The sequence below is a fragment of the Stenella coeruleoalba genome (assembly GCF_951394435.1).
Source record: "Stenella coeruleoalba genome assembly, chromosome: 3".
NCBI lineage: Eukaryota > Metazoa > Chordata > Mammalia > Artiodactyla > Delphinidae > Stenella > Stenella coeruleoalba.
This window is the reverse complement of record NC_137148.1, coordinates 101047402-101191580: the sequence shown is the minus strand read 5'-3', so window position 1 is coordinate 101191580 and position 144179 is coordinate 101047402. Positions and strand designations below refer to the sequence as shown.

The 144179-nt window shown below is 41.7% G+C and overlaps 1 protein-coding gene across 1 annotated transcript; it reads right to left on the bottom strand.

The window, feature by feature from the left end:
- Nucleotides 1–42052: 42052 nt before the first annotated feature.
- PRDM6 (PR/SET domain 6) lies at nt 42053–142766 on the bottom strand. The gene is made up of 7 exons (XM_079918607.1): nt 141702–142766; nt 132423–132730; nt 74278–74405; nt 70622–70746; nt 59025–59367; nt 50375–50551; nt 42053–43712 (listed from the first exon to the last, which is right to left on the bottom strand). Exons 1-7 carry the CDS (start codon nt 142309–142311, stop codon nt 43598–43600), a joined length of 1806 nt encoding a protein of 601 aa, XP_079774733.1. The 5' UTR covers nt 142312–142766; the 3' UTR covers nt 42053–43597.
- Nucleotides 142767–144179: the final 1413 nt, after the last annotated feature.

The following is a 144179-nucleotide window of genomic DNA, read 5'->3' as shown; positions in this document are numbered from 1 at the left end:
ACAAGTTCTATTTTCCTGTTACTTCCCACAAAAGCTGGGCAGGATCGCACTACTCCCCCAGCATTCAGCAAACATCATTAACTACAAGCAGTCCATGTACTGTTTCTGGTGGGCCACCGCCAGCCCTCTGCTCCCTGGGGCACAGGGAGAGCACCCTCACCTCGTGCTATGAGAGTGGTCAGCATTAAACAGTATTTATTAAATAGTCCTATGCATGGGGCACCGGGCTACACAAGTAAGTAGGGCCATCACAGTCCACACGCTTTGGGAGCTTACAGTATCCAACAGGAAATTTCTCAGAGCCTGGAGGCACACTGGGGAGGCGCAGCACTAAAGCATTCATTCACATCACGGGGCCCGGTTTTCTCCCAGCCAGCGGTTCACTCCATCTGGCTCCCCAGGCTCTAGGCTATCATTTAGAGGCAGCTAAGCCTCAGCTCACTTAAAAGTTTCATTATTAGGAGAATTCACTGCAAATGCCTGTACTAAATCAGCCCTTGTACCAGAACCTCCACAAGCCCGGTCACTTCCCTTCCACAAGACCCACCAAGCCCCACGTGGGTTACAAGGTGAATGCCATGCTCTCGCCTCTGTCCAGCCTGCTGCTGATGCAGAGGCGTGAGGCACCCCCGGTAACCCTGGATTGTGGCAGAGGCCAGCAGGTATGATACAGCTCCCACTACACATGTCCTAATACACAATACAGAAAATGCAGATAATCACACGGAAGAGCAAACTGACCCTTCTGACCTGTGGGCATCAGAGAAGGATTCTGGAGAAGAGGTAATTTGAATTACATCTTGAAATCAGGTGAGATTCTGACGGGCAAAGACCAGGGGGGCAGGCATTGCAAACTTTGGATGGGTCCTGGAAGAGTTGGGGGAAATGATGGATTTATGGTCTGGCTGTCAAATAATTCTCTCCCACATAAGGCGTATTTCACTTACTTTAAAAAATCCTTGGGTCTTTAGGTTGGAAGCAGGATTGGGACGGATGGGGCTAGGAGTCACCCCTGTTCCCCTTCTTCCTGCTGCTACCACCCATCCCCCTGTTTCAGCTAGAGACACTCCACTCCAGGATCACAAGAATGACAAGTGGAAGAACAACCACAACCCAAACTGCAGTAATGCCAGATGAAGGAAGACTTTGGGGATCGTTCAGAAATACAAACTCACCCAGCCATCCCTGCCATTCTAGGTCAGAGCCAGAGGACTGAAGACAAGGCACTCTCGTACACTGCTGGACACATGTGATCGTTTTCTCCCATCCCGGGAGTCAACAAATGCATTTCGTCTGCCAGGTGTTTGGCAGTGGCTCTGACAGGGAGAGAAGCCAGTGCCAGCCTTATAGCCTTGGAGGCAAAGGGAGCTCCACAGTACATAGTTTAGCCCGCTGCCTTTAGTCTGGGGAACACGCAAGTCATAAGGCAGAGTTGAAAATGAAATGGTTGTTTCTAACTCAGAGAGTTTCTTGAGGAGAGGAGGTTTAGAAATTGATGTGTCCAGCCTGATACTGGATGCTTCCCTCTCTTGAGCGTCCTCCTACCCAGGCTACCCACTCTGCTCTTCTCATTGATTTGGGGTCACACATTCAAGAGGCACCTGCCTGTCCTTCCACTCCACAATGCCAGAGTTCGCAGGGAAAAAGATGGTCCTTAACCAAGGGTCATCTTCTCAGGAGAGGACGTATCTGCTTTGCATCAATTCCTGTTTAGTTATATCCTACAATTTCCTCTGCCTTTAGAGATCGTAAATGAAAGCATACAATCATAGATACCAAAAGAAAGCTGTTATTACCCTTTTTTTCAAAAGAAGAAGGAAAATGATGCCTTAGCCATTTCACATCCTCATATAGAAAACCAGCCAAGTTTGAAAAAGAACGTTTCAGCTACACAAACTGAGACTCCTACACAAACTTCTCCTGACATGAGAAAGGATTCATCCTTCATGTGGATGAATTACTCGAGATTCTCTCTGATTTTGCTGGAAGCTTGCAGTTTTCCCATGTATCCCTATATCTTCATCAATCTGACTCATAATTCTTTTTTAATGTGGTCACTTATTAAAACCAAATATGTTCTGCTTCTATCATGTAGTAACAGTGTGTGTTTGGATTACATTCATGCGTGTTATTTAGAAAAAACTGGATAGCATCATTACAAATGAAATTCCTCTGGAAGCTGATAACTTGTACACTGTGATTTCATCTTTCCACCTACAAATGGGACCAGTTCTAAAGATCTGTGACATTAAGTGAGTAGTTGTACAGAAATTGCTTGGGGATCATCTGGTTAATAGCAACTAGCATTTGGGGGTTTGTTTCTTTTTTGTGTTATGATTTTATTATAATTATTTTGGCTGAATTTGTTTCTTCAATTTATAAACTAGACACTAGATAAAGCAACCCAGACAGGAAGTTCTCCACCAGTGAATGTGCAATTCAGATCCATTACCCTAGGTTTAAACTACCAATACGATTTTTCTTCTTCTGAAAAATAAATGGGTATGTACTATTTCATCCAGGGCAGCAGGAAGAGAAGTTGGTCTTTCATCATTTTTATATAATTAATGTGGTACTCTCTAACGATAACTAAATAACAGTATATGGCAGATGAGTAGTCAAAATCATTCATCCAATTTGCTTTAAGAGTTAAGTATGGGGCTTCCCTGGTGGCACAGTGGTTAAGAATCCGCCTGCCAATGCAGGGGACAGCGGTTCAAGCCCTGGTCCGGGAAGATCCCACATGCCGCGGAGCAACTAAGCCCATGTGCCACAACGACTGAGTCTGCGCTCTAGAACCCACGGGGCACGACTACTGAGCCCGCGCACCACAACTACTGAAGCCCACACACCTAGAGCCCGTGCTCTGAAACAAGAGAAGCCACTGCAATAAGCCCGTGCACCGCAACGAAGAGTAGCCCCCGCTCACCACAACTAGAGAAAGCCCGCGTGCAGCAACGAAGACCCAACGCAGCCAAAAATAAAACAATTTTTAAAAAGATAACAAAATTTAAAAAAATAAATTAATTAAAAGAAAAAAAGAGTCAAGTATATACATTGTTTGAGTGGAAGAAAAGCTGAGGCTAAGATAATTCTTTGTTGGAAAAATAAAGGTTTTTCTTCCTTCACTGTAAACATTACATATTTTACATACTTATATAGGAAAGTAAAAGGAAAAACTACCCATAATCCAAACACCCAAAGAGCAACAAATCACAAGTGCTGGTAAATTATGTCCGTTCTTTTCTCTATTCATGGCTATTGAGTTGAATGTTTGTGGTCACACTGTATTTAAAATTTTACATTATAAGTTAACATGACAACATGACAACTTTCCAAGCATTTATTGATTCTTTGTACACCTTATTTTAAAAGGCTGCATAATATTGCATTAAGCAAATAATTAATTTAAAGGCATTAGATTGTTTTCCTCTTTTAAATAAAATTACATTGGACATCTTTGTGCATGAAGCTTTCTCCATCGTTAGGATTAATTTTCACTGGATAAATTTTCAGAAGCGAAAGTACAATACCAGTACGTTTTTCATCTGTATTTATAAGACTGTTTGAGGTCTACAATTATTTTAGTTAAGTAGAACTTTTTCCCCTGCCCTAGGGAACACTCACTTGTCTGCCATAAGACAAGTGATCTCAAGTTTGCAATAAATAACTTCATAATTTCAGAGGATTCCCTTTTCAAGATGTCCCTGTTTTTAGGAAAATCATATCTTGATATGATCACACTGTTCTTTTTCAAAGTCAGGATTTCAAAGCTCCGTTTTGGAACTATCTAGGGCCTGATTCAGTGCTTAGTAGAGAGAAGGGAACTCATTAAAGACTGGAAGGAAAAAAAGAGAGACAACTTCTTTTGGCAATATTAAAGTATTATTTATGTGGCGGGACCAGACTAATTTTCTTTTGTTTTTGCACCATTATGTTATATAGTCCCTGGAAGGGTGTGACACCAATGTATGGGAATGTCCCCACGCACACAGTTCACATCTGCTTAACCATGTGAATATCACTGTGCCAGGAGGCCGGGATGTCAGTTTGCAGCATAGAAATCATGCTGTCGAGATTTACTTCCTGAGCAACTGGAAGAGAGATTCCAGAGGGCCAAGTTCAAGAATGACTTAGAAATTATAGACCAGATCACACAACTGTCATAAAGCTATCATCAGTTAATAAAACAGGGTTTTCTTTTCATTAAAAAAAAATTGGCTTTTTTTCCCCCTTTTAAAAAAATTATTGATGTTGGAGGCTTTGGGAACTTTGTCTGACCTTCTTTCTGCTGACTTTTTCATTTCCTGTTTCTCTTTTTTTTTTTTTCTTTTTTGCATAGCGTGGAGATCTCTGAAACAAGCTCCCAATGTGTTAAAAACAAACATACATTCCCTAAAAATAATTGAGCTTCAATGTCCTCGCTCCCAGAGCCCTGCTATTCTAGGGTCCATTGCTTCTGTGAACAAAAATGCAGTCTCCCTCCCCTCCCTCTCTTATCCTTCCCCTCCTCCCCTTTGCTCCCACAGAAACTAGGCTGTGCAGACATTTGTAGGAGGAAGTCCAAGAAAAAGTATGAGAATATTCTGAATGAAAAGCAAATCTCTAGTAAGGATGAATATAAGTGTCTGTAAAATGTTTCATAGATGAGCTTGGTTTAAATTCAAATCCTTACTCATAGCTCCATAGGGGGAAAAGGAGGGCACAGATAAGCCAGAACAGAAAATCACAAACATACTCGCTCCAGTTCTGCAGTGCATCAAGTTACCTAGTAGTAAGATGGCATTCTAGGGCCTTCTCTGAAGCACTGAGAAAGTGCTTCTCAAGTAGCCAGGCCCCTTGCTCAGCACTGGGAATAGAGCAGTCAATATGGCAGACACCATCAGCACCCTTGTGGGCCTTCCAGACACTGAACAGGCACCCAGCCCAGGCAGGGAAGGAGCCGTACAGGTGCTGCTGTGAGATCCCAGAACAATGGATCAAACCTTGTCAGGGCAGGGCAGCCTCCCCGAGGAACATGTATTTTAGCCCAGACCTGGAGCTTGCTAAGCAGAGAGCCAGGTGGGGAGAGGGGCAAGCAAAGAACATTCCAAGCCCAGGACCCACGTATTTGGAGACTCCACACCTGGTTTACTGCAGGCAGAGAGGACTGTCCAGGGTGTCTGAGAAAAAGGAAGAAGGGGATTAGAGAAGTTGCAGGGGGTGGGGGCAGGGATGCTATCATGCAAAAGCCCCCAAGACTGTGAGATACATTTGAACTTGATCCCAAGGGCGGTAGGGAACAATTAAGTGGGGATGCAACACAAGCAGATTTGTACATGGGGCCTGAGGGTATTCTGAAAGAGTAGTTTAGGCTTTTTTTTTTCTGTCCACCATTTTCTTCTTTATCTTTTTCGTTTTTAAACAAATATCTGACTGTGCTTTCCAGTATTTGGGGGAGGTGTGCTACTTGCAGGGTAGTAAGAAGATACACCATGCGAGAATTTCTGCTTTAATTTTTGAAGCCTAAGCACTTAGGGAACTTGGAGATCTGCAAAGGAAGTAGGAAGGCATTGTAGGGTGAAGGAGGATGGAGATCGGGGCTTCCCTGCAGGTTAGAAAAATCGATTCCTTTGGACTTGGGGAAGAAGAGAGTGATTAGTAGGTTCTGGAATGGTGGGTGTATGGGGACAACCTGTCAGCAGCAGTGAGACACCAGGGAGCTCCTAAAAAAGAAACAGAGATGTGGGCGATGGTCATCCCAGAGGACATCTGTTGGCTGCCCCTAAACCTTGATCATACAAGAACCTGGAAGACTGACACAATTCCAGGGAGCCAGAGAAATCTCAGGAATGCCTGGGGATACCATTTCTATCAGCCTGGAAGGACTGGCCTTCAAAATTAGGAGAAGGGTGATCCATGAAAAATAAAGTCCCGTGGTATTTTTTACACAGCTGACGTTGTGGGCCACGATCCATACCATTTACGCATATGGAAAGGCAAAAGGCTCAGTCTGGCTCCTGTGTGAAAAATGGATGGGAAGGAGGCAGGTAAAAGACAATAGCGGCCTGTACTGGAGAGAAACATATGGGAATGAAAAGAAGTGGATAGATTTGCAAAATATTTAGGAAATGGAAGAGCAAGTACTTGGTGATGGGTCAGAGGTGGCAGTGAGTGAGATGAGGGAGTCAAGGATAACTCCCAGGTTTCAGGCCTGAACAATTAGGTGGGTGGTAGAATAACATATGAGTCCATTTCCTTCAGTGACTAACTGTGCAGTGGGGCTGAAGAAGGTCTCTTGGAGATTTTATTGGGTCAGATGCAGCAATGAGATAGGGAGGACATAACATTTTGCCAATAGCATATGAACAAAGACGTAGTAAATGCTCCCAAAGGCAGCATAGAAAGAAAATGCAGTTATTAGCTAAGGAGAAATAATCTCAGAGGTCAACACATTGCTGGAGATATCACCAATCAAACTCCTTTCTGTTGGGGCTTCCCTGGTGGCGCAGTGGTTGAGAGTCCGCCTGCCGATGCAGGGGACGCGGGTTCGTGCCCCGTTCCGGGAAGATCCCACGAGCCACGGAGCAGCTGCGCCCGTGAGCCATGACCGCTGAGCCTGCGTGTCCGGAGCCTGTGCTCCGTAACGGGAGAGGCCACAACAGTGAGATGCCCACGTATGGTAAAAAAAAAAATCCTTTCCGTCCACTGTCTCAAATACAGAAAATGAAATATTAATGCTGAAAGAGGACTCAGGAGTCCTCTGGCTGGAAATGTTCCCTAAAGCAGGAATCTTCTCTCTAAGGATTCTGACAGCAGTCTCTGCTTCTGCACGCCCAGCGCCGCAGCACTTGCTATCTTTCAAGCAAGACCACATTTGGGATTCATGCCTAATTATAAGAAAGTTCTCCTTACCTTACATGGAAAACTGCCTCATTCGCCTGCTGCTCCCAGTTTTGCCCTCTGGAGCTACGCTTAAGTCCAATTCTTCTTTTACATGACATTTGAAAGCTGTTATCATGTTTCCTCTAAGTTTTCTTTACTCCAGGCTAAAACTATACATCATTTCCTTCATCTGTTATTTTCAACGGACGTGTAGTAACAGAAAGAGCAACTAATATTTATTGTGTGTTGAGAATGTGGTAAGGGGTAGGAATGTCTTCCCTGCTGTAGCAGGATGTCTTTGCCTTCTGCCTGCTGAATGGAGAGGATTCTGAAGACCAAGAGGTGGGTGGAGGCAAAAGAGACCATAGGAGCCTGGGTGCCTGTTCGTGGACAGCCACCCCACCATGATGCTTGCATTAGACTGTGATGTGAATAAGAGAATGGAGTTGAGGATATGGGGAGGGGGAAGAGTAAGCTGTGACAAAGCGAGAGAGTGGCATGGACATATATACACTACCAAATGTAAAATAGCGAGTGGGAAGCAGCCGCATAGCACAGGGAGGTCAGCTCGGTGCTTTGTGACCACCTAGAGGGGTGGGATAGGGAGGGTGGGAGGGAGGGAGATGCAAGAGGGAAGAGATATGGGAACATATGTATATGTATAACTGATTCACTTTGTTATAAAGCAGAAACTAACACACCATTGTAAACCAATTATACCCCAATAAAGATGTAAAATAAATAAATAAATAAATAAAATAAAAGAAGCGGTTCTTCCAGGGAAAAAAAAATTTTTTTTTCCTGTGTTAAGTCACTGAGAATATGAAGTTTGTCTGTTACAGCAACCAGTGTAACGTTAACTAATACAGAGATTTGTAGTGGAAGTCAGATGCCGTAACAAAAACCCAAAATGTGTGGCAATGGCTTAGCGGCCAGTTCCAGAAGTTCTAGAAATCATAGAAAGGATCAGAGTGCTGGTGCATGTTGGCAACTACCTGGCTTTAGCAAGGTATTACAAGAAAGAGATGAGCTTGGGAAAGAATTGGCCAATTTTCAAGGAAGATTGGAATGTACAGAGAAAGTCTAGGAATCAAGGATCTTACAAGGTTGGAAAGATCAATCACTTCTGGACCCCAAAGGTTAAGAGATGAAATTGAAGAATGCTTTGGGGGTAATGGCCCAGTAAGACTTCTCAGTTGAACAAAGTGACTCAGTCCTGGAGCAAAAAACAGATTAAAGGTATATTACCCTACATATAATGACCTCAAAGAAGCTGTCATTTAATTGAGAGAGATGGAGACAAGAAAGCAAAGAAATATGAATGTTGGAGAATAATATCTGAGAAAGAACTTTGTGTATGGTTACTAGCACAAGGAATTCACAGAAGCAAATAGATCAGAAGCCTTCTAAGTTTCTGAGAATATTCTCTTGCCAGAGAAACCCTGAGCCTGAACCAAAACACAAAAACTCTTTGGACTGTTTAAATGATCAACATCCTTCAGGTCCCTGAACTTACACCATCAGAAAGCTGAACAGACTGAAAGGGACACTCCTCAATATTCAGCTTAGGTGTACTTATGGAGGAGAATGGAAAATTTTTCAGAGGGTGGAGCCAGATCCTCAGGTGGAGGGCAATGGACAGAGGGTTTCTCATAGAGAGTAGGACCATGAGAAGCCTCTTCTAGACCTGATAGAAAGGGTTATATATTTCATAGATCCTGGACTCTGAGCCAGATGCAGTAACTGGATGGGATTCAGAGCTGTCTCCTTTGGGAAAGAGGTAAGTGTAGAGGAAGAAGGAAGTGGGTAACTGATGACCAGAATGCTGGACTATGGCAGAGACTGCTATGTGTTCACCAAAACTCATTTCCTTTCTTCTTGGGCACTTGCATTTAGTATACTTCCCAGAAACCCTTGCACTTAGGTATGGCCACAGGACTGAATTCTTGACAATGGAATGTGAGTGGAAATGATTTGTCACTTCCCTGCTGATGAGGTTAAGAAGAAAGTAGTCTCTCACCTCATCTGCAGGTACAACCATGAGCCAGAAGGATCTTGGGTCCCTGAATGACCTCATGGAAGGCCATCTGATGAGAATAACCACATAGGATTGTGATATGGTCAAGAAATAAACTGTAATTACATTGGGTCACTGAGAAGTCAGAGTTTTTTCTGTTCCAGCAGTAGGTCTTACCTTAATAAATACAATGCATTATCTCACTTAATATCCATTTTATAGATAAAGAAATTAGAGAAGTTAAATGACGTGTTCAGGATGACTCATTTAGTAAGAAGGACATCCAATGCTAGAACGTCAGTCTGTCTGGTCCCAAAGCCCATATGTTTAATCAGTGTGCTATACTGTTTCCCAGGAGAGCAGGCTTCTAGATCCTGTACCCCCTGGCTCACAATCCCTGGATGTTCTGAGTTTGTCCACATTTTTTCAGAAGTGAGCACAATAATTTACGTAATAATTTAGGGGGATGTGACTTAAATTACTTCTCTCTTGTGGAATCATCATCTATGAATGAAGCCCAGGAGCCCTCTAGTGATGTTAGTGGCCAAGCCTCATCCTAGGACCACTGACTTTAATCAACCAACACTCCTAGACCCTCTCACCACAGCTAAGCCCCTGCCCCAGGTGGAACTTAAATAATTACTTTTAATCTAAGGGCAGATTTTCGAATCCATCCTGTTTAATTTCTTCTTGATAATTTCAAACCAGTGTTCTAGCCTGTCCACACTTTTCTTCAATCATCCAGATGACTGTCCCATCTGGGACTATCCCATACTGGGATGGAATCAGCCCCGTGGGAGGAACAGTATCTTAGGATTCATACTATGATGAGTCATTGTACTAAGGACTTTACTTGCTTGCTTCCTTTCATCTTTTCCTCCTGCCCATTTTAGAGATGAGAAAAGCAAGTTTTAGACAGGTTAAGATTTCACAGTTAGTAAGTGGAGCCCATCATCAGCCCTAATCACTGAGTGATCTGAACGGGTAGTTAATATACTATAATGACTTTTTCCCCTGAAAGGGGAAGAGAACTAATATTTACTAAGCACAAACTTTGTGTGAGGTGCTTTACTCACCCTACCACACTTAATCCTCACAATGATCCACGGCATGGTGGAACTTGGAATAATTTTAAGAGATTTTAAACACAAAATAGAATTATTTGGGGAGGTTCCCTAGGTAGTAAAAGTGGCAGCAGAAAGAAGTCACCAAGTAGATACCTTGGGTCCAAGCTAGCTAGAGTGGAATTCTGTGAAAGCAGAGATGTTTTTCTCTTGAACACTGCCTAGCACAAAGTAAGTGCCCAATAATGTTTGTTAAAACGAATACATGAATGTGGACCTTAGTGGGCACATACAAAATTCTCCCTGAGACAAAAGCTTCACTCATACAACAATTATTTATCAGGCAGCTACTATATATGAGACAGTTTGCAGGGCGGGGGATGGCTTAGGGAAAAAAGAAATAATCCAAATACACACACACACACACACACACACACACACACTCACCCTGACACTACATAGATATTGATTATCCCTGACTAAGTTCCTTGGAGGTTGTGGAGCTGAGCTATACCCAGGCCAGCAGCGTCGTGAAGTAGATATGCAGATTACTGTTCAAGAAGCCCTGCACTTAAACCCAATACAAACACCCAGACTTAGCATGGTGTTGGGTGTTGATCCTCTTAAATCAACATTGGCAGATGTTCCGTTGGATTGGAATAATTTAAGCACAACCATACTAGGGAGTGGGTCAGAAGACAATCCAGCTAGCCAGGCTTTCTCAATGCCATGGAATGTGTGAGCTCTCCAAAGTTCCCCTGAAACAGACACTAGGGGATGGATTCCACATACACCAGGCCTTGTGACTCTCCTAAGTGTCAGCCCTTGTCTGTAGGGGTTTTCCTCCATCCTGCTCCTACCTGTGCCCTTTCTTGTTCTGCTCAGTCTCCTCCTGCCCACCCCCACCCCCGCTACCATACTATTTCCTTCTTTCTGAGTCTCTTTTTCTCTTTTCTTCCTTCCCCCTTCTCTCCCTCCCTCTCTTCCCCCCTTCCTTCCCTCCTTCCTTATTTCTTTTCTATACCTTCTTTTTTAGTCTCTTCTCTTTTCTATCACACTATTCTTTACCAGTCTCTCTCTCTAGAAGACACTGGCATTTAGAAGCTCCAAAAAGGAGTTAAGAACCTCCTTGTCCTTGCTTTGGAGGCTGAGATTAAAGCTGGCAGGGAACAATCAGAATGTGATTTTAGCAGCAGCCATTCACAGGCTACATCATACTTCCTGCTGACAAATCTACCAGCTGAGCTATTCACATGCTGTTATTTCAGGCAAAATTGTTTATGCATCGCATAATGCTGGTCTATGTTGTGTCTGTTCAAGCCCTGGCCAGGGCTCTGTCCTGGATTGGGTAGTTGGACCGAGACACATGGTCCACACAAAACATGAGCGATCCATATTTGGTCAGGAGTATGCCTTAAACACAAATGGAGTTTGGCACGACCATGGCTCTGCAAATCCAGCCCACAGATCAAGTCACACATCAGAGAAAATCAAAACAGAATTAAGTTGGCCACTTTTTCTTTGCACAGACATGAGAGGTATTTTGAGTTAAGTCTGTGAAACCTTGTTTTTCATGTTCAAGTCAGCCTTTGGGCATGGCCAAATGTTATCAGTGCCTTTTCTTTATACAACTTTTTCCCATACAAAGATGAAGGAGGCCTAGGCCCAGACTCAAAGCATGGATTCAAAAGCAGCCCATGATCAAATGGTAGTTTCTATCTGAAACAGTCTTGAGATAACTGGATAAACACCCATTTGCCCAGGACAGTTTGCATTTGTTCCTGCTCAATGGATGGGGAATAAACAGGGTCTTGCCCATGATCCTCAGAAGTGAAAACATTTCTCAGAATAGAACACAGGTTATGGACTCCCCATTGTCCTTGGCCTAGCCTTCCATGGACCTTGACATTTGGAAAGTTTTTGGACTTACCTTCCATAATTCTTCTCTAGGAACTCAAAATTTCAGTCACATTGGGTAACTCTTTGTTTGCCTGATTCTCTTTCCTTCCAGGTCTTAGCTAATGTGATCCTTTCTCCTTGCACTTTCAACATTTCCGAACCGTAGTCATCCTTCAAGTCCCAGGTCAAATGTTAGTTCCAAATGGAAGCAATCACTCCTCTCTGTAACCTTGTAGCACCTTATGCCTCTTTAAAGATGCTTGTCATTTCCTATGTCCAGTTGTAACCTCAGAGAATTCTGGTGTCACTAGAGGGAGTGCTAGACAAAAAGAATGGACAACTCCAGGACCTACTGGTTCCAGAGTTAGGAGTTTGTGTTTCTTGGTGCTCTGAACACCCCACTCCACTCCAGCATCTACTCTGTACCTCTCTTTTGTAAAACATACATTTTTGCCTTCTTAGTGTTTTGGAAGGTGGGAGAGACAAATTGCCTGAACTGCAAAGGAAAAAAAATAGCAGCAGCTCAGGAATGAAGCTACAAGAGAGTTTTCCCCCTACCATACATTCAACGTGAGGGCTTGCCTAGTACCCAGTTTAGAAAATTAAATGATCAAGGTCACCAGTGAGGGAGAGAAGTACAGATATTAGATGAGACCAACACTGAGTCTTTAAGCATTCCAGGCAACCTAGAAAACTGGGGACTCAGCTACCCAACCACTAGCCACAGTCATACACTGGAGGTGGTCTTGGACGAGAACCGTGAATGGGAACACTCTCCCTCCCCCTCCCACTCCCCCTGCCCAGATATGGGGAATAAGGCTGATGGACACAAAGTACGAGATCTCCGGCTTCTCATGAAATCCAAAGACTTGGTGTCAGTTAAACGCATTTCTTTACCCAGTGTTAAAAGTTTACTTTGGGGGTATAGGCATGGTGATAGGAAAAAAATGGTACTCATGCAGGTCCAATATAATAAGGAATTTGGCTAACTTTTGTTCCTGGTTCCTGGGAGGAAGCCTCTAATCCCTTAGACTTTCTGGAGTGACAGTGGTATCTTTGTTATTCATGGTGCTTCCCTTCCCCATCACAACCCTGTTTATGCCAATGGGATGACTCAGGATGGGGCTGGTGACGTCAGAAAGACCAACCATGTGATTCAAGGGTTGGGGCTTTGAGCCACGTGATGTCAGCACCATCTGTGAGGACGGGGACTGGAAATTGAGCTGTGTGGGACAATGATTCACTCATTCATACCTGCATAACCAAACCCCAATAAAAACTCTGAACACTGAAGCAGGGGTGAACTTCCCTGGTTGTCCTACATTGATGTGCCAGGAGGGTGATGCTCACTGAGAGCTCAGAAGCTTGGTGTTTGGGAACCTTCCAGACCTCCTCCTGTGTGTCTTTTCTTTCTGATTCTGATTTGTATCCTTTCACCCTATGAAACTGTAGTCATAAGTAAAGCAGCTTTCTCAGTTCTGTGAGTCATCCTAGCAAATTATCAAACCTGAGGGGGTAGCGGGAACCCTCAAGTTTGTAACCAGTTGGTCAGAAGTGCAGGTGGCCCGGGGGCCCTGCGTTTGTGGCTGGTGTTTGAAGTGAAGGTAGTCTTGTGGAGGACTAACTGTGCCCTCAACCTGAGAAATCTAACTCTGGGGAGTTGGTGTCAGAAGTCTTTGCAGCAAGGGAGTAAATATGCACAAAACAAGATTTGTGACAGAAAGATACTATTCCTAAATCTAGAGACCTGAGTTTCCCATGCAAGCATTAGGACCCAAATATCTCTATGTTAATGCATGCAAGAGGCAGGGCTGTGCCTAAACAGCCCTGTGGTTCCCTAAATAACCAGAGCAAAGTCTTAATCTGTTTGTTGAATGAAGTAAAGAAGTCTCAAAAGAATAGACTAATTCTATCACTTTCACCAATTTTAATGGGATCAAAGTTTTGTAAAAAGTCATATGCCTTCTATGCCCAGGTTAAAAACAGAGAGTGGACGTATATGCATCAAAATGCTAACCATAGTTATTTCTGAGTAGAGGAGAGGGAATTTTCCAAAATATATATTACTTTTTGCTTGCTGGTTTGTTTGTTTACATTATGTTTTGCTTTCATAACCTATTAAATAATGTGGGTTGCGGGGGGAGTGGCAAGCTTCTGGGAATAGAAGGATGTCTTCCAAAGGCTAGATAAAACATTGGATTCTTTCTAGCACTGCTGATGCAGAACCTATGTAATAACAATTTTTTCCTGTTGGTGTCACTTTGGCTCTGTGATCTTGGACAAGTCATTTCACCTCAACTTCACCATATGTTAAATTGGGGCTTAAATAAGATGGTGGCTAATATTTCTTCCCATTCTAAAATTTGAAGTGTACGTCTAAAGACTTAAGGTTATGTGCCCATAGCTCCAAAACATCCACAGATGCTGGAGATGAGGAAGAAGAGTTTCTGAATAGGTGAGCTCTGCTAGGGGAATGACTATTTGCATAAAGCTGATTTAGCAAGTGAAAAATGGACTGTGACAGATTAATGCTGGGAGACTTGATCTGCTCAGTGTCTGGCCCACACAGCCTGGGTCTGATCAGATCTTCAAAGTCACATGGTCCCTATTGGGTTTTACAGTAAATAACTCAAACTTATGAGTTAGACACCAATTAATGAAATCGTCTAGGCCAGAGGAGAGCAATCCTCCTGGGCAGTCATTTTGGAAGCATAGACCATCCACTGGGTTTGCCAAGCCTGGGGCTTTTATTCCTGCCAGTGATAGAAATGGTAGGATTCCTCTTAATTCCAGATGATCTTTGCTCTGAAATACACCATTGGTTACCATGGAGATCCAAGAGGGACTGGCTCCCACAGACTTTACTGATGATGAAAGGCCATTCTAATTCTACTCGGAGTTTGGACTCATTACTGGGTAGTACTGGGGGTCTGTATAAGAAGGACAAGAAACTTCTGATAAAACTATGTTTACTTACTTTTTTGTTTATATCCATCCTGAAAGGATATAGGAATGACTCCAGGTAGCGTTGTTTTGGAAAGTACTGGATGCAGCGTCTTGAGGCATCATGTTTCTGGTTGAGAAAGAAAACTATTGACGTGTTCATATATATTGAGAACTAAACCCACCACGGGCCCTCAATAAATATCAAGCAATCAATCAATTCTCCAGCACAGAGAAGCTTTCTGTTCCAAACATGCAGTCGTGGAAGGGAGCTTGGCCCAAGACCTATCTCTCTTTTCCAAATGATGTGGCTCCCAACTCCAGGAAAAGTTCTGGGTGTTTTTTGTTTGTTTGTTTTTGTCCCACAGCAACTGACGGCACAATCCTTGGCAGCCCTGGAAACAGTGATTTGCAGATCAAGACACCAAAGGAGTGAGATTCTGCTGTGTGTTGGTCAAACTTTTACAACTTAATGGAAAGAGAATCTTAAATTATCACCAGGCAGCTGATTGGAAGCGGCTGTACTTGTTTTCAGAAATGTTTTAAGTAAAAATTGATGTGATTTTTAAAATGGAAATCTATTATATGGAACTCTTTAGCATGGAAAGCACTTGCTGGAAGATAGCCATAAACTACATTTATTTGATTCAATTTTGCATCAATCAGTATGCCTCAAAGATGACATTCTATGTTTTTATTTAATGATATGTATATTATATTATAAATTTTACCTCTAAGTGTGGGGCAAGAGAATGTTAAAAATCCACTGTAATGTTTGACAAGCTCCTAACAATTGTTAAACACTGCTACTGCAAAAAACGATTACCAGTGAAGCTTGAACATTTGCAGTTACCCACTTTCCGACTTACAATACTGAGGTTTCACCAAATGTGAAATTCACTTCTGAGGGTTCCGCTTTTACATTGCCCTTTAAAATGATGCATGTTTTAATGGTTCCTTGGGCACATATGATTTGCAAGACTGTTTCAGCTGTAACTTTAGAGACCTTTTGATGGACCATTTGTCTTTGACTTCTGGAGAGGAGAACTAAAGTTATGTGTTCATATATGTTTTCTATTTAATAGCCATGTATCAAATCCCTATATACTTTTTAGTGTGGTGGGATAATAATTTGATATATTAACCATGTGAGGCTTTTTTTGTTTGCATTTTTTTAGCACTGTGACCCCGTGAGCGTCTCCCATTAGGGCCATTAGCCATATGGCCTCCACTGGGGGGCAATTTCAGAGGTGATAGGTGAACAAAGGGGCAAACCATGAGTTTTTAAATTCAAAAGCTGCTTATCCTTGAGTCTGACAGAGGAAGCGATGAGACCTAATTAATCTCTGTGGGGTTCTACCCCTCACCCTCACCCAAAATAGCGATCCTGGGAGCTGGTGAGCAAAACAGAGCTGAGTGGATTTGTGATTGGCTATACGAAGGGGTGGACACTTTGCCCAGGTTGGGGGGTGAGTAATTAGATATAGAGAATTGGGTGTGTTTTCCACTGTGGGTACTGAGAGGTGGCCAAGCCCCTTAGAATTATTTTGTCATCGTGCCCCTGGAAAGCAAGCTAATGGCATGCAGCAGTGGGGAGACAGGGAAGAGAATGGCAGTGCTCAGGAGGTCCTGAGGCCAGGGTAAGCAGCCCCTGCAAAAGGAGATACGGCCTGGGGCTTCCAGCCAGGGCTCTGATGAAGCATCATTCACTGTAGCAGATGCCAGCATGGAGAGGTGAAGACCAGCTAAGACCCAAAATACATGGCATCGCTTAGCAGAAGCCAGATCTTCTGTATAGATATGAAGAAGCCCGAGCACTTTTCACCCTCACAATCTCACGCACCCCCCTAAACTCACCTCAGACACCCTATCGCTAAGGAAGACTCTCTCAAGTCAACTGAGATGATTCGTTGCTAAGGAAGACCTTCTGAACCCATAATCCCTCACGGGAGAAGGAAAGAAAAAGGAAACCCTTAAGTGACTGAATCTGCCCTTAAAATTACGGCCCAAATGTTAGAATTGACTAGACTGTGTTCTGGCTGTCAGATGAAGGCAGAAATGAAATGTAAGGAATGGAGCCACAATTCTTATAAGTTTGTGGCCTGAGACTCTATCTTCCTACAAGTGCGGTGTGAAACAAATATCCTCCTTATCGCCTACACAAACAGCAACAACGTACTGCGCAGAAAACAGAGAGGCCAAGTAAACTTTGACTTAGTAAATCATAAATGAAAGATTCCCTGGTGAGAGGAAAGTCACCAGAAGACTGGAGTTCCAGTCTCAGCCCTGCCACTCACTAGCCGTGTAAGCTTCAGTGAGTCATCTGGTCTTTCCCAGACTCTGTTTTCTCATCTGTAAAGTAGGGATAACACTGCTGTATCTCACAATGACTTGCACAGGGTCATGGTGAAGGTCAGATAAGAAAGTATGTGAATGTGCCTCTTAGGCTACAAAACACTGCATAAATGTAAGATATCTCAACGATTTCTTTCTGAGGAACAGAAACACGGGGAGATCAGTTCCAAGAGGCAACAAGAGCATTCGGCTGTGTGTATGTAGGTCATTCAAATGGTCTGCCCTCAAGATCTAAGAAGCAAAAGCTTACTTGAGATTTTAAATAATTCTTCTTAACTGGTATATTAGGAGAATGGTTGGTAGTCTGACTATTTTTCAACACTATGATTTTAATCACATCTAAATCAGGTAAGTGTGGAAAGCATTACATCTCCCTACCTGACCTTCATCCAACATGCAGGGGGAAAGCCCTTGAAATTGATTTGGTCCAAACATGTATTCCTCTTTCTTTTACAAGGCTGATTTCTGACTCCCCCTATCAGACTAGTTCTTCATATCAGAAGAATGTATTATAAAGTGAACAACTAATCTAAATAAGAAACGTCAATCCTCTCATGCTTCATCTCAAGGAAGTAAATCACATGCCAAGAAGCTACGAGATACTGCAAGGAAATGGGACCATAAAAAACAGGACTGGGTGATGGATAAACAAAGTCAGGGAGTGGTGGTCCGTGAATTCAGAGGAATTATTCAGCGATGGCCCCAGTGCCTGTGTGGCCCACACACACGGATGCCTGCGAAAGGCCATACACACGCCAGGTTAACTTACAACAGCGCGCCCACACATACTCAGGCGGGTCTATCTTTTTGTGCAATTAAAAATATTATAAAATTATTTCTTGCACAAGTAATATTTATTATATATTGCTTTACTATATAATGAAACTTTTATACATATACTTTTCTGTACTTTACATGCATTATAAGGGGTTTTCAAGGATGACTGGACTACGCACATTTCTTGCCTTAAATAATACTGACTTTGGAGTCAAATCTCCATATAAAATGGAACTTCTTTACATAGCTTAGTAGTCAATTCTTGCTAAGTTGACAAAATTTTAAACACAAAAGAATCATGCAGCTCTCTAAGGCAGAGTCATCTTATCCATATTTACCTACCTTTGGAGAAACAAACTGATCCCAAATTTATTTGGAAGTGAATATCCTTACTAGATTTACAGACCTGTAGATAAGATTTGCACCTCCTCTGCTAACCTGTTTATTTCACTCCCAGCTAACCCAATTCCAGGGCTGACAATGTATTTTCAAAATCCTCAGGAATTTGGCTTCCAGAAGCACTGGCTTCACAAGTGGAACAGAAGGTAGGGTGAGTAAGGCATCACATGCACAACCAAGGCTTGAGGTAGGGCAGAGATATTTGATTTGAAAACCAATCCATTTTAATCACATCCCAAATTAAGAAGATGGACATGCAATCCTCAGGAAGGGAGAGTACAGGCAGGAAGTCAGAAAACAATCTTCAATGTCCTCTTTTGCTTTTGTTAACAGTCTCTGGAGATCTACATGAATTTTTGGTGAGAATATTTCTGCAAGTACAATGATAGGAAATTATTACTGACCTTTTCAATAGGCAAAGTTGTGATAAAATCTGTTTTTCTGATGCCTTTCAGACTGGTTACTTCTAAACACCAGCAAATTCCAGAAGTAGATAGTGACTGTAACAGGTATTGCCAGCCCAGGAAAGAGTCAAGAGGATGGATACCTTATGTTTTTCATATCCAAGGGAGGCAAGTGGAAAATAATGATGGCAAGCAGCATTAATTCTGTCCCTAACAGCATCATTCATGGCAAAACTAAGCCTAGAAGTTTCAGCTCCAGAAATACTGGGGCCATAAGCTTTGCCAGCCATTGCCTCTGGGGAACAGGTTTGTTGAGGATACCTGGGTCAATGCTCGCCCACTGGTTAGGTTTTAAAAATAATTACCTAAAACGCAAAATTTCACCCTCTTTTCTATGGAGCCATGAGTGTTTCAAGGGACAAAGAAGAGGCCAGTGTGTCCTCCTCCACCCAAAACATCTCCACTGTTTTATATATTGGGATTTTGTTTAAGATTTCATTTTTTTTAAGTTCCACTGATAAAAAAAAAAAAAAAAAGCTTAAAAATTACTGATCTAAACTGCACCTCCAACTAGTAATTTTTTCTACTTCACTTGGACGGAAATGATACCCCCAGGTGATGACTTTCATAGGTTGATGATGCATAGAGTATATCCTTGAATCAATTTTCAGTGGAAACCTTTTGACTTAATTTTAATTGAATACTGTGTGGGCCTTGAATTATGAGAGAACAAACCAGAAACACCTGTGTGACCATGCATTATTTCAATGTCTGTCATCTTTCCCCTGATATGCCTCATTCTGTCTAAATACTATATACCAGTGACTTCCAGTTGGTTTTCTGCATCATTTCCATAACTTCATATTTTAGTTTCCTTCTAATAAGTCTTGGTAAAATGCAAAGTTAGCCTCCTACTGCTCTCCAACCCAAGAATTTCTCAGCCTTCCCTCCACTTCTCGCGGGTCAGTCTGGCTGGTTGCAAACTTCTTTGTCAGCCCATTTCGAGATATGAGAACAATCTTCACAGTTTTTCTAACTAAGAGTGAAACCAAAATGTCCTTCCAAAGTCAAAGTAAAGTCCCACAGTTTTGTACTTTCCCTGGCAGCAGGAAAAGATAAAGGTTTTCCATGCATGCATACATCACTCTGACACGTGGTTACTGGAGCTCATCAATTGCTGGCCAATTTTTACACCACTTTTGGCCTTCAGCTCCTAACACATAGCTCTTTGCATATGAGGACTCATGTTCAATGCAAAGAGACTTATTGTTCTACTGAGTGATCCCATAAGCAGCAAAAACTTCATGCTTGTTTTGAGGGAAGAGCTTCCTCTGCAGGAGACCAGTTCTCATCAAGGAAATGCTCTTCAGCTTCAGTGAGGGACACGTGCAGTCCCCTTGGCGCCAAGTCATCTACAAGATCACTCACCAGCCCTGTGTGAGAAGGTTGCATGCCAACCACCACGCACCTGGGCAAAGAGGCATATGTAACCCCACAGCAGGTCATTCTGAAGACCCATTTTCTGAAGAGGAAAATGTAGTCGGGCAGAGAAGGAGGGGCATCTCCTTATCACAAAGCCTCCTTTGATAGAATCAAGCACACTTAACTGGCTGATGAACCCCAGGCCTCCCAGGGTAACCCTCAGCACAGACCAGCACTGATTCCCACTCTCTGTGCATTCCTGTGCTCTGAGGAATGGCTGTCTGAGAGAGCTTCATGAAGCTGGAGCTTATAACTTCCCTCTGGAACATTCTTCTGGGGCTCTGCCAGCTAGAGCATTGCTTAGGGCCCCTGGCTCTGCAAGGGCCACAGAAGACAGGCCTCTAGAATAGCAAAGCCTCAAACAACAACAAAAAAGGCCCCCAAGACCCAGCTTCTGACCCTGTCAGTGATGGAGCCAACCAAGCTGTTTCTACCCACCAGGCCAAATCCAGAAGAAAGGGTTTGGCTGGACATGGTATTGAGTTTTTCTGTTGGCTTCTCAGGTTGACCCACTGACCAAATATGATACCCTACCATTGCTTTGGATTTTGCAAGTTTATAATCCATACAGAAGAAACATTGTCATGTAAACCTTGCCAAGACTCTAGGCCCTTTAAATTCCCAACTAAGAAGCCGAGGAAATTTATGGCAGTGTTGCTAGATGGGGAGGCCAAGTAAACGCACAATGTTGATCTTAGGTCTGTTTAAATTTCTCTTGCCTCTGGCACTTTAAGAAGTAGTGGAAAGAAATCATTTACTCATAGGTGCATTAAGCGTTTGGAAACACAGGGGTACCGGGAAAGAGCATTAGGAACGTAATTGATGGGACACATGTGGTCCTGGCCTGCGGAGGGCAGGATTTCACTCCAACACTGTAGCCATTCCTGTCCCGGGTGGCACAAAAACCTAACAGTACCTTCATGCAATAAATAGAGTGAATTATGTGGACGCTCGGTTTTCCTACCAGTGATGTCTTGGTAATTAACCAGCCCTCCCCTGCGTCCCCATAAAAGGACACGCTTGCTTGGAAATGGAGCTAGTCATCATACAAGGAAGATCCAGTTGGCCTCAAAATATAAGGACGTGGCTTTTTCATGCAGGTTTCCTCTGCTCCTTTGTAATTTGTTCTGGGTCTCTCCTCTGTCTTTTGGGTCTGTAATGATTGCAGGATTAGCAACAGGAGTCACTCAGTTTCAGGTCCTTTTAGGACTGTAGGTGGAGGAGAGTGAGTTGAACCCTAAAGAGAAAAATCAGCATTTAGCACACACCGTTCAGCCTTCATTTGCACGTTGCACGTCTTTGTGGGAGAATCTGGGATTCAATCAACAATGAATGCTTTCGGCAAAAGGCTGTGCTTCTTTCTGCATGTCTCATGGAGAAGGGTGAGGCAAAATGCCACGGAATCTCCAAGTCTTGTCCAGCGTTGGAAGTGACATGAAGGAGGCTATTTTTACATGCCAGATTACCTTGATTTAATACAAGATGAAATGCAATCTGATATGAGAACTGGTAATGGACTAACAAATGACTCAAGTAAAAAGTCATTTTAATGTAAAGTCCTGGACATGATGTATAACCTTCCCGGGAAGCCTGCTAATTGTGCGCCCCTAAAGTTCATGGCTATAGGAATTTTCTCGACGTGACGCCTAACCCTTATCTACCCTCCTCCCGCAGCCTCCGCTTTAGTGCTCACTTGTGTGTAATCTGAGGATTTTATACTTGGAAAACTTTCTGGAGTTGAAAGTGGAAGAAAATATGCCTTAATAGAATTTATAATTGAACAACCCAATAAGTCAGACTAGAATTTATTGGAACAACATCTCCTAAGAATCTTCCATATCCCAACTTCCACAATCAGTGACCTAGATCTTTAAAAGAAAGAGAAAAGAAAAGCATGCCTTAGAATTTTTTTTTTTTCCAGCTGAAGCAAGCTGAACTTAAGTCCATAGGGTTATTTATAGATGGAGGGGATAGTGAAAGAAAGAAAGAGAAAGAAAGGAAGAAAGAAAAGAAAGCAAAACAAAACAAAGGTCTTGGTTTCTAATTTCCCTGCAGCAGGAATGACTTACTTCTGTTTTCATTCCCTCTAGTCTCCACCCTCCTCCCATTAAGTTCTCGGATTTGTGTATCTTCAGATGCAGGCACTCGAATGCTTTCTTCACTCAGGAAGTTATTCTCCTCACGCCTTGTGAGGTCTTGGAATAAAAATCAGTTGAGAGAGAAACAACTGCTGCTTCACTGTTCAGAAAAAAAAAAAAAGTGACATTGCATCATGTAGCTCAAAAAAGTGTGGTGGGTTGTGTTTTTTTCTTTTCTTGGTTGAGGGGGGGAGGGTGGGAAGGGGATACCATTGAGTGGGAGGCAGGCAGGAAGGCAGAGGGGAGGAGAAGCTCATTTCCCACATGTGTAATTTTCTACTCAGGGGAACACATGAGCCAACAGTCACTGTCTGCAAACATGGTTTGTAGGGGAACAAAATGAAGAGCGTTTGGATATAACCACCTAAGTCAGAATGTGTGGTGTTTGTGCCTGTGAGGATTTGGAGTCTCTGTTTTGTCCAATTTCTTCACGTATCCCTCACTCTCACTCCCACTAATCCCCTACCCCGACCCCCAATACTAAGGCTTTTCTCAATAACAAACAAAAATATTTTACGAAAACTAGGTTTTATACTCAAAACGTTCATTGCTTGCTCCCTTAAAGGAGGAGAAACATGGTTTGGAAAGGCTTTGTTTATTGGTCTATAAATCATGGTCACCATGTCTGACCCAGCTGCTGGGGTGCCTGGGGTCACTGGACCCTTTCAGAACTTAGAAGCTCTAAAGCTCCTCTTTTTGCTGGGCTCTTAATCAACCCTCCAAAGGCAGAAAGAACATCAAACAACTAAGACCTTGGAGAAGGATTGGCGGTTTAAGCGACAGCCTCTGCTGAGAGAAAGAATTTCTTAGCGATTCGACCCCATCGTAAGTGTGTTTTCTGATTATTTGGAGGCAGATGAGGGATGGACAAGGGAGAAAGAAGAGATCATTCCAAATAGTAAAAATGATTTAAAACCAAGAGCAAAGACAATAAATATCAATCCCTCTGACTGAGTTCCCTCCTCTTGATAAGAAAGATAATAGTAACTGCTTCCCAGTGACACGGAGAGGATTCAAGGGTGATGCTCAGTCTCCCAGTCGGTGTGCCCAGGTCAGATTCTGGCTCTTTGTCCCTAGATTTTTCTCATCTGTAAAATGGTGATAAATTATAGTGTCTACCTTATAGGGCTGCTGTGAGAATTCAGTAAGAAAAGACAGGCAATGTGTTTAGTAATAGGCTGGTATATAGTAAGTGCTCAGTGAAAGTCAGCTATTATCAGAAGACAGCCAAGCTCCTCGCATGATATCTAGGCCCTCAATGAAAGCTGGTTTCCCTACCCACAATTCTTAATTACTGGGGCAAAATGAAGCAGCATGAAGTAATTACAAGGCATATCTGGGTCCACATCTTGATTTCTTTACTCACTAGCTATGTGACCTTGGACAAATTACTTTCTATGAGCCTTTGGTTTTCTTCTCTAAACCAGATAACAACGCCTATCTCACAAGGTAGCTATGAGGACAAAATCAGAGGCTCCACACAGGAAAATGTTTCATCTGATGGTGATATCTGCCTTAGAAGCTGTCAGAAACCACAGATACATGCTCAGTGTTCATGGGTCTGATGAAATAAGCACGTACTGAACTCCCACTGTGGGCAGGTGCTTCAACAATACATACTGAAGATACAAAGGTGAATATCACACAGTCCTCCCTCAAGGAACTTCAAGTCTAGGGAAGGAGACACATAAGGAAACATCTTTTTAATTCTCTGTGGCTCTTGGTCTTGTCAAAGCATATTCAGAAGACCAGAAAAGACTCGATAACGTACTGTTCCCTTGCCTGAGACATCTTTCTACTTTTAAAAAATTTTTATTTATTTATTTATTTTTATACAACAGGTTCGTATTAGTTATCTATTTTATACATATTAGTATATATATATATATATGTCAATCCCAATCTCCCACTGTCCTCACTTTTAAGACTGAACTTCACTTGGTCAAGGAAGCTTTCCCGAACTCCAAGCTGCTACACAATACAAAGGCACTCCATGTTTCCCACTTTCTACACTCATCACATATATAATGACTTGTTCATTGCACTCCCTACTACCTCAGCCTACTAGCATTTTCAGGGCTGTGTTAAACTCATTCACTTGGAAAATGCACTGTAAATCTTTTACACACAAAGAACTGATATGCCCCCCAAAGTGGCTTATGGATGAATGAACTAATTATGAGGTGAATCAACTTTCTAGGACATCCTGGGGGCCTCAGTGTCTAGCATCTGGTCTGAAGGACCTGGAAGCAATTCTGTGATCGTTAACAGAATCCAATGAGTCAAGAATTACTTTGAGAATCCAGAAATAAACCCTCCCATAGATGGTTAAATAATTTTCAGCAAGGGTACCAAGACCATACAGTGGGGAAAGGACTGTCTTTTCAACAGATGGTGTTGAGAAGACTGAATATCCCCACGTGAAAGTGTGAAGTTGGACCCTCACCTTATACCCTATATCAAAATTAACTCAAAATGGATCAAAGACCAAAAATGTAAGAGCTAAAACTATAAAACTCTTAGGAGAAAATACAGGGAAAGCTTCATGACATTAGACTTGGCAATCATTTCTTGGATATGACACCAAAGGCACAGGCAACAAAGGGAAAAAATAGATAAATTGGACTTCAATGAAAATTTAAAAATTTTGTGCATCAAAACACACTATCAACAGAGTGAAAAGGCAACTCAAGGAATGGGAAAAAATATTTGCAAATCATATAATCCCTGGCTAAAGGGTTAATATCCAGAATATATTAAACCTTACAACTCAGTAACAACAACAAAAACTAACCTGATTTTAAAATGGGCAAAGACTTGAACAGACATTTCTTCAAAGATATAACAAATGGCCAATAAGCACATAAGAAGATACTCAACATCACTAATCATTAGGGAAATAAATGCAAATCAGAACCATGAGGTACTACTTCACACCACTAAGATGGCCATTATTAAACAAACAAACAAACAAAAAACAGAATATAACAACTGTTGATGAGGATGTGAAAATCGGAAAACTTGTGTATTGTTGGTAGGAGTGTAAAATGGTATGGCCACTATAGAAAAGAGTATGACAGTTTCTCAAAAACTTCAAACTAGAACTGCCGTATCATCCAGCAATTCCAACTCTAGGAATATGCCCCAAAGAATTCAAAGCAGGATCTTGAAGAGATGTTTGTACACCCATGTTCATATCAGCATTGTTCACAACAGCCAAAAGGTGGAAGCAACCCAAATGTCCACTGGTGGATGAATGGATAAAGAGAACATAGTATGTACATACAGTGAATATTATTAGTCTTAAAAAGGAAGGAAATTCTGACATGATACAACATGAATGAAACTTGAAGACACTAAGCTAAGTGCAATAAGCCAGTCATAAAAGGACAAATACTGTATGATTCTATTCATGTGGGTACCAAGAACAGTCAAATTCATAGAGATAGAAAGTGGAACAGTCTTTGCCAGGGTCCAGGGGGAGAGGAATACGGGGAGTTATTGTTTAAGGGGTATAGAGTTCCAGTTTGGGAAGATGAAAAATGTTCTCGAGATGCATGGTAGTGATGGACGCACAACACTGTGAATGTGCCTAACGCTGAGCTGTACAGTTAAAAATGGTTAAAATGGTAGAATACTATGTTATGTATTTTTTACCACAATTTAAAAAATAAAACATTTACTTTGAACTAAAAGCATTTTGGTAATGAAAGGAATCTGAGAATCCTGCCCAAGGTTTGAAGTCTGAGGTTTTTCTCCTTATGGGTTAAGTCAGTTTCCTTTGAAAGGCTGAAGGGCAGTGTCAATTCAAGTAGACAGGTGAGGAGAGAAGGCAGGCTGCAGCTCGATGGTATTTGGAAAGAGGCTGGAGTTTGGAAAATCCAAAAAACACTGATCGTCCCAAGCTTCACATCCTGCTTCTTTAGATATTCCTGTCTTTTGCAGGGAAATGGACTCCATTTGGTCTGAGTCATTAGCACTTCTTGAAATGTTGCTTTGAAGAGCTTGTTGATGTGCAAGAAAACCTTAGCCTCTTATCTCGTTTGTTTTTAATGAAAGAGGCTCTGTGATTGGCCAGAAGATCATAAAACCAGTAAGACTCAAATTCATGTCCAGAGCTGTGGCCTGTGGAGTTTGAGCACTTCCAAAACTTGGCTCAAAGGGAAAGGGTTGGAAGGAAATCCTGCAGAATGAAAGTTGCAGTAGGCTGGGTACCTGAAGAATGAGCTGGGGATGGACCCTAACTCCTTAAGCAGGGGGAGGGCAGGAGGCCAGGACCCAGGTCTTCTCTCTTGGTTTGCCTGGCTCATGTAGGCACAGCTGACAGAAGGGTAACCCACCAGGCTAACGCTCAGGAAGCACATGAAAACAACTCAGTCTAGGAAAGCCATCTTAAACTGAAAAAAGGCTGGAAAGGAGAGGAAAGACCAGGGTGCTGGCAGGAAGCTCTTAACTGTGGGAAATGGTCTTTTAAAAGAAAATGAGGCAAACCTATCAGTGATTCTTCAAACCTCACCTTGTGAGACTCAGGGAACCTCCACACTGAATCCAGTGTATTTGCCTCATCAGAGGGACTGTGGCCTTTTGTTATTTGGCCTAAAGTAAATGTATCAAAGTTGCCCCCAGTGAGTAGCAATGGGAGATACTAAATATATTTGTCCCGTGGACAACGTCAACTTTTAGAAAGCAAACTATTTCTAAACCTGAAAACAGAATTCATCCAGCTGTGGCTTTTGGCCTACTTCCATAAGGATTCACCTAAGAATAATTTCTCCTAGAGCAGTTACTTTTGGGTCTGTTTTACGTGGGTGCTGCCCTCATATTTGGGACTCAGTGGATCAGGTCCCTTCCTGCTCCTGAAGAGAAGGGCCTAGTCAAGAGGCTTTTTTAAGACTCAGAGCCAGGGAAACTCTTCACATAGGAGATGCCCATGGAGGAGTGGGCAGTGCGTGAAGGGGGACAAATGGAGCGTAGTGTGAAGAAGGGATTTTTTTTTTTCCAGAGTCATGTCCAAAATTTGCTTGGAGAAGCAGCAGGGCCAGGAAATAGGGATTCACTTCCCAAGCCTCAGGAAAAGTGATTTTTAGACACTGCTGAGTCAGTGTGACTTGGCCCATAAAGAGAGCAATTTAAATGCCTGTTGGTTGCAGAATAGTGAGATCTGCAAGCTCTGAGAGAGATGAGCACTGCTATGAATGACTTTCAAGGAACTTCACAGGATTCTCCTCACTCTTTCAAAGTTTTAGCTGATTTCCAAGTTCTCTTTGTCCTGGTCCTGGGATATTTCTGTTATGAAAGTTCCAGAATAAATCTCTGTGAATGGCTCAAAGGTTAAAACATTAGACCCTTAAGAAAAAATAAACTGGTATCGAATAATCTAGATATACACACTGCAGACGAATGGTTCTGCAGATCTTTGATAGCTACTAGAATTCTGTTAGGTGGTCTTTAGCAGTTTAAAATCATGGCCTGGAACTTCCCTGGTGGCGCAGTGGTTAAGAATCTGCCTGCCAGTGCAGGGGACATGGGTTCAAGGCCTGGTCCGGGAAGATCTCACATGCCGCAGAGCAACTAAGCCCATGTGCCGCAACTACTGAGCCTGTGCTCTAGAGCCCACGAGCCAAAACTACCGAGCCTGTGTGCCACAACTACTGAAGCCTGAGTGTCTAGACCCCATGCTCTGCAACAAGAGAAGCCACTGCAATGAGAAGCCCGCACACTGCAACAAAGAGTAGCCCACGCTCGACACAACTAGAGAAAGCCCACACGCAGCAACGAAGACCCAACACGGCCAAAGATAAATTAATTAATTAATCTATTTATTTATAAAAAAGAAAAAATCATGGCCCTCAAGTTCTTTGGCATTCCTTGAGTAGAGAAGCGGGGGTCAATGTCTCCTCTTTTGAGTCTGGGCAGGTTTGTAACAGCTTCACCCAATGGAACATGATAGAAGTGATGCTATGTGACTTCCAAGGCTGGTCCTCTGGGGATGTTCACTCTGGGGGAAGCCAGCCACCATGTAACACATTAAACTCCCCTAAGACTGCCATGCTAGGGAGGCCATGTCCAGGCACTCTTGTCAACCACCCCAGCTGAGCTCCCAGCTGACAGCCAGCATCAACTGCCAACCAGAGAGCCATCTTGGATTGCAGCCCAGTAGAGCTTTTCACAGATGGTCCAGCCCCATCCAACTGCTGGCTGGAGAGTTTCTAAACAAGAATCACCCAGCTGAGCCCTTCCTGAATTCCTTAACCACAAAATTGTGAGCAAAATAAAAAGGCTGTTTTCAGTCACTAAATTTTGGGGTAACTAGTTATGCAGCAATGGTAGTCTGAATGTGTCCCTTGGTAGTTTTAGTGGTTTCAGTGGGAACGGTGAGGAGGCAGGTTTATTTACACACATGTAACACATTTGTAATGTATGGCTGAGTAGGGTTTTTACAAAAATCCCATTCTGTTCTCAGTAACCATTATATTCTTAAGTTATACATGCACTATTAGGATTACACGGAGTCAGTTTTTCATGGCTAACTTTCAATTAACAGGCTACAGTTCTTCATTATATTTGCATGTTATTATAACAACAGTTAAATTTGTATTTTTCATTCTTGTTATCCATACATTTTTATTTGCTAGATGGAAGATATATACAAACCACTTATCTGTGCCAGATACTGTTTCAAGTGAACACATTTAATCTTCAGAATGATCCCATATGGTAGTTATTATTATTACTATCCCCATTTTATAGATGAGAGAACTGAGTCACAGAGACATTAAGTACCTAGCTCATGGTCACATAATTTTTAAGTGTTGGATTTGAAACATGACCCCAGACAATCTAGCTTGAGTTAATAAACTTTGACCCTCTGCTGCCTCTCAATTATCGAGCATTTTATTCCCAATTCACACACACACACACACACACACACACACACACACACACACACACGAATTCCAAAGTGATACATTGAAATGCAAAAGAAGTAATAAAAATAGTACTAAAAATATACATCTCAGGATAATGTCATAAATGTAAATGATCACCAGAACTCAAATGCAAATATATAAAATATGTATCTATCTAGGCTGGGATGAGTGAATCCTAGTATATGATATCTGAAAAATAGATTTTATAAGATCCCCTCTCCATTTACCCCTGGTCTCTAGTATGTTTTCTGTTAAAAAACTTTGTCCTGTAGTGTCATAAAGCAACTCGAGTCTTCCCCTTATTTTTAAACACAGCACAACAACCTTCCTGATAAACCAGCAGTTTTTCTAGAACAAGCTCAAAATAATACTTTTCAGCAAGGAATTTACAAACTAGGCTGCCAAAGCATACAAGAAACCAAAAGTACAGAGGCATCATTTAAAGTGACATTCTCTATAGCGCAACAAGCCACACTACTGCCCATAAGCTTGAAGAACCAGCTAAATATTTACTGATTGATATCATGGTTGGCAAGAAAGCAGAACAAGCTATCGGAGAAGCTCCCTTTTCAGATGGCACTGTGGGTGCCACTTCATGACAATGACATAAAGAGGAGAAATTTCCATCGTGTGTAGTGATTAAGAACATGGACTCCAGAGCCAAAATACCTCAATCCACATAGCTACTCTGCCACTTGTTAACAGTGTGACCTTGGACAAGTTCCTTACCCACTGCCCCGAGCCTCAATGTCCTTGTGTATAAAATAGGACCACAATAGTACTGCCCCAGAGCTGCTAGGAGGTTGAAGTAAATCAATAATGTAAAGCACTTAGGACAGTGCCTGGCACAGAGTACCTGCTATATAAATGTTTGTCAAACAAGTAAATAAAACACATGCTAACAGACATTCCACCCTGGAATTGGACAAAACCACTGATGTGCAGTGTACACATTCAGCATATGTGAATATGAAGGAGAAACGTGTGATGACTCTTGTTCTAATTAACACTGAAAGCTAATATTACAGAAGAAGAGACCTTTGGGGTTACCTTAGTAATCATTCTGTGAGCTATAATACAAAAGGTGAGTCAGTTTGAGTATTGATGGGGTACTTAATATGTACATACTAAGAATAAAAGAGTAAAATAATTGTCAATTATTAAATATAAGTGTCGATCCATAGCCAGCTTTATTCACAAAGAACAGTGGGTGGCCAAAAATCTGCCTCCAAATCTTAATTAGATGTTGATGGAAATAATGAAAATTGTAAATATAATGGATTCACAGCCACTGATCGTCTTTTTGATGTGCTGTATGAAAAAGCAGCAGGAACACAAGCTCTCAGATTCTTTACACTGAGCTGTGTTGGTTACTGTATTGATTATCTATTGCCACAGTTATTCCATATAACTAAGAATCACCAGATCTTTGTGGCATGCAACGGTATTGCTCATGTAGTCAGAATCATTTGGGAATTCACTTGGCAGTGCTGTTGAATTTGGTGGGGCTCACACACATCCAGGGATTGGCTGGCTCTCAGCTTGGGGCTACTGGGGCAACGAGGCTCAGTTCCAAGGGCCTGGCATCCTCCAGCAGACGACCCCAGACGTGTTCTCTTGGTAACGAAGAAATACAAGAGTGCAAGCAGAAACACACAAAACCTTTTGAGGGCTAGGCTCAGAGCTAGCCACAGTCACTTCTACTCACACTACTGACCAACAAGCTAAAAGCCAGCCCCTATTTGAGGTGTGGGGAAATAGACTCCACCTCTTTGGTAACCAAAACTACAAGCTCAGCTTGGCAAAGGGAATGAATCCACAGAAGCAAAGGGAAAGACCATTTCAATGATTCAAAATGTTCTCTCCTCAAGATTTATTTTTCAGTGGATGTATTTTTAAATTTTACCTAAAATCGGTGGGCTGTGTCTATGAGCTGCTCACAATGTGCTCTACAGTTTGAGAGCACGCTGATTCTACAATCAGCCCTAAGATATCATGATTTTAGGTTAAAATTGTACTTTCTTATAAGACCAAACTGGAATACAAATGTCTAACTGCTAAGGGCTTTTTGATACTTGATTATTTTTATTATTTGTTGGAAAGAAATCAGTGATTTTGGACACTTTTTAAAGCCATAAACAAATACTACAACAGAACTGGAAGAAATACTTTCCACAGCCATATACAACCACAGTGGATTAGGAAACCATTTGCCTTTAACTCTCAGGTTGAAATTTCAAATTTCTAGCTTTGAAACAGTGTATGTTCTTCAGGGTAGACTCTGACACACAGCTGAAAGTAATTTTCAGTGATAAACTTCTCCTTAATTCCTGGGCTTGTGGCTAACCTGAATGTTGATGACTCTGAATGAACCATCAAATACCTGCTGCCATTGCCAATGATATAATTGGGAATTAAGTGTTTCTAAATTAAAAGAAATAAAGAAAAAGAAAAACTGCCAAGCCATGGAAACAGACCTATGGCTCAAGCTGTCCTTCATGGAACCAGACCAGATTACCTTTCAGGAAGACAAACTGGGGAAAGATAACAGACGCGATCATTCTTACTGTTTACATGGAAAAAATTATGATTTATTTTTAAATGTTTTATTATTTAAAAACTTATGACAACTCTTTATACCTAAAATTGGTAGACTACATATATGCTCTTTGCCATTATATGTTCTGCAGACGATAAAAGTTTGAAAAACAAACAATGGTCAGCAAATTATAAAAAAGGGCTTGCCAACCCTGAGAATCAGCAGAATAGATTCTGTATAGATCCAGGCACTTGGAATTAGATTCAAGAATACTTATCATTAGAGAATGTTGTCATTATGCATTGCAAAAGTGACATGGTAAGTCTCACTGACCAATGAGGAAAAGCGCAAATGAAATTACCTTAATGGAGAAAATTTCCCAAAAGTGAATTTGACTGCCACTCACTAGTTGCAAGATGTTGGGTTAAGAACTACAACGGTGCATTAGTTTCCTATAGCTTCTATAACAAATTACCACAAACTTGGAGGTTTAAAACAACAGAAGTTTGTTCTCTCGCAAATCTGGAGTCTCTAGCGGTCTGAAATCACGGTGTCAGCAGGGCCATGTTCCCTCCAACGGCTCTAGGGGAAAGTCGTTTCCTCTTTCCATTTCTGGTGGCTCCAGGCATTCCTTGACTTGTGGCTGTAGCACTCCAATCTCTGTCTCCATCTTCACATGGCCTTCTCCTCTGTATGTCTTCTCTTCTTTTGTCTCTTATAAAGATGCATCACTGGATTTAGGACCCACCTGGATAATCCAGGATCATCTCAAGATCCTTAGCTTAATTATATCTGCAATGACCGTTTCGCAAAATAAGACACATCCGCCCAGATATGCAAAATATTCTTGCATATCTGGGTGGATATGTCTACCCAGAAAGATATGTTCTGGGTAGACATATCTTTGTGCGTGTGTGGTGGGGGGGGGTACCATTCAACCTGCTACAAATAGGAAAGAGGATGGTGAAACTCAGAAGAGAATACAAATGGAAGCTTGAAAGTCTTGTTAAGGATGTTAAAGATAAAATGGATTGTTATCTCTTATAAAATGTGTATATGTGTTTGCATACTAGTCACCTGAAAGCAAGGAAAATGGACAGAAACGCCCTGTAAGATCACTCCCCATTTTATTATATGGTGAGTTTGGGACTAAAAGTTCCATTTTACCTGCTCTGATAGGTACTAAAGAATTGATTTTGGTTGTGACTGGGATTCTAAATAATTAGTATTTCCTCACAATTGTATGCATGTCATGCATAATTTCTGTACACTCAGATTTGCTTTCAATTTGGGGATCAGAAAGGGGAATAATCTGGGATAACAGGTGGGAAAAATCTCTGCCTGGCTGTGAGTTCCCCTTTTAATGAATAAGAAAATGATCTCTCTGACTTGTCGATCTGGTCTGGCTTCCTTTCTGGGTCTCTGTGGGCCTCATACTGCATCACAAACAGGGAGAGAAGTTCTTGGTCTCAGAAGCAGGCACCCAGGCCTCTTGTCACTCTTACTAGAAGAGGGAGCCAATTCACCTTGCTTGTTCTTCCTCATTACTTAGAATCTTCATGTAGAGAATGAAGAAATGCGCATCTCTTGGTTAACTACTATATCTACTATTACCTATTATGTCCATTCAAACTTTTGAAGCTCTAACTGACAACTGAAGGGCGCCATTCGAAATGCAAGACCTTAGAGTCAGGGTTCCTTTTTTTTTTTTTTAACATCTTTATTGGAGTACAATTGCTTTACAATGGTGTGTTAGTTTCTGCTGTATAACAAAGTGAATCAGCTATACGTATACATATATCCTCATATCCCCTCCCTCTTGCATCTCCCTCCCACCCTCCCTATCCTACCCCTCTAGGTGTTCGCAAAGCACCGAGCTGATCTCCCTGTGCTACGCGGCTGCTTCCCACTAGCTATCTATTTTACATTTGGTAGTGTATATATGTCAATGATACTCTCTCACTTCGTCCAGCTTATCCTTCCCCCTCCCTGTGTCAAGTCCATTCTCTGTGTCTGTGTCTTTATTCCTGTCCTGCCTCTAGGTTCTTCAGAACCATGTTTTGTTTTTTCTTTCTTAGATTCCATATATATGTGTTAGCATACGGTATTTGTTTTTCTCTTTCTGACCTACTTCACTCTGTATGACAGGCTCTAGGTCCATCCACCTCACTACAAATAACTCAATTTCGTTTCTTTTTATGGCTAATATTCCATTGTATATATGTGCCACATCTTCTTTATCCATTCATCTGTCGATGGACACTTAGGTTGCTTCCATGTCCTGGCTATTGTAAATAGAGCTGCAATGAACATTGTGGTACATGACTCTTGAATCAGGGGTTCTTAAGTTGAGATCCAGGATCGCTCCCTGAAGTTCAATGTAAAGTTGGGTGTGTCTGTAAATTTTTCTGTGGAGCAGTCACATTCTCAAAGAAGTCCATCACCCCCAAAAGGTAAGAATATCCACAGGCTGACTCAATGCTATGAACCATCAGTTGGTTATTGACCTTTGGCAAGTTCTTTAGTTTCCATGTGCAAACTTATTATCCACATGGGGATGACAGCAATGATACAATTTCAATAAAACAAAAAAACTTTGATTCAAATATAATACAGATGTCCTAGGGAAGGGCACACTGGGTGGCCTTCAACATAGGTGGCAAATTCTTCCAAAAGAGCCCACATGGACAGTTCATTGTGGTAGCTATTTAGTAGGGGATACAAACACTTGTCTCTGTTCATTTCAACTCACATCTCAGAAGGCAACTCTGTGGACTTGCCTGAACTCTGCCTGCAGGGAGAACTGACTATTCTCTCAAATCTGTCCCCACTGCTTCTTGTACAGTCTCCTACAACCTCTATATTTTACTTGATTACATGTCTTTCTCTCTCTTCCAAATTTCATCACCCACCATGTCCTAGTGATTTTGGTATTAAGAAAAAAGGAATCTTAGCACATAAATTAAAAAAAAAATTTGTTAAGTACATGTATGAATGAATGGATGAATGACAAACATGAGTTGTCTAAGGACTAGAAGTCTCATTAAACCTGCTTAGAAGTGTACCAACCAGGAGGCTGAAAACCACAAACACCCTTCTGGCTGGCCCTGCCTTCCCTCCACCAAGCACGGAGCCTGACCAGAGAAACAAGCTACACAGGAAACAGTCTCATGTGTATTCCCAGAGCACCCTTTTCTTAAAGAATCTCCAGAATGAAACGCAGGTGCCTGGTGGCTGCTGAGTACTACTATTTTGAAAGTAGATCCTCACTTCTGATGTAATCTTTTACTTGAGAAATGTTTGCATGTTGTTCCTGGACAATGGGATATCCCTTTGGTATGACAGAAGAAGCAACCTGAAAACTCCTTGTTTCCAGGTTGGGGTTCGCTGCTGAGCTTGGCCACTCAGGAGAGTCAACAACCTTGTCAGGCAGCTGCCTGTTGGCAGGATTGTTTTCACATTTATTGTACTGGAATCATCCTGGCGCTTATGGAAAGGACAAGCAACTGAAAAATGGAGTGTAGACTCCCAAACAGAAACAGTGCATCTTCCAGTTGCTTAGACTAAAATACCTTGGAGTCATCCTCGACTCCTCCCTTTATCTAACAGCCCGCATCCGACCCATTAGCAAATCCTGACAATCTTCAAACTATGCCCAGAAGTTAACCACTTCGGGCCACCTTGACCACTTCCACCCTAGCAGAAGACATTATCATCTCCATTTGTATTGAGATACCCTCCTAACCATCTCCCATCTTCAGCCCACATTCTCCTACAGTCTATTCTCAACAAATCAGCCAGAATGATCCTTTTCAATCAGCCCATGCCCCATCTCTGCCCCATCAGAGCCAGTTTTTCCCCACCTCACTCAGAGGAAACAGCCAAGTTCTCACAATGGCCACCCAGGCTCTAAATGGTCCACCCCACTTTACCTCTCCAACCTCACCTCCTACAATCTCTGCCTCTTTCCATCCACTCCAGCCTCAGTGTCCTTGCTAATCCTTGAAGCTCATATATTTCTTTCTCAGATACAAGTGGAATTTTATTTCCTAACAGAATAAGAGAAAAACAGCTGACTTTAGCTTTCTGACTGAGAGCCCCACGGCCTTGGACATTGAGAAGAGTCACAGATCCAGGTTACTCACAGAGCAAGTAAACTTCTTGAAGTTTTATGAAGGCCAGAGATCAAATATCAAATCCATCCAGCCACAGAATTGTGGCTGGGCCTCTGTGTATGAGTTTCGTTGAGAGGGGACCCAACTTGGTTTAGCAAATGGGCATGAGAGCACAGGAGTGAGGAAAAGAGCAATCTTGAATACATCTAATAAACCACAGGCATGAATTTTAACAACCTTTCTGCTGGCAAGTTCTACAAGCTTTCTCATTCCATTTTCTAGCTAATACTTTCCCCCAAAGAGTTTGTTGACTGCCTACTAGGTCCCTGAGCTGCATGCTAGAATTGAACAGTTTGCACTTGGGAAAAGGACCAATGTGGGACTAGAAAGAAACCAAGGGCAGATCAAGTCATCATAGGGATGTTTTATTAATCAAATATATTTACACTTCTTGGCCAATTATCTCTAAATGTGTGCCTGTTTTTCATTTAAACACAATCGAATCCTGGTAGATCCTATCGTAAGAGTACAGCTGCATGCATCATCGCATTGGTTCTTTGTGGTTTTTTTAAGATGTGAGTTTAATAAGTTAAAAAAACATAAGCCAGTTGTTTACCATTCTAACTGCAGAATACTTGTTCTTGTCACATCAGTAGTCTTTACAGCAAGGGATCCTCACTACCCACAGTGAGCTTCTCCTCAACCTCTTGACTGACTTATTTAAACTTTCCAAACCTCAAAAATCAAGAACAGAAACTGAGCCCTAACTCTAGCCATTTTCTTTGCGGGGAAGTTGAAGAGAGACATATTTCTATTTCAATGGGGAACATTTACAGTAAATTTTAAATTAGCATATGAGGGAAATTTATACAGTGCCTTGATAGCATCTAAATATCACATTTCTATTAGCATATTACAAAGCTGGATGCCCTCCCCTTGAGATAACAAAATAAATTAAGGGGACATCAGGTTTCCAAACTAATTTTGCTGATCTAAGCCAAAGTTTTCCTCGATATCTGAGTCACCAACTTGGCATTTGCATTCGTACCAGGGGAAACCTCTTTCACAGAGTACTTAGAACTTCCCAGGAGAGAAATTTTGCCTGTTTTTTGCTATTTTATTCTCTCCAAGTTGGGAGAAGATTGAGTATGTGTACTAAATTGTTCAGAGAAAGTGAGTCTACCAGGGTTGATTTTTAGCGTTAGACAACGCTTGAATGGGGATCAACAGGGACAGTAAGCTGGTGGACACTTGGTCTAAAATGGCCACTCTCCCCAACATGCGGTGATCACCTATCATCTGTGGTGATAGGAGCTTTTAAAAACATGAATGAGTCATGCTATATAAAAATATCTCCAAGTTGTTGAAGTCTATATCAAGATTGTTTTCAGTCAGGAGTGATGTGCCAAGCTTTGGGGAGAAAAGCAGCAACAGGGATGTTTTGCAAGGCAGGAAACAGGAAATACCAACTGGAGCCCACCGTGTTTGACTGACGGGGAAAACACGTTCATCGTTTTGACAACCATTGCGCCTGTTAGAATCCATATTTGGAAAAAAGTAACATAGACTGTAATTTCAGGACCATGGTAAAGAACTGCCCTGTAATTAAGTCAGTTCCTGAAGAAGTTTTGTAAACTTTCTTCTTGAATACCTCTCACAAATAGTCTCATCTAGATTGTTTCTAAGAACTTGAACTGGTTCCTTGAGTACCCATGCACAGAACTACATTATCTGTGCCTTTGACAAATCAAACCTGTAATGACTCCAGTCTTTCTACCTCAGTGCTTTAAATCAACAGCCTAACCACAGAAGCTCATATTCTTAATGGACACAACTGCATAATTACTCCATTGATGCCTGAAAAGTAACTCACTTAGCATTTAGTCAGAACAAAGAAAGAAAACTAGATTTCACTTAGCCCCGTTCAGGATGTGTTTTCACTTGTCAATAGCGTTCAAGCCTAGTTCTTTTTTGGCCAGTGTCCAACATAACCTGCCTTCCTGCCTGTTGCCATTTGTCCTAATGTGTATCACACACTTGAGAGGATTTTTTTTCTTTTACTGTGGAATTTTAGTTGCATGTTTAGAAAAATAAAACAATACCTGCCAGCAGTGGGATATTTGAAATTCTGCTGTCCAGAAGCACAGCTTTAGAGATACAAAATCAGCAACTATAACAACGCATATTCTGAGAATATTTTAGTATTGTTTCCACAAATTCATTTGATCAATAAACTATACTTGTGTTTGTTTATTTTAAAAAGCTCATATGCTTAAAAAGAGTTTGAATAAAGAGATATTTTCCCTTTTAAAAAATTACTGTCGTGTGGTTTTGGAGGGTGAAAATGTAAAGCTGCTAAGATAAGATTAAGTATATAGGAGAAAAGGATAATGATAGTATCTATGTTACAAGGATTAAATTAGATAATCCATGTTGAGCAGTTAGAACAGTGCCTGACAGTGATTGCACAATATAAATTGCTATCATTATTATTATTCCCAACATCTGAGGGGATAAAAAGCTCAGATTTTATTTTTCCATTAAAATATACTCAGCAGATTCTTTTGTAATCCTAAGTACAATGGTAGCATCTCAGTATACAGGGCAGACAATTCAATGGTTTTATGTCTTTGCCCTGTTTTATGGCGTATTTTTGTTTTTTTATCATTTTTCATATTGATTTGATGAAACATCTGACATACATTACTTAAAAGAATAAATCAAATAAATATTTTAAATGTTAAACACAACTGTGGATTACAGGCTAAACATCTGTGGCAAGGCTTCCATAGATAAAGCAATATTCTTTTCAGTTTGGCTCTCTTTGGCCAGTTGTATGTGACAGGTGATTGTTGGGTTTGTAGAATTTAATCTTGAGAAGGCTTGAAATATGTGGCTTTTCCTGGGACTCTGTTGTTATTTTGTGGTAGTTCAGATAAGTGCTAGTGATGGGGAAAGCCTCAAACTCTTGGGTGGATAAGGACCTAAACATCTTGTCACTTCCAAACCTCTTCACCTTGAAAGGAACTTGACAAATGAGTGACATTTCTGAAACCTACTGTTATCACTTTAAGAAGCATATCTCTTAGTATCTTTCAGGATTTGGTGTCAGGAATTGGTAAAGGCTAGGGGGAATAAAATTAAATTCACGTCAAGGAAGGAAAATTGAAACCAACGTTTTTGAAAATGTGTTTATTTAGTTTATTTGTTGTTCCTGGCCTGGTTTCTGTAGACATATGTAGCCTTAATATGAGGATGATGGATTTGCTTCTCAACACAGGCTCCTGGGCCTGTTCGGAGGACCCATGACCCCATGCTGCTCTGGAAATGCCCTGTTTTGTGAGATGTGCCACGTTTCCCATTTTAAATGACTCAACAGCCACTTGCATTTGATTTTTAAAATCGGTGCAAAACAAATAACAGCAATGATGCTACTTCTACTATGAAAAGCAATGAAACATCAGTTTCTTAAATGCACAACTCAGAGCCAATTATCAGCAATTAGTTCTGCAATGATGTGCCAGGCACCTGGGGCCTTGGAGGCGGTGCCACTGAAGAGGAAGATCCTCTAGCTTTAGCGCATAAAGAGCTTGACAGTGAGGTTCAAAAACAAACTTAACCAAACAACTGCTACCTTTCAACCAGCAGTGAATATCCACCCTGATGGTGCTCTCTGAAACCTCTCAGAGCACCACAGCCCACACACTGGGGACAAGGGCTGCATTGCCAAGGCTTGACACTCACAAGGCCACTCAGACCCACACAGGGTCTGCAGAGCTCCTGCCCTGAGTAACTCCGGTCCTGTCCCCATTTGTTACCTTATCACTGGAATAGGGTCATAAAAATCTTAAGACCCAGACCCTAATCCTGGTATCTTGAGATTGTTGCTAAGAACCAACAGTGGGGCTGATCAGCTAAAGACGTCCAAGTTGTGTATCTTAATTTGTTTTGAAATTTGCTACCTTCTGGTCCCCAGCTGCGTTTACATCTCTCTGATTCTCCCAGTTGTAGCAATCTCTGTAACTTCACTGAGACAATGGTCTAAAGGCCTAAAAGGCCCATGCTATTAGCCAGACACTTAGGAGGAGAATATTATTTTCTCGCCAATTAAGTAAAACTCCTTACGGTGAACACCTAAAATGGGGTCTTTATACAAAATAAGAGTTCAGTAAATACTTGATGAATAAATGAAACAATGAACCAATCAACTGACAAAAAAAAATCTGATGAGTTGGTAAATGTTAGTAAATCTTTGTTTATCTCGACTAGAATGAACTTTTCCCAAAGTACGATCCAATAAATTGTAAGCCCTGTGAGGACACTAGTGTACCATAAACCTTCTCTATTATACACAGTTTTCCCCCATAAGGCTATACTTGAATGGACGTTCAATAAATATTTACTAATTGAATCAAATTATATAAATTACACAAGATTGAGTTTTATAGTTTTAACTATCCACACAACTCTATAAAAGCATATCTCTTCCCAAAAAAAGTCATTTTTAAAGACAAAGACAACCAAAACGCAAAGCTTATCTTAAAATAATTTACGCACATTTCCTGGGGAAAATATTCAGCTTTACTTAAAGTTACTGAGATTTTTCTAGAGATGTGATGTCTGCACACCCACCTGGAATCACCCCCATTAGCTTAGGCTCTTAGCTAGACAAACTGGCATGTGTTAGGATGGCATGTCTTATTGTGAGAAAAAAAAAAAAAATTCAGTCCCCATTGATAGAAAGGGGCAAAAAACGATTGCTCCAAAAGCCAAACATGGATTCAGCTCTTACAGTCTCCCTTTCTCATCTTAGATATCCTCCCCTCTCCTCAATGACTCAGAGTTTTTCTTTTTTTCTTTTTATACCATGATTAATTAGGAAGTTGCTAATAAAGAAAACTGACAGATCTTGATGACTGCAGTGTTTACCACCCATCTGCAGTGTCCCTAGGAAATATCTGTCAATTTTAAATAGAAAAGCCTAAAGCAATTGTTGGGAGGTTTTAAGGAGAACTGCCCCCCCACCCCCAGCTTCAATTAAGAGCATTTGGGACCCAAGCGATGGCGGTACCCGCTTCAGGGCTCCAAGTCAATTGGCAGGTATAGGCCTATCTTACCCGTAGACTGATGGCCAAGGCCAGTCTGCTAGAAGTCAGCAATGGCTCAGCAATGTGAATATTTTGAATGTCCCCAATTTTCTATTTGTTCAGTAGCAAATATTTTCAGACCAAATTTGGCAGAAAAGACATGCTAAAAGTTGCCCTTACTAATAAAGGAGAAAAGGAGACTTAAATGAGCAGAAGGCTAGAAGAATCTTTCAGTATAGAGGTTACCGCCGTATTAAGTGGGACTTTGGGATCAGCTGGCAAAGCCACTAGAGTGGTAGAGACCACTGTTATGGAGATCTGCCCAGGCGGGGTATCAAGGTTGGAGTGAAGGCTTCTCATACTCGCATGGGAGCTCATGAGCACAGGGTGGGATGCACTGTGTAAAACTGTGAAATGAGGCAAAAGGCGGAACTGGGTTTTCTCAGTGAAAACAGTATTAGAAACATACAGATGAGTCCCTTATCATTTTGAAAAAGTACAACCAAATGTTTCAACTTGAATAAATGGAGCAGTTTGCTCATCTGTATAGCCAGTCTGTCACTTTCTTGCAGATTTGGGGTTAATATGGCTACATATTCTCTCCACCCTTCCCAATGGCTCACACTTTTGTCAAACGTCTCTATCACTTAGGGCAAGAAACTATAAAAGCACAACGCATTCCAATCTACCGAAGAAAATATTTTCCATCAGAAACAGTTACACAGCAGCACAGATTGCTTACTACTTCCATGACAAGGAGACAGCAAGAAATGGAGGAAAATCGGAACGACTTCAGATTGGGCAACGGAGGTCAGAATTAGCCAAATTCCTCTGTGAGACATTATTTTGAGACATATATCAATAAGTTACAAACACAATTAGTGAGGCCCCGTTTCACTCCATTTTAAATGTGGCAGATGGGTGCTAAGGGATGAGGGAGTGAAATGGAAAGAAGAGGAAGATTTCTGAGGACAAAATACATGATGGTAGATTAAACCAAACCACTTGCCTTTCAGTGGCCAGTTCTGTTATGTGTCTCACATTTTTGCTAAGAGAAGACAACGGCAAGGCTAAAAAGACAAGGAGTTCCTTAACGGGCTGTGTCCTGCTATCAGGTGACCAAGAGATCTACAAACAAGAGATGGCTGCTGGTAAGTACTCTAAACTGTTCAGATTTACACCGGCCATCAAGGTAGACTCGGTCTTCGTGATGCTGCTGGGAGTTAATGGCTAATATGCAAGAGCCGTCAGTTCTTCCTGATGTGGGATTATTGTGTGGAATGCGACACAATTTGATTGAGCACCATTGCTAAATTGCCCAAAGGGTAGCTGAAGTGACACCCATTTTCCTGGCACTCAATCAAAGATCAGTGAAACTGTGTACATACTCCTTTCTCTTTCAGTGGATCAGTGTTGAAAGAAGAATATTATCAAGGGCCGGAGGGGATGAGAAGGGAACTCCTCTTGAAAAAATTAGCTGTTCAGGGCGGTCTTTTCTAACCAGAACCCTGTCCGTGGCTCCTCCTCTCAAGGTTTCCTTGTCTGGGCTATTTTCACCTATTTTTTGCAGAAATGCCCCACACTCAGGAGGGCCTCCCAGGCTTCCCCTGGAGGTACGAGGAAGGAAGATGAAAGTGCCTAGAATGGTCTTGACAGTGGGGCTTGGCACTGTTTTTGCTCACATATTCAATACTTTCATAGACACAACAAAAAATTACTGGAAGCCTAATACCTTATATTCAGCCTCATACTGAAGAACTTTATTTTCGTGTTTTTTTTTAAGCTAAAATGTTATTGAAAACAAAATTTTCTCACTAGCTGCTTCAGAACAATATACTGTATTATGAAGCTCCGTACATTTTAAATGTTTTTGAAATCTTGACAGGACACTGTTAAGTCCCCATTTCTTTTTCCCCTTGAATTTTGAATTTTAAACCATCTTCTTCCACTTCCAGGTTCTTCTGCATCAAGACCAGGCTGCTGGATGGAAGGAGCCGTGAGAAAAGTGCACGAGAAATAATAAGTGTGGAAAACACAGAAATGGAGCACCCGTGGGGCTGAAGATGGCCTGGACTCAGCGAAGGCTCTGGCTCCCGAATCTGTGGTCCCTGCTGGGCAGCCTGAGGCAGGCCAGGCCAAACTGAAACAGCAGGAAGAGGGCTGTACAATGGGTCCCCTTGAATCATGCTACTAAAAAAGGTGCAACGAGAAACGAGTCCCTGTGCATTCTTAGTCACAACTGTGGGCAGAAGAACCCATCCGATTCCTCCCTTTGGTATTAAATAACAGTTTAAAAAAGCTTTTTAGAAACAAAGCAAATACACGGTGGGACTGGAAATGTGAGCCATCCCAGGTTAGTCGTCCACTGAAATGAGTCTCATCCCTAGTCATAAATAAATAATCTCTCTCCTGGTCTGACTTCCACGCCAGGATCAATATCTCTTAACATCTTACTTATTTTATTACTGCTTTTGGTTTTCCGGGACTGATTGAAAGTTGCTCAGAGGAAATCTTTGGTTTTGCTTAAGTGTCCGTGACATTTAATCATGACTTTCCTTGAAGTTTAATTCCAACCAGTCAATCAGTTAATCCACTTCGATTGATTCTGGGCTCTCGGTTATTGGCTTGCACTCATTGGGCATCCGCTGGTGTCGGCTCAGCTGGGTGGCCTGCGTGAAGCTCCTCTCACACCTCTCGCACCTGGTGGAGGCAAGAGAGAAAATTGAGACCAGGGAGCAGGGCCTGCAGGTTGATGGACTTCCTCTCATCCTGCCTAATCAGAACAGACACTCCAAAGTGGCTTCAGATTTTACTGGCTCAAGAGGTTTAATTGGTGGCTCCTTCCAAGGCCTGGATGCCTGTGATGGGACAAAGCCCGGCTGATGCAGAACAGAGGGATCTGTCAATAGGCAGAGGGAAGGTGATTTCTCCAGAGAGCCCTGTCCTGCTGCAGCTCTGATCACTGTCAGTTCAAATAGATAAAGAACAAAAAGAGATTTTTAGGAGTGAGCCATCAAAGCAGCAGCTTGTCTGCAGTTTTCTGCTCCGTAACCCCAAAGAGAAATTGATGACAAATAGAATTTCACCTGCTGCTAATTTAAAATCGGGACTTCTACTCCCCTCAGCACAGCAGCCAGAGAGCCATCATCTTTGAATTCGGAAACTGGAAGAAGCAGTGCATTAGTTTTCAGCGACTGTGGCGGGTGGGTGTGGGTGACCGCTTTGGGGCAAAAGCTAGAGTATCACAGCTCCACCGAAGTTAGGGTTAAAAAATGTTTGCATTGGGATAGGGGACTCAGAAAAACCCGAAATCAGCCAATGTTTGTGTGCTTCAAATTCACCTCTACAAGGCACAGCAGGAAGAATGTACACGTGGGCCGTAATTAAGGGTTGGTGTGTCTGATAAGGAGAACGCTGGCATCGCACTTCAGGAATATCTCCTCCTCTCCTTAACTTAAAAAAAATGCTAACCTAGAGACCCTGGGCCTAAGCCATCTTCCCTGCAACACACACCGACTAGCTTGATGGCTACACAACCTTCAAAACACACACACACACACACACGCACACTGCTGCAGCAAGCTGGGCACGGACAGTGGCTTCCCTGTCACTATTCCACTTGTCTGGGCTGCCTGGAGCACTGGCCTAGCACCCATTGGGGCACAGCAGCCCCCTCAGCACTCCCCCTAATGTCCTCTCCTGAAACCTTAAAAGGAAAAGATACTCAGGAGAGCTGCAGACAGTTGTTCTTCTTCTAAATAATGCAACCTTCGGTCTCAGGTCCCTGCACTAGTAGGGCTGTGGTAAAGCCATCAGAAGAAAATCCACACACGCCCAATCACTTGCCACGCGCCCCGCTACCCGGTAGGCAGCCCTGTCTTTTTCCTTTTGAGTAAATTATACAAAGTGCCTTGCCAGGGAAATAATTACCTATAAAAATAAAACACATCTATCCCTACTAGGGAGTCTTGCATATGTTTTGTCGTTGGGAGGCTGGAGCTTGACTATCACGCTTGGATTTTTCAGGGCTCCTGCACCAGCTGAATGTGTCAGCATGAGGAAGTTGTGTTTCTTCAATTGTCTTTCGGGGGATATTTTTAGCAGCCTGTTCCACTGTTAAAAACTGCACTGTGATCTTGACAAATGTATAATGTCAGCTTTAATGTATCAGACCTATCAGCTCAATGAAAATAACTCAGAAGTATTGATCAGCTAATGATTTTTGGTGTATTCATTAACATCCATGGGCAGCTCATCCCTTCTCCAGAGCTCCTGAAGTGCTGATGACATGCTAGTGAATTGCTGATTGTTTATTAGAAAACTGATTAGTTACTAAATTAGCGTGTCAAAATATACTACCTTTCACTGCTTGACAAACTTTCAAATTATTATATTCCTTTTTTAAAATTGTGAAGCTCTAGAATCAATTTCAAGGAGAGAATAGTTTCGAAGTTATAAGTTATGACTAGTTACCTAGGTCATGTTTTTGCACCTTTGATCTTGTGTATCAGAATATAAAGAATTCAGAAGTGGGAGGGGTAGTGCTTCACATAAGGCAAATGTGTATGTCTATATGTAATATTAAACACCCAGACTGGGCAGAGACAGTAAGAGGGGAGTTAACATTTTTCTCCTGTGTTTGCCTAACTGCCTCACAGATATTTACACTCATGGAACCATTTGTTGTCATAGTCAGGAAATTTACTAAGTCTATAGGGCTCTCCTGAGATCATCACTGAAAAATCATCTCTAGGGCCATCTGCTCACCAAGTGTGAGTAAAAACACATGCAGATGTGTAGAAAATTACCTTAACTTAGATCCTTTTCCTAGGAATTTCCCCTTCTTGAGGAAAGTGGGCTACTAGAAATAATACCTACGTGTGTTGGTAATGATAAGAATGTAATTTGTATAATTAAGGATATAAAGAGAACTTGACGTAAAAATATTTTTAAATAAGGGGAGAGCCTCAGTTTTATGTTCATCATCTTTAATTTCAGAACAAAAATCCCTTCACAAATTATTTTCATGGCTTAATGGAACACATCAGAAGGACAGACTCAATGCAAATGCTTAGGTTCTGGCGGGTCAGAGTTGGACTTCAGCTGTGTTGGCACGGAATTAACCCTGAACTACAATCCCAGCCAAGTGACTGGTCATGGGCACCTCCAGGCCTGGATTTCATGCGGTTTAGCAGAATAAGAAAGAAAGAAAGATGCGGGTAATGATCCAGGAGACTAAAACTGCTCTGGCACACAGGGTCTTCCTCTCAGTGCTGACGTCACAGCCTTTAAGGAAACATTGCAGGAACAGTGAAGTGGAAAGCCATCCAAATATTTCAGCAAAGAGAAATTCCCCAACTTTCTGCCAGTGTGGGCATCTTAATGAGACTTGAGTTCCTTTTAGATTTGAGATCATCCTTTACTTAATGTGATAGTCGACTGGCTTATAGGTACAGAGGGAGCTTAACAATCGTCATCTGAAACTGACAGATGTGCAAAACGATGTCAAGTTCTGTTCACAGAAAACCTACAGGAAGCTTTCTTTCTGGTCCTCTATGGCCTGTCACCAAATATTTCCTGAATGAAACCAAATTGCTTCGTACGTATGATGTGCTTAATGCATTTTACTGATGTGTTTTTTTGGTTTGCTTTGATTTTGCCTAGATCTTGCTAAAATATCAGATGTTCTTTGGAATATCCTTTGATTATTTTTTATACTGAGCCAAACTGTCTTCACTTAAGGCACAAACTTAGTGGTATTTCCCCTGCTTCTAATGAAGACGAAGAAAAGAAACTCTCCTATGGAAAGTCCTGGTCTTCCCAGGCGCAAAGGCCAGGCATCAAGCAGCTCACATGGATCCTGGGCAGAGCGGCCTCTCTGAGATGTTGAGAGATTATGTTTAGTAACAGAGAAGGAGAAGGGGTTCTCACTGTAAAGAGTACGTTTGAAACTGACAACTTCCTTCCTTCCCTCCTTCCTTCTTTCCTCTTTTCGATAAAGTGCTTGGCAATTGCTGTGAGATGAAATGATGTCTTGATTTTGTTCCTTGTTCTCCACGACTTCCAGCCTCACAGTACAAACGGAAAGTACAAACTTCAATATGATCCTTTGATATGTGCTTTTCCTATGATCTCCTTCACCTTATAAATTCTGCATCCACAGCCTACGTTAGCTGCTGACAAGCCCATGATCTACCTAGAGCATGGGGGATGGAGTCTTTCAGTGGCATTTCAGCCAATCAGATTGTGAGACAAAGCCTGGAGTGAAACTCTCATCTCTTACTGCCAAATCTTCTCCAGGCTTCTTGTATGGCAATAATCTTGATCTGCCCTGAAAAATCACTTTTCAGCAGAAGATTTTAGAAGCTAGAAAAGGCTTTCCCCTGTTGTGGCCTGGCCCCTAACAATCTTGCAAAGGCCTCCCAGGCCCTGGGTGGGTAGGACAATTTGGGGACTGAGCCATTTGGGGCATGGGTTGTGTATCTTTACAAGATTCTTTTCTTTCTTTGCAACATTGTTTCAGCCAATACCCATTAGTTGAAGTAGTAAAATTAACCATTGTGGCAAAATCCATTTTATTGACTAATCTGCAATAAACTTTTTTTGAATGTTTGTTTTATAGGCTTGTAAAAGGATATCCTCATAATATTTACAAATGTCCATGGGATGGATATCCATGAGCTATGGTTGGAAGATTCCCAAAATTCCCTTGGGGTAGTTCAATCCTGAATGATCTGGTTGTATACACTGAAGGATTTAGCTTTCCATTTCCTAGAAGACGTTTAAATCTTGCACTTATAAAACACACGTACACTCAGTTCTCCCCTGGCAATATGTTTAACATTTGATAAATTTAAAAAAACAAACTCTACAGCATATGGCTATCCTAATATGAGAAGAAGCAGGAGGAACTAAAACAGGCACAGTGAATCTAATCCAACCAAGTCTGGTGTTTCCTTTTTTGTTTTTCCAGATGAAATCAGGTTATGGTCCCCAAAAATACTTTGAGAAAGGAAAAACGTACAAGTACTAAAGCCCTTCAAATATTAATCTGATGAATTAAAATTAAGTTAAAATGGCACCTCTATTGGAAACAGGACAAAAACAGGATGTTAAGGAAAAAAACTGACTGGAGTCAACGAGGTTATACTTAAGTAACATCTGAACATTAATAGAAATCTATTTCCCACGCTGACCCTGAAACCTCTTCAATTAATTACTAAAATCTATTTACACAGCAACAAGATAAAAATCAATCTGATTCCTGGCACTGTATCCATCTGGCTACCCTCTCTAATGTAAGGGGCCAGGAGGATTGTCAGTCCTCCTGCGTCTCTGCTTTTGAAGAGCTCTCTTGCTCAAAGGCACAGGGAATGTGCCACTGTCATCTTCTACATCTAGAACAGTGGTGAAACCAGAATCTGTGAACCCCCGAGGGCCTAGGGGAAATGACAAAGCCCACTGTGCAGACACAGACACCTGCCATAGGGAACTCGAGGACTGTGCTAACCTACCCGGCCCTTAAGGGTAGATTTAAAAAAAGGGCCCCCTGGGGCTATGGCAGCCCCAGAGGGCACAGCTTGGCTGGCGTAGTGCAGGTTGGATGTTTAGACCCCATCCAGTGCCCTCAGCCAGATGCCTTTATGCAGTAAATAAGCCCCACCTGTGTACACAGACAAAAATTAAAACTTTTCACAATTAATATCATAAATTAAACCTCAATGGAAAACAGTTAAGAATAACGAATAAAGGTAACTAATTCATGGGGAGGTGGGTAAAGATGACAGCCTTTTATGAGCCTCTCCCTCTCCTGGCAGACACCAAGGCAGGCAGGACCCAGACCAGCAGGACTCTGCCACCCCAAGCTGAGCCCCGTCTCAGGCCGAGCACCATGGCAACTGCATGCTACGCCAGCAGGTCCAGAGGGAAAAGCATGGGTAATGAGACTCTGGGAAGACTCCTTGGCTGAGACCAAGAAAGGGGATTCACCTCCTACTGCCTGAATCATTTCCTTTCTTGCTTGATCTTGTCCTACAGAAGGTAAATAGGCTGTTCACCCACGCCCTTTTCATGTTCCTCCTTCATCAAGGAAAGTCATTATGGCAAATGAGGAAAGAGAGATATAAGAGAGTTGAACAAAAAAGAGTCTATCACACAGACAGTAAAATCTGCTCTGAGATGACCAACCACTCACCCAAGCTGGCTCACCCTCCCAAGCCTTTCCATGTCCCACATGGGCTATCAGAAAGCCTCCTTTCCTTTGTATGTCTGGAAAACTCCTACTCATCATTCAAAACACATCTTAAACATCATCTTCTCCAGATAGCACTGATTACTCCACTTTCGTGCTACCCTGAAACACTGTATATACATGCCTTATTGTTTTTCACTTTTGCACCCTTCCCCTAGGTGGTAATACTTGCTTATTAATTGGGCTTCCCCATAAACTATGAGGTCTTCAAAGACTAGGGAGCTGAGTTTCATTCACCTTTATATCTCTTGTGCCTAGCAGGGTGCCTAGTACAAAAGAAGGTGTTCAATAAATATTTGCTGAATGAATGAACACATATATACATGAATGAATGAATGAGTGAGCGAGTGAATGAAGAGACCATCTTGCAGGATTCAGATGTCCACCGTTTTCATGACTGTGCTATATCCAGAAACATAGTCTCTCGCTCAGGTGCCCTTACCTTGCCAAAGCCCTTGGAATTCCGTTCTCTTTCCACATTCCCTGAATCCTCAAGGACTCAGATATGCCCTATGTTTGGTTTGGTTTTTCTTTTTTGCATTAACATGATAAGTCTGAGATCCAAAGGGCACGCTGAAAAGCTACCAATTGGCTGCTATAATAGATTCAAACCCCCTTAACAAATATAAAAGAGGAGGAAATCGTTCATCAGAATCCTAAAGGGTTCAGATTTCCCAAGAGACAATTCATTCAGCTGTCCTCGATTGTGGCCACCTCGATGATGGTCAGGGGACTTGCTTGCTGATGGCCAGAGATGGTATTCTGCATGCCTCCTAGCTCAAATTCTAGAAGCATAGACCCTCAGAAACCAGAAAGAATCTTAAAGTTGCTTACTCCTACTTCCTGATTTTACTGGTGAGAAAACAGACCACGAAGAACGTCTCACGTCCAAGGTTGCACAGCTCAACCCAGGATCAGTGTATAAATTTCCTGACTTCATTTCCCCAGTATCGACCACTAAACAAGCGGGGCCTTTTGCAGCCTGGACGCTGACTTTCTAAAACAGCGTCCTCCACCAGTTGGCTGAGCCAGGCAGTGCTGGGCCACCTTGTCTGCCGGCTCTCAGGAAAGGCTCAGAGAAAGAAGGGATACGGTGCGAGCCGCTACTTACTTGAAGGGCTTTTCTCCAGTGTGGGTTCGGATGTGGTTGTTGAGCGTGGTGGCCCCAGCAAAGGCACGACCACAGTAGCCACATTTGAAAGGCCGGTCACTGGAGTGAGTGACCACGTGGTTCCTCAGTTCTGAAGGCTGGGAAAAGGACTGGGAGCAGTGGCCGCACTGGTATGGTCTGAAACAAATGAAGACACTGCCTGGTCATTACGTTCTATGTCAGTCAGCAGACGTTAGCATCACGAGGCAAGGGCCAAAACGTTCTGGGGACGTTCTCTCAGTTTCTGTAACAAAGCATAGCACTGGGGCTGCTAGGTTCTCATGGCTATACTTGTTGCCACACGAACAAAATTAACAGAGCTGATGAGAGCCGTTCATTCCCCAAAGAATATGCCTTTCCGGTATTAGCCATACCATTTCAAGAACTCCTATTTCTTGTTTTGAGCCCCACCCCCAGGCAAATATTGGAGCGTTGAGAGTACAGACTTGATGAAGCACAACAGTACAAGAGAAGATATGTAATTGTCTCTCGTAATTCTGGGGCACTTTAACTTTTCAAAGTGCTTTAACATCAATGATCTAGTTTAATCTTTACAATAATCCTCTCAGGGAAAGCGGATGTTATGATCTCTGTCAGTTCAGAAAAGTGAGGATAAACTGTCCTCAAAGGAAATAAGCTCTTGATGCCAAGGTCACTCTAGGGTGACTCTGGACCTTATTCTAAGTCCCAGGTAAAGATGCAGGCAAGTCAGCAAGCTGCATGTGTGTTTTAATAGATACTAGACTGTCCTGGGGTCTGTCTATAGCACATCCCCAACTTGGGGTTGTGTGATAGTGCACAGGCCAACACAGGCGTGCACCCAGATTTGTTTCTTTGTAAAAGAAATCCTGACTTCTACTTACTCTCTCCCCGCCCCGACCTAAACTCATATTTATCCACTGGGTCTTTTTTTCGTGAACTTCGGCTCCCCAGTTTAATCTGGTAGCAAGCAATGATTTATAGCAGCACAGAAATGACAGGATGTCACTATGCTTGCAGGAGGACTGGGATGCAAAAGCAAATGGAAGGAAGTTGTGACAAATACCTGATAATTAGCAAGATTATCAGAGCGCATTCTTTTCAGCTCATGAGAAAGAAATCAATTTTTGGTTTTCATAAAATAAATTAAAATTCTGTCTTCTCTACAGAAGTTCTTCTGCTTACTTAAGCAGAATCTGGTGAGTGATATAAAACCTGGGGAGTTTTCCCTTTTCGAGGCTATTTCATATCATTCCTTGACAGGGCTCTAATTTGTTTATCAAAATTTTTCTTGAGAAAATTAATAATCTGTCATGAGCGATATTACCAGAGCTCAGGAAGCCTTGGTTTGTGGCTCAGAAATTTCTGGCTGCGTTTAGAAAGCCAATGGCAAAAGCAGACTTAATTGCTCTACCTTTAGCAAATGCATAAGCTCCAATGACCAGAAACCAAAATGAAGGGCTAGGAAACAATGGTGACCGAGCATGTACAACAATTCAATTACATGCAAAATAAAGTGTACCCTCTCATTTGTCAAGTGAAGTGCTTAATTGTGGCTACTTGCCTCACTGAACACAAATACGATTATTTTACCAGGCTTCAGCGCACTGAGCACTGATTGTAGAATTTTTTAGCTTGATTAATAGTCTGGGATTGGTCAATAACTCAATACTATACAATTTTAATTACTTACATTTAGAAATCTATCTAACTGCTCTCAAACAAGTTTCAAAGAAATATATATAAGAGTCCTTGGTAAGGAGTTTATCAAACTTGACAAATTGCACATGCATTTTATTACAATCATGAAATAAAGCTTTGAAGCCATTAAAATCATAGGTAGATGAAAATATCCTTTTGTCAAAATTATTCTTTGTAGTAACCATTAACCTTAAAGGAGTCCTCAAGAAATCATTCTCTCAGGGATGAGTTTTTTAAATGTATTGAAGATTATAAACAAAATAATATATGAATATATGCTATATCCACTGACAATTGATTTTTCTAATAGTGAAGGACCATTAACATTTATTAGCCTCTGGTTATCTATTTTTAATAGCTATCACAATAAACAATTAGCCACTAAATAAAACCAATTAATCTTTTTTTCTGACTCTGCTGTCAAAAGTTGGGGTGATTTATTTCCTATAGTCAGAAGTCATTCCATCCTTTTTATGCTAATAGTCAAGGTGGCAAAGATTTACACACAGAAGAGATGACCACAGAGAGGCTTATGCTGAATTCTTATATCAAGGTAATACCAATGAAAGGCAAATCAGATTATAAAACATCACCTTGGCCATTACCAGCCTGAGCGGTATTTGCTAGGTATCCCGTGACAGCTTTTAAAACTTTGCAGAATTCAGCTGACTGAATGGAACAACCTCGAATGGGCGAGATGGGAGAGGTGAGTCCTGCTTTAGCCTCTGGCCCCAGTTAGCTGTGGGACTTGACAAGTCGCCCAACATCCCTGACTCTCCATCTCCTCATCTCTCTGGTAAGCAGGATGGACTGAACTAGATACCCTCTCACATCCCATCATGTTCTGCTCCTGCTTTCAGATAATCAACAAGCACGTGCCACCTAAGGATCTGTCCAAGACATGGCCTCACAGTAGACAGCATCGACGATGTGACCTCCATCCTCCATCGTGTGTACCAGCCAGTGCCCTGCAGGGAGAGCTTTCCACGGTTTTGTGTGTCTAGTCATGCTAACTAGAATACAGACCATTTAAACTTACTTGGTAAACAGTTGAGAATTCAGAGCAAGAAGAAAATCTAGTACCAAAATACAAGACCCAACTTTAGTTGATCTCAAAAAACAAAGTGATATCCCTTTAATCCTGATACCTTAAAGAGTAAGATTTTAGAGCATATGGTCATATTCACCATCACAGAAACTGATTTCATGTAGAATTTAGAACTAAAATGTGTACTCTATTTGCCACTGTGTTAACAGATTCTCTCAGCCTAGAAATACATGCAAAGTTAGGCCTCAGAAAATACAGACAAGATACTTCTTTCCCTAGATTTTCAATATTTCCTAAAAATGAATAAAAGGAAATGCTCAAAAAGTAATTTTAACATTAATTGTATCCTAGAGTTCATCTAAGGGCATAGGAATACATTCAAGACAGAATGAAATCTTCAAACCCAAGAGCAGGGCTTACTTAGAAAACATCATCATCACCATAGAATCTCAGACATCACAACTTCTTTTGGGACAACTGACCACAGGATTTAAGACTCTGTATGGATGTTTTTAGTAGCACACCCTGACTCCTCACCTCTCAGGTTACAGCTAAAGGGCTTTGGGGGCACAGAATCAGTTGCCATTACTCAGCTTTTTATTGTGATGACTAACATTCTCATTAACTTTTCAACGTCTGGTCAAAAGGTCAATACTGTGGTGGGGGAGTGGCAGGTACAAACTACTGGGTGTGAGATAGGCTCCAGGATGCATTGTACAACATGGGGAATAGAGCCAATATTTTGTAATAACTGTAAATGGAGTGTAACCTTTAAAAATTGGATATTATAAAAAAAGACTCATAGAATAAAGGGTGGGGTTTGAAAAGTTCTACAAATACTAAAGGGATAAAAAAGTGAAAAAATAAAATATCATCATCAACCAAAAAAAATTAAAAAGTAAGCCTTAATTTATTAAACTTTTGGATACAATCAATTTCAAATCCCAAGTTCTGCTCCCTTTGATGTGTCATACCAGAGACAGCCCAGGAGGACTGGCATAGTCAAGTGCTGTGTTCAGCTTCACTCTTTGTAGGATCTCATGTCATTCAGCAGCTAAATGGGACTCTCCTTTCTAAAGCACCTTGATTCTTTCCAAGTCATCATACACATACAGCATTTTATTATTCTCAAAACAAATGCAATGAGCATTCTTCACAAAGAGATAACATTTCATAACCAGTAAAAGCTTTTGGCGGGGTTTTTTTTTTTTTTTTAACACTCCTTGAGATATCTAGCAGTGCTGTCAATGACGGAAGTGTTCTATAACTACACTATCCAATATGGGAACCACTAGCCACAAGCAGCTACTGAGCACTGGAAATGCGGCTAGGATGACTGAGAAACTGAAGTATTATTTTACTTAACTTTGATTAATTTAAATTTAAACAGCCTCGTGTGGCTTGTTCCAACACAGAAATATCAAGCTTCACGAAAAACTAGAATATGCTCTGTCCTCAACAATGAAATATCTAAAAAACAGACAAAGCCTGGGTCGATTTAGTTAGCGTATATCAATGCCAGTAGATTTTTAAGCAAAAAGACAGCAGCAAGACAATTTTGTATGTCCCCTGGCATTCTCTGTAACTGGTGGCTCCTCTGCTAAAGATGACTCCAGTAAAATGTGCAATTCATTTACTTTGAGTCTGTAATTGGTTTGTTGTACACATAGGAAAAGGATGAAACATTAAACAAAATTAAGTGTGGTTTGGTTTAATATATTATTAATCCTTCTTTGATTTTTCTTTCATGGCATGAAAGCCTCCAGGACAAAAGTTGTTCAGTTGGGCCCACAGTTGAGCAAGTTGGGCCTTGCTCCCCGTCAGTCAAGCCCAAGTGCACATCTCCCGAGACTTCAAACGGGGCGTTACTTAGGTCCACTGCTAGCTGTGTGGAGTGAGAAAAGAACTAAGCTCTATGTAAGGAGAAAAAGATTTCAGGAAAGTGGCTCAAGTATGCAGCCGAAACACTGGGAGAACATGGAAAGAAGGTAACCTTCACACTTGGGGGAGGGGGAAACAATGGAACACGAGAACACTGACACATTCCAAAGAAACTATTATGGTGATGGATTATCTCCAGGCTCCTCCCACCGAACGGCTCCTTCTAGAGTTATCTTCCCCTCTGGTACCACCACACCCAATTATAAACAAGGATACTCAAAACATAAATGTGAACGGCTGACAGTATGCCCAGGAGGCTAAAGGCAAACTTTCCCCAGGTAGCACAATCAGAAAGGAAAGGAAAAGGATGCAAAATAAAGATAAGCACTAAAAAGACATTCTGCAGAAAATAAAAAGAACATATTCATCAGAAAATAATCCACTATGATTGAAGGCATTGCTTACCCCTTTCTGGACTGCCCCCGCCCCCAAATGGGACTGTTGAGAGTTTCTGTAGCAGAAAAACAGAAGAGAAAAGGGATTTCTAATTCCTGTTTCAGGCACAAGTCAGTCAAGCTGCCCTGGCCCAGGTAATAAGCTTATGCCAAACCTCAAATGTTTATGAGGTCCCTAAGTCCCTAGTCCTTAGTCTAGATCTAGGTTAATCTAGATTCCGACAGCTTCTTCCCTTTGAATTCACTCAGGAAAGGAAAAAGTCAGTAGCTTGAGAAAAAAGAAGAAGAGACTTTTGGTTTTGTATGTTTAATATTAACAGAATAAAATCAAGAACTAACGATTCTGTGCCTCCTGGGCTCTCATACGGGTGTATTTTTATCTTTAATGCTAATTCCTACTTTGAAAGGTCAAATGGAATTTTTTTCTGCGTTCAATGTAAATAACACGGTAGTGAAAAATGGTAATGCTGACAACCCAGGGTATCCTCGGATCTCCTTCCTTTATATCAAGGCATAGACTTACTGATGGTCCCTCACATGAAAAAGCTCACAAATAAAGACACACACAGTCTCTTTCATGAAGGTTCAAATGTCTTGGGTTTCATGGCCAAATATTCAGTGTGCTGAGTGAAAAATCTTTTGGACCTAAGATTCGGGGGCCTGTTTCAAATTTGGACGTGTTTGAAACTCTAACCTGTTTACTTTCTGACTTTGTCTTCTGTGTCTCCCTTTCTTGCCTCTAGTTCTAGCAGGATTTTCCTAGCAAAATAAAACGTTTGAGCTTTTCAAATAGAAGGGAAATGGTTTCTGACTGGCAGGTTCTAAGCTTTTTCACTGTATATGGCTGAATGGGCACAAACCGCCAAAGACTAAAAGCCACCGAATTTATGGAGTCAATCGCTAAAGAAAATATGTATATTCAGCAGTTGTAAGTCTCCACATGGATAATAAGAGGAATGACTCCAAATTTCACAACCGTGCACAAATTGATGTTCCATTTTAGGTCTGCATGTTTCTCCTCTTTAGCAATTCACCTGTGTGGTCAAGAATTAGGGAAAGTATCTTGTACTTCAAAACTTGCCGGTACCAGGAGAGCATGCTAGGTTTTAGAACACCATACAGAACCTATATGCTAAAAGCAAATTATGTAACTCAATGAAATTATGTATCTCAATGAAACTAGTGGGTCAAAGAGACTGGGCATCTCTATTTCCCTTATCTCCAGTAATCAACTCAGATGTGATGGAGTAATTCAAGCATCTCCCCATTACTAGTAAGAAACATTGTACTTTCTTACTTTGCCTATAAAGGGACTAATTCTTTGAACTCATAATTCTTAGTTTTAACTTATTCATGAATGACGGTGAATCATACCGCCTCTCAAGTCTTCACCAACAAAGCACAGGGAAGAGAGAAGTAGGAATCCACTGCTTTAATAATTTGATTCCACCCTGGTGATCTACCTGAATATCAAGCACATTACTTCACCTCATCTGGGAACCTGGCCAAACGACACCTGGGCATCTGCATCAAATAAGCCCACCAGGGTCTCGCACTGAATGGGAGTCTCAAGCCACTTGGATTTTTGCCAGTAACTCTAGATTAGCTTGGAATCAGCGATGACCTAACAGTCTCTCGTGGAAGTCTATTTTGTACATGTAAGTTTTCTAATTTGTAGGGTACTTTTCTGACAGATTACATAGATGCTTTATAAATTCTGACATTATTATTTGACAGAACAGACATCATAGGGACTTAAAGCATAATCCACATACGGTTTTCGAAGTGTAACTGGGGTCAGACAAGACAGTCTGTTTTGCTAACTTTCTGTTTACCAAGACATATTTTCATTGTTTTATATGACATTCAGCATGAAACTGTATCATACCCAAAGCTAAGCTTTCAGTTCCTGTATCCAGAAACTTTCAACTATCATTTCATCTTACCTTGTATGTTCAGTTACTATGACCACAATGAACCTGTGCAAATAACAGATCCATACACCTAAACTCATTCAATTCAAAAAGCAAGTTTATAACAAGATTTTAATGCATTTTTATATTAAAAAAAATAAAATGCTTTGCAAACTCTGAATAGATATATCTTGAGGCTATCTGTATACTTGCAAGGAAGGCAGACTTTAAAAAAAAAAAACCCTGTTGGAGTAAGGAAAACATTTTCAAAACTTTTGTGTCCCCTCTAAAGCCAGTAGTACTAAGATATGCAGAAGTCCGTGGATATTTTCACCAGGGGACTCTCCTATCGAAGGTAAAAGATTATAAAGACACAACTGCCTTAACAGCTGTAATACAAATGCTTCAACATCAATCAGTCACAGCAATGCTTGATGCCAAGCAAGTAGTTTCTAGAATGGCACAAATAAAAATATATACACATGTAAATGTGCACGTGTACCCTAAAATGGATCATTATTATTTCTGAAAAGATTCACCCCCTCTCCACCACACTTCTATCCTCCCTGCCTGCTTGGGATCGAGTACACTGTCATATCCTGCAGAGCTGGGAGGGGAGAGTTGGATGTATATCATAAGGCAAGGAGAGCTGAGTGGCTTAAGGTTAATCAGTGGCCAAATTAAGAAAATAATTCCGGAGTCCTGCTTTCGAGTCTCCTATCCTACTTCCAAAATTTACGTTCTGCTTTTATATTCAAAATATTCTTAGATATTTGGTGTTTAATCAAATTTTCATAGGATGTGAAGGGGAGATAAAACACGGTCCTTTCTTATTGAATTAATTTGATTTTTGTCTTTTGCACTCCCAGCTATCAAGACTGTCGAATAAACCAGTTTTGACTCATAAATAATAGTTCCATTATATCTACTGTGCCACTCGTCAGAGTACCTGAAATTTTAATTCACTTGTTCAGCTAAATTTCATCCTCAGTTCATGGCCATAAAATTCTTTATTGACAAACTTTCAAAGCAACTTTGACTCTGAGGTATCTAGTCAACATTTTTCTTCTGTGTGGATATTAGTTTATTGAATAAGTGGCATCTGTTTTCCTCCACATCACTAGCAGAGTAGGTATTTCCTTTTGACAGCTTTGCAGGATTTATGGGTTTGCATGCTCTGAAGAAAAATAGTACTAAGCAAAAAATTCCAATTCATTACCTCTTAGTACTTAATTAAGTTCATACTCACGGCACACTGGAGGTGAACCCTGAGACGACTGAACAGCAGCAGAGCAGCCAGCTATATTATCTTTGGAAGACAGAGAGGATTCTAATTATCCTGACCTCATTTTTCCATCTATGATATTCATCAATGTGCCTTCTATTTTGCCTCCCGTTAGACCTGGGCAGAGCTGTTTGGAAAGCGACAGCAGATTCCTTTCTGCAGCCACTGTTCATGCAGCCCTTCTACACAATAAAGCCAAAGAGGGGCCCAACATTACTCTATGACCTTCCAGAATGCAGACCTCTGATCACAGAGTTCTCCCCGAGGTGTGACTGGAGGAGGCGACAAGAAGGCAAGCAGTGAGTCTCAGAAGCAAACACAGCCGGCGAGCAATGAGAGGTGGGGTTACCTGTCGGGGTTCTGCGTGCACACGTGCATCTGTAACAGGATCCTCTGTGTGAAAGTCTTAAAGCACTGCCCGCACTTCCAAAGATGCCAGTCACTGAACTCCGAGTGGAGCTGGCTGGTGGAGGTCGGGCTTGCAAGGACTCGCTGGTTTTTCACGTTGATTTGATTAAATCCTGATTCCATGGGCCCAGACTTATCCAGGAGGGAGAAGTTCCTGCCGCACGGAGTCTGTGGGAAGACGACGGAGCGCTGCTGGGTGGCGGGGGAGAGTTTGCTGCTCTTGTTGAAGGGCTGCAGGGGGTCCTGTCTGCACATGGCTTCCATGACCGTCGAGGGGACATTTACTGGGAGAACAGCAAGGGGTTGAGAAGATCAGTTTTGTTAGCCCTTCAAATAAGCATGATAACACACACTTCTAAAAGATTCCTATAAGTCAATAGTTTAAAAATTGGTTTTTCTGGACTCAGAATGGACATAGAGCAGACAATTTGATTTAAGGGGACAAGCACAATTACCACAAATGAACTCATTAAATGCCTATATTTATTAAGCACCTATTTTCTGCTTGAGATTTTTCATACATGGTTTTTGCCCTCACAGAGCTCACTTACGACTTGAGACAAAAAGACTCCATGACGAGGCTCCACACTGCAGCCTAGATTTGGGGGTTCTCAGATGGGAGGTACAGCAAGAGACAGGGAGAGAAAGGTGGGGCTCCCCAGAGAGGGTGGCCTTGAGCAGAGAAGGTAGATTCAAGCCTTCAGGATTTCAGGCCTTCCATCCAATCCTGCCAGCACAAAACAGGTTTTCAAGAAAAACTGGCTGAAGAGATGAAGGCAACCCTATGAAAGACGCCTGGAGACAGAAGTCTGGCACGCTGGTGGGATGGCACGGGAATCGAGCTGACCGAGCACAGCGTGGGCTTTCGGGGGGCAGATCTCAGAGGGCCTTTAATGTCCAAATAAATAAACAGAAGACTTCAGGCCTAAGAAATAGACACTGACTGTTTCTGACCAGAGGAACAGCAAGAAAAGAGTCAGTGTTCAGGAAGGGCCCGAGTGAGGCACGATGCACAGACAGGGTGCGGTGTGTAAGGTAAGAGTGGGAGGCGACAGAGTATGCAATCTTGGAGCTCGGTGCTTGACACTCGGGGTTTGGAATCAGAAAGATCTATGGAGTTACGCAATCTCCCTGTGCCTCTGTTTCATCATCTGTAAAATGAGGACAATGGAAGTAATCATCCTAACAGTAATAGCATTATGGCTTAGAGGTCAAGACGGCCTAAACTTAAACTCCACTATTCACAGCTGTCCCTTGGTATCCAATGGGGGTTGGTTTCAGAGCCCTCGCAGATACCAAAATCTGTAGATGCTCGAGTCCCGTATACAAAATGGCACGGTATTTGCATATAATCTACTCATATCCTGCCGGATACTTTAAATTACCTCTAGATTAGTTATAATATCTAATACCAGGTAAATGCTATGTAAATAGTTGCCAGCATGCAACAAGTTCAAGTTTTGCTTTGTGGCACTTTCTGGAAATTTTTTCCCAAATATTTTCCATCTGTGGTTGGTTGAATCTGCGGATGCAGACCCTTGGATATAGAAGGCTGACTGTAACACCTTTGTGACTGTGGGAAAACACAGAACATCTGAATACACAATTTAGTCCTTGGTAAAATGTAAAGTGGTTACTGGAAGGACTGGGTGCGATAATGCATAGATGGCAGCTAGTAAATGCTATGGTTGCCACTCGGTAGATGTTGAGCTCTAGGAGCCCTGGCTTCCTTATCTTTAAACCCCCTTTTATGCGGTTTAAATGAGATACTGAAAGTGCTCATCACAGGGCCTACCATCAACAACAGCCACCATTCTTATTCTAGAAGAAGAGACTGGAATGAAGGGAGATGGATTCAAGCATGGGTGGTGGCAGTGGGAGTGGGGAAAGAATTAAAAGAAACATTTTTGAGGAGGGAACCCTAATATACATGAAATTTTTCTTTCTTTCTTTTTTTTAAGTTGCCATTGTGTTAATAATATATATCATGTATTCACTGGTCAACCCACAGGTTCAGAGGTAATTAGAACCTAATATGCTTAAAAACTGTTATTCTTTTTTTAAGTAACCACTCTGTCAATAAAATGTATTTCTTGGTACTTCAGAGATCATAGAGATTAAAGGTTACAGGGTGGTCAAGAGAGGGAAATTAGAGACCAAAAAGTTTAAAAAGGATGACTGGCAAAAAGGTTAGTGATGGGAAGTAAACTATGGCTGTTGGTCACTAGTTCAAGGTCACGTGGAGGAAATACATGAACTGGGAGCTCTCATTCTTTCCTGACATGGACCATCTCTGAGAGTCCTACGAAGCACGAAGACTCAGGCATCCTCAACTACAAAAAGAGAGTGGTAGGGGACCGTGACCGCCAGGAGGCTCCACGCCTGAGTGGACAGGTAGACACCACGTGTGGAGGTTAATGGGCTGCCACTAAGGACTCTTCAACTCTGAGGGTTCTACACAATCACATGTATTTGATGAATCCAACAAAAGGAATAGCTCATCCTACAGGGTTCTGTTGGCCTGGACCATCCTGTCTTAGGAAGGAGAAATAAAACAAGAGACTCACAGACCAGGGGAGAGCCTAGTTTGTCTAGTTGGCAGTTCTTTACCCTGAATGCATACTAGACTCACAGGGGAGATTTTTTTTTAAATACCAGAATCTCTTGGTAGGGCCTAGGCATCTGCATTTTTTGAAATTCCCCAAGTACTTCTAATATACAATCAGAGATGAGAACCACTGATCTAATCCTACCCTCTCTTATTACCAAAAAAAGAAAGAAGGAAAAGAAAATGCTAAGGACCAAGCAGGTCTAATAATTTGCCCATGGTCATACATTCGGTCAAGGATACAGCTAAGCTGGAAGCTTTAGCTTTCTGATTTCCAAGGCACTTTTTTCTGACCACACTCCCATTCTGTGTCTGCTCAATAGCTGTGTTGCAAAAATAAAAAGGACATTTTACAGCTAGTACAGAGTTCTGTGTGTCTGTATATATATACCCATGCATAAACATATGTTATATATGCACCTATATACACATGTACAGACGTATTTATGTATATATTTCACATATAAAATTTATGTATAATTTCAACTTCTGGGGCAAAGTGTATAACCAATATGAAATGTGTGCATACATTTCAGACTCTCAAAAAATCTTTGATTGTACACAGACTGTGACTTTTGAAATACATATTGAAAGAAAAGGAGAAATGTTTTATGTTTTGGCGCTTTCTTAATTAAAAAAAAAACAAAACAGCAGCATTGTCAGAGATTAGGGTAAAATTCATCTTATTTAGCCTGTTTATAACTAATCCGGAAGAGACAAAGCACAGGGAAACCCGCAAGTCTTCAGGCAACACTAAACTCTTGCGGGTTGGGAAGGCCAGACTAGCAGGAAGGAAGGCGGGGTGGGGAGACTGTGGAATGAAGATGTCATCAACATGCAAGAGAGCAGGAAAACCAGCCAGAAGCTCACTGCTGGAAAGAGGAATATGATGCCTCTGGGGGAAATCATACAAATAATACTCTAAGTATAGATTATAAATGCTGACTTCTCACTTAAGCTCCTGGAAAGTAACCCAATAAATTCATTTTCAGAAATTGTTAAGGGCACACCACCTTTCTATTAAACAAAAGAATGTGTGGGTCAATGGATTTTTCTAAGTTTAATAATCAATGTCAAAATAGTAATAAAGAGAAGTGTATACCAGTTTGTATAATGATGTGGGATAAACGGGATCTGAGTTAATGATAATAATAGCATTTAGGTAATAAGAGTTGGGATGGTTATTCTCTGTCTTCTTTCCTCCTATGGAACACTTCAAAACAAACATACTATGTTTTCAAGACATAGCAGCGACACCTGCACTCTATATTCTGCTTTTGGCATGATCTTTTCTTGTACTTGTGAATAAATTCAATCCTGCTGAATGAAATGAGCATATAATTTAGAGAGAGAAAAAAAAAGTAAGGCTAGGAATGGATAAGTTTCATGAAAGCAACCATATTTGCTCTTGAAGCTGTCCTGCAGAGCGCCTGCATACTTCCACAGGACCCTAGAGGTCTAGATACAAAGCACAATTTTTTAAGCAGGACTTAAAAGGACACAGAGGATCATTCTTCCTAATACCAGTCTGACTGGCCCAACAAACAAAAGTATTAACAAAACACAGGGAATTATAAGAGGACAAGAAATGAATCGGAAAACACTATGTTATCCCAAGCCATGACAGTCCAGACCACTGCAAAAGGCCCAGAAACGACTAAGGCAATTCCCCAAAAGGATGAAGGGGTTTCTACATGAAGACATAATGAGCAAGTAAAATCTCTTCAGTCTATAAGACAAAGGTTAAGGGAAAGAGGGCAAACTTTCAAAGCCCTAAAGGATTTAGTCAGGAAAGAACATAAACTCATCAAATCCTGCAAAATTAAACCCCTGAGAGAATGCAATGCAGGATCTATACAACAAAGTCCTACTTTACACCCTCATCCATTCATTCAGTCCACAAATGCGTACAGAGCATCAGTGACAAGCCTGACATTGCTGGCACTGAGGATACAGGGGAACAAGAGAGCCACAGCCCCGGCTTTCAGGCCACGTAAACTGTAGGGACAGAGACAGATATTATACAAATGTCCTTACAGGTAAATATTTACTCAGTTTCATCAAATCTAAACTTCCATTAACTGCAAGCCACACCGTTAATTGTAAGTCACTGATCATTATAACACACTTAGCAGGTTCAGAAAGATTAAAATGTGAAAAATATATGAATTTTAGAATTGACGATATACAGTTGCTACCAGTGTAATAAGTGGTATGACAGAGAAGAAAGGAGGCCAAGAAAATGTCTAACAGGGATGGCTAAACTTCGGGTGGGAATGATGGCTTCCCTGAGGCAGTGACCTTGAACGTGAGTCCTGAAGGGTACACAGCATCAGACAGGTGCAAAGGGAGGAAAAAGGGGATGAGAGGAGATGACACGTTGGCAGCTGTGTCACTAAGTCTGAATGGCATGCTGAGGTGAGGAGCTCAGGGCATGGAAGGAATGGAAAGCAGACTCATGTGGCCAGAGAACGAGGCAGAGATGGGCTGTAGCTGAGGCTGGAGAAGAAGGCAGCACAATTCCCAATGCCCGTGGCGGCAGGGCACATAGCAGAAATCAGTGCTGGGAAGCAGGTTAATACAACAGAGGACGGTGGGGTCTTCAGCAAACTAAATAGGGCATGGCCAGCGTAAAGATGTTTGAATTCGATTTTTTGCAAAACACTATGTGAGCCGTACAAAACATTTCTGGAAACTATATGTAGCCCATGGGCTATCATATTAAAGAACTAGGGATTGATTATAAGAGTAATGGCTAGCCAAAGAAGGGTTTTAAGCTAGGGTATAAGGTTATTAGATTTATGCTTTAAATGCATCATCACTCTGTATCATTAAATGAAAAAGCGAGGTACAGAACAAAGAATATATAGTATGCTGCTATTTGCATACAAGGGGAGGGGTAGAATGAGAGCGCCAGAGAAAGAGAGGGAGAATATGCTCAAATGAGAGAATGGGCAAAAAAATACATCTGGAAGGACACCTAAGAGTGTTTCAACTGATTGCCTTTTGGAAGAAGAATTAATATGCCCATATTACTTTCTGTATTTTGATCTATGGAACCGAACTACCTATTAACAAAACAAGTGAGGGCTTCCCTGGTGGCGCAGTGGTTGAGAGTCCGCCTGCTGATGCAGGGGACACGGGTTCGTGCCCCGGTCCGGGAGGATCCCACATGCCGCAGAGCAGCTGGGCCCGTGAGCCATGGCCGCTGAGCCTGCGCGTCCGGAGCCTGTGCTCCGCAACGGGAGAGGCCACAGCAGTGAGAGGCCCGCATACCGCAAAAACAAAAACAAAAAAACAAAACAAGTGAATAAGCTGAAACAATAAAATCAACAAATCAGTGAATTTTCACTTTGGCTGCTGTGATACTAAAAGGGAAAATGTGACATGCAGGTGGCTACCGCAGGGGTCCAGGCCAAAGCTGATGGTGAGGCTGATCGGGAGGTGGCAGCAGAAATGAAAAGAAACTCATTTAAGAATACACAATCAACAGGGATTTATGAATGATTGGATAGAAGAGGTGAGAAAGAACAAGCGGTCAAGGTTTCTAGAAAGAACAATTGGATGAATGGGAGTGAGAGGTACTGAACTGGGGGAGAGGCAGCTTGCAGGACAGAGTAGGATGGTTTCACTTTACCATGCTTAGTTTGAGACACCTCTGAGACAGGCAAGTGCAGGTGGGAATTCGACAGGTAGACAAGATCCTGGGGCTCCGGTGAGAGATCTGGGTTGGCAGTATAAATCTGGGAGCACCTTTCAGCCCTCTACACCCCCAGATATGGGGGAATGAGGGCCTCAATCCTAAAGCATGGCTGGGATCAAGGAGCCCAAGAGGTCAAATCTCTCATGACAACGGGTTTCCTTGTGTCTTTTGCCACTTCCTTCTGTGAAGGTGTTTTCAGTGGCTGTTGCTTTCTGTTAGAGTCCTGTGCAGATACCAAGACATCCCTCTGGGGTGACTTCTCCTCTGTTTGTTCTAGGACCCTACAGGTTCCTTCAGTTCTGAGCCAAGTTTTATATTACTTCTTGGCCCAGGGTTTCCACAACTGGCAGGTAAGGCAAAATCCAACCCTGTATCCTCCCATAGCTGGGGCTGGTTTTTTGGAGCATGACATACTGTTTTTTTCACCAATGGCCTATTGGCTTGAGGGTAGCACTTTTCTAGTCCCGTTAAGGGACAAAACAGTGACTTCTGGTTCTTGGATTTATGTGAGGATCCAGTCCCAGCTGCTCACTGTGCACAAGGAGCCGAGAGCCGGGCCCCTCCCAACTGCAGTAAGACTGAGCCTAACACCCGCCTAGCCCAGGCTCGCTGCTACGGCCATCTCACATGGCACCTGCGTTAGGTTTGCTGTTGTAGTTTTTGCTACGTGCCTTCTCCTACACGGAGTTCCTTGAGGACGGGGTCTGAGGTTTTGTACCCCATCACAATGCTTCCCACAGGACCTTGCACACAGATGTTCTCATTGGACTGAACTATTCTGTAATCGCCTCAATGTTCATAGGTAGAAGGCTTGAGTGGGGCCTTTCTATCCGGGGCCTAGTTCCTTATTGTTGGTGGGATGGTGGGGTCAGTGCGCCGTGCAGAGGTGCCAATTTTTATTTTCTGCTCATTAAAATCAAAGGAAAAAGGCAGGCCTCTTGCGGGCAGAGTTTACTCCAGTGCAGCGAACCTCTGCGCTGCCATCAAGTGTCACATTCTGCTACCTCAGCTTCACATGCCAAGACAGAAAAAGCAGCAGGAAGACGTGTTTAACATTTATTCCCAGGTTTCTTTTTTCAATTTCCTCTGAAATGAATATGAATACACTACGGTCTTTACACTCTGCAGGAGCTAATCCCCCACTGGAAGCTTTGGGGAACCTCATTCCTTCTTGCGGATACAATCTGTCGACACAGGCGTTCCTTCAGGCTCTTCTGAAAGGCCCATAGTGGACAGAGCTGCGCTCTCTTTGGAGCTCTATTACACTTATAACTATGGGTTGTTTTTTTTTTTTTTAAGAAAATAACATAGGAATTGCTTCCAGAACCCAAGTGCCTGTGTGAAACGCTGCCTTCTCTTTGAGGCAAGGCTGCTTTCAATGGCTCCTCCAGGCAGTGAGCGTGTCCCAGTGCCAGAGGGGCCAGTGACTGAAGCCTGAACCCGCCCACATGCTCAATAGGAAATGTGTACTTTCGCCGTTGAAAGAACCATGAGAAGAAAATGATATTTTTATAAATGAAAGCGCTTAATAAGTATTATTCACTAAGTAAAATCATATTTTACTTGAATGTCTTGGACCATGTATCAATTTCATTAACCAAGAAAAAAATCTAGCTGAACTATGTACCCCTTCTAGTAATGGCAACAAAATTCTCAATATGTATCCAGTGAGCATGTATTAATTGTTTACTGTGTGCATAGCACTATAAGGAGGCTCTGTGGAAGCATTTTGTCAAATAAGTCTTTGATCTCAAGAAGCTTCTTTTTAGGGTACCTAATTTATTTTGTGGCTAACTCGGTAGCATAAAAATTGTCTTCAAACTGCTAATCCCATTGAGATGATTTCAATTACTCAGGGTTGCAGAAGGCTATCTGTTAAATTATCTGTCCATGCCCTTTCACACATCTGTGCTTTTAAATCACACAGAGTATTTTCTCAGTACAGAATAAGGATCCCTCATTATAAAGCATCCCTAGGTCTCTCCGTGAATCATATGGAATGACAATCCATCTTCGAGTTAGAGTCAAAGTCATATATCTCCCCCCACGCCATCTGATGAAGCTTTCTGCTGGTTTCCTGGGTGGCCAATCACATCACAGATATATGACTTTGAGACAAGAACTGAAATAAAATTCCTGTAATACCCTTAGGGGGGAGGGAGATGGTCACTGCTGAGCATTTTAGTCAATGACTTAATTCCCTTTAAACTTCCCTCCACCCTTGCTTAGAGCTCTGAACTCAACCTAAAAGAGCTGCATAGTTTACCTACTGAATCCACAATACTTCGAGGTGCGTTAGCTTTGTGAATTTTCTTCCAAGGATTTCAGGTGCTAAATGATACATAACATGTGCCCCGGGAGAGTTTATTCAATACCCTAATCAGCAACCTCAAGAATGCTTCACGCAGGTTGGACAATGGGAGAAAGAAGGCCTCAGAAGCAAAGCACTTGGTGTTGCCAGAAAGTACATTTTTGATGGCACTACCACACTGAAACTGGAGACCAGCTGGTACGCTCTTAGACACCATCGTCAGGTGGCTGTGAATGGCACATACAACCCCCAATCCTCCAGCTCAGCCCCTAAATCCCTCTCGTCCATGTAACAGCATCACGAGGTGGAAGCAATGTCGTAGATGTGAGACTTCCACCCCAGAGATCCACGTCAAGGGGAAGAAACACATTCCCTGAGCAGTCATTCCACAGTTCCCATGTCTGACTCATAACTCAGTAAATGGCCATTCCATCCATCCAGCTCCTCAGACCAAAGCCCTGGAGTTATCTTTGACTCCTTTCTCTCACTCAGCATCCAATGTGTCAGCAAATGCTGTTGACTTTACTTTCAAAATATATCAAGAATCCAACCACTTCTCACCACCTCCACCACTTTTACACTGGTCCAAACCACCATTACCTCCCCTCACTGGATTCCAGCAACAGCCTCTAACTGGGTCCTGCTCCATCCTCACCCTCACTGTCAGGTCCCCACTCAGTAGCCAGAGTAATCCTGTTACAACTTCAGTCAGGTCATATCACTCTTCTGCTCAAAACTCTGCAATACCCCCTTTGTCCAAGGCACACAGAGTAAAAGCCAGGGTCCTGACAGTGACCTCCTGGGCCCTACAAGATCCCTTCCCCCAAATCTAAGGTAACCCCTCCCCACTTCAACCAATACATTCCAACTGACACACCTATGTCAGTCTTTGTGATGCTCTTCTGACAGGCCAGTAGCATTTCCATTTTGGGTCTTTACGCTTGGAGTCCAGCTGCCTGCAACACTGCTCCCAAAGAACACATGGCTTGTTCCTTCATCTCCTTAAGTCTTTGCCCAAAGGCCACCTTCCGAGTAGGGCCCACCCCGATCATCTCTAAAATTGCAACTCCCAACTCCTGGCACTCCTCACCCCTTCTCTGCTTTGTTAACTCTATGACACTTATCATTACCTGACAAACTATTTATTTACTCATATACAGGTTGATAATCTGTCTCCCTCTACTAGACTCTATGCTCTAGGAGGGCAGGAATTCTTGTCTGTTTTGTTCACTGCTACGTTTGTAGCACCCAGCAATGATGCTGGTCCTTAGTAAGTATTCAACAAATATGAATGAATGAATGAATGAATTTATTTTTGGACTGTGTGCCATGTACTTTACAACTCTAGACTTTGATATGTTTACTCCCAGACATCCCTTGACACACATACCACAATATTTTCAGAGTCTGGAGCAGGCTGTACTAAAGGAGGAAACAGAAGGCCTTATAAGATTTCTGGAATCTTTTTGGATCAGATTCCATCCTTTAGAAGGCGAAGTTACACCAAGGTTCTAATGTATAGACAGGCCCATGTCAGCAGATCAGGGGAGTTGATCCTGGTGCTTTTCTGTGTGTGGATCTACATCTAGTTTTAGGGGAGCTGGGCATGGAGCCATTGTAGGAAGACAAAGCACACTGGCCGCCACGGCCATTTCTGCCTGTAATACCAACCACACACTCATGTCCAACACTGAGATTTTCTCCTATGAAACAGACACTCCCTCAAACAGGAGTAGGACTGCAGAAAAGAAACTTTCCAATGGAAACTTGGGAAGTAAGAAGAATGTACTTACATGTGCAGAGATTCATTTTTTGATTTGAGATTGGTTTGGGGTTAGGGTAAAGTGGAAAAGGAAAGTTGAGAGTAATATGCTTTTTTGAGGATTCTATTTTTTACAAAGAAAATAAAGATAACATGGAAAAGAAATACCTGATCAGCATTTCAATCAGTAGTATTATAAACATTTTTTTGGAGTTTATATGTGTGTGAGAGAAAGTAAGTAGAGAAGGAAAAATTAAAATAACACATTTTTTTTCCAAAATGAAGTTTCTTAAATAGATCTGTTCTCTCTGCGTCTTTTTCTACTGTATAATCCCAAATTATCAGTTCACAGATTAGTCAATTTGATGACAAGAAAAAACAGTGTCATTAAAACCAGTGTTTCTCACTGAAGCACATCAGAATCACTTAATTCTGTTCCAAATACTGGAAATCACTTCATAACATTTTCCCAAAGAATTGATAAAAACAAATATATAAAGTTTAGGTGAAAATTGCTGCAAAAGTTTGCATCTGCCTAGACATTAGATTATTTTTTAAACATAATGATTGCCATGGTAAGAAAGATAGAAGAAAATTACATGGTTCACTTTAGACTAAGTTGCTTAGAGAGAGACAAATTCCTCAATCATACGTCTATGATTTTTCCTACCATTTCTCATTCCAATGACTACTTAAGAGGAAGCAAAACCAATCGACTGGAGGGGTGTTACTCCTGATTAAACAACAGTGTTTTCTCATTATTTCATTTTTGCAAATAATGCGACTCCAGCAAGACTGTGCATCCCTTCAGAGGAGAAGTTGTATCTTATGCTGCTCTTGTAAACAGACACATAGTAGGTGCTCAGTAAATACCAACTGCCTTAACATTTCAGCTGGCAATGATTTAAAACCAGGACAAAGGACAAAGGTTTTAAAATCATAAGCAGGCGAAGAAAAATTGGCCTGTACAAGTCAAGATTCCCTGTGAAAAAGCAAAGGACATACAAGGAAAAGAAAATGATGGAACAGACGTGCACATTTGTGTTACACAGCAGAGTGAACCGCATTTCAGGAGTTTCAAACAACACTCTTAAAAAGTTAGCTTTGAAATAGGTATTTGGAAATGTGAATTCAGAGCTAAAATAAATTCTTACAGTTTTCATCCTGGGCAATGCATTGTAAAGGGATCCCAAAGAAAGACGTATAGCTGTCATTGTACCACACCAGAAGCTCGGTACCCCTGGGAATATCTATACAGGCTCGGTAGAATATATTCGACCTATTCAAAACAAAAGAAAACCCAGCTTAGTAATCGGTAGGACTCATGTGCCCCATCCACACTTTTATTGCCCCGAAAAAGTTCTGCCCAGCTTTCCACCTAAACAGTTTCTGTTTGTAATAAAATCTGCACCCACCTTATCGTTCCCAACAACCAATTAGAGCCTGTAACCTGGTATGATAAATAGCTCACAGTTTATTTCCACAGTGTCCCTCCACAGAACCTCTTGGCTGAAGAGACAAGATATTTGGCCCGGGAGACAGCAGAAAGGAAGAGTTCATTAAAAAAAAAAAAAAAATTCCATCTCATACTAATGAGAAGATTCTCTCTATTGGCAAATTGCAGACTCCGGTGCCTCAACCTCACATATAAATTAATACTATTGATTTCTTATTTGAAGGGAAAGTGTTGCGTATATTCTTACAACTTGGCATTGGGAGTTCTCTAATTCGTAATAAAATTAAGCAGCTTTGTGATATAAGGACTGAAAGAAATAAAAGTCTTCCCCATTGCTTTTTTTCTAAACTTTGATACAGGAGAAGAGAAAAACCCTCTTATGTGAAATGGATGGAAATTCAGTAAATACAAGAGGAGCACTTTACTCTGGCTGAAAGATTACACTCTGAAATGATGGAGTGAAGGTACCAAGAAATAACCACTTTTTTATAACAGCTGTGGCACTGTAAAGAAAAATCTACAGATTAAAAGAAAGAGGAGCCTGCGACGGGTTTTCTCAATGAAGAATTGCTACAAATATTAGCCTCAAGTTCAAGATAAAAGTGTTTAGGGTTGGTGGACCTTAAGTTTAGCCTTTCTGTAAGGAATTGGCCGTAGCAGGGCAATTTGTTCCTTGTGTAACACTGCAGACATAATGCGAAGCCTTCACCACATTTTTCATGGCAGTGAGATATGCACTTGTCAACATATTTTGTCACCACAAAGTGGCTCTTGGCAATAGGATCATAAAGATCAATAAAAAAAAGTGCAGATTCTCAATATTTTACTTGCAGCTGCAAAAATTTCATTTATCTTGTTATTTTCCTTACTTGCTGCCATTCTGTCTCACGAGGGCACTGCTAGCTAAGCAGAGTGTTTTCTCCCAACATTCTATGAATATCTGACAAAAACTCCAGCCAGCTGTCCGGACCTCACTCCCCTTCCTCCCTCCGCACCTCCAAGAGCTGTGCATTTTATTAATTCTTTCCACTGCTACATAAAAAAATCAAAATTGGAGCCGGGCTATAAATCACTGGCATCTCCTAACTTGAGAAAAATTGAGTCGACTTTGTACTTCACCCTTGTAACATTTCATCTCTCGGTTTGGCTTCCCTTAATATAAACACAGCGCCCGGCAAATGAATGTGCTAAAACCAAATGACACACTTTGCCGCTGAAAGAGCAGAACTGTTTTCGAGCAATGGGTGGTCTTTGGAGGCACAGAGTAGGCCGAAAGGGGGAAAAAAATGTGTAAGCGTACACCGTTCTTTACAAGCGGGCAGAGCTTCCAAAACTCGCAGAAATCTCTGCATGTTGAAGCACATCAAAGGGATTTTTCCCTTTTCAGATAATATTTCCTTTGCTGACATGTATTTAGTATTGTGGTTGGATGACTCATAAAGATAGCTTCATGGCGTCCCAACGCAGCTGAAGCAGAACACACGCCAACAAACATTATTGTCAGCCTCAAAATAAAAACAAAACGTTCAGCTAAGGGTCAATCAATCAAGGGTTCTTTGAAGAAAATTCCATTTAGATATTACAAATCATAACAGAATGAATCTAAACCAGCTGACTTTTTGTGAAGAGGACATTCATGTACAATAAAAATTAGGCTAGCTCTTCGGGGTCCAACTTTTCTATTTTCTTACTCTTGGACGTGGTCACTGGTGACGGATGCCAGTTTTTAAATTGTGTTTTTGTAGTTCATTTTATAAAGATCTGAAGTAATCGAAAACAGATCGGCAGAGAGAACTTGATGTGTAAGTGCCATCAGGAAAGGGAGCAATAAAACCCACTTAACATTGACAGAAAGGTAATGACTTGCTCATACCCACCTTCCTCGTAGGGGTTTCTTATTTTCCCAAAGTCAGAATTTGCCTCAAGAGCTCCCTGGGTGCCCATGACAGAACCAGCCAATCTATCTCTTGCCAAATGGAGAAGCACAACCTTTACTAATTTTCTAGCTCCGAGTTTTATAAAAACTTCATGACAGAGATGCAGCTGCAGGGAAGGTGGGTGAAGCCCATATACAGACTGTAACCAGATCCCGTCGTACACAAGTTCGTTTAAACCCTTATGTAATGAAAGATAACTGCCTAGGAAACCAAGGCAGTGAGTCACATGCTGCCCAAATATGTTCCTTTTGAATTTGGAGGCCTTTGGAGAGCAAGCCAGATTTGTGCAGCCTTTAACCTATAAGGGGAATAAAGCTTTTTTTTTTTTTTAAGTCTTCATTTAAAAAAAAAAATGAGAATGAAAATAAATCGTCATAGGCAGGACTCCAAGTTGCCGAGCAAGGGCTCTTCTGCTTTGATGTGTCTGTGGTGCCTGGTAAAGCTAAACAGTTGCTTCTGATCCGAAAGGGAACACGGCTGTTTATAACTGAGGTCATATATTTACAGGGCACATGTTTTCGAGGGATTCTGAGAAAAGAAGGCTTAGTGGCAGGGCTTTTTTCCTATGGGATCTGTCTTTGCCTTTTTGTCTCCACTCCAGCTTTTCGCATTAAATGGAAATGCCTGACCAACAGGTGCACTGGGCAGGTGTGGCTTAGGCTCTGGGAATCCACCCTGCTTCTATGCCCCTACCCCACCCCAGGCCTCCCTATGAGACTCTGGGCAATGGGGGTGGCTCACCTCATCTTTGTTACCCTTTGGGCTTTGCCCAAACATCTCAGGAGACCAGGGCCTTCTCTATGCTCCGGAACTACCTCATCCCCTGAAACGTACTCTGAATTGTCGCAGGACCAAAGCCAAACGCTTTGGCACCTTTCAAGGGATCAGAAGAGGTTGCTCTGACTCAGCCAAGGCTGCCGAGCATAACGGTTTTAGAAAAGCAGCTTTGGGAGTGTTGAGAGTTCTTGATTTCCCATGCCTTTGTACAAATCAAACTGTTCTCCCTAGGAGACAGCCAGACCGCAGGGGACTGAAGGCAAGCGACCTGGGGCTGAATCTCTAAACTCCTGTTTACGTGTGGACACGTCTGCTCTGGGGGAAATCACTCCGAGTCAGTGAGTTCGCCGGGCTCACTCAGGCCATTATGAAAGTTCAGGTGATGATGTGGAAGTAACTTTATCACATGCAGTGAGTGAAAAAAGGCCTTCTCCTAACATCTTTCTTCCCGAATTCTCAATAAATTACTGTTAGGAGAACTAAGGAGATATCACGAACCTAGCAAAAAAAATTCCTGCCAGTCCTTGCAGAGTTCTTCAGGACTCTGCAGGATTTTTTCAAAACTAGCAGCAAGCCTGAATTTATATATGCAAGGCAAAGGGCTTCGGCTTTGTAAGCGGTAAATCAAGGTATACTTTACCTGTACTGAACTACTGTTAGATTCTGTTCTCCGCAGTGCCTTGCACATCGGATATACCTCATCCAGCTCGACTTACTAGGTTCCCCACCATCAATAAAGTGCTGTAGTGTCCCATCTTGGTCATATATCTAGAGAAGAGGTCAGAAGGTCAAGTAGTTAGAACGAATCATCAGCAATCATTTTCCCTGCTTCCCTTGGTGTCTTTATGTGTCGGCTGCAGCAATTTATTGCCCGTAGGTTTGCTAGTGCTTATGAATGCTTGTGGAAACTCAACTGGAATAACAGAAGAAAAACATTTTCTGGTGATGCAAGTTAATCACGTTTTTCTTATCGAGCCAATCTTCCCTTTATTAAATACATTTGTGGCATCTCAAGGATGTGAGTGACCATGTTTCCCAAAGAATATTTAACCTCTTTTGACAGGCTACTCTTAAGTAATGAGCTGCTGGGTAAACAAAGCAAGCTGAGAGGCGAGGCCACGCTGACATGGCTGGAACATCCACACGAGAGGCCCTCCTCTCAAACACATAACTGCTCGAAGGCATTCGGGAGGCAGGGACCGTCTGCTTAACAAGCTGGGTGACACCTAGCAGAGGTTGGAGCATTATGGAGCTGTATCACACTGATAAAGCAGACTGATTCAGATGAAATAAACGGACTCTCACCTCGCAGAAGATGTAGGACTTCAGCTGTCAGGACCTGAAACTATTAGGAGAGGAGTCATGAAAAAAGAGAGACCCTCACAAAGGGAAAGAAAAAATAATAATAACTGTTTCCTATGGATTTTTAATGTCTTAACTAAGGTTGCTCTAATAATTATTGCCTTAGGCCACCTCAAGCAGATTTTCTTTCAAGCACCTTCAAGGAAATGAAATCTGCTTCAAACCAGGCAATAAGCGTGGGACAAAAAGTCTTCTGCGAAACAACTGGCCAGCCTAGGACATGCGGAGTCAGTGCTGACAGCAGAGACAATCGGCTCTCACTTCCAGAAACCAGGTCAGCCCTGGGTACCTTGAAGGCTGTGGTATCTAGAGGAGTGGGAGATCCGGGGTTATATATGTACAGCAATCCTCAAAGGTCATCCTCAGCCCTAGGGGCAGCCAGGAAGCAAGGGGTACAGTTCTCAGAAGGACCATGGCAAAACTGGACCTTTTCAAATAAAATCAGCAGTAAGATTCTGTTCCCCAGAGCATCCTGAGAAAATATTTTTTACCTTTGCTAATCAGCCTTTCCACTTTTCCTTTCCAAATAGACACAGAGATAAGTCTCACAGAGAGCCTCACTGGTTACATTTCGGCCCTAAAATTAGTAGGGTCATTCATATTAATTTAGCTCAGTATTTCTATTCTGGAGGTCAAAGGGCTTAGTGATGACAGTTCTTTTTATCATCACCAGTCATTTTAAAATAGCTGATTTTTTTCTTTTTTTGGCTTTTCTTGAACTCATTTGTCTTCACCCCCAATCTTTCCACTAACCCCCAGAAACAGAAGAGAGACACCAATCCAACCAATACAATTGTTGGAGAAGTTATAACTGGATAGCAGGCCAGAGTGATTACAGCTGATAATCAATGTAGCCTGAGAAGAATGAAGAGATTCCTGGATGATATTATATTTAAGATTAATGATTTTAAATTCCTAGCTCGGGGATGATGGCAGAGAACGGAAACATTTCATGCAGTGGATACATCTGCTCTTCGAGCAACCTAATGACAGATTTCATATTTTGGTTAGGTTATTACACTGTACTTATTTTGTTGTTGTTGTCTTTGTTTTCGTTTTAGGAAACTGGTTCAAAGGCTCAAAGTCTCAACCCTGAGTCTGCTGTTGACAACCCGTGCAACACTGAACACAGCCATCAGTTCTCTGAATGCCACTGTTTATCTATAATGGAGCCCAAAACGTTGATGATCCAGCCCCCTGCCCTGTCCTTCCCCCATGAACAAACCACCCATGACAGCTGCTAGTGAAAATAACGACACATTTGGAGAAGCGCAGTTCTCCTTTGTGCTTGTAGCTAATGTCCTCAACAGCAAGTAAAACTCTCTAACGTTTATACGTAGTTGTGGGTGTTGCCTTGAGCGTTAGCTCATTTGAACACCAGACACTAGCCAGTCAGTCTTGAAAATGAGTATAAAAAAGTGTTTCCTTCTTTATCCATTCATGTATATGTATAGCTGATTCACTTTGTTATGAAGCAGAAACTGACACACCATTGTAAACAATTATACTCCAATAAAGATGTTAAAAAAAAAAAAAGTGTTTCCTCCCACACTGTTTCAACAATAGTCTCCTTAAACTAAGTATATTGTGATTACAGGAATCCTACAATTTTTGCCTACCTGGTGAAACTCCTCTCGCCTTGAGGAAAGTAGATGGATATTTGTCAGGCTTTCCCCAAATATCACACAATGAGCGCACAGCACGAGGTTGAGCCTCCCTGGCTTCAGCCTGATACCGACATCACACGATTTCACATGAAACTGATGAAAATCCCATGTACCTAGTTGGATCGCACAAGTGTGCATCCAGTCAGAGGTGAGGAAGCTCATTCAACCTTGACACTGTTCTTTCCCTCAACCCCCCAGAGCCCAGCTATCACCAGATCCAGCTGAATCTGCCTCCTAAACATCTCTCCTTCTCCACCATCACCATCCTGCCCAAACCAGTTTCCTCTCTTGCCTGAAGGAAGACAAAAGTCCCTTAACTGATCTTCCTGCACCGTCTTCAGGCCCTTCCAACCTAGTCTCTAAAGTACAGCCAGAGTGATCTTTCAAAACACGAATCCGATGATATGCTTTTCAACCCCCCCCAAAATAAAAACTTCATAAATGTCATAAAATGTCCAGTCATAACAACATATATTCACAGCATGTGAAATTTCGTCATGGGGGCCCATCACGCTAATACGGGCAGCACCTCCAACCTACGTTATTTAGGGAGGTGGGTGGAAAACACGTGCCTTTGCAGTTGGCTCAAGACCATCCTGGAGCGCTTTCTGGCTTCTGCTGGTAGGAGTTAACATTTAAACTGTGTTTCTTGAAAGTGAAACAATGGGCCAGAAGGCAGTGATGCCTATTTCTGTTCATTTTCCTAAAAGAAGTAGAATAAAATTGGGAAAACCAAGATACCCACATGTGCACGCCAAAGAGGAACTAAAGACGACTTCTCAGAAAAGCTCTGGGTCCTAATTTGAGTATTATTATTACTCTCCATCATTAGCTCAAGTTTGCTTCCATCTAAGAGCTTAGTTAAAAAAAATTTTTTTTAAAGAGGGCGATAAAATTCTGCGTGTATCTGAACTATACAAGGACACTGTCCCTGTATCCAGACGGGCTGACATTATTCCTTCTAGGAGAGAAGGAACCATGAGTGGGGAAATGTTTCAGCAGATTTCGGTCTAGAGCAGCTGCAACAATTTCAAGGTCGGGAAGTTGTTCTTGGAAGCCACATTAACATCTACATTTGTGTGACGCTAAAATGTAATTTTAAGCTAGATACCTAATAGGTCTAAAAAATTTAAGGAATCTAAGGAGATGTATTAATGCCAAGACCAAGAGTTATTTTGTTTTCATTACCTTTCAAAAGATTTAAAATAAGCAGAAAAATATCAAAAATCATGCATAAAGTGTTTAGACAATCTCCTCAGGACTGATGAAAATGTCAAAAAGGTCAGAAATTGTATTCATTCAAATGGTGAGAATGAAGGTAAGAGTTAAATTTAGATTAGGAAAAAAATTCCTTGAAAGAACCCTTGAATCAAGCATAGTTTTTCTGGAAACTGTGCACTTTATTCCGAAAGAATATGAACCACCAAAGTTTTAATATTTGCTCTGTTTTTTCTAAAGAAGCTGAACAAGTGACCCTCTGGAGGTAGGGGAAACACATGTAAAGAAACACACAGGACACTTGGTAGGAAAAGGGTTAAATTTTGTAATGGAAACCCCTCAAAGCTGTAGAAAGTATATTCATTTTACAAAGTTAGTCCTAGCATTGCTGAAAGGGAATATAAAATGGCACAGTCACACTGGAGAACATTTTGGCAACATTTTGGCAACAAAATAAAGTTGACAATGCATATTTCCTGTGACTCAGCAATTTCACTTCTAGGAAATTATTCCAGTGAAACTCTGATACGTGTGCCTAAGTAGATGAGTTCAAGGGCATTCACTGTAGCACAGCTTATAACAGTAAATAATTATAAATAAGAGAAATATCCATCATCAGAAGAATAAATTCATTGTGGTTTATTTATTCAACAAAAAAGTACAAAACACTTAAAATGAATGAACTAGATCTGTTTGCATTAAGATCTAGTTGATATAAACATCAAAAACATAATGTTGATTGAGAAAATCAGGTTGCAGATTAAAGTATATGATATCATTTGTCAACATTTCAAAATATACAAAATAACACCCAATAGTATCTTTTATGAGTGTATACTGTAATATACATATAGCAATATGCCTATCTATATGTATCTATACATATAGTACAATTCTGAACAGACACACAGGAAGGATTCACGATAACTTCATCAGAGTCATGGCTTTGGAAACAAGGGGATGGAAGGAAAACAAAGGGAACTCACATGTATCTGAAATGCTTCATTTATCTTAAAAAAAAAAAGATTCTGAAGCAAATATGGCAAAGTGTTAACACTCACTTTTTTGGTGGCTTGTATATGGCATTTATATATTATACTTCGGACTTTTCTGATTTTTTTTTTTAAATCAAAGAGAGAAAAATAAATGAAAAGAAAGCCTAGCCATTTACTTCTCTGTACTTCAATTTTTGCATGTGTTGTTAAAATAGAGAAGCCTACTATCTTACCCAAGGTTAAAAACTGTATCTGTGTTATCTTCCTGGGAAACTCTTGGTAATATGTATCACTACATTATCAGCCACTGATTTCCTTCCTGATTGTTTTGTTGCTATTTTAAAACCACTGGTTTTGGTCTGTACTTTTTCTTTTATCCTGTATCAGTGGGAGTAGAAAGATAAGTAAGGGGGAGAGCTCATTCTTACCTTTTTAAGGAACTTTTTATAGTTTTCAACCCAATATTTACTGAAATACCACACATGTGGTTGAGATAATGATCACACAAATTGTCGCTCATTATAAACCACGCATAGATTAACTGAAAACCACCATGTGAAAGGTATTTCATGCAATCCTGAAGATCAGGAAACTGCATTCTCTCCTACGATCTTATTTTCCTAGAACAAGAATCTATTTTACATGAGAACAACACGAGTAAAAACTGCACCAGTGTTGTGTCCTAAAAACACTGGTCGTGAGTGGCTTGTCCACAACTTTGTCATTTATGAATGCTGCCAATTAACATTAACAATAATAATAATCATAGAAACAATGTAAGCCAGTGACTGACTTGGGCCCATTTTAACATAATAGCAAGAAAACCATCTTCTGAATGATAAGAATTTGTGTATATTGGTGGCTCTGAGCAATCTGTTTCTCTAAAGCAAGATTTGCAAACTGGTGGCCCTCCGGCTGAATTCACGTAATTGACCAATTTTGTTTTCTCTCCGGTGTTTTAAAATTTTGGAAATTTTATCTAATTTCTAATTTTTCTTGAGAAAAAAAATCAGAAGATGGGTCCCCAATCTCTGGCACTAATCCACGGAAACATCCAAGGCCCCTTCAATGTGGCCTCTTTAGATTAGCCATGGGCTTTTCTCACTCCCCATACTCCCTACTACTCCCTATCCTTAAGTGTTCCTTACTTCACTCATTTACTTAGCTGCTTGGCCTCATAAAGCATTTAAGTTGGTAATTCCAGCTGTAAAGGAATTATTGCTACCCTGTGAAAATCAGTCTGCTACCGCTGGGGGCACTTTCAAGAAAACCTGTTTGAACTGATAGCCTGGAAACACTGCAAACATTGATCACTTGGGTGCTGCACAGAAGCCATCATCTGACCAAGATCCAAGCATCTGTGCTGTAGTTTTCCAGGGAGTGGGAGTGCAGAGAAGAGAGTTCATTTCTTTTATTTTTACCAGAAGAGGGTTTCAATAATCTTTTTAAGCAAGGGGTCCGTTTTAATTCAAAGAAGTCATAAATGTAATTACACTATAAAAACAGATAAAAGTTGCTGTGGTCTACTATAATAACAGATAAAAAGCAAGTCCACCAGGAAGCACCCCACCAGCTCAGCGAACCTCACCTTTGCTGTCTGCCACAGTCACTGGGACATCACCAAGGGCCCACAGTGAAGCAGGGACCCTGTTTGAAAAATCACAGGCAGAGCACTTCCTCCACTAGATAGGCTTCAGTCAACAACTCTGCTAGACAGCTGAGTACCCTGGCTAAGTTTAGAGGCCAGGGAAATGAGATTTGGAAGAAATCTCAGAGATGGCCTGTTCTAACCTGATCAGTTTGCAGTCAGCCCTTGGTTCTCGCGCAAGTTCCGCATCCGCGTATTCAGCCAATCGCGGAGGGCGCACAGACATGAGGGCAGAGGGCCGAATGCACCATGCTGGCTTATACAGGGCAGCGGTCCCCAACCTTTCTGGCACCGGGACCAGTTTCCTAGAAGACAATTTTTCCACGGACCGGGGTAGGGGGTGGGAATGGTTTCGGGATGATTCAAGAGCATTACGTTTATTGTGCACTTTATTTCTATTATTGTTACACTGTAATATATAATGAAATAATTATACAACTCACCATAACTACTCAGTCACATGCAGAATCAGTGGGAGCCCTGAGCTTGTTTTCACTGATAAAGTTTTGATATGAGTCTGCAAGCAATTGATTTATAATGGTCTCTGTGCAGTCAAACCTCTCTGCTAATGATAATCTATATTTGCAGCCGCTCCCCAGCGCCCAGCCTCAGCTCCACAGATCATCAGGCATTAGATTCTCATAAGGAGCACACAACCTAGATTCCTCACATATGCTCAGTTCACAGTAGGGTTTGCGCTCCTGTGAGAATCTAATGCCAACACTGATCTGACAGGAGGCGGAGCTCACGCGGTAATGCGAGCGATGGGGAGCAGCTGTAAATACAGATGAAGCTTCGCTCGCTCACCCGCCACTGGCCTCCTGCTGTGCGGCCCGGTTCCTAACAGGCCACTGACCAGTGCCGGTCCGTGGCCCAGGGGTTGGGGACCCCTGATATAGGGGACTTGAGCATCCACAGAATGGGGTATCCATGGTGGGTCCTGGAACTAATCCCCTACAGATACCAAGGGACGACTATATACCTAAGGAAAAGGGGTCTCCAAAAGTTAGTGACTTAGACAAACTGAGACTCTAGTCAATGGCAGAATGAGGCCTCCTCACACCTCATTTAATCCTACAGATATTCTAAAGAGAGCCACGGACCTTAAACAAAAGGAACTTGAATTATAACTTAAACATTAATCTGCTCCTCCCAGAACTGGGATCTCTGAATTTTGGCATGGAAAAAAGGAAAAAGAAAATGTCCAAAGGTTTTATTTGAAAGTATTAGCCAATTTTCAGAGAGTAGGGAGACATCTCAGGCTCCCTCTCCTACGATTCCACACCGTGGCATGTCCCCGTGCCTAGGCCCGAGCAGCAGCATTTGGTCATGTGCTGAAACACCAGTCTCCTTCAGTTTTCCCCCAAAATTTGAGGTGAGGGTGCATATTTTACGTCCAAACATCTAACACAAGGCCTAACACGTTGGCAAAATTCAAAACATGCTGAAGTGAACTGAATTGAATTCTCACAATAATTCTATAGCTTCTTAAAGATCTCAGATTTTATTCAAAGCTTGAGAAGAAACGCCACTAAATGCAATTAAAACTCCATTTTAAGCACTAACAACCAGGGCTTTTTAAAGAAAATATTACATCCTTTTTGAACCTAACTTCTTTCAATTCTATGAAATGCAAAGGTGGTTTTCATATGATGATTAAAATGTAATAAACAATTACCATAGAAAAGGGTCAAGAAGAGTTCTTGGGGAGTTTTCCAGTTTAAACCTAAGAGCCCAGCACTGTTTTAAGTCCCTTCACAGCACATGGAAGATCCAGGGAAGAACAGATACAAAGAGGGTTTCTCAGATCTCCTCCACCTATTCTCTACACACCACCTTTAGACGACCCCATCTTTCTGTAAAATTCAGAAAACAAGGGCTTCAATAATCAAGTGTATTAGTAATTTGAGAAACTGAATTGAAAACTATACTGTTTGGCAAGATGGATAAAAATGTTTTACTGTGAGATTCCTTTGTATCAGAAGATAGAGGTGCAATATTTTGTTATACAACTATTTACACAAAAGAATAATTCTTGACTGTTTGGACTGAAAAGTTAAAAAAACACAATACCTTTGTTGCTCAATAAAAGATTTTAGTTTTAATAGTATGGTTGGGGCTTCCCTGGTGGCACAGTGGTTGGGAGTCCGCCTGCCAATGCAGGGGACGCGGGTTCGTGCCCCGATCCGGGAGGATCCCACATGCCGCGGAGCGGCTGGGCCCGTGAGCCATGGCCGCTGAGCCTGCGCGTCCGGAGCCTGTGCTCCGCAACAGGAGAGGCCACAGCAGTGAGAGGCCCGCGTACCACAAAAAAAAAAAAAAATAGTATGGTTGTCAGAGGAGACTTTCTAAAGTATTACCAATGAAAACATGCAATAGGAGCCACCCCAGTCAGGAGGAACTGGAGAGGGTAGAGGGCAGAGGTGAAGAAAACGCGCGTGGGTGTCAGCTCCAATGTGTGTGAGTTACAATCATAGATTCACCTCGGATGGCCAAGTGACTTTGGGCAGTTACTTAACCTCTTGAGGAAGCTGAGACCTTCTTGGAAAAAAAGGGTGCTAATGACAGTCCCAGTCAAAGGGCTGATATGAAAATCAAATGAGCTAGTATATGTAAAGGACTTAAATCAGCGCTGGGCACATGGTAGGAGTCCAGAAAGCATTAGCTATCCTTAGGCCATCACTATAATTAGATGGGAAATGTCAGCCTGGACTTCATCTACTAACCTGCTCATGGACACTGACCACAAGATAATACATGTGGCATTTGCAAACTCATTATCGCTAAGATTACAAGACCGGAACATTACAAGCTCATTGAGGGCAGGAATGCATTTTAAATATTTTAAGATTTTAACCATGGGTACCTTACACAAAGCTTTGTACATAACAGGAAATCAACTTTTGTTCAAGGAGAGAGAAGGAAAAATTGGGAATAACATAAAGGGGGTGTAGGAATAAACCAGTCGTTCTAGTTTATGTTTTTGCCCCCCCCAATGAGTCTATCCAAAAATAAAACAAAATATAAAAAATGCTGGATGAATGTGAATACTATCTAGAAAACAGTAAGGAAGCATTTCGTCAGTTCTACATTTTCCATTTCTTAAAGTTAACACAGTGTTACAAACATGTAATCCAAAAGACACAGACACCCACCACACCTTTAAGAGCATTCCTGGAGTATCTCTGTAACTAACAGGTTGTTACAAGCATTTTAATTAATTGTGGCTTCAGCCCTCTTACTGAACATTCCCTACCATGCAGCTGCTTGACCTCTGAAGACACTGACATTTCTGGCCAGAGAAGGCTCCAACTCACAGTGCCTCATGTCTACATGAGCACTGAGCATGGTCAAGGTAGGTGAGCTGTCTGTGCAGTCAAATGTACCTGGAGGAGGAGCAGGGGACATTTGTGGATGGCAGCCTTGAGCATCAGATCAACAGGGAGCACTGTCAGCCATGGCTTCCGGGCACTGCTTCCCAATCTAGAGAGGAAGACAGCAAGAACCACACCACTGTGGTCTCCTAAAAGCTCTACTTGTAAACTTTCAACTCAAGCTAAGTCAAACCTTGAGAAGAGAGACCACAAAACAATACTTTAGGAATGAGTTAAGCAGGAATTCCCTGGCGGTCCAGTGGTTAGGACTCTGTGTTTTCACTGCTGAGGGTACGGGTCTGATCCCTGGTCAGGGAACTAAGATCCTGCAAGCTGTGTGGCTCCACCAAAAAAAAAAAAAAAAAAAAAAAAAAAATGAGTGAAGCATCTGCCTCCACCTTAACACAAAGAAAGAACAGCAGCTAATAACCAGGTCATACACATTTGAGAGGGATTTTAGTTTATAAAATACTTTCCCAAGCTTAATTGATCCTTACAACTGACCTAGAAGGTAGGCTGGAACACTTATTCCATTTTACAGATCAGAAACTTTGGGCTGAGAAGGGTGAAATGACTTGCCCACAGTCGTATAGTGGGTCTGTGAGTATGACAAGGATGAAACCCTCCTGAATCATGGGCCACCATGTGACTGTTGTTTTTATCACATCCCATTTGTCTTATCAGGGAGAACTAGCCGAGCTTTTTCATTAAAAGCACCTGAAACTCTTCAAAGGAAGGAATGAGGGCCATGAAAATGTCCATAATGATTAATAATGTCATTATCAAATTCCTATTTTCAGAGCAAACGTCAATTTAGTGAGAATTACTTAACCTGTTAGTCAAATTTACACAAAGCAACCACGCAATGGACAAAGCCACCATTCCCCCACTCTGTAAAACCCACTCTCCTTCCACTGGCAATGTGTCATAATGACCAGGACCACCAAAAAAATGGCCAAAGCATAAGTCTGTGGATGAAGATGCATATTCTAAAATGAAAGTTTCTTCATTAAAGCAAATACTCGTTACTGTGGCCAGATTTATTTGTGTTCAGTTTTTCCACTTTTTTCTCAAATATATAACACTATACATGTTTTTTCATTTCAAAAATTTCTCCATTAGAATTAACTTATTTTGTTGTTATTTTTCATAAGAAAACTCTTCCCTCTCATTTTGGTTTGGAGTATTTTGGAATATCTGGAATGCCAAGGTTTTGAGTTGAGGTTTCAAAGGTCAAGAAGTGAGTAATGGTTATATACACCGTTGCCGTATTTTCAGTAATGCTGATATAAAGCTATATACTGTACTTTGTCAATTCACATTCATCAAGTTCCAGAAATATTAGAAAATCATTAGAGGTTTATGTTGACTTTGCAGATAATACTAACACATAAGTCAAGACTGAAATATGGTAATCAGAAAAACAGTTGAAAAGTGTCAATAAACCGTAAAACACCAGTGGGGGTATCCGTGAAGCCTGCCTCAGAGAGCCAGGCGTGGGAAGAGATAAGATGGGTGTTTTGGTCACACTGTGGGGTAGCAGCTGTTAGGCTGCAGGCTGGCAGAGGAGAGTGGGTGACTGAGGATTCCAGCATGGAGATCGGGAGCTCCCGAGAGCCTCTGAGCATTTGGTGAATCCCTTTATCTCCGAGGACGGCGGTGGTCACCCATACAAAGCCTGCCATCCATCAATCCAGATTCTTCTTCAGACATCCTCTGTCTGTTGATCAGAGGGAAGACTTTGGGGATCAGGCCTGCATTATCAGGACTTTGTCTGCGATCCGAACAAGCCACTGAACCTTTAACTTTTCACTTGGCAGAAGCAAATATGCTGGTAAAGTCCTGACAGTTCATTCATTTTGCTCCATCCTGGAGCCCGCTGATGTCTGACTGGGGAGACCCACCCTCTTTGATGTTGTCCTCTTTTGAGAGTGCCCTGCTGTGAAAAAAGTTTTATCCATCCAAATTAAAGAGAAATATTTCTGCATCCAGCTGTTAGCTGTGACACGTTTGCCATTTTTCAGGGCACTGGCTTGGTGCCATACGCAGGCTCGGCTGCAAACCTATCTTTTCCCCTCTCCTCTGTCACAGCAGTAATACCCACAGTGCACAACTGTCTCCAGTATCCATACAACACCTACACTGAAAAGGAAAATACCGCTAATCCTATATTGCTAAGAACAGCCTTGGAAATATTTTCATGCAGCAATTTATCTTTCATTTCTTTCCTTTTTTTTCTTTTTTTTTTGTATCAGCACTAATGTTTTTCACAAACTGTAAAATCTTTGATGTAAGCCACCCATTTAAAGACTGCTTTTACTCTTTTTTAAAAAAATCCAGTTTTAATTAAAGTAACCAGCAAGAAGTCCTGACCAAATGAAATGAATTTGAATCCTGTGAAAACTTGTTTCATATGTACTGGGTCCACACTTAAAAATGGACATTTGCTCAGTGGAGAGAGCTCTGTGTAAATGAAGAAAAACTCTCATGAAAGCTTGAATAAACATTCAGATCTAAGTAATCAAGAAAGCCTGTATCTTCTCATATTTGTTAAATGCCACTGGGGCTTATATAGACTGCTGCTATGAACTGTATGTATTATAAGCAAAGGGCAGCTCACAGTATTACCACGTTTTTCTGTATCTACTGAGATGAACGAGCGAAACACCACAGCTTCCAGCTACCCTCCCATTCTGGCCCTTCTTGATCTTCTCTCTCATTTTCACTTTTGCTGAGGTGGAAAGGGATCCGTGGAACCAGATCTCAGCACTGAGCATCAGAGAATCCTGCCTTATGACTAATCTCAGACTCTGCCTAGTGAACACGCACAGCTACTCTCCATCCTTTCTCAAATCAGTGAGAGGTGGGTTTTGAAAAAAATAAACAACAACGTGCTCCTTGTGAGAAAGCATCAATTTTGGAAAATTAAACCACAGGGAAATTTGAATGAACATACTCCTACAGTTGGAAAAACAAAGCCTTAGTTTTCTACCAAATAGGAAAGGGGACCATTATTTTGTTAAAATAATCCTAGAAATATTACCAGTGTGAACTGCTGGGATTTGCACATTATCTATGATAGTGTACCAAATAGTTCTACACTTGAAAGCCACAAAAGAACACAGTAAAGTGAGTGCATTGTGGTAAGCACTTGAATTCTCCATATGGTTCATGCACTGTATCTTATGGGGCATTATTTAACCCTTACTGTAGTGGAAATTACTGGTTTATAAATTCCACGGGGTATGATACTATACAGACCTTTAGACCTTGATAAAAATGATAAGCGATTTTATACTTCAGCATGGTAGCTATGATTTCCAAGAAGCAGCCTGGACCAAAGCCTAGGTGCAAACTGCTATGTTAGTGATAATATTAAAAAACTTACAAGGTACTAAGTGGGGAATGTTTGCAAAGAGAATGTCCCTAAAAAATCAGAGCAAGGCTACTTCCATGTATGTGTAGACACACACACACCATGCCCTAGAGGTCACCTTTCTTTTTTTAGTAAGAACTTTCTGAAGACACAGAACGTTTGTTCCAATGAAATCATGGTTTCCTATGGTTTTACTTCTTTTCAAAGTAGTCTACAGCTTTATTTCTTCACTGCAATGTGTCACTCTCTAAATTATTATGTTTTCTCAAGTCTACGACATTCTTTTCCTAACCACACCAATAAAGTGTGATTGTCAGACACGCTTTATTAAGGGGAAGGTGACCATCTGTCAAGCGTAGAAAACCTATTTTCAGATCTTAAATAATCTAGGAGACATTCCTTACGTCAAGTTGGGACAGTACCAAGCGTGCCCTCAATTCCCAATTTACACCATCATGCCCTGGATCACAGGAGAATGGAAGGAACAAAATAAATCCTAGATTCAGGGTGCTCAAGAAAGTGAGAGTGTGGAGGCTAAAGCAGGCCTAAACCAGGTGGTCTCAAGGGAGAGCCCCCTGAGCTTGCTGTCCTCCCAAGATAACTGCTTACAGGCAAAACCGAGTGAAATTCTAAGTTTGTCCTGGAGTAAGAAACATGGGAGAGGGATGAAATTTGGCTTCTCAGAACCATTCTTCTTGAAGGAAGGTTTGCACAGTTGTGCAGAGGACTGAATGAACACATTGGTTTGCCATAGATCTCCTCCCCATCAAGATCTAGGAGATGAGGCAGCAAGGACAGAAGGTCATGGCAGTAATGGTGAGCCTTGAATGGAGACTTCTGACTTCCCAGACAGCATTCTTTCAACAAACATTTAGAAAGCAGCTACTACGTGCCAGCCACCGTGCTTAGTGCAGGGCATTAAAAACTTAAGACCCGGTCCCTACCCTCAAGCAATTAACAGTTCAATAGGAGAGATACACACTTAAACAAATCAGAAGACATTTATTCTGGCATGACGATCTGTAGATTTTCCCATCCAATCTTTGAACATTTGTCTAGAATGGGGTTCCTAGGTGTAGGAAGGGTAATTCATTACAATTCTGTAAAAAGGACATCAGGACTTAAAGAGTTAAAGCTAGCTATTTAAACAAATTGTAGACTGTGAAGGCAGCATTAAACAAACATTTAATTAAAATCTGCCAGACTATAACCTCAATGGGGGCAAAGATAAAATGTCTTGTTTGCTATAGTTTCCCTAACGGTTAACAGAGAGCTCAGCATACTGTAGTGCTTGGTGTTCAATAAATGTCTGTTGGTTAGTTGGTTTAGTGGGTGGGTGGGTGGATGGGTGGATGGGTGGATGGGTGGATGGGAGGGTGGATGAGTGGATGGGTGGATGAGTGGATGGGTGGATGGGTGGATGTGAGGGTGGATTGGTGGGTGGGTGGGTGGGTGGATGGGTGGATTGGTGGGAGGGTGGATGGGTGGGTGGGTGGATGGGTGGGTGGACGGGTGGGTGGATGGGTGGGAGGGTGGATGGGTGGGTGGATGGGTGGGTGGGAGGGTGGATGGGTGGGTGGATGGGAGAGTGGATGGGTGGATGAGAGGATGGATGGGTGGATGAGAGGATGGATGGATGGATGGGTGGATGGGTGGGTGGGTGGATGGGAGGGTGGATGGGTGGGTGGGTGGATGGGAGGGTGGGTGGGTGGGTGGGTGGATGGGTGGGTGGGTGGATGGGTGGGTGGGTGGATGGGAGGGTGGATGGGTGGGTGGGTGGATGGGAGGGTGGATGGGTGGGTGGGTGGATGGGTGGGTGGGTGGATGGGTGGGTGGGTGGATGGGTGGGTGGGTGGATGGGTGGGTGGGTGGATGGGAGGGTGGATGGGTGGATGGGTGGATGGGTGGGTGGGTGGATGGGAGGGTGGATGGGAGGGTGGATGGGAGGGTGGGTGGATGGGTGGATGAGAGGGTGGATGGGAGGGTGGGTGGGTGGGTGGATGGGTGGATGAGAGGGTGGATGGGTGGATGAGAGGGTGGATGAGAAGGTGGATGGGTGGATGAGAAGGTGTATGGGTGGATGAGAGGATGGATGGGTGGATGGGTGGGTGGGAGGGTGGAAGCGTGGGTGGATGGGAGGGTGGATGGGTGGGTGGGTGGATGGGAGGGTGGATGGGTGGATGGGAGGGTGGTTGGGTGGGTGGGTGGATGGGAGGGTGGATGGGTGGATGGGAGGGCGGATGGGTGGATGGGAGGGTGGATGGGTGGATGGGTGGGTGGGTGGGTGAATGGGAGGGTGGATGACAGGGTGGATGGGAGGGTGGATGGGAGGATGGGAGGGTGGGTGGGTGGGTGGATGGGAGGGTGGATGGGAGGGTGGGTGGGTGGGTGGATGGGAGGGTGGATGGGAGGGTGGATGGGTGAGTGGATGGGAGGGTGGGTGGGTGGATGGGAGGGTGGATGGGAGGGTGGATGGGTGAGTGGATGGGAAGGTGGGTGGGTGGATGGGAGGGTGGATGGGTGAGTGGATGGGAAGGTGGGTGGGTGGATGGGAGGGTGGATGGGTAGGTGGGTGGATTGATGGGTGGGTGGATGGGTGGCTGGGTACATAGATGAATGAATAGAGAGTCAGAAGGATACAGGTGATAGGATAAGGTGCCTTCTAGGTACCCAAGCATTAAAGGCTGGACCATGTCTCTCTGCCCTTTGGGCAGGCCAACACATCTAAGGCAGAAATGAATATCCAACTGGGAAAATTTTAAGGAATGCAACATTGCCGAAAAAGTGTACTTTTCCTTACTAATTAAAATTAACAGTACTTTTATTATTTTTCCCCTAGTTCTTTGTTTCTTTTTCAAATTTCAGTTTTACTGAAGTATAACTGACAAATAAAATTGTAAGACATTTAAAGTGTACATGGTGGTAATTTGATATACACTGTAAAAGGATTTCCTCCCCTTCTAGTTACTTAACACATCCATCACTTCACAGACTTATCTTTTTTTTCTTTTTGGTAAGAGCATTTAAGTTCCTTTAAAAATGTTCAGTTGTCTCTGCAGAGCAGAGGTTGCTGCAAAGCAGCTGGATGGAGACTTCAGTCAACGGCAAGGCCAGAGCCTGGCACATACCTGCCTCTCTGCAGTTGTCCCCTCTCGAGCCGCTCACCGCCCCCCCCACAAATCTGCCCCCTGCTGTGGGTCACTGTTACTATCCCTAGTCTTCTCTTTAGGTGGCTCATTTTCTACCTTCCATCATCCTTCCAGCCCTCTCTTCTGGGCCCAGTGCTTGCCCTCATCAGGCTCCCAGTAACTGAGACTTACATCCAGTTTTGAGTGTACGTCAACATGCTGCTCCTGGAAAGAATATTTACATTTAGAGCTTTATCTTCAAGTGAGGCTTGAAAGGGGGTCTGCCTTTTGAAAGGAACTTGAAGTACCATAATAGGGGCTGAAGTCATCCTGGGGAGGACAAATGACCATCCCTGGGACCCTTCTATTGCACAGATAGAGGGTCCATTTTGGTCCTCAGTAGAGATGCAGGGTTAGGCCGCTGACTGTGCTGCTAGGTCAGGGCACAGGTAGCTTCGGAAGTGTGGGGGGCCTGGAGGAGAAGGTCAGGGACTCTGGGCAACCCCAGCTCCTCCTGCAGAAGCGTTTTCTGCAGATCCTCTCCAGGGTGTGCCGGCAGTGCCACTCAGCCTCACTTACATAAAGAGCCTCAAATTTAGACCTTTGAAGTCATTTCCAAATGAGGTTATACATACAATCAGGAGACAGACTGACAGGATTAAAAGAAGGCAGCCTTTGCAAACTCTGAACTTGGGTCCTTTGACCAGACCACACTGCCTGAAGTAAACCATAAATTAACATTTTTATAAATCCTGTAATTAACTTATGAATAGCACAATTGTATGTTTCTGGTATTAAAAGCATTAAGCTGTTAAAGATAAACATTTAAAGTATACCACTGTTTTTGTAACCCTGTTTCGGCATTTTTTCATTTTTCCATATATCAAGGACCTCAAAAAATGGAAGTTGCCCAGGTCTCTAAACAGCCCTGGTTAGGGCTTGTTAATAAAGCTCCTTTTACACAGGCCAGAGGGCTGGCCAGCGTGTAGCCGACATGATATTTTCCCACAGAGAGACAGTCCTGTGTACCTGGATCTGCAGTCAAGTCCTCAAGGCATGATTCCCCAGAAATCCAACCAAGAAAAGTAGTAAACCTTAACGTCTGAGGCACAAGGTTTGCAAATCTCTGGCTAGCGGAGGTGTGACTAATGTCAACACCCAAAGAAAACCAACACCTAGTTATCACATTGTTAGAACATGCATGCTTCCTAACTTTTAGACAAGACTTAGGATTCCTTTCTTTCCACAGGAAGCATCTGTGGGATGAAAGTAAAGAATGGAAGGAGATCTCTCACACCGGGGTCCATAGTGAGGTTTCAGGTAAGACTACAAATACCTTGAATCTCAAGAAAATGACATACGTGCACATGGGTAATCTTCTGGGAAGAAGTTCTGTAGAGTTAGTGGATTCTCAAAGGGGCAAAGGGGGTGTGTTTACACACACACACACACACACACACGAAACTACTGCCAGGTTCTACACATTCAGACAGAAGAAAGTACTGAATGAAGAAATGGAAATGAAACTATCTGTGGATGAGTTAGAATCCTTGAAGTGTTTTACGTACTTTTGGTGAGGTTCTCTTTAAGGACTGGTAAGCTTCTTTGGGCCTCTGAACTGTCTGATCTCATTCTCATTTCCTCTTCTCTGAAGCTAGGGATCCTGAGCTTTCCGTGATCCCTTTACTGGCTCATTTTGTATTTGATTACAATTGTGTTTTGTTGTACTGGTTTTGCCTAAAACTCTGACCACATTTTCATGACCATTAGAAAAGTAAACTGGAATAGTAAACCTTTGGTTGGTTTATTTCATAAGACATATTTTTAGCTTAGAGATCATGTGAGTGGGCCAGATTACACTGGATGGCTCAGTGTTTCAGCTCGGTGGACATTAAGCATGCTGGATTTAGTGAGTCAATGGTTATTAATACTCCAAAGCATTCCCTTTCAGCTTTGATCAAACCCTTCGATGCCACCATTTTTTCCTACTAAAAAGAAAGTATATAGTCACACTAAATCAGCCCACCCAATAGAACCGCTTGCTTTGTAAATCGTAAAGTTTTTCTAAATTAAGGCATTATTTACCTTCTTCGGCCTTATGCCTTTATATTTCCTAATTAATTCATTGGTAGATGAGCTACAAAATAGGAATCCTGGGTTCTAATTCTGACTTGGCCAGTAGTAACTTTGTGATGTAGATAAGTCACTTAACCTGACTTTTCAAGTCCTCCAATGTGAAGTATGGATGTTAAATTAGATGACTTTCGGGATCCTCCAGCTCAACTTCCATGATCCTATGAATTGATGACTGTGTAAATATGTCTTAAATATAAGTACTTGGTTGCTGGAACTCGGAAGGATAAAAGCTATAACAACCATTTTGAGTACATATAAAAATATTTTGATGTCCAGTAAGGTGGGGGGGTAGAATAACAACCTTAAGTCACATACTTTTTCATTATATCTGTGCCAATTTAATTATAATTCATACCTTCCAAGCTGTAGAGTATACCTAAGTCAAAAATAAACTCTTCAACACTTATATATTTTTAAATTCCATGTAATTGAAAGTGAATTCAATTATGCAAATATGTAATGGATACATTCAGATTTCAGTGAAAAGTAGACACAGTCATGGAATAGAATCAGACAGCCTGAATCTGAATCATAGATTCAGCAATTAGGAGCTGTGTCATCTTGGGCAAAACACTTATCTCATTTGTAAGATGAGGAAGATGTTAGTGCAACTTCCAAAGGGTTTTGTTAGGCTGAAATGAGATGATCCATATAAGTGCCTGACACATAGTAAGTGCTCAATAAATAGCACCAATTATCATTGCTTTTTACTGGTGGGTTTGAGTTTTCCTTTCCAAAACAAATTTCCCTTTACTTCAATATTTCTGAAAAACTAAGTACAGAAGAAAATGACAGAATTTTCATCCCTTGGGTGTTGTGTGTTCAATGGAATTGGGCAGAATAGGAATCAAATCTCAGCTGTGTGACTTTGAGTTGTGGGTGACTTTGAGCAAATTGCTTAATATTTCCAAGTTCATTTTTTCATGTGTAAAAAGAGAATAATAGGCTGTGCTAGGATTGAGAAAAATAAGGCACACAACAAAGGCTGAGAATAGTGGCAGACACACAGCTACAAAAAAGAATTACTAGAAAAATTAAAAATTTTTCTGTAGTTCAGTGGCCCCATTATCTTAAATACTAAGAGAGCCAAATAATAACAAATTCTGAAAAAAACTCTATACAATTATTTTTAATTAAAAACATAAATGCCACGGTACTCAATGTTTAAAATATTAACTGAGGCACATTCCAACTTGAAAATAAATTTCCACGTCATTTCAGTTTTATCTCATTTCATTGTAACACATCGTATTTCTTTTTAGGTTAAAATAATAGTTTAGAGGGGGAAAATAAATACTACTTCTATGTCCTCAAAAGAATCAGAATTTGATATATTTATTTTACAGAACAATTCTGAGCTTGGGATATAATTACTCAAAACTGGGTTATAAAACCAAGGAAGTATAATCACAAGAAGCTTCAGAGAATTTATGTTTTTCTGTGGTGAACTAAATGGGAAGGAAATCCAGAAAAGAGGGGATATATTTGTACGTATAGCTGATTCACTTTGTTGTATGGCAGAAACTAATACAACATTGTAAAACAACTATACTTCAATAAAAATTAATTTTTAAAAAAATTGTATTTTTCTCTATCTCAATAGAAATATTTAGTTTCTATAATCACCCTTGCAACAACTACCATAATTAACCCTAAAAAATAACTGACTTCATTTAAAAGAATTTTTTACCTTAGAACCTGAGGTTCCATTTAAATGGGAGGACATGACCGATGAAATATAGGTCAATAAAAATAGTTAAAAACAATAATACCTATAATTTATTTAAGAATTAACAACTTACCTTCTCTTGATCAGTAAACCATTTACAAAACAGCAGCAAGAGTAAATATGTATAACCATTTCACGCACCAGAGGGAAGACTGAATACAAAGATTCTCTCATTCATAACACCCATTTCTCAGACCTCTGCTTTCATTAGAAAGCAAAATAATATAGTCTTACCAAGATATGTTAAATTATACAGTCTTACCAAGTCATTATTTAATTGACTTTTTTTCCTATAACTGTCTTTACATTTCTTTTGTCATAAATTAAATACATGTCAAATTCTAAATGGCATAATTAAAATCCAACAAATATACATTTTCCTGTAAGTTGAATAATTTTGTCCTGCTAAGAAGCTGCATAAATCTTGACTAGTTTGTACATTTTTGCTTTCAAGGATGTAATGTGACCACTGGAGCTGTTACATCATATAAATAAATTTCAAAGATGGTATTAATATAAGAACTATATCACATAACCCTAAAAATTTAATATAGCTGCTATGGCAATAACCAGATCATTTTTCCAAACAAATACATATTTCATCATGTCATTTTGAACTTTTTCTGACCTTTTTTTTTTAAAGAAAGAAATCTACAATTGAGACCAAATGTTTTGTGAAAGAAAATACAGGCAAGCTGATTTGGCCAAGCACAGATAATTTCAGATTAAAGATGTTCTTATATCTTAGAACTCAGCATGGTAACTCATAAGCATGGTAATTATGATATAATTATGATCTGAAATTATGACGTCACTTAGGAAATCTATGACCTTGCAGTTGTGCTTAGAGTATTTTTTGAATGGTTTGATACAAACTGTGACTATCAAATACACAGCTCTTTTTTTTTTAAATATCAAATGCCGGGCTTACTACAGTTTGAAATAAATTATACAATTATGTCAACATCTTTTAACAAACAAATTACAAAAACATTTGCATCAAATAGAGGCCATTCCTGCAGCCTCCTTTTTGCCACCCATCTGTCCCTGTTCCTGATCATCCTCCCCCATCACTCAGCCCAACCTTCGTACTCCTCTCTCCCCTATTTAGTTCAACTCAATGAGCAAGAAGTTCTGCCCTCTTTCAATTCAACTCTGCCTCTGTAATAAACCCAAAGTCCCCAAATTCCCACATTTTAAGCATTGGTTGGATCAGTCAATGGAATCAAAACAGTAGGTGCAGTGACTTTACAGAAATAAGGCATCAGGGTCCAGCACAGCCTGCACACACTAAGGGAAGACTGTGACCTCAAGGATGGGCTCAGCATACACCAGTACAGAAATGACTCTCCAAAGATCCCTTCAAGAATGGCAAAGACCCTGTGGCCCACACTGTCCTGTATCCTCCTCTCTCTCAAGCACACTATCCCAAACTACATACAAAAGAAATTACCAAAAAAATGGGTGCTAATTTTAACACAACAGCAAGACCTAACTTTCACTAAATATTATCTGTAAATGACCAGCTGTGCTTCTGAATCATCCACATGAGGAGATTAGTTCACAAACCACCTAAAAAAGAACTGGCTTTCAGAATCTTCCAAGATTCCAAGTTATACTTTAAAGCTGATTTGAGCCAGGCTAGCTCCCTAGTTGGAGGGATAATAAGCAACTTCTCCTTTTTCTTACTTGTCAAAGAACAGCCAATTTAATATTAGAATTTCATTCATTTAAAAAATGACCTAGTGCACTTTCCTGGAGGGAGAGATAGAGAAATGGTGCTTAACAAGGGTGGGTAAAACAACATGGATGGAGCTAGAGATTGTCATACCGAGTAAAGTAAGTCAGACAGAGAAAGAAATATCATATGATATGGCTTATATGCAGAATCTTAAAAAAAAATATATAAATGAACTTATTTATAAAACATGAACAGACTCACAGATTTAGAGAACGAACTTATGGTTACCAGGGGGAGAGGGATAGTTAGGGAGTTTGGGATTGACGTAGACACACTGCTATATTTAAAATAGATAACCAACAAGGACCTACTGTATAGCGCAGGGAACTCTGCTCAATATTGTAACAACCTAAATGGGAAAAGAATTTGAAAAAGAAGAGATACATATATATGTATAACATCACCTGAACTATCACAACATTGTTAATCAACTGTACTCCATTATCAAATAAAAAGTTAAAAAAAAAAAACCAAAAAACAAGGGTGGGTGAGGGCCCTGTCACTCCTCTCGATGAACCCGGCTGACATTTCCAAGGGCTTCCCTCCATGTCTTCAAAAACAATCAACAAACAGCACAAATAACTGAAACAAAACCAAGTATTTGTTACCTAATATGCTCAAATCTTGAACATTCTAATTATGTCTGCTTTGCTTTAAAAAAAATGTGATATATAAATATCCAAATTTATACGAGATAAAGGGGTGATTTTGTTTGATAAAAAGCTTTACTAGTTTTCCTTAGAATATTCAACTTCTGCAGAACCCTAAGGGATAACCCAAATAAAACAAATTCAAAGTATTTATAACATTTCAAAAATATAGCTACTGTTTGAAAGAGGGTTTACCTGTGTGTGCACATACAGCTACAGAGAAGGGACGATATGGGTGCTTCACAATCTTTGTGGAACGTGAATGGGTAAATATGCATCTGCGTGTGATAAGATAACCCACTATCAGAACCATTCCTGACATGTGGGTTTTCATATCTGCCTTTTCCCTCTAAAGTGCATCTCACACTTCCCTCAGCTCGGTGCCAGTGCCAACAACTACTGCTTCCCTTTGTACTTAGGATTCTAGAACAGGATGTCATACGGTTAACCAATATCCGTTTATCCGTTTTTTAAGTTACTAGAACAGGAAAAACTCCTCGGGCCAAAGAAGTCTCTTTGGGCATATAATCATGAATTAAAAAAAGATCTTAAATCATAGAAAACCGTGCGGGCTGTCACATAGTTCTGGCCTCTGTCAGTATCTGAAGGGACAGGGGTGAACCTGGAATAGCAGGATTTCCCATACCTCAGTGTCGGCATGAATGATTTTTGCTTTATCTTTACACTATCTATACCATTACCTACTTGATGTCTTTTTTTAAATGACTTTAATTCAATTTGTTCACATAACATAGCCTTGACGTAATCAACACTATTTATAAAATTGTGGGTTTGCTGTATACTACTAATGCTACTACTTTAATACTACTAACCCTGTAGTAAGTTTAATACTACTTTAATACCACTAATATGGTAGTATTGAAAACATTTTTCTGTATACTACCTAAAATTATTTTAACTACAACAACATACACACTTTGGCAAACACTGACTTAAGAAATAAGAACACTGCATTGGCTTCCAAGGCCAGCTCTGCCCTAGTTGTATGTGGCACACAGGGAGTAATTACAGGCTTTGTGGATCTCCTGGTTTGCTTGGCCATAAGTAATGTCAGGGTAACCTTAAGTCTCTTCTAAATTCTAAAATGTGATGATCTCAGAACTCCTAGAATGATCTGCACCGTCATCGCACACAGAAAGCCAGAGCAGAACCAGATCCAGACCTCGGGTTTCTTGACTCCCAATAGTGCTCCTTCATCCTCATCCTACCTTGCACACAAATTTGCAAGTGGCTTGGAAATAAGCATATTGGGAAATGACAGCAAACATCTACCTAGTGCTTACCTTGTCTCAGGGATGGTGCCATGGATGCACCATATATTATCTCACTTAACCCTCACAACCATTCTTTAGCCTATTTCACAGATAGGAAACTGAGGCATGAAGAGAAGGAACTTGCACAAGATTATAGGGTTAGGTAGGAGGTGAGGTAGCTGGGAACTGGAGCCCCAGAAGTCTGCCTGCAGTGTGGACTTTTAGGTTCCCATGCACACTGTACTGACAGAACGTGAGGACGTGAGGAGAGCAGTAGGAGAGGCAGAGAGAGAACCAAAAAGTAATATGGAAAGCGAATGACAGCTGGAAAATGAAAAGGAAACTGAAATGAAATACACTGCAACATATATTCTTTAGATTAAATTTAGCTTAAATGCCATCAGTAACATTAAACCTTTTAATAGCACTACAATCAACTGAAAAATAAAAAACCCAAATAACCCATACCCAGCATCTCCCTGCCCCACCCCCACAAAAGGATTCATATTAAAAAGAAAAATTGTGGCCTAAAATGCACTTGCAGTCTCTTAGATTTAGTGGCTAATTAAATAATTTGCAATTAGGTTATTTTTTTTCTTTTTACATGTTCATTCTTTCTACAAAAGAGCAGAAAATAATAACGATTGGAAACACTTCGGTCTCTTGGGTATTTAGTTTGTGAAACAGTCTACTGTATTGGGCGAATAACGTCATATATCTCACTGCCATTCTTGGCCAACACGAACCCTATAAACACATTAAAACAATTAGAGGAGAAATAAAATAGGAGTGGTGTGATTCGTCTTAGGCCTACATAGTTCACATTACACCATGCAACATGCCACAGAATACATTCAGAGTTGCAGTCATATGATCACAGCCCTAGAACTTAAATGGAACAATTTCTGAAAGGAGATAAAAGGTCTGACTTCAGGGCTTCCCTGGTGGCGCAGTGGTTGAGAGTCCGCCTGCCGATGCAGGGGACACGGGTTCGTGCCCCGGTCCGGGAGGATCCCGCATGCCGCGGAGTGGCTGGGCCCGTGAGCCATGGCCACTGAGCCTGCGTGTCCGGAGCCTGTGCTCTGCAACGGGAGAGGCCACAACAGTGAGAGGCCCGTGTACCACAAAAAAAAAAAAAAAAAAAAAAGGTCTGACTTCATAGTATGATGAGGCTTAAAATATAGTCTTACAATTTAACTCTTCCCCTAAAGTTCCCATAAGAAACCTGGTCACACTCAAGTCACAGAGACCTCCGAAAACCCATGAATGTCAGCAGAACAGCGAGACTTGGCCTAACAAGAAAGTTTCATTTTTATTGTAAGATCTTAGACCATCTGCAAATATAATTTTAATACGTTCCTTCACTTGGTGAGAGTGAAAAAGTAATAAAAAATTGAAAAAAATATCCCAGGGCAATGTGACAGCTAACAAAACAAACTAATGAAATTCTTAAATAATTATGTTGTACTCTGCTGTCCAAATAGATTGGTCTGGTTATTTTAATATTTGTGTAACATGGATAAATATGTGTGTGTGTGTGTGTGTGTTTGTTGGGGGTGATGGTGCATGAACAGATTCTAAGGAATTCAGAAATTCACCCAAAATCCAGCAGTTTGAGATGACTTAATGAGTTTGATAATAGGCTACAGAAACTTTAATTCTTAAATCATTTGTCTTATTTCAAAGCAGTCAGGGGTGATTAATCAGCTTTAATAATAGTTTAGTGGCTTAGATATAGTTCCTGGGGCTCTGGGCTAGGAAGATGAGGGTAATTTGGGGTAATGTTGCATTACCAACATCTTATCTATAGCGACCCTTCAAGGACACACCCTCAAGTTTTATTAAATCCACAGTCTTTAATACGAAGCTGAAATACAGCCTTCAGACATGAACACAGAGTGGAGTCACATCAGTGGAGAAACTCCTGCATTCACTCTTGGAGCCAGGGATGGCTTTCTGGTTTGTTGTGTATTGTTTGGGGGAATGGCCTTATCTTTTTCAGTGTGGTGAGTTTCACAATCCTACACTGCCTTAAAGATGTTCCACGAACACTTTTATCTGAACTGCTGACTTCTAACCCTCCCTCCGTTAGGATGAGTAAAACGTTTTCAATGCTTATAGTTTCATCCAAGTTTATCTGACATCACGGTGCATTTGTGTAGAACTTTATTGTTCTCAAAACACTCTCATATATTTTACCTCACTATAGTTTCTAGCCTGTGTAAACCATCCAATAATTGCTAATTCTGGGATGACCATGATCTTTTAAATCAAGACAGCCATGGAGATTGATTTTCAGCAAAAGTTTCTAATTACTTAAGGAGAACAGGGATCCATGAGCTTTTCTTAAAGAATATTTTGCCTCTTTTTATGCATTTATTTGGTACGATCTGGGTGTCCTCATATCCTGCAGAGGCTGAATGTGTCAACCATTGCAGCTTAAATGTTCCTGCACTGCAATGTGATCAGTTTCTTAAAACACTGACATCTTCTCTAACGTTCTATTACACATCTCTGCATGCTGAGCAGTAACTAGAGATGAACCAGTCTACTGAAATGTACTCAAAGAACTAATTCCTGCAAGCTAAACCACATAGACTGTTTAGCAGAAATCTTAACTGAAAATGACTGGTGGAGATGTGAGGTTAATAATTTTTATATGGCTGTTTACAGTTATTCTGTCTTAATTTCATTTAATGACTCCATTTTATGACAAACACATGAACAAGTTCAGGTCCTTCCAAAAATAAATTAAAATATGCCCGTAAATTAGCTTTCTGTGTGCTACAATAATTTAAAATACATACAAATTAAAAAGCTTTCTAAATAGATGGAGGGGATCGAACATCTAAATCTATTTCCTTATACCGATTCATAATTTGTTAACAGACTGTACCAACCCTCTTCATTAAAGTAAGCTTAATCTATTACTTTGAAATTAACACGTACAATTTTTACTACGTTTCTTCTAGATGCTCATTTGAAGTACCAAAATAAGATCTCTTTAAAAACTTACTGATTTTGAATGCATCTGCATTCTTTTTGGTGTTACATTTTAGTTTCCAATAATTAAAGCCATTACAACTGTTAAGAAAAAGAAAACAAGGAACCCAAATGCAGTGGCAAAATCACGCTAGGAAAATATTATGTAAACCTCACATTTGTTTTTCAGATACATTCTGAATTTTTTACAAGGGGAAAAGAGCTACAACTTGGCTGACAATTAGAGAAAGCTCTTTGTAAAAAGACAAAGTGACTCTGAGTTGCTGGAACTATTTATACAGAAGTAACCCAAAAGTTTATAAAGTGATCCTTAACTGGTTTGATTAAAAGAGGGTAATTAATAAATGACAAGACAGAATGAAAAGTTCGGTGTGGCATTTGATAAACCACCCAAGAAGTTAAATCAATGCTTTTCTGTTTAATTTCACTATTTGTTTTTCCATTTGAGCTGCCAATTTTTTAACATGCTACAGAAGAAAGAGAAACTTTCCCTTTTATTTTTTTGATTGATAAACATCACAGATTTTTGTTTCAAATCAATTGAACTTCTTCAGGATGATCCTTGTATTTGCTGTCACACTTCTGGTGAAGCCATTATTCCATCAAAACTCTTTAAATAGCCCCCCTTTCTTAGCTACTTTGACAAGAACACCATAACAGTTCACATCACCCTTGACCTCCAGGGTGTATATCATCTTGTCAACATATAAACAAACATACTATTGGTTGTGTTTTAATAGATTCTGTAAATATCAAGATTCAATTTATCAAAAGGTTCACTCTATGTGACAGTGCTGAAGTTCTGGCTTGTATCTGCAATGCTAATTATGACTTTTAATGAAAAAAGATATTTTGGTTGTGTTTTGTTCTTCTGTCTTTTTTTTTTCTTTTTAAGAAGGTATAATAAGCTACCAGAACTTTTTTTTCTTTTTTTTTTGTCCTTTTCTATGATAGAAGCTTTGACTCTGATTCCACTTCAAAAGGAGAAAACTACCAGTATTATCAAAGGTGGTTATTTCTCTCAGTTATAGGAGGAACATACATGTTTGAACAGGAAGAATTTATTTGAGATTCCTACTCTCTCCTCAGTTTGGCAAAATGCATAACCTGTGATAATAAGAATACTTTGCTTCAAATGGAAAAGGAGATTATAACAAAGGTAATTAACGCTATTTCTGCAATCAAGTCATTCTTTTCTTTTTACTTCCATATTTATAGCCATCTCACACTAGGTGTCGCTGACTTTGTATCTTCTTTCCAAAACTTAAAATGTGTTATCAATATCAACGTGTCCTTTCTCCTTACAAGGCCCTTCACTAGGAGATACTGTACGTTTCCAGGGCTTGGAGAACTGGATGGACAATATGTCCTGTTCGTCAGAAAATAGCCTTCTAGATAATATTTGCCAAAGATAATATGTAAGAGTTTATCAAAGTTCAACTGTAAAGATATAATATCTACATGCTGGAAAAATAGAATAAAATTAACAAAACCTAACACATCTGAGAGAGTAAATGTTTAATAAATAATTAAAACCTCTAAAATAATGACAATAAGAGAAAGGCAGTGCTCTGCAAGAGGTATCAACCTGTATAATACATATGTGTGTACAACCAAAATTCTACCATGTTAGAAATCATCTTGGAAGCTATCTTGTGTAGGCACATTTCTCTGGGTCTGGGCCAACCACTCAGCCCAAAACACCGATGCATTTAGAAACATTCAAAGCTTCCTGAAATGTCAACACACTTTAAGAGTGCTCCACCAGAGATATGGGGATGTTATACCTGCCCTTGTGGAAAACTAAACAAGGAAACCCATTAGAAAGTACTTACAGAACATCCAGGATTTGGAAACTTCTCTTTGATAAGTTAGGAAGAGGAAACAAAAAACCCCGCATAACTCGTTGTTACTTGGACAGAGGAATATGTTTATCCCGCTTATGTGAAGGTTGAGCCAGCAATAATTCTAATTTTGAAAGGCCTGAGGTGTTTCTCCACATTTATGTATCCTGTGTGTTAATGGATGGGCTTCTCAGTGCTGAAAAGACCACAGTGTAGGAATTTAGCTTGAGTAATAGACAAAGGAAGTCTGGATCTCTCTACATGAACATTTCTAAGCATAACAGCAAGAAAGCTAATGTACAATCATGATAACTATACTTAATAACACCATACTGAACAGTAGAAATACGCTAAAATATAGATTTCAAGTGCATGATCACATACCAAAAAGCAGTAACTATGCAAGGAGATGATTTGTCAATTAGCTTGACTATGTAATCATTTCACTATATATATATATATATATATATATATATATATATATATATATATATATATATACCAAAATCCTCAAGTTGTCACCTTACATATACACGATTTTTATTTAAAGATATGCAAATAGTTTTTTTAAAAAGAAATATAGGTGTTTTTATAAAAAGAGCACATACTTTGGAATGAGACATGCCCGGGTTAGAAATAATAATGATAGTTAATATTTACAGGCTGCTTGCTCTGTCCCAGGCACTAAAAGCTTTATATGTTAACTCATTCACTCCTCAAGATGCATTACAGAAAAGATACTATTATTATGTCCAGTTTGCCTTTGATGCACCTGAGGCACAGAAAGGCTAAGCAACCTACCCAAGGACACACTCCTATTAGAGGACTAAGTTGAGACACAAACCTAGATCATTCTAGATGCAAAACATCTCGGCACAGAGTAAGTACTCAAAATGATAACTCTTATCATCATTGTTCATCCACCAAATATTTATCAAAACTGAAAATATACAGTTGACCCTTGAACAACATCGGTTTGAATTGAGCAAGTCTCCATTATACACAAACTTGTTCGATAGTAAATACTATAGTATCACAGATCTGAGGTTGGTTGAAATCTCTGTGCAGAGCCGCGATGGGGAGGAACCACAGATACAGAGGAGTGAACGGAAGTTATATGTGGATTTTCAACTGGGCAGAGGGTTGGCACCCCTAACACCCCGCGATGTTCAAGAGTCAGCTGGACACTTGAGTCAGACATGACCTTTGACTTCAAGTTGTTTTTATTCAGTCTACTGAGAAATACAGATATTAAACTTTATGACTACAATGCACCATGATGGTACGATAGATATAGCTTCCCAAGACCTCAGTTCTTGATGTATAAAATGGGCATAATTAAACCACCCTCAGAGGGATGATTCAAGGATTAAGATGGATAACGTGTGCAAAGTGCACAGAACAATGCCTGGCACATGGTAAATGCTGTTAATATTAATAACGATAACTTTTAACATAATGAACAGAATGTAGTAGCCTGGAATACTGTGTGCTGTCAAGAATGCAAGTGGAATTGCAGCTGTATTAACTTCTCAGACCATCTCTTGAGAGAATTCATAACTGCTTATTGACCATCATTTGGCTCAAATGCAATTTTTAATCTCTTAATACTGGAAACACTTTAATGGAACATATGGACTTTATCATGTAAAAAAAATCCCTAAATAAATGAGAGTATTTACATAAAGTCATTACAAAAGAGATCCTCTGTGCCTGATTCTAATCCAAAGATATACGTGCATTGTTGCATGTATTAAGAAATGAGTTATTCCCCATGGTTGAAGATTTCCTGATTCTTCAAGATGTGTTTCAGGGCTAACCTCTGTGGAGAAAAAGATAAAGAGAGAAGGGATGAGAAGGATGAGAAGGGAAGGAAGGAAGGGAAGAAAGGAAGGAGGGAGGGAGAAAGGAAGGGAGGAAGGAAAGAGGGAAGGAGTGAGGGAAGGAGGGAGGAAGGGAGGGAGGGAGGGAGGGAGGGAGGAAGAAAGGGTGCCAGCCCTTTCAGACGCTATTTTTATTAACAGGAATTGCTTAGGTCTGACATAGTAGATTTGCTGATTCTCTCTGGCTTAGATGTTAAATGGAGCAGAACTTCATACTCTAGATTTTTTTTGAAAATGCAGTGAAGGGAAGGAAACATTTACTGAGAACTGACTATGTTAACAAGCAGCATGCTTCATTTATATAACTTAGTTGTATTTAATTCTTATCAAAGTTAGATAAGACTGGTATTCCTCATTTGACAAATGAGAAACCTGAGGCTAAGAAAAGTTAAAAGTGACTTGTCCCAAATCACATGAAGTGGAGTCAGGGTTTGAACAACCTGCATGATTACCAAGGCCTTATTCGTTACATCACCCCACGTAGCTCCTTCCACATAAAGGCTCATTCTTCATACAGCACTGGAAGGAAGGAAGATGTTTGGGAAGATCACACAACAACCTTTACTTAATGTCCTAAAATGGTGTTGTGCTTGTTTACAATGCAAAGTGTTTTTCAGACACTTTGAATTAGTATATTCAGGGTAGAACTGAAGCTTAATGAACACCTCAGGAGTTTCTTACTATGCTTAGATTTTGGAGATGTTGTTTGTTAATAATAATCCATATACTAAGTCCTGAATTCCATATAATCTTAAATGACTTCAAAATACTAAAATATTATCAAGAAATCCCTTAGAATATCATTCCTCTAAAAGTTCTGTTTTAGGTTCAAAATCCTTTGCTTTATTTTCATCCACAGATCTTTCCAAGGCATGGATTTAAAAGTTAACAAACCTTGAAAAGGGTTAAGACTCATTACTAACAGTGTTTTCATTTTTTTCAACCCCAAATATGTAGTCACTTCTCCATTTACTTCTCTCAATGGTGCTGCATACAGAGACCACATATTTTACCTTCAAACTTACAATTCTAAGGATTAGAAATAAGAACTTTTTCCCAACCTCTTGATTTTTTTTCCCTTCCACCTCAACTGTCAGATTTTCCCAGTGCTTCTGATTAATAGGAGTAAAAGGAAGTAAGTGTTGGGAGTGGGGTGCGGTCTTTGTCTAAGTTTTGGGAGTCTGGCTTTTCAGTTAAACTTACTGCTCAGTCGTTTGTACCAAAACAACAAAAACAATAAACATTTATCAACTTTCCTTACACCAACAGAAGAAACCACTTTGTATCACATTATAAGACAAAAAATCTTATTAATAATTATGATTATGTTAAAAAAAATCTTTGGAGACTAGGATCAGGTGAGTATCTGGAAGATTTCTTTTGTGTAAAACCTTTGGATATTCCTGTCATTGGCAAGGAATATTCTCCTTAAAATTAATCTTATTTCCTACATTCTAAGAAAATGTAGGAATATATATGACCTGTTGTCTAGGAAATATATCTTGCTTAAACAAACAAAACTTGGTTAAAACAGAATCTAAGAAATTGGCAATGTCTTAAAAAGAACTGGACCGGTTCTGAGAATGTTTCAGAACCCGGGTATGGTGGTGGCTGGTATGACACCATTTCCATAACTAATTAGCTAAGAAGAAATGCTCTTCCCAAACAGAACTAGTTCACTGGTCACTGCCAGGGGTCTCAGATCTACAGAGATCCACTACAGAGAAGCTACATTAGAAACTTCACTACGAAAATTATCAATTATAGTCAACAATCCCTGCTGGACCTAGAGTCTGTCATACAGAGTGAAGTAAGTCAGAAAGAGAAAACAAATACCGTATGCTAACACATATATATGGAATCTAAAAAAAAAAAAGGTTCTGAAGAACCTAGGGGCAGGACAGGAATAAAGACGCAGAGGTAGAGAATGGACTTGAGGACACAGGGAGGGGGAAGGGTAAGCTGGGACGAAGTGAGAGAGTAACACTGACATATATACACTACCAAATGTAAAATAGATAGCTAGTGGGAAGCAGCCACATAGCACAGGAAGATCAGCTCGGTGCTTTGTGACCACCTAGAGGGGTGGGATAGGGAGGGTGGGAGGGAGACGCAAGAGGGAGGAGATATGGGGATATATGTATATGTATAGCTGATTCACTTTGTTATACAGCAGAAACTAACACACAATTGTAAAGCAACTATATTCCAATAAAGATGTTAAAAAAAACAAAACAAACAATCCCTTCTTTCAGACTTCAAAGCAGTTACCTAAGGACAAAGGAGGTGTTCTTTGACATTTCATTCCAAGCATGAGATATAGTGATTGTCACAAATGTGACATAACTCATGGACTCCTGCTCCCTTCTCTTTGCCTTTATTGATACGACCCAATACCCTCTCAGATTAATGAGGGATTGGGCCTAGTTAGCATGAACAAGAGTGAGAAGCTGAAATGAATTGGGGAGAATTCCTGGCAGGTTGGTTCCTCATTCCCAGAACTTATCTGCTGTGCCAACTTAGTCCCTATTTCCTAACTGTTAAAAAGTAATTACAACCTTAAAGTAACATCTGTCCAGCCATAAATGAACGACTATATCTCTATTCCTCCCTCCATTCACATAAGCACAACAGAATGAACATAGAGAGAGAAGGACAGGACCCTATATGGGCTTGACAAGGACTTGGAAATGAGAGCATGTACACTGTTCTCCATGATCTCTGAGAAAGGACATTCTATGGTTTCTCTCCAAAAGCCTGCATGTTAGGGCTCAGTGTCCTTCAGACCACGAAACTCTTCAATGAGAACACTTTGAGAAATGGCCTCTTTTTCAGACATCTGAAACCAAAAATATTTTTTTTCTAACTTTCAAGTCTCTCCCACTAGAAGTCACCAAAAAACACCAAAGAAATGCAGGAGGAAGTGTTCCATTTTGAGTATCAGGTAGCTTCTTTCCTAAGCCTAATTACAATGTCCCCCACCCAAGAGTATTCATCTAGCTTACATTTTGCTGTAAACTTATCAAGCACACAGAAGGAGTAAGATTGGAGGAGGGACCATGTCAAGTCGACTTTGAATTTCTGGCAAATGGCTCACTGCATATTTCATTTCAAAGGCCCAATTATGTCTGCATAAATAAACTGTGCTACGCAGCTTGATGCATGGCCATTTGTCATATTAAAACAATAGCAGCCAAAGTAAATCCCCATTAACATTGTTTAATTTTAATGCTTTGGGGTGTCTGCTACTCAAATGATTTTTAAAAAATGGAGTTATTTATGATACCACAATTTAAATGAGGCAAAAATAAAACCAAATAGACTGTGAGTCACCAGACTTAAAATGGACTACAAGCCTAGCTGGGTTAGCAGCACGAAAGGCACCCACAGCTGAAGAGTCCCTGTGTGTGTATGTGTGTGTGTGTGTGTGTGTGTGTGTGTGTGTGTGTGTGTGTGTGTGTGTGTGTGTGTGTTTGTGTGCGTGTGTGTGTTTATGTGCACTGAGCAGGGTACTGGGAGAGTTTTCAGGAAAATGCAACACAAGGTTTCAAAAAAAAAAATGTTTTATAAGTTGCCCACACTACGTCTCCAGGGAAATATCTGTAATGATGAGTTTCTAGCATCAAATCTTTGGGGTACACAATATGTGACTAGAGAGAAAGCAGTTTTTTCACAGATCTGGATGCAAAAGCATGGATGGCTTTTCCCTTTATTTTTTTAGAAAACTGTAAGTAGAGTATCTTTATTTTATATGAAGAGAAAAAATACAGAGGTAGAAAACATCCTTTCAGAGGCCATAGATCAGTCTTCTAAAGTAAAGCATGATGCAAAGGCTAATAAATTAATAAATGACAGAGTTGTCTAACTTTCCAGACTTCCCTGGCCGTAACCATAAATATTCCGGATGTGGCAATGTCTTAGTTTTCACTGCTGTCAAACTTGTCCACTTTGCTCCTGGGTGGAGTCATTTTATTCCCTGATCCCTGTCCCACCTAAATCAAGGCAGTGTGATTGCCAAAAACAGCAGAGTTTCTGAATTAGACACTGTATCTGTGAAAGACCAGAATCATTCCACTGAATGCCAGCTCTATGTTAGGCTATTGTCTTAAAAAGCAGATTTGGATAAATACATTTACCAATGAAGTAACAATATTTTTGACTTAGCCCTTGAGAACCAAACTTCCTGTAAATACTTCCATAAAAATACTTTGAGGTCTTTTAAAACAAAGCACCGTATGAAGTGTGTATAAACAGCACAAAAGGAAGCTAAAATTTGGCAACATTCATTGTACCAATGTGAGTAGCCACACTGGACAATTTAAGATAAAATCATTTCCACTGGAGTCTAAGTTATCCTGCTAGCCATCTAGACTGAAATAATTATTCAGAAAATCACCAGATTGACTCTTCCTGTTGTGCTGCATAAAAAGTCACAAATGCAAAGTATTTTGGTGTGGTTGCTCAGGACAGATGCCGCACACAACAGAGATGCACAACCAACTTGCCTTCAACACAAAAGTAACAGCAGCTCAGCCTGTCTGGTCAGGCTCCAAGGTTGGCCCACCCTGGGCCAAGCTGAAACTTACAAGGGATTCTGTCTTCCCTTACTTTGCTCATTCCACTCTGATGAGCTTTGTTTAAGGACTGTCATCTACTCCAAACCATGGTTTTCAACAGTTTTTAAAAAATATTCAAAGACCCCAGGTCTCCCTTTCTCCATCCAAACCTTAGCTGTCTTTCCATGGTATTCTTTTTTCAGTCACCCTGTAATGACAGCCTCTAGAGCTCCCATCTGACACAAGAGACTGGACTGAAGGGGAGCCAGAAAAGCTAGATAATAAATCAGGTACATTAAGGGTCTATGTCACCCAGGTCTAAAGTTTCAAACTGTATCAGAGTGGTATCAGAGTTTGCATGGGAGGAGAGAGAGAACATATGCCTATTATGGCATCAGTATAAATGTCGAAAAGAATGAAGGGCAATAAAAATGGAAACTATACAACCAATTGTAAAATATTTTGTCTGCAAATTTGGTCTCTGACGTTACTAAAGATAATTGACAAAGTTCATTTATTTTGGATTCATTTTGCTTATCCACAAAATGCAGCTACCTGTAGAACTAGGACATTTCATTATCTATGCCACAATGCAATATTTAAAATGATCAAACTACACAAAAAAACTCAATAGCAGCTACATGATTCTACCATCCTTTATCCCTGTAATGAGAGTTGAGGGCTTTGAACTGACCACAGGTGGAATCCCTGACCTCCAAAGTGTGTTTCCTAATACTCCAAGAGTCAAAAGGATCAAATACTGAATCATCAGGTACCACGTGCTTCAGAAAGCGTAACTGAGTGTAAGTGAGGTCCTATATTAAAAACCACTAATATGAAAGAGGGAATGACAAATAACTGGTTTATAATAGAAAAAGAGCACAATGTAGATATGGGGTCAGGGAAATAAATAGTTTCTCATCCACTCAGAAAAATGTAAACTGATACAACCCTTCCGAAGGCAAATTAGGCAAGATTAAAAGCCTTTTTAAAGTGTAAAAACATTTTAGCTTAGAAATATAAAAAGTTAAACCAGGAAAACAATCAAACATACGTAAAAAAAATCTATACTGATTCTATTAGAGTATTATCCATACCAGGGAAACAAATTAACAAGACAAATACCCAACATTAGACCATACCCATATGCTGGGATACTAGGCAGCCATTAAATTTATAGTAAAGAATGTTTAGTCGCTGAAAAAAACATTTACAATATATCATGTTAGAAAGTTACCAAAATGTTCATAATAGAACTTAAAACTTTGTTTTTTTTAAAAAGTTGACTGCCATAGGAAAAGACTAGAATGAAATAGTGAAAATACTATCAGTGATTACCTCTAAACAGAGAGTATAGATAATTTTTATTTTCTTCTTATTTCCCTACATATCCTCATTTAAAAAATTTTTTACAAAGATAACTACATATATTATACAAATAGACTGAGAAATTTTAGTACTGATTTCTTAACAGGAAACAGTAAAAGCACCTATCAGGAGGAACAATCATCAAGAGAAAAAGAAGTTATTGTGAAAAGAAACCATAAATCACCTCAATCATCACCCATACAAGAAGTAATTCTCATTTGGGGAAAATCCAATAAATAAAGGGTTCACATTTATAAAATAAATAAAGCAGGGAATTAGGGGGTGATTATTTTAGTATTTCAAAAAGTTTACTCCTCTACTAAAAAATTCACTCCAAAGGTGTCTTAAGTATGCTCCTTGATACAGAGATTCTCTGTTTCTCCATCAGAATCACTGCTAGAGCTTCTACAAAACGCAGACCGTCAGACTACCTCCCTGATGATCCTGATTCAGTAGGTTAGAGGGGAAGACTCAAGAACTTTCATAAAAGAAAAAAAAAAAAAGCTCCACAACTATTCAGTAGTTATAGATTAAAAGAGACCTAAGAGAAATTTCAACAAAGTGCAATGTGACGATCTTGTTTTGATCATTCTTCAAACAAACCAACTGTAAAAACGATACTTGGGAGGAAATGAGGGAATATGGAAATTAGATAATATTAAGAAATTATTGTTAATACAGCTGAGTGTGATAATGGTATTATGGTTATGTGGGTTTTTAAAATCTGTATCTTTTAGAGAAAGTATCTGTAGGTGAGATGCTATGGTGCCTGGGATTTACTTTAAAATATTCGAACAATAACAAAAAATACAAAACAAAATTAAAACAAAGCAAAAAAAATGGCAGGATAGAATAGAAGGAAGAGAATGGAAAGAAAAATTATTCAAAACAGATGCTGGGTACAGGAGGACTTGTACTAGTTCTCCCTTCCTTTGGGTACATTTTAAATTTCTATAGAAAGTTAGGGAAAAAGCTTCCCAGTGGCTTGGGAACCACTGCCCTAGTGATTTAAAAATATTCAGTTTGCAAAACTGAACCTAAAGCAATTTTTCAGAACTCTCTCTTGTATAAAGTTAGGAATTTTACATTTTTGTGATTATCATTTTCAAAATATCAGTAAGTTACTGTTTATAAACATCAACTCAAAGATCTTAAGACAGCCCTATTCAGGCCAAAGGTAAAGAAAATGGGGGCCCATATTTAATAAGAACCTACTATTTGTCATATATTACCTTATTCATTATTATCAATAACCCTGTAAGAGAGAAATAATTCCCAATATACAGAGGTCAAAAGCATGGTAAGTAGCATGTCTAAATATGTTCATAAAAATAATGAAAACCTGTAAACAACACAGATGCTAAATATCTAACAATAAGAAAACAGTTAAGCTAATCCTGACTCATCCATTTGCTGGACAATATATTAAATAAAGTGATTACAAGAATATTAATTATACTCCAACATGCTTAGGCAATAATTTTAAGTAAAATTTTTTCAACATAATACACACACACACACATATATATCTTTCTTTAAAAATACATTTAAAATTTAGAGTTTGTAAAATAAAATAAAATTTAGAGTTTGTTGCCAGGTGGTGGGCTATGAGAATTTAATTTTTTTTTTTAATTTTTGACAATAAACATCAATTACTTGTTTTATAAGCAAAAAAAAAAAAAAAAAACAATAAAGAAACACAGCATTTCACAGCTACAGTCAGCTACACCCCACAGACAGATTTCAGCCTGCCCAACTCTGCATGTGTCGCTCTGTTGCCTCCAGATGATGGTAGCATCATACCCATTCTGCAAGCAAATAAACAACAGAACACCTGGAGGGGGAGTAAATCAGGTAACCATGTCAAGACAACACTATTTGGATATAACATGTTCTAGCACCAAAACAATACCTAGAATTTTTTTTTTTTTTTTGCACAGGCTCCGGACGCGCAGGCCCAGAGGCCATGGCTCACAGGCCCAGCTGCTCCGCGGCATGTGGGATCCTCCCAGACCAGGGCACGAACCCACGTCCCCTGCATCGGCAGGTGGACTCTCAACCACTGTACCACCAGGGAAGCCTACCTAGAATATTTTTAAGCTATGCACATTTGTTGCTATTTTCCATTTTCATATCCCTAATATATTTATCAGTCTCTAAATGCAGACTCTCTAAGAGCCATTTTACATCTTTTTGGAACAAGGTAAAATGAGAATAAATAAACACCCTGAAAAAATGAAAGATGTTAAAAACTAAGCAATAACTCTTTACAAAATAGCTAATGTATACTGGGCACTGTAGAAGACATGATGAAGGAAAATCCTGTAAAAATAATTTTTAACTTAAAATGTTCAGATTAAAGAAATTTAAAAATATAAATTAAAATATAATTTTTCAACCTTGTTTAAAGCTCTGGAATAAAACTGACCTGACTTAACTTGGTAGTATAAGCAGAGACATATTTTAATTTAAAATGTCTTTATTTAGCTTGCCCCCTTGAAGTCCTTTCTGTTGCTTAATTTCCAAACAAGAGATATTACTGCTAGTCTTAAATGGATGAATCATCTGAGAAGGGTCTCTGACATCGCTGACAATGTAGTTCTAAAAACAGAAAATTATAGATTATCAGAGAAGGAAGTTTAGAAGTATCAGCTTCGGGTCTGAAGCATGTCTTGTGAGGCCACCCAAAAAGACAGCTTTCCTTGTAGTCCCCCACCCGAAACTCTAATCTCCAGCCCACAAACAGATGCATTCCTCTAATTCCAAGAGGGGGCAGGGCTAGGCATCACGGGCAGAAGCTGCTGGTCACTGTAGCAGGAGTGGAGAGGAACAGTTATAGCCAAGCTATAACAGTTTGTGCCTGGTCATCGAAGAAACATGTGCTCTTGCGTTATCCTAATGGAAGATTATGTGTTTTCTGTTGACTAATTCCGGACGCTTTTCGTCAAGTGCTGCTTTCATTTGGTCTAACTGAGAACAGTACTTGTTGGAATTAATCATTCGGCTTTCCAGAAGGAGCTCATTAATAGAGGACTCCCTTCCAGTTGCACCATATACACAACATCACCTTCTCTGGATGAAGACCAGCCTTTGGTGTGGTTGGTGGTGGTTCATTTCACTTGCCCCACAATCTCTTCCATTCCACATTATTGTACAGTATCCGCTTTTCATCACCCGTCACAATTTGTTTTAAAAACAGAACATTTTCATTACGTTTAAGTAGAGAATCACATGCAGAAATGTGATCAAGAAGGTCTCTTTTCCGCTTAACTTGTGTAGAACCCAAACATCAGAGTGATGAACATAACCAATCTGGTGCAAATGATTTTCAACTCTTGATTTGGATATTTGGAGTATGTCGGCTATCTCCCAGGTGGTATAATGCTGATTGTTCTCAATTAACGTCTCAATTTGGTCGCTATCAACTTCAACTGGTCCACCCAACCGTGGAGCATTGCCCAACGAGAAGTCTCCAGCACAAAACTTCGCAAACCACTTTTGACACGTTCAATCAGTCACAACACTTTCTCCATATACTGCACAAATCGTTTTTTGCGTTTCAGTTGCATTTTTACCTTTCTTGAAATAGTAAAGCATAATATGCCGAAAATGCTGCTTTTTTCCTTCCATCTTAAATATCAAAATGGCTACACAAAAATTCACCGATTTTGATAGTTTTTTTTTTTTTTACTTCCACGCTGATATGACAGCTGTCACAACACAACCTAACAAAATTGTTTCAAATGAAGTTAAAGACAACTAAGCGCTACTAGAACCATCTTACGGAAGAAAACGAACATTTTTAGGCAGCCCCAGTATACAGACTGACCGGTTGAGCGGCTCTCCTCGGTCACAGTGTGAACTCTTCCAGATCTGGGACTGCCTCTGTTAACACTTTACACATCTCCACAGCTTCTGCTCCAGTTTTCAGCGTGCTAGTCATCATGCATGCAAAGCAAATGCTACTTGGATTTTACATTCATTCCTATGTGACACTCTCCACAGTTGCTTCGAGTGATGCTCTCTGCTCTGGTAACTTCAGCAAGATTTAAATAGAACTTCCATCGTTAGACATCTTATGCCAGTGGGGTGAATCTGAGCAAAACCCATCGGTGACTCTAGCCAAACAGGAGAGGTGATAAGACACCAAAATGAAACCCATCTTATTTCCTACTGGTTACCTAGTCCTTTAGAATGTGTTCCTAAAACAGGCATTTTAAACTTTCCAGACACAAACTTGCTGCGATCCAAAGTTAAGAGCGTGAAAATTTCCATCATGCCAGGCTACTAAACAGTTTTCAGAAGTCACTACCGTTCCTCTTCCTTGGCCAGGAAAAAAAAGCCAAAAACCCAAGGTACCTCAAATGACCCACTGCCTTCTAGGGCAGTCCAATCCTGGCTGTGACCACTTAGCCATAAGCCCCCTAGCAGAGACTGCTGGGTGTGTTCACTGCCCTCTCCCAGTACCCACACCCCTCATTAGGAGCCCTAAGACTGTTAAAAGTTGCATAACTCTAGAATTACTCTGGACCTGGGTCCAAAATTAAATGAACTGTTGGGATATCAGGCATCCTTGGAAGCCCCATGGGGAAAGTCATCAGAAAGCCCAGAGCTTTCAGGGCTCCAGAGCTCCCTGGCAGGGTGGCGGGAACCAGTTTGTGCATAAAAGCAGGAGGTAACACAAGAGTCTCACAACAGAACTTGGTAGCTGGAAAGTCGGTTTATTTGAGGTACAGAACTTGAGGTACAGGAATTTGTCAGCTACAGAAAAGTGAAGTAAATTAGGGAGAACAAGGAAATTACTGGCTGGGAGACAGAGTTATTATGAAAAGCTGATTTCACTGTCCAAAAATGTTAGCCTGCATTTATTCTCAAAATTATCCAAATATTTCAGCAATTACCTATTTATATGGCTGTTTTCTGAATATATCCTTACTGTTTCTCTCCAGTATTTTATACAGTGTGAAAGTGATTTGCTTTTGAAACCATTTCCCCACTTTCGTCACAACCTATAAGGCCTAATCTATCCACCCCTCTAGATCCCAGAAGGTACGGACTTGGAAAAGGGTTTCAACTGGCCTGAAACGAAATGTCCTGAAATAGAAAAAAAAAAATTTTCATTTTGCTACACAGTTAAGTTTGATTTGCATATTTATCCCCACCAAGAGCCACTGTGGACAGTGATCCAAGTGTGCTTTTAAAAGATATTTCTGGAGGGGATATGGGGGTATATGTATGCATATAGCTGATTCACTTTGTTATACAGCAGAAACTAACACAACATTGTAAAGCAATTATACTCCAATAAAGATGTTTAAAAAATTAAATTAAATTAAAAAATAAAAGACATTTCTGTTTTCTTGTAGAACTCCAGGTCTGGAATACAAGATGTGCAAAGACATAAAACAATTTTCTCAGTTGGAAACCAGTTCAGTACTACCTCGGCAATGCAGTTTGCAAACCAACTTCTCCTGTTTTGTACATTTTCAAAAACAAAGCTCACGATAATGAGTGCGTGAGTCATTCACGTGGAGGTGACTTATAATTCAAATTGAATTAACGGTAAATGCAAGCGATTTGAAAAAAATGAAGCCCTTATGTTCAGTGTTGTCACTACATTTGTTAGGGATTTCATCACTGTATGGAGGCGTTTCGTTCCAGGCTAACATTTGGACAGATGGAAAGCTCCCCTGGAGCAGTCGGGTCAAAAGAGCCAGCTCCACCCGCCAGGCCTTCCAAAGAGCAGAGCAGGCAGCCCCCAGGACCCAGCTTCCCCATCTCACTCGTACCAGGCAGCACAGAGCACTCCCTGCATTTGAGAGGCTGCAGCAGCAACAAAATCAGTGAGCCGGTTGTGAAATCTTGAATAAATTAGAAAATGCAGGACAAATGTCTCCTGTTGTTCTTAATGTTATTTTTGTTAGTATAAACAGAGTTTTTCTGTGTGTGTTTTTTCCTGCAGGTATTTTGGCAAGCATGATCCAATACACTCAGAATATCAAATGATTAGTAACACTTTCAAAGTAAGGAGAGAGGGTGGAAGGAAGGAAGGGAGGAAAGGAGGGAGGGAAGGAGGGAGGGAGTGAGGGAGGGCCAACACAAGTACTCAACAATTGGATTCAACCATATTAAGAGTATATAGCCAATCAACATCACTGGCTATGTACTCAAAGAATTTTCAAAATGGGGAAAATGCTTATTGATTTTATGATAAAAGGCAAACAGCACGCTTTCGTCTGTATAGTAAATGAAAAAACTAACTGCAATAAGAATGACACCAAATTAATTACAGCTCATTTTTCTTTTCTTTTAAAAATATTTTTCTGCATTTTCCAAATTCCCTTTCATAAATATGTTTAGCACTTATAATCGTAAAAAAAAATAAAAAAGACCTCGCAAAAAGCATGATGAAAAATGCAAGAGAACACGGGGATGACTCACTACGAATAGAGGACATACATGAGATTTTCCACAGAACATGTAGGTGAGTCAGATTAAGCATCCTCTCCTTGGGGAAGGACCCTGGTATAGACCGCATCTAGGACATATAATGGCTTCATGGTTCACAGATGCCAACACATTTCAGAGCGGCAGCATCATTCCAAGTCGCTGTATTACTGCCTCACTGCCGTTCAACCACAGAGGCAAAAGAAAGGACAGTTCCCATTACTGGTGCAGGAGGGAAATGAGGTGAGGCATCCACAGCTATACCTAACTACATGGTCCTTCATCCACATTCAACCTGCAGATCCAATTCACAGAGGTTTCTAGAACTAGGGACATTGTAGCTCTCCTCTAGTCAAAGCTCTGCCTACCCACACTGCCCAGCTGACCTCAAGTAGTCCTATGGATTTAAATAACAGCCAAATGCTCACAACTCCTGTTTATTTCTCCAGTCACATCCTGTCCTCTGAGTTCCTCCTACCAGCGTCCACCCTTGTCCCGCCACAGACTTGTTCTCCACACAGCACCCCAGAGTGATCCTTTTAAAACAGAGGTTGGGACTTCCCTGGTGGCGCAGTGGTTAAGAATCCACCTGCCAATACCAGGGTTCGAGCCCTGGTCCGGGAAGATCCCACATGCCGCGGAGCAGCTGAGGCCATGCACTGCAACTACTAAGCCTGTGCTCTAGAGCCATGAGCCACAACTATTGAGCCCACATGCTGCAACTGCTGAAGCCCACACACCTAGAGCCCACGCTCTGCAACAAGAGAAGCCGCCACAATGAGAAGCCTACACACCACAACAGAGTAGCCCCCGCTCACCGTAACTAGAGAAAGCCTGCACACAGCAATGAAGACCCAACGCAGCCAAAAATAAATAAATTTATTTTTAAAAAACAACAACAACATAAGTTGGCCTGTGCTACTCCTCTCTCAAGATCTACTTCACTCAGGATAAAATGCAGTCTTTCCCATGGTCTAATTTACCTGATCCCAGATACCTCCGACCTTCTCTCCCACAAAGCTCCTCTGAACTCACTGGGCTACAGCACACTGGCCTCCCTGACAGTTCATTCCTTTTTTCATCAGGTCTCTCCTCAACTGTCACCTTAATAGGACTGCACATTTCACACATAAAAATACAGGACACTCAGTCAAAGCTGAATCACTGACAAACAACAAGCAATTTTTTAGTCAAAGTATGTCCCCAAAATGAGCTTACCAAACTGAGGCTGCAAGCAATATCAGGCGAAAGAGTAAAACTTTAACAACTGTCAAGAACAGGGTTGAAGGAAAGAGAATGTGGAAAGGGTGGTGGAGACCTGGGGTTAACCCCCAATGAATTCTTGGAAGATATGACTCTAAAAAAGTAAAAGATATATAGGTTGACCAGAATAAGAAGCAAAAACCTTCTAGGTGAAGTAATAGCTTAGGCAGAAAGCACAGCAGTGGAAATTAGCAAGACATTGACAAAGAACAGGAAGCAGTTCACTTAGAATGAAGGAGCAGAGGGAGAAAACTGGGCTTGTAAGGACCAGGAGGGGATGGCTGAGCTTCCCCTAGGAGCATCTTTCCTCCCAATCCCTGACTCTCTGAGTATTAACTATCTATGTCCCGAGGTCAAATTTCTCCTCCTTCCCTGATCTCAGCAGGAACCTCTCCCCTCTGTGTACCTCAAAAAGCACTTTGCGGACACTGTTTTCAACCGGAATTACTTGCAATCCTACTACTCTACAGTACTTGAGGGCAGAGTTGGTCTTGCCCATCTCTGTGACATGCACAACACCCCATGCACAGTAGTTTCTCCATAAATGTGCTTCCCTGAATGCTGGGGAGTTTACATTTTCTGGGATGATAAATGTGGAGCCCATGATCCTGGAACACAAGGTGGACTAATCTCAAGGGCCTGAGCTATGGGGTCTCTTGTGAAGCTGGCTGGGCTGTGTCTGAGAAACCAAAGCAGTGCCCACCAAGGAGGGAGTGTTCCCAGCCAGGTCCAGAGACCAGGCTGGATGCACAGAGAAGTCTGTGGCAGAGACTGGAGCCCTGTAATATGATGGGATTTCAGGTCTGAGAGTGCAAAGGGCAGGCAGCACAGCAACAGATGGGTTCAGAGCAAAAGCTCTGCAGCTCACACAACTCAGTGGAAATCCTACCTTTACTACCCACAACCTTGGGCAAGTTACTTAACTTCTCTCTGCCTTCATCCGAAAACTTGCTTCATCTGAAAAATACTGTGGTAGTCTTTACCTTATTGGGTTATTCTGTGGGTGAATTAAGATAACTCCTATAAAGCTCTCAGCAGAATGCCTGGCACAAAGTCTCAGCTTAAATGTATTAGTTGTTAATACTGCTGTCAGATCAACAGCGTTTCCAGTGTCAGATTATTACCTCCTTACTTTTTACAGAAGTAGGCTCTGAAAGTGGATCTTAGCACCAATTGAGGCTTGTGTCTAAGATGTCCCACTGCAATTTTTAATACCTTGTTTATAAAAGTGTCACAGATAAGATTTCTTTAGACATCTTTAGTAATGTCAAATGTGTTCTCAAATTTCAAGAATAAAAAGAAATCTTTTATTTTTTATTAGCAATAGAGGATACTTGCCTTTCAGTAATGGATACTTCTGGACAGAAGCAAGGATGCAATTTAGGATTCATATTTGGACTTAATTTTTTTTACAAAATAATTTATATGCACTATTAACTTTTACTTGAGTGATCCTCAAATTTATTTTTTTTCAAATTTGTTCATATAACAACTCCAACTCTAAAAAAAAAAGATCAACAGTGTTTATTAAGTGCTTTTTGTGTGCTACTCTGTTAGTTGCCAGAAATACAAATATTTTAAAAAGCCATTACAGTAACTCCAAAAATGCTAGGCTCATAGGCCAAAAAGCAGAATGAGAGAACGGTAAGTTAAGGATAAGTGGATTCCTATTTGAGGAGGTGTGAGGTGGTCGCTGTTAGTGAACTCAATTTGAAACAATGTCAGGATACCTAAATGGAGATGTCCCACAGACAAGCGAGGATAGAGGATCTCAGACCCAGTGTGGGAAACGGAGTCTGAGAGCCACCTCTCACAGGGAGCAACTGAAACAGTAAGAGCAGTACAGTACGCTGTGATCAGAATACAGGCTGCATGCTCCCTCAACGGGCAGAAATGGGAACCCGAAGAGGAAGACAGAAAACAACCAGCACATTTGCAGATAAAGTTAGCATATGGAAAATTTACAGACCGCAAATCACAAATATCATGCAAGGAGTATATGGCCTCTCTACGATATAGGGCTGTACAGAAGGAGCTGGCAGGAGACATGGAAAGGACAGTGCCGTCAGATGTAGTGCTGGTAAGAGCCGAGGGAGTGAAGGTTTCTGCTTGCAGTCACACAGCTCACACCCAGTGAGGGCTGGAACTCAGGCCCTGTGAACGCCACCAAATGCCTTCCAGAGGGCCACCTCCTCCTGAAGCACACCTTGATTGCTAAGGGGCTAGTTACACACTGCAGCTGACACGCAGTGGAAAGCTTTCTGCCTTTTTGGCTGCTTCCTTATACCTGGCCAGAAGGACTTCAGAAAGACAGAAAATATGAAAGTCAGGCAAGTCCATTTTGCTGTTAGTAGTTCTTTAATATTTATATCTATTACTGTCTGTTTACCTATCTTGGGGTGTGGGTGGTAAAGGAGGAGATTGGAAATGCCCAGAGATTAGCAAGGTGTAGCAGGAATGAAGGCAAGGGGTGAAACTAGAATTAACATAGGAACAGACGAGACCAGATATAGAAGGGAAACCGAAGAGATGCCAGGTTTGCTCAAGAGCAGCCAAGACAAGGGAAGAAGCACGAAGGGAAGTTGACAACCTCAGGAGTAAGGCCGACAAAGGGGGAGCTTAGCATTTCGTTCCCCAAACTGTAGTTCCAGCACCACGTGGGACATTGGTTCAGAAAATTGATTCCTGGGTCCCAATGCAGGACCACTGAATCAGAATCTTTTGGGGGCAGGTCCCCAGATTGAATTTTGCTGGGCTCCCTGCACCTGAAGATTCTTGTCTCCAGGATGTGAGAGTTTAAGAATCACTGAGCTAGAAGAAAAATCACTGAAAATATAGTTATTATTCTTTTCTTATTGTGGTAAAATACACATAAAAGTTACCATATAGTTTAGTAGTGTTAAGAATATCCACCATATTGTACAATCTCCAGAACTTTTTCATCTTGCAAAACTGAAACTTATACCCATTACAGACTATTTGTTTAATGGCTTTGCTAAAGCTCTGCTAACTATCCTAGCTCTGGAGCTGATACGTAGCCCATGGAGCACAGATCCAACTGTAGGCATCCAGGTTTATGAGGCAGGGTCTAAGCTGGATTGGTTGTCAAATATTTTGACTATCACCCCTGATTAGGTTATCATCAAAGTAAAAACTCCAGATAACATAAGAGATATGGTTAATATTCAATAAATATATATTAGAAAAATATTAATTTCAGTTTAATTTTCGTTCTCTATGACAAGTTTTGGTATTTATGTTTATTTTTTCATTTAAAATTTTCTGTCACTTGGAATCAACACTGACACATATTCATAAGTTGTATAATGTACTATTATGTAGGTATTCACTGGTACACACATAGCTGCACACACATTTTTATGGACAGTGGCAAAAGTGCCACTATGTTGATTCGTTGTCATTTACTATTTATTGACAAGTCACGATATGCTGGGCATTGAGATGTTTTTCTATTCAGAATTCAATATCCAGGGTCAAACCTACCTAATGAATTGCTCCTGATTCAAGGCCCATGGTCAAAAGACCTTCAGGTTTAGGGCTGCCTGGTGATTTTACTAAGTGCTTCCCCTTGCATGTTCATATTGCAAGTCAGTCCTCTGTTGTGAGGATTATGAGTGACCATTTCACTTACTGAAATCATGTACCTCTAGGAAATGTTCTTTATGTGTCTAATATTTGTAGTTACCCTGTTGCCCTCCATTAGAAATGTTCTTTTAAAAATTAAAGCCAGCAATGATTTTTTGTACATCCATGTTGTATGGTATCCCCTTAATACATAATCCTTTCTTACTTGTAAGCAGTGATAAATAAATTTGCATTTAAATATTAAGCCTGATTTTATAGTAAGTAATTAAATCCAAACTGGGTATCATGGGCTACCATGTACAGTCTTTTGTTTCCACAGACAAATAATGAGATTCTTTATTACTATATGCAAGTCCACTACAGACTTAAAAATTATTATTAAAACCCCAATTGAAAAAGGGAAAATCTCTTTTGTTAAACAAGCATCATAAATATTGTCACTCAAATTTGTGTAATAGTACAATATGGCTCTCTTTTACATATGGAGAAATGAGAGGTACAAAGAAATTAAGTAGTTTCCCTCAAGTCTCACACACAGCTACATAAATCAAGGAGTCTTCTTACTTAGAAAAGCATTTCAAAGAGATTTGATTCTTTTTTGTTAATACCTTGATGTATAAAAAGAAACACAAAAATTTTTTCCTTCCTCCCTGAGGACTATTAAAATCTCCCTATAGATCTCAGAAAGGCTCTGGTCTTATTAAAGATGTGCTATAAAACATGAAAATATCAGTAGAAATGCTTCTATAGTATCAGTAGGGTCTGCAGACTGTTAATGAAATTTCCCACCAGGGAAGATACAGGGAGCGGAGGATGGGACTAGACACAAAATCAAAATCTATTCATGGGTGAGCCAACTTTAAACATCTGCAGGAGATCCTATGAAAACAGTGTCATTAGTTGCTGCTTTTAAAATGTGTTTTGCAGTATCAAGGAGATAGCACAAGTATCTTTCAGCAAAACTGTGATTCAATGTATATACAATGCAAATACAAACTGATGTATATTATATTAAATAGTCATCTCTCAAAAGACCATTATAAAAATTGTCAATAATAGTTACCACTGGTTTATACTTTCATACAGTTTAAATTTCTTATGATAAGAATTATTTTTAATAGAAAAGTTCATTTCTACCATTTTAAAGTTTAGCAATTAGATTTTCTACTTTGTAGATTATCCAGGTCAAATTTTAAATTGCAATAAATTGAAATTAAGTGTTTTCCTCAGTAGACCAATATTTTTCAGGACTCTGTCTCCCAGGAACTATTTGTGCATTTTGTATACTAAAAATAGATTTTAATATTAGTGTGGGACAAACACAACAGGTTCTAAAAACATTATATTCTAACCTAGAATTTATTTACGGGTTATCTACCATTTTGGAGTTTGCAAGGCTATCTAGGAATTTAGTACTGTTGCTTTTGCGATAAACATTAATATTCCCACGAGTGCTAACAACACTTGAGGCCCTGATGCTGTACAAGATACTGAAAACATGACTTGATTACATTTAATTTCAATTATAAAAAGCACTTAAGAACTTTCTACTGAATTAGATTACACCGAATGTTTCTACAGACACTTCATTATCTGAGGCAGGCTTAGTTTAAAATGATCACAGAGAGTGAAAAACACTGTTCATTTTAATAAAATGGGCTTAATCCCATATCATTATTTCACAATTGCATGCTGTAGGTGCTGGTTTATTAAATAAATTTACAAGGGGACTGGCAAAAACACCTATAAAACTGAGTGCTTCATTCAGAGTTCCCCCGAGACAGATCCAGTCACACGGCTTTTTAAGTCTTAACAGAAACCAGAATACTGTGTAAAAAAAAATTTAAATAAAAATGAAGAGATCATATCAAGACACTGAATTGAAACACTGCCTTTTTTACTCAATTTTTAAGCAGTGAATTTTACAACTAATTAAAAATGAAAATGAACTTCTGACTTACAGTATTAAGTAACAGCAGCCAGATAAGTGCAAAGTGCCCCCAAGCCACAGGACTTCCCAAAACATACATCTTCAATTTAAAACAAAGAACTACCTTGAGATCAAATTATTATATATTCAAATCAGGACAAACTGAACATTTTTTGCCTTCCCAACAGTGTTAAACAATTTTCTAAGGTGTTATTGTTTTACAAGCCCCAGTTTGTGTTAGATTTCCAAAAGGGGAAAATTATGATTAAAAACAAAATGATGATTGAAAACAAATGTCTAAAGTTAGTTATTCTGTACTAAGCATAAACTGCACGGCCAGCTTTCATTGGATAGAGCTCTGCAGACACATCTGGCATGCCCATCTCTGATATTTCAGAAATAAAGACAACTTTGTGGTTTGTGGTTAATGATTAAACACCAAGTGAACTTGTGTGCATTCTTATATAGGAAAATCTGCAGCATTTTGAGCATTTCACACTTGTAACAATGTCTTTATTAGGCTTTCCAGAATTAATTGATCTAAAATCCAGTGACTCTCTGATGTATCTATTGGGTAATTAGAACTCTAAGGACCAACACACAAAACACATTATTGACTTTTAGATCTTCAATCAAACAAATATTTACAGATGCAATTTGCAAAACTTATTTCCTTTTAAGTTGGAAACATCTCAAAATCTGTGCTACTGGTCTGAAGCATATCGGGATCATCAATACCCTCCCCACAAAGTATGATTAAAATATAAAAACAATGCTCCAACCTTTTTTTTTCCTTAACATTTTTATTGGAGTATAATTGCTTTACAATGGTGTGTTAGTTTCTGCTTTATAATAAAGTGAATCAGTTATACATACACATATATCCCCATATCTCTTCCCTCTTGCGTCTCCCTCCCTCCCACTCTCCTTATCCCACCCTTCTAGGTGGTCACAAAGCAGCGAGCGGATCTCCCTGTGCTATGCAGCTGCTTCCCACTAGCTATCTCTTTTACATTTGGTAGTGTATATATGTCCATATATACACTACCACTCTCTCACTTTGTCCCCGCCTCCCCCTCCCCCTCCCCATGTCCTCAAGGTAGGTAGGTCTGCGTCTTTATTCCCGTCTTGCCCCTAGGTTCTTCATGATCTTTTTTTTTTTTTTTAGATTCCATATATATGTTAGCATACAGTATTTGTTTTTCTCTTTCTGACTTACTTCACTCTGTATGACAGACTCTAGGTCCATCCACCTCACTACAAATAACTCAATTTCGTTTCTTTTTATGGCTGAGTAATATTCCATTGTATATATGTGCCACATCTTCCTTATCCATTCATCTGTCGATGGACACTTAGGTTGCTTCCATGTCCTGGCTATTGTAAATAGAATGCTACAACCTTTAAGAGCAACCCACACCTACCCTCACAGTCTAGGTTAGTCTCCTCTGAAGACAAATGAAACTTCATAATTATAAGCTTATTTGAAATCAGTCTGCCTGACCTTGAGACCAAGAACAGAAGGGGGGTGAGGCATACTGACCTGGTTTAGTGACCAGTAACTACAGATATCAGAATGTGCTTGTTGTCAATGATCGTTGCTGAAATCTGTCTATACCACACTGGAACAATCAATTTTGTAAATGACTGCAATAATCAAGGAAATTGCCTAATTTATAAATCCTTGCATACAGCATTTTAATGGATTCCTCCATTTTAATGCTGATGCCTTCAGAGTTAAATGAATTGTTGTCCAGGCTGTCATTACACAAAATGATAAAAACATTTGTCTGGTGGGGAAACCTTCAGACCCTCAACCCATAATCAGTCATTAGTGACTTCCATGAAAGTTTCACCCTGCTGAGCCCCAGGAAGAGCAAAAGAACGGGCTTATCTGTCTCTCTGCCTTGGTAGAAAGCCCTGTTACAGTTTTGCAACTTAAACAAATTACCTTTCACTGAACTGTAACGCACTGGATGTGTCTCCCAGTTCGGACAGCCCCATATTTTAATAGTTTTTTTTTTCTCTCTCTCCTGTCTAATGCTAGGGGCATTTTTTACCACCCAACTCAGAATCAGCAGGCTCTGCCGCTCTGAACTCCCAGATCGTGAAGCATATCGACACGATGATGCTGGATGCACCGCAGCAAATGGGTGACATCCCAACCCTTACAGGTAAATCTACAGGCTCCACCTGGAAACCCAGACTGCACACTTTGCTCTTTCCCTAAGCCCACCACACAGAGATTGCTCTTCTCAGTTAAACCTTGGCCAATTGATTCCAGCCAATAGTGTGCTGTCAGTACTTTACTTACTGCTCAATCTCACTAACCTGACATTTATGGTGCACTGATTGGCCTCTGTCAGTGGTGCTGGTTGTAAATTCACTTTGAAAAGCTTTGTGTTAACAGCCTTCAACCAGGCTCCAAGAAGAGTACGAACAGGCAGCCTGACAATTGCTCGACCTCCTGCCCTTATTACAGTGAGTAAATCAGGGTTTGAGCCATTAGGCTGGAGCCTGGGGCCTACACAAAAAGGATTGACATGACAAAAGGTCAACCTCTGTCACACATGTGTAACAATTTGGATAATGGAATTCTGTAACTTATCTGAGCGAGGTGGCAAATGCTTACAAGGAAAAGTATACGCTGTTCTGGCTGCTCTGTCTTTTATGCTAAGTAGTTATACCGGAGTCTGTATTTCTTGTGTAAATACACAAGGAATGTCTGAACTCATGAAATTGTGGAGTATATATGATTCTAAAAAAGAAAAAGAAAAAAGGAGAGCAAGGCAGTTTCATAGTGGTCCCACGCACAGCACTTTTTAGAAAAGCCAAACACCAATGCATCACATCCACCCTCTGAGAAAAGAGGATTTTGATAGCGTGGACATGATTCCTCAGCTGAGTAATAGGCAGTTTTCCGTATTCAACCAAAAACGTTTAAAACTCATAATATTATACGACAACTACACGTGGTTTCTAGGTAACACAGTAGATTTCCTTGAATAATTAAAACTGCCTTAATCGACAGTGAAATTAAAAGGCTCCCCTGCAGGTTTCTCTGACCCAGTGTTACCAAAATCACATTTTCATCAGATCACGTGCTGCCACGCAGTGATTGGGGACAGCAGATTTCATCTGTCCAGTAACCTCTGCAATTCTGATTTTAATTTCCATACCCTATTTTTAAGGCAGTGTGGAAAAAGGAAAAAAATTATACAATGTAAGAAAATAGGCAGTTATGGACCAGGAAATACTTGTGAATTACTTTCTTCACATGGACAAAATGCTATCAAAAGAAGCAATCTGTAAACAATAGATAAACTGCACTGACCAATGAGAAAAATAGTCCTGCAGATACAGAACACATCATTCTTTATAAAGTATATGCAAATAAAACACTGTAGTGTCACATGCATATTTGGATTAAACTTCACTAACATGAGAATTTCCAAACGGCTGTTATAATTTTTTTTAAAGCAGAGTCATTTTTGGACTTAGAAAACCAAGGGTGGCATTTGGTACATAAACCAAGAGGACCAGGACTTTAAATGGACCTTTTCAAAGCCAACTTTAAGTACTAAGTTTTGATTTTTAACACAATTCTGGAAACCATTTCAAGAGGCGGCAGATGGTTTTACAGTTTATGTAAAACTACAAAATGCTCACACTCGATCAAATGGGCACCACTATAAAAGATATCTTCAAATCAAATGAGGCAAAGCCAAAGAGATGCACCAGCTGTTACTCTGCATAATTAAAAACATAATAGTAACTTGACTATGGTTTATTTTGAAGGAGACATTACTTGGATTTCATGGAGTTGATATATTCAAAACTAAAATGACAAGCACTCTGCTATATTAAACGATAAATTGCTAAGAAACACAATTTTTACTTCAATATAGCTGTGACAGCCACATAATTCTGTACCCTGGTGTTTTGGTGAATAAGGCCAAAATGAGCCCAGGTCTATAAAGCAAAATATGGAGTATACAGTTACAGCACTATCACTGGAACAATTTTTAAGTGATTTTAATTGAATTTAAAAATGATTTTTATTGAATTTAAAATTATTATTTTCAAGTGATTTTTTTCAACATCTAAATATATACAAATGGGTACAGTACTATAGATGGATTTGGGTCACTTATGGAAACATACATAATACACTTAAAATATGAAATCAATTCATTTCCTTCTAGTACCAATTACCTGTGATGGCTTTGAAATATAAACATTTAGCAGCATGTAATGTATTTTTAAAATTGGTTTTCATTAATGTCTTTTGACCTAAGCTAAATAGTAATGATGAAAAATAGACCATTTGCTTCAAAGTAAAACTCTTATTAAATCTAAAATATTATGGCCCAAAATCAAACCACAAAAAGGACCACATTATGTTATACCCCTTGATTTTCTGAAGAAAAATAATGAAGCTTTCTACGTAGTGCAATTGAAAATGAGACACTCAAATTTTACTCAGGCAAAGAGAAATTCTGTAAAATTAGTACCTTGACTGTAATCCTAACAAGTTACTGCATTATTTCAATTAACAGAAAAAACTTTTCTAGGGTGAAAATAAGTGCAATTTATTTTGTCAATGTTGGTAAAATTTCTTGTCAAATCAGACTTTGAGTTGAAAGGCTTGAGTAATTCTAGGCTATCTTAAACTGTAACTTAATTTTAAATTTCCGTATTTTCTTCCAGTAGAATTTAAAGTATACACCATGTACATTCCTCAGGTCCAGTCGTATTAAATTCTGATGTTAAGCAGAAAGGGGAAACCATGTACGACTAGATTAATTTATCTCAAGGGAAAAGGGGCACATTAATAATTGAGATAATGTTTTCATAAATGTTGGAATCAAATGTGCCTTTTCACTTCTTTATTAGAAAACACATTAGGACAAAATTATCTCACTCTCATCAATAAGACCTAATTGCTGAGAAAGACTATGCTTTCTTTGCAAAACATTCAGAAAGATCTTTCCCGTCATGGCCGAATAGCTAGAAATATATCATGCATCCAAGTCTTGCTGGAATACAGGTATATAAGCAAGGCAAGTGATTGTTTAATCCATCCCGTAATATTTCTGTTTTAAAGTATCTGAACTTATTATTTTTTTGTAAAACACATTAAAATTCTGATTCTAAAAGAAATTGGCCCAAAAAAGGACTAATAATTTGGCTTTTAGCTTGTTAACCTCCTTAAACTACAAATACCCAAAAGAGTCAAAACATAATGAAGGTAGTGGCATGATATTAAACTTTCTTTAAATTGTATTTTTATGAACCAGGATTATACATAAAGAAAATATTAACTAAAAGATGATAGCACACTTACAAACCAATCAAACAAGCTCTCCGTAAATGATATATGTTAAATATTTAAAAAGTCATTTTTCTACAAAAAACAAAAAGAGCTTTTAATGCTTCAACAAAAGGAGTAACTAAAGTGAATCTGATTGTTCCTGTAATAAGCCTTCATGTGTATAATAAAGTACAACCTTACTAAAAACAATGAACTGTAAACTGAAACAAAAATCCATCATCTACTTGGAAACAGTGACTAGCAATCCATTTATTGTACTGAAATAAAGATAAGTAACCTTGGTAAGATCCATCAGGACCTGAGTATTGAACTCTAAATATAAAGACATTTCTTCACCTGCAAGTGACTTGAAAAAACATGTGAGAAAGAGAAATGATTCCAGTTGACTTTTAAAATGAAATAGTAATGATCGATTGCTTTTAATTTTTTCAAGATCTGCTTTATGTCGACCTGATAGCCTGGAAGATATCTTTAAAAGTATGTTTTCAAAATGGATAATTATTACATGAGTCATTAAACAATTATTGCCAAAAGTTTCCTATAGACCTACAGTGTATTCCAATTACTGATTCTTTCTAATATAAAAAATATAATAATTAGAATTTTTTCACAATAAAATTTAGATTTGAAAGGAAAGACTAAAATCTGAGGAACAATCCCACATTTAGAATTTTCTGTTATAAATATAACAATTCAAATGGTCACATTTTATAAAAATAATAAATTATAATGCTTAAAAATTAAAAATAAACTTACACTTCATATCTTAAAAATAATTATACTAGTAAAACTCTGAAACCTATTAAATAAGTATTTTATCTTACACATGGACATTGGCACTAAGTTACCTGACCCTGGTCAGTCACATTTATATGATCTCCCAGGAGTCTGATACATATTACATGGCCTCAGTTTTAATATCCCTTCAATCCCCCTAAATGCATGTTATTGTAACTATTCTTACAGATGATAAAAATAAACAGATTATGTCCTTTTTAGAAGTAGACCATTCAAGCATAAACTCAGCAAGTCTTTTTTTGTAACACAGAACCAAGTCTATGTACCACCCCCCAACACACTCAACTCACATACCCTAAACAACAGGTAAAACTCACTTTATATCCACCGAAGTACCATCAACAACAACAAACTAATTAAATTCCCCAGTCTCTTTGCTACAACAGAATTTTAACTTCATCAAGTACAAGTAAAGGTGCAGAAAAAAGGCTCCATAGTTTTCAGTATTGCTATATATCATCATATTCTATCTGTATAGTGGTCTCCTGCCAACATCCTAATCATTCAAAGCCTTTTAGGAAAACAAAAACCAACAACCACAATAAGCTATGGGATTTTTTTCATATTTGTGGCTTTGTCCCCTGGCACTCTAAAAATAGACAGGCACTAAACCCAAGGCATCAGAGGGCAATGTAATAGTGCTCAGTTTTAACATTTTCAGATAGAACAAATCTGTACCACTAAGCAATTGCTTTACGATTTCCTCAGAAAAGTACTGGCAGATCTTTAACTGTACAGTATAGAGTTCCTAATAATACCACTGGAACAAGAAAAGTGACTGGAATTGTTTTATAAACTTGAAACCACAGTGGAGGTAACAACTAATTAGTCAAAAACAAAAACCAACTAGAAAATATTTCAAAACCAGATGCTTTATTTCCCACATGTCAGTTTTTCCTATCCAAAAGCTCTAAAGTCTAACTTGACTCAATGTATTGACCATTTTCTCCTGCCCCATTTCCCTATGTAAAATTTGTTAAAAAAAAAAAAAAAGGAACTATTTGGCAACATAAATATGCCTCATTTTTCCTCATTCAAGAATTCTATTCTGAAAGATTAAAAATGTATAATTGTTTTCCAGTAATAATTTCACAATAGTTTAGGCGTGAAATGGAACCTGGGAGCCTGGGCACAGTGCAGTGCACCAGTGGATAACTGTAGGGTACACAGTCCAGTGGCTACCATGTGGTCATCTTGGGCTGCTTGGCTATGAGCTCATAGATTTAGTTCCTCCCCTTTAATCAAAGGCAGCTCTGCAGACACAGGCCTTAGTACCCACTGCCAACAGTCATACAAGCGTTCTGGAGACCAAGTTATAGTGCTGGCCAGAGTGGGTGCTCAGCAAAATCTGAGTGGATTATTGAATCGCATGAGTTAGTGACTATAAGGCAACTTGCAGTGAAAAATGATCATCTTGCAGGCTACTGAGCCAAGAGTGGGGGGCAAGCTATTGCAGAAATGAGCCATTAATGGAGCCTTAAGGTCCATGCCAACTTGGCCCCTGGCATTTAAAAAAGTTTGTCTTCTGGCAAATCCCGCTCCATTATATTGCCTGGCCTCAGTCAGATGTACATACTGCTTAAGAGTAAGACTTCTGGCACTGTATTTTCATAAATAACTCTCCATGGTGGGAGTATCTAAAATTGTTGTGGGGGAAACCTACATTAAGGGTCTGTCTCTTCCAGAATGGACTTCAATAATCAACCATGAAGATTTGAGGCAAATCTCAGGTTAATAGCTTTCAGATACGTTGTTGACTTTTAAGTAATAGCATCAGGTAAGACTGTACCATTGAAGTACTATCAATTGGGTTATACCAAACTGCCCAGAGTTTTCCTACAGTACCTTGTTGAAGACTGAATAACTGTACTTTGTCAGAGAAGTAGAATTTGTGGTATCTGATTCACAGGATGATTTTGCTTTACTTTGGGCACTTTGAAAGTTGTGAAACATGTTACAGTCTCTCACATTCAGCGTTTACTAAATTGTTTTTATCTGAGAAAATGAACCTGACTCTCCTTCCTCCTGTTTATGCTTATGTTCCTTCTTGCCCAGTGGGCAAAAACAAAAACAACATGTTGGAAGAACTTAAAATAGGACACAAAATTCACCTAGCTCACATCCCAATGCCCAGCCTCCTCTCCTCAGGTTCTATCTCCTCAGGTGTTTCTCTTTTTCTCAAGATCAAGGGAGACAACAGTCAAATCTATCACACCTAGAATGGAAGCTTGTTATGGTGATTCCATCTTCAGAAACCTGTAAGCCCTGTCTTCCTGGCTGGGTTGCTGTAGTGCTGGGCCTGGCTCTGCACCTCTTCACTGCAGGTGCTGCAAATACCAGGCATCTGCGTGACCAGAGAAATCGAGCCTCCACTACACTCTGGGGAACAAGGGAGGCTCTTTGGCGGCCAAAGCTCCAGCTGGGTGGCAAGGTTCTCGGTGGCGGCCGACTTACCTCCCAGAGATGCTGCGTGTTCCTCACGGCGCCGGCCTGCACCTTCTCCGGCGGCAGGAGCACGCCCTGGAAGGGCCCAATCCAGGTGCCCTGCTGGATCCTCTGCGCCGCGCAGATGCCGTAGGCCAGGCCGGGCACGGTGCTGGTGCACAGACACACCTCCCGTGGCAAGTCCCGAAGCCACTCGGGCAGCTCCGGAGGGGGCGCGGCGGCCGCGGCGCTGCTGGTACCCACGAGCCGGCGCAGCGAGTGCAGCGGCCCGTGCATGGGGCACTCGCCGTTGCGGTTGTCTGCGCACATGTCGCAACCTGCCGGAGACACGCGAGAGGGAGGGAGGAAAGGGAGAGGGTTAACCCCGGGTAAACCCCGTGCCAACAGCATCCCCGCCCGGGTGAGCCACCTGCGAGGGAAGTGACGCCGGAGGGCGCCGAGGCCACTGGGAGCAGGGGGAGAGGTGACCCGACGCGCTCCCTTGGAATTCGTCGCACCCAAATCCATCTGGCACAGGGTCGAGGCCCCGGGCGCCTCCAAAAGCCTCCCGAGTTGGGCGCGGACGGCGTTGTCGTCTCCAAGGAACCGATGGCTCTCGGCTTTTCTCCCCGGCCTCTGCCCCTTTCTCTCCCTCTTCCCTTCTGCCTCTAGCTCCCTCTGACCCTCTCCCCTGTTCCCTCGGGTACTCTCTCTCAGTGGTGTTTCAAAGTGTATTTATCGTTGTACCAGGAGAAAAGGCGGTCTCTCGACCAATCTGATATCTCAGAGAGATTCTACCTTGGTCGCCAGGGTATGTCTGGTTTTCCTTTCTTTACAGTTATAGAGGAGACTTTCAAAATCACCACAGCAAATGGGCGACCGGTCCGGCGCTGCACGCCATTCCCACTCCTCGACCCACGCTCCCCTCCCGCGAGAACGTCCACGTAAGTGGGCGGAGCCGGCCTTGGCCCCGCGGAGCCCCAGTTCTAGACCCCGGCCACAGAGGGCGCACTGGCGCTAGGGTCTCTCGAGCGCCCAGGAAGCGCCCGCTCCGGGCACTCCGGCCAGGTGGGGACGGGTAGGGAAAGGGGGTGCTGTTCTGTCGGGTTTGGGGTGCCCTGTGCTTGCGTGCAAGCTCTTCCCGGAAGCACGCCCCCTAAAAAACCAACAGCAAATTTAACGATCAAGATAATGGGTCTTTAATGATGAGGATAAAGGTTAAATGGAGAGGGCCCCAAATCCTGCCCAGACGGTTGAGCCCGAGGCTAAATGCAATTATTCTGCGTTATAAATTAAGTGAGAGCTGTAGTAAAGCCTACTCTCTCCTATGTTCCTCAGAGCAGCCGGCGCGCGAGGGATCCCCCACCCTCTGGGGCGGCCGGCCGTGGACCCTCAGTGTCCCTCGACTCAAACTGGGCAGGAACAGGTCAAGCAGCCGCGGGAAGCAGGCCTGCGGCGACCATGCTGTCGGATCGCAGCGCCCTCCGGGTTATTAATGGGCCTGGCGGAGCCGCCGTGTCTGCGCCCTGGCCTGGCGGACCGGCCTCTGGGAGGCGGCCTCGGCGCCCGCCGGCGAAACCGGCCTCCCTGGCCCAGCTTCCCTGGGGAGCCACGGCGCCCCTGCGCAACAGAGCCCTGTGGCACTGGGCCTGATATCGGGCGAGCCCCGACTGGCGGAGATGGCAAGAGCTGGGCACCAGCGGATGCGCCAGCGCTAGGCGGCGGGTCCCCCTCTGGGCTCCTGCGCCCAGCCTTGGTCACAGCTAGTCCTGGTGGATCGCCCTGGGTGTGCCCTATCCGTGCTTGAACAATTGAAATGCCCAAAGAACTTGTGAAAAGCGAGTCACTGAGGAACCTTCGAGGAACACCTAACCGCAACCCAGCATGATGTGCGATACCATTTTGCCATTCGCTTCACCGCGAACTGAAGGTTGACTAGGTGAGTATCCTATTTCAGTGAAGAAGGGCTCCAGCCCACGGCGCCTTCCCCTCCGGCAGCTACTCCTCCACTTCCCCCAAAAGAGCCCAGGGAATGAGGGGACCTTTGACCTCAGCTTCTTGAGGGTGTCCCCAGGCCTCTCAAGTGAAAACTAGCAACCTGTTTCTGCAGGTAGTGAAGTGGCCATGCCTCCTGGACCTCCGTCACACAAAGGACCCCTCTTTCAGCAAGACAAACTAATGTCAAAACTGTGCCAGGCTCTGCTTTTGACTCTAGGGCTAGATGGAAGGAGGCAGTCTCACCGTAAGTCAACTCCTCCAGAATGCAGACACTTCACACACCCTCTCAAGCTCCTGACTGTGAAAACAAAAACCTTAAGATAAAGGGGGGATAGAAGGAAAGACAATAAAAACTCACAATTACCAAGTGCCTACTATGTGCCAGACACCTACCTTCAACCAAACCACCACCATATTATCTAAATATCACAATTTCCATTTTGTAGATGAGGCAACTGAGGCTTCATGAGCAATGTAACTTGACCAAGGATCAGAAACTAGAAAGTGGCTGAGAAGGATTCACAATCAGGTCTGCCTGACTCCAAAGCCTCCAAACCTAGAGATCTAAGATTAATGAAAACTAGGAGAATTTTATATCCAAACTCATAACTCAATCAATATAATTGAAATATTTCACTGAAGTCACTATTTGGGGGCTGCAAAACTGTTGTGGCATGATTGAACTAAAGAGATTTCTCTCTTTTTCCCACACTCTTGGGTTTGGGGAGGTTAACGTAAGAGGATGATTTGAAAAGTAAGTAGATGATGTCCATAATTTTGAATTTCAGTGCCTAACTTCAGAAATGAGCTTTCAGCACCTTAGCAAAAATAGCTTAAAACAAATGACAATAAGCAAAGGCAATATGCCCATAAAAATAAAAATAAATCACCCCAGGGAGTTAACAGACTTTCCCTTTCTGGTTGGCTCAGTGAAACAAAGGGTGAGAAGAAAGAGCATTTGGTATTTCCTCCCTAACAGTCCATACCAGAGATTCTGTCAACTTACAAGATCTCCACAACCTGTAACGTCACACCCACTACATCAGCAATAAAATGAGGAAAGGTGCCAACTGCGGCCACCACCCACACAGACAACAAGCACACTCCTGTTATTTGTTATGCACGATAGAAGTATGGCTAGTCCTTTCTCTAAGAAGTCCCCTAAAGTACTTCTTCAACTTATTAAATTTCATTTGTCTCCATGAAGTATTGAAATATTTAATAGCAGCATTCTGCAGAGTGACAAGCTGAGGCTCTCCCAATATGTAGAAGAACACCTGCAGGGTAGGCAAGGCCAACCCACCATCATCAGTCCATCCAGTATAGGTTTTCTTCATTTATAAACCATTTCATGCTATTTCAAAATACTCTACCTGAAAGGCTACGTCAAAATACATGTTATATCCTAACGTTACTGTTTCTTAATACACAAAACTTCTGCCACTGAAAACATGTGGCTTCTGACTTATGTCTCTGAGTCCCAAAGGAGCCTGAGGACGACTAAAACAAGTAACTGATTAGCTGGGGTTGACAAATGTGGCCCAAGTGGACAAACATTCTAGCAGAGTGTTTTCTAGACAGCAAGCCACTAACACCTACATGAAAAGATTTGAGGAAAAAAGTGGGCTAGATGCCTAAACTAAACATAAAAAATACGTATGTATTATATACATGATACAGCATTCCAGGCCAAACAATACATAGTACATCTATTTGTATTCATAAAGAAGAGGCAAGTAAATGTTCCTATTTTCTCTTAAAATCAGGGTAAGTTTTTTCCACAACTTCATAATTATTATTCATAAAATGTTGTCTGTATCTGTGAGAGATATTATATTCCCCAAGCAAGATACTTTGAAATGCCATTTTAGCATTAGGGAATGTAAGAGATCATGGTCTCTTCTCTCCCTTGAATAGATCTGTTAATACTCTTGTTTATGGGTCTCTGAGTAAGAGAAGGAGGTATCATTAAGTTATAGACTAGTTCACCCACTGGCTTCAGAAGGCCAGGCCAAGTGGAGTGAAGACCAGACTCTCACTCTTCCCTCCTTATCCTTCTGTATTGTTCGAATGTTTTTACAAGGGCACGTGCGACTTGTGTAATTGAAAATGGATCTATTTTAAGGTAAAGGGGGCAAAGCAAGCCAGAGTTCTCTGGTATCTCATTTCTCGTTCCAGGAAAGGCGAAATATAAAACGTCTCAGGGCTCTTTCGCCTTCTGGAGAGGTGGGCAGGAGCGCGTGGGCGCAGGCGGAGCGGGGACCCTCGGGACGCGCCTGCCGCGCTGGGCCTTCGCTCCCCAAAGCCTCTCCGCCGCTTTCGCCTGCCCTCACGTATCCTCCGGGAAGGCAACCGAGGAGCAGCTGAAAAGCCTGTCTCCCCGCCTGGGCGGCGGTAACCGCCCGGCTATAAATTCTCTGCGACCGCCGCCGAGGTCGCGGCCCTCTGTCCCACAGGCCGAGCCGGGTGGGGGCGGGCGCCCATCGATCGCCGCCCGCTGACGGCGACGCGGCCCCGGGAGTGCCGCCTGCTGGCAGCTCCGCGTGCTTCGTGGCGGGGGCACTGGGCCTTGGGGTCGCCGAGGGCGCTGGCCGACGGGGCCGAGGGCAGGCGGAGCGCTGTGACTGGGAGTCTCTCGCACCAGAGTTCCACGTCCCCCTCCAGCCCGCACTCCCTGCTTAGCCCTCCCCGCGCCAAGCCACTGGCTGGCTGGGATGACGGTGGACCGTGCACGGGGTGGGCGCCAGGCCCCCCAGCACTTAAGCTGTATGTTGAAGGCCTTGCCCATTTCCTGCCAGCGGGAAGGGGTCTTCTAGGCTCCCAGGAGCGGGTCTAGGAGCAGGTCTAGAGGCGAGGCAGGCCCGCTAGGGGGACCGATTGTGTTCTTGCCCCCGCGGGGCGGCCCAGCTCCCAGGAACCTTCTGGGAGCCTCTCTCTAGAAGAGTTTAAGGCTTCCCTACGCGCTGGGCTTTCCCTGCTCGGCCTGGCTGCCGGCTTGGCCCTGGGACCAAGAGGGAGAGACAAAAGGGGGAGAGAAAGAGGGAGGGAGGAAATGTGGGTTTTATTTGTCTCCTGATGACTGTATTAATAAATTAAATGGCAGCGCCAGTGTGTGAGGGTGAGAGAATATTGCGCCGAGATAAACCTCGCCGGCCCCTGCCCCTGCGAGGCCGCCATATACATTGCGGAGATGATGAATAGGAGGCGCGAGAGGAGATCGAAGCGGGTCTGGGCTGGCTCCACTCTCTCCTACAAAACTATAGGGCAATTAATTGTGGCTTGTCCCCTCATCCTTCATCTTCTGGTGGCACATATCGATGGAGATTACTGCTGATGAACCGTTTTATCACCTTAAATAAACAGTCACCACCTCTTCTAACCTCAATCTAATATATGGCTCTATGTTCAGTTTCAGGGCGCTAGATAACGAATGATGTAAAATAGCTAAATTATGTGTGTTACGGGATGGGGCTGGGCGTGCGCACAAAAAGAGAGCAAAGAAAAAGAAAAAGAGAACACAAGAGCCCACACAGTGACGCCGAGCCTCCCTCCCACCGGAGACCACGTCTGAAAGCTAAGTCGCTTGCTGGCCATTGACAGCGGGGAGTAGCGCAGCGAGTGTGCCTTGGCGTCAGGAGAATCCCACTGGTGGGTTACTGGGCTCGGGAGCTTCCCAAACAGGACCTGCGTTTTCCAACTGGGTGGGAAGAGATTAGGGAGGGTCAGTAAACACTCGCCCTCCTTTTCTCTCTTTCCCTGACCTCTCAACCAAACAAACCCCAGATTTCCTTCTCTCCCCAATATCTCTCCTCAAACCCTTGGAAAGGATGGCACTACCAACAGGGGGGCCTCGGGCCCAACTCCAACACCTGCGCACACGCCGGTGCTGTTCCCTGCGCAGCAGGGCTCCCCGAAATACGGAGGAGATAGAGACCTCCAGCTGGGGAAGTTGCGGACTGCCCCGACTCAATTCTCCGCAGAGAGACCCCAGGCGGGATTAGTCCCCTGCTCTCTCCCAGATACGAGGGAGGAATGTCTTAACCAAAAAAAAAAAAAAAAAAAAAAAAAAAAAACGGGGTGGGGGATGAAAAGCTAACTGGCTCGGCCGGCTGTCTCCGAACAAACACAAACGTCCGGCGCTCCCCTTGGCCGCTGCTCAATACCTTCCAAGCGTACTGACAGGGTCTCAAACAACGCACCAGCTCCCGGAACCCGAGAAGAGGCCACCGCAACGGAGCCTGACGGAATCAATGGCTTCAGGCAAACCGGCAGCAAATGAGGGCAGTAATACAGGAGGAAGAAAGGTCCCCATCCCCCATTTGCATTACACAAGCTCCACCTGACTATAGAGATGAAAAAAGAGGCAACTAAGCAAGCATTGAGAGCCTCAGTGGAAAGTGTACTTCAAGCATAGAATAACTTCATACACGGAGTTAGTTAGATATATACTGGAAGAGCTCACCCGGGCCAGCTTGTATAGTTTCTGCTGGTTTTAAATCTTTTTATGTGTGACAGAGAGCTACAACACCCTTCACTATGGCATTTGCCATAGGTGGCAATAAAGTTTCAAGGTGAAGGTGATACTGAGTCACAGGTGTTACTGGGTTGCTGATCCCAGGCAAAAAGTTACTCTTCTAAAAGGAGAAGTACGGAGGCCCCTTTCTTTGCCTTGTAAGAAAAAGAGAATACGACTCAATATGTTTTTAAATACAAAGTAATAAAACGAAGCAATGCTGAGTGGTCACTTCACAGAATTCTTTCAGAGGGAAAGGGCAATAGACTAAAAGGAAAACTAGGATGATCTGTGCCTGATAAATTAATAGGTGCTTCCCTTCTGCCCGCCTCTCACCCCACCCCCGACCCACATACAACCTGGGAATGGGGAGAAGCTGTTATTCACCATCTTTCAAGTGATATATCAACTTTCCCTGCCAAGGGAAAAAACAGTTTCGCACTGCTTGCATTTCTGAGTTGTTCTGATCCCCTAGTTAGATTAAACTCAATCGCTTCTCACTTCATCTTTGTAAAACACATCTCATGGTTTCAAATGAATGCCTACTCTTGCCCAGAGAAGTTCCTGGAAGCATGGCAGACCTAGTCTCCCAGCATTACATGGAGAGCTACCTCAGCTTTCTATTTTCTTTCTCAGTTGCCCTTTAATTAGACAGCAATGGGAAGCGTAACTCTAATGAGACAATCTGACTTCCTTTCTCTCCTGTCCTTGCCTCTGCACTTTGCACACTGAAGCAGTCCAGTCGACTCAAAAGGAGATAGCAGAAGATTAACACAATAGGAATAATTTGAATAAATCATAATTCATTTCCTCCAGCCATGAAAAAGGGTAGCTGGACAATAAACTGGTTCAATAGGCACATATTAATTAGGAATCTGTCCCAATTCTTTCTCTGAGTAGTCTAGGTTTTTCTCTGGTGAAAATGTATTGAACCTCAAGATTGCACTGTAAACAGCACATGGAGCTCAGCGCACAGCCGGGGCTTTGGGGTGCACTGCTAGTGTCCTTTCCAGCACTAATTTAATTCAGAAGAAAGACTGCAAGTTTGATGAAGCACTCTCAGTCCACAGTGACTACATTTCACTTAGAGGTAAGAAATACCTTTTATGAAAGCATTTCTTATCTTTGTATTTTACATTTTTAAAGAACTGCTTTGAAAAAAACACAATCAAGAAATTCAGTAGGAGATATGTATTTTTTGAAATCCATTAAGACAACATAGTTTTATAAAATTTTCTGGAACTCTGAAATAGAGGAATTTTCTTAACTGCAGGGCAAATCTGAGTTGAAACCCTCATTTTAAACCAAATACTTTACCCTCAGACTCTAGAAAGGAAAAAAGTAAATACAACTACTCTTTTTATTAATAATAATTATCTCCATTAGAACGATTATCTCCAACCATTATGAAAAGATTAATACACCTCAATCACTAGGGTCATGCTCAGTGTTTTTAATCAAAGTAATACATTTGGGAGTCCTTTAAATAACTACAACCTGTAGTTATTTTGCTTTTACAACGAATTAAGAAGCTCACGGATTAGTAGACATTCTGCAAGAAGGAACTTGTTCAAAATAGAATGATCATATACATTTACAATTAACTTTCCTCATACAGAAGGTAGATGAAGGAATGAGACGAAGAAAGAAGCTGAGCGCTGTTTCAAATCCCGTATTGCTTTCAACCTAACTCTTGACCTGCTTTAATGTTCTCTCCTGGGGTCTCTGGAAGTATACTTAGCATTTATCTCAACACATTAAGTGTAAACATAGCATAACTTCTGAAATTACCAAAAAGAATTGGATATGAAAAATAAATGACTCATCCTTGATCTTCATTTAGAGTTTTGGTTCAAAACCTGAAAATGGAACTACACTTGGGATCAAGAGTTTGAAATTGTGAATACAGGAACGGAAGCTAGAAGAAAATTGATGTTAATTTAGGCATTTTGTCATTTATTTCGGGAAAAGAAGAGCAAGCTTCTTATACTAAATTACTGTTACCCTCATTTAAAAAAATACGTTAAGCCGACAAGCGTGGCTACGGACTGTAAACGTTTGCAGGGTCCAGGGTGCACGGAGAATGCGGGATCCGCAGGGAACAACCCTGCCCTGAAGTCGGAAATGTTTTCTCACTAAGCAACTGGCATTCTTTTTCTCTTCCTTCTTCTCTAAAATAAATAGTAAACCTAAGAATAATGCCTGCCTGCAGGGAGAGACTGACCCAGTGTCATCCAAAACTCCTACTTCAGCGAGGCCGGGCCAGCAAGCAGCTCCCGGCCGGTCCCCCGACAACCCCGCGGTCCGAAAATGAGCTGACGAAGTTAACCCCAGAGGTAAGATAGCGAGAAGGAGAAATTAGCTCTGGAATCCACGCTCCCCAGGACCGCTGACAGTCCCTGCCCTGTCCCCTCTAAGGCCAGGCCAGGCCGGTCCCCGGACACTCCCATCGCGCGCCGCTAGTACCCGCCCCGCGCGAGGCGCAGTACGCCGCGGGAGGGCTGTGATCTGTACTCTCCGGTCCGCGAGCAACTCGGGTCTTCAAGATTCGGAGCTGGGAAGCAGGGAATGGGAGGAGGGGGGAAAGGTAACCCAGAGGTGTCACCCGGCCGTCCCAACCGTTCTCCTTCCTTCTCTAACCCATAAAACTTTGGTTACAGTGGTCTGAGAGGTGCGGGCCCGCGGCCTGGAAAGCCCACAAGCCGGTGTCCCCCTCATTCGACCTGCCTCCCGGACCGGCGCCCGCGCTCGACGGAGCCAGCGCCCCGAAAGAGAGCGCGCGGGCTGCTGCTACGTACGGTTGTTGGGGTCGCTGGTGTGCTGGTTGAGCGGGATGATCTCCATGCGCTGCTGGCCGTACAGGTAATAGTCCAGCTCCTCTGCGCTGCAGCGGAAGCGCGGGGCGCCCCGGACATCCCCGACGCCGCCGCCGCCGCCACAGCCGCCGCCTCCGCCTCCGCACTTGGAGGGCCCCGGGCCCGAGACGGCGCCGAGGCACAGGTCCTTGGAGGGCAGCGGCTCCGCGGCGACGGCGGCGGCAGCCAGAGGCGCGAACACTGGCAGCTGCGCCACGGGCAGGGCCGAGAGACCGGCCAGCGCGGCGGCGGCGGCGGCCGCCGCCGCCGCGGCGCAGGAGGAGGCAGAGGAGGCCGAGGTGGAGGAGGAAGCCGGAGTGGAGGAGGCGGAGGAGAGCGAGGCGGGCCGCGGGCGCAGGCTGTCCGGCTGGGGCTCAGTGCGCTCCGGGGGGGGCGGCGGCTGGAGAGGCTGCGGTGCGCCCAGGGGACCCGCGGCACCGCCGCCCTTGAGCGGGCCGCCGCCGCTGTGCGGGAAGAGTTGCTGCCAGTGCTGCAGATAAGCTGGGTCCACTTTGAGGAATGCCGAGCCGCCGGGGTCTCCGGGCTTCAGCATGTCCGACGCTTCAAGCTGGGGGCAGAGGGCAAAGAGGAGGGTGCGCGTGAGCCGGACTCAGGGCCTGGTGCGAGAGGGGCGGGGAAGACCGCCGCCAAGACACTGGAGCGAGAGTTTTGAGTCCTTGGCTCCGCCGGCGGCAACCCAGTTCGGAGGCTCCCTCCTCCCAATTCGGCTGGGGCGCAAAGTTTACTCTGAAGCCGCAGCGCCGCGCGGGGGGAGCTGTGTGCACTCTGCCTTGCCTCCCAGCCCGAGGCGCCCAGCGCCCACCCGGCACCGTTGAAGCCCGGAGAGAGGGCGCTTCCCAGCAGAACTCGGCGGCAGCACGCAGCCCCCACCCTCTGCCCCCGCCCGGAGCCGACCCGAACTGGAGTGGCGCAGCGCCTGAGCCGCGCTGGCCTCCGGCGCCAGGAGGCGGGACAGTCTCGCCCCCCGCCCCCAGCGCAGGACCTCCAGCCTCCTATTCCCCGGGTCCAAGACCCTCAGCCCTAGACAAGCCACGCTTACCTGAAAACTCGGAGCCGCCGGCGGGTGCGTGCGTGCGTGTGTCTTGGTGAGCGTGCGGGAGAGTGTGCGCCCCGGCTACGCTACATGCCCCTGGGCAGCGCGGGAGCAGAGCCCTAGAGATCCGCCCGCCCGGGACCCTCCGGGGCCGCAAGCCAGGGGTGTAGAGGCCTGCGGAGGGCGTGAGAACAGTTACGCTGAACGCGGGAGTGCGGGCGGACGCGGGCGCCGGAGCCGCGGCGGGCTGCTGCGCTCGGCCGCTGCCGCGTCCCGGCTCCTCCGCTCCACGATCTGGCAGCCTCCCCGCTGGACACGTGGGTTTTACGACAGCACAAAATACAAGTGTGTGTGTGTGTGTGTGTGTGTGTGTGTGTGTGTGAGGGGGGGGGAGAGGGAGAGGGGGAGGGAGAGAGAGAGAGAGAGAGAGAGAGAGAGAGAGAGGGAGAGGGAGGAAGGGAGGGAGAGAGAGAGAGAGCGCGCGATGGGGGTGGGGGTGGGGGGGAGGCGGGAGGCAGGCCAGAAGAACGGAGGGGAGGGGAGAGGGGAGAAGGAAGTTCTAACTCGGCTGTATCCACACACAGCTCGTGCGCCTCTCCTGCACAAAAACCTCCTCCTCCCTCCCACCCCCCACTTTTTTTTTTTGGCGTGACGTCTCCCGTTCGCCTGTTGTCTCTTTCTGCCCATGATATGTCTTTTCTAGGTGCCGGCTCACCGCCCTGGTCCTGAAAGCAGTGGAAACGCGGAAACCGGAACGCATCTCGGCACGCGCTCGGCTGTCCGCATCCGGGCGGGCGCGCGCGGCCAGGCGAGAGGACCGAGTCCCCGCAGCGGGTTTGCGCTTTTCCCGGGCTCCGTTTTTTCAGGAGTACTGCTGGGTGCCAGAGTCGACTAGCCCTCCACGCAATCTCTCACATAAATCTTGGCGGAGGTGGGGGTGAAGGGGGAGTCGGGGGCGGGGCGGGGCGCGCGCTGGAATGAAACCCTCAGTCGGCGGCGGAGGAGGCAGGCTTTGCGAGCTGGGAGGCGTGAGACCGAGGGTCTCTAAAGGGCGCTGGTCCTGGCGGGACTCAGGCCTGGCCGCGGGGCTGGAAGGCGGCTGCAATGGAGTCTCACACCGCCCAGCGCTGAGCCAACCCACTCTCGAGTTGTCTTCCTGGGGGGCTGGCTCCTTCTCCCTTTTGACATACAAGGCAAGTATCCAGAGCTACGTCTGGTGGTACAACTGCTCCCGGACACAGACGAGGCTTATTTGCCTTTGGCTGCCCGGGACTGCCCCGAAGGGTCATGTATAGGTCCCTCTCCCCAAAACCTGGCGTCCGAGGTGTAGGGTGCGAGCGCAGCCCCACACCCACCTTACCTACTCC

Coding starts and splice junctions, on each gene's coding strand:
- PRDM6 (XM_079918607.1), bottom strand. CDS start 142,311: ATGCTGAAGCCCGGAGACCCCGGCGGCTCGGCATTCCTCAAAGTGGAC. Junction 132,731..141,701: donor CACCAGCGACCCCAACAACC/GTACGTAGCAGC, acceptor TGTCTCCGGCAG/GTTGCGACATGTGCGCAGAC. Junction 50,552..59,024: donor TGCACGCAGAACCCCGACAG/GTAACCCCACCT, acceptor CATTTGTTTCAG/ACCATACCAGTGCGGCCACT.